Raw genomic sequence first — 144,179 nt, forward strand, 5'->3', positions numbered from 1 at the left:
TTAAATAAGTCCCCTTAACATTTCTTGGAAAATTGCTAGTGGCGAAGAGCTAATTTTGCTTTTGCTCATTTGGAAAACACTTTATTTCTTCTTCAATTCTGAATTACAACTTTTCCAGGTAGAGTGTTCCTGGTTGAAATCTTTTCCTTTTAGCACTTTAAATATATAGTACCCCTCCTTCTAGACTGCAATTTCTGCTGGAAAATTTGCTTATAGTCTCATGGAGGTTTTCTTGCATGTTACAAGTTATATTTCCCTTGCTGCTTTTCAGATTTTCTCTTTAAATTTTGATGCTTCATTTGTAATGTGACTTGGTGTGGGTCTGTTTGCATTTATCTTATTTGGAACTCTCTTTCCTCCTTGATCTTGATGTCTCTTTTCTTTCCCAAGTTAGGGAATTTTTCAGCAATTATTTCTTCCTATAATATTTCTGCCCCTTTCTCTTCTTCTGGTACTCATAAAATGCAAGTGGTGTTCTGCTTGATGTTGTCCTGTATGTTCCTAAGCTATCTTCACTTATTTTTTTATACTGTTTTCTTTTTGCTGGTCTGACTGGGTGAGTTTCACTGCCATTAGTTCCTCATCCTTTGTCTGCTTCATCTAGTCTACTGTTGACTTCAATACTGTGTTTTTAGTTCAGTTTATTGCATTCTTCAAGTCTGTAACTTCCTTTTGGTTCTTTCTTATATTTTCTTTCTTTCTGTTGAAGTTCTCGCTGTGTTCACCCTTTCTTCTCCCAAGCTCAGTGAATATCTTTATGACTGCAATTTCTGCTGGAAAATCTGCTTATGGTCTTATTTTGAATCCTTACCGGGTAAGTCAGTTTTCTCCATTTCTTTAAGGACTTTTTCTGGGGTTTTAGGTTGTTCTTTTATTTAGAACATATTTCTCGGTTTGTTGAGTTTCTTGACTCTCTATGTTGGTTTCTATGTATATAATAGAGCAGCTACATCTCTCAGTCTTAGGATAGTGGCTTTGGGTTATAGAAGACCCTTACTATTCAACTAAATCTTCTTGATTGTCCAAGCAGGCCATTTTATTTTTAGGTGTTCTCAGTGTTTGAGTGTGTACCAAGACCTGCCAGGATGTCAGTTATAACCTAGATTCATCATTTGTGAGCCAGATACACAGGAAGTAGCTTTAAAAATATGCAAATATATACTTTTCTGGCACTGCAATCCTAATCCTCACTAGTCACCAGGGCTGGATGACCCATAAATTTCGCCTAGCAGCAGCCACAAAAATCAGAGTGCCCAATGAAAGCATATGCTCCTTTCTTGGCGATACCATGAGTTGGAGTAAGGCAGAAGGAGAACACATAGATAATGTCCACTGGCCTGTGTTCCACAAAAGGAACTTATTAGGCCACTAGATGTGTACCAAACCAGAAGTGTGGCCTTTAGGCTACAGCTCCAGGACAAGCAACTAGGCCTTTTTCACAGGGAGACTTGGAGTGTGTTTCTGTGTGCTGTCTCCTCAGTGCCCTGGATCTGGTAGACAGACAAGAATTTCCAATAGTTACAATCCCATGGGAATTAGGAATACAACCCCACTGGCCACCAGATCTAAGTGATCAAACTGTGTTCATGGATGACAACTGCAATAGTTGGTGCATCAGAAGTAAAAGTAGGAGTACTAGGTGCAGGTAAAATCTTTCGTCTGGGAAATACTGGTACTGTCTTATGGCAGTGGTAGGGCACAAAGATGGTGCCCTTCTAAAAAAAGGAGTCCAGAAGTTTTTTTTTTTTAATTTTTATTTTGGTATCATTAATCTACAATTACATGAAGGACATTATGTTTACTAGGCTCCCCTCTTCACCAAGACCCCCCCACATCCCCATTCACAGTCACTGTCCATCAACATAGTAAGATGCTGTAAAATCACTACTTGTGTTCTCTGTGTTGCACAGCCCTCCCCTTGCCCCCCCTACACTACACATGCTAATCATAATGCCAACTTTCTTTTTTTCCCCACCCTTATCCCTCCCTTCCTACCCATCTTCCCCAGTCCCTTTTCCCTTTGGTAACTATTAGTCCACTCTTGGGTTCTGTGCTTCTGCTGCTGTTTTGTTCCTTCAGTTTTCTTTTGTTCTTATACTCCACATATGAGTGAAATCATTTGGTACTTCTCTTTCTCTGCCTGGCTTATTTCACTGAGCATAATACCCTCTAGCTCCATCCATGTTGTTGCGAATGGTAGGATCTGTTTTTTTCTTAAGGCTGCATAATATTCCATTCTGTATATGTACCACATCTTTATCCATTCATCTACTGATGAACATTTAGGTTGCTTCCATATTTTGGCTATTGTAAATAGTGCAGCGATAAACATAGGGGTGCATCTGTCTTTTTCAAACTGGAGAGCTGCATTCTTAGGGTAAATTCCTAGAAGTGGAATTCCTAGGTCAAATGGTATTTCTATTTTGAGCATTTTGAGGAACCTCCATACGGCTTTCCACAATGGTTGAACTAATTTACATTCCCACCAGCAGTGTAGGAGGGTTCCCCTTTCTCCACAACCTCATCAACATTTGTTGTTGTTTGTCTTTTGGACGGTAGCCATCCTTACTGGTGTGAGGTGATATCTCATTGTGGTTTAAATTTGCATTTCTCTGATGACAAGCGATGTGGAGCATCTTTTCATGTGTGTGTTGGCCGTCTGAATTTTTTCTTTAGAGAACTGTCTGTTCAGCTCCTCTGCCCATTTTTTAATTGGATTATTTGCTTTTTGTTTGCTGAGGTGTGTGAGCTCTTTATATATTTTGGATGTCAACCCTTTATCGGATCTGTCATTTACGAATATATTCTCCCATACTGTAGGATACCTTCCTGTTCTATTGACGGTGTCCTTTGCTGTACAGAAGCTTTTCAGCTTGACATAGTCCCATTTGTTCATTTTTGTGTTTGTTTCCCTTGCCCGGGGAGATATATTCAAGAAGAGGTCACTCATGTTTATGTGTAAGAGATTTTTGCCTATGTTTTTTTCTAAGAGTTTTATGGTTTCATAACTTACATTCAAGTCTTTGATCCATTTTGAATATACTTTTGTGTATGGGGTTAGACAGTGATCCAGTTTCATTCTCTTACATGTAGCTGTCCAGTTTTGCCAGCACCATCTGTTGAAGAGACTGTCATTTCCCCATTGTATGTCCATGGCCCCTTTATCGAATATTAGTTGACCATATATGTTTGGGTTAATGTTTGGAGTCTCTATTCTGTTCCATTGGTCTGTGGCTCTGTTCTTGTGCCAGTACCAAATTGTATTGATTACTGTGGCTTTGTAGTAGAGCTTGAAGTTGGGGAGTGTGATCCCCCCCCCCACTTTATTCTTCCTTCTCAGGATTGCTTTAGCTATTCAGGGTCTTTGGTGTTTCCATATAAATTTTTGAACTATTTGTTCCAGTTCATTGAAGAATGCTGTTGGTAGTTTGATAGGGATTGCATTGAATCTGTATATTGCTTTGGGCAGGATGGCCATTTTGACGATATTAATTCTCCCTAGCCAGGAGCATGGGATGAATTTCCATTTGTTAGTGACCTCTTTAATTTCTCTTAAGAGTGTCTTATAGTTTTCAGGGTATAGGTCTTTCACTTCCTTGGTTAGGTTTATTCCTAGGTATTTTATTCTTTTTGATGCTATTGTGAATAGAATTGTCCTCCTGATTTCTCTTTCTATTAGTTTATTGTTAGTGTATAGGAAAGCCACAGATTTTTGTGTGTTAATTTTGTATCCTGCAACTTTGCTGAATTCCAATATTAGCTCTAGGAGTTTCGGAGTGGAGTCTTTAGGATTTTTTATGTACAATATCATGTCATCTGCAAATAGTGACAGTTTGACCTCTTCTTTATCAATCTGGATCCCTTGTATTTCTTTTTTTTTGTCTAATTGCCATGGCTAGGACGTCCAGTATTATGCTGAATAACAGTGGGGATAGTGGGCATCCATGTCTTGTTCCCGATCGCAGAGGAAAAGCTTTCAGCTTCTTGCTGTTCAGTATGATGTTGGCTGTGGGTTTATCATATATGGCCTTAATAATGTTGAGGTACTTGCCCTCTGTACCCATTTTGTGGAGAGTTTTTATCATGAATGGATGTTGAATTTCATTGAATGCTTTTTCAGCATCTATGGAGATGATCATGTGGTTTTTGTCCTTTTTGTTGATGTGGTGGATGATGTTGATGGATTTTTGAATGTTGTACCATCCTTGCATCCCTGGGATGAATCCCACTTGGTCATGGTGTACAATCCTTTTGATGTATTTTGAAATTTGGTTTGCTAATATTTTGTTGAGTAGTTTTGCATCTACATTCATCAGGGATATTGGTCTGTAGTTTTCTCTTTTGGTGGGGTCTTTGCCTGGTTTTGGTATTAGGGTGATGTTGGCTTTGTAGAATGATTTTGGAAGTATTCCCTCCTGTTCTGTTTTTTGGAAAACATTAAGGAGAATGGGTATTATGTCTTCTCTGCATGTCTGATAAAATTCCGAGGTAAATCCATCTGGCCCGGGGGTTTTGTTCTTTGATAGTTTTTTGATTACCACTTCAATTTCGTTGCTGGTAACTGGTCTGTTTCGATTTTCTGTTTCTTTCTGGATCAGTCTTGGAAGGTTGTATTTTTCTAGGAAGTTGTCCATTTCTCCTAGGTTTCCTAGCTTGTTAGCATGTAGGTTTTCATAGTACTCTCTAATAATTCTTTGTATTTCTGTGGGGTCCGTCATGATTTTTCCTTTCTCGTTTCTGATTATGTTGATTTGTTTTGACTCTCTTTTCCTCTTAATAAGTCTGGATAGAGACTTTTCTATTTTGTTTATTTTCTTGAAGAAGCAGCTCTTGGTTTCATTGATTTTTGCTATTGTTTTATTCTTCTCAATTTTATTTATTTCTTCTCTGATCTTTATTATGTCCCTCCTTCTGCTGACCTTAGGCCTCATTTCTTCTTCTTTTTCCAATTTCGATAATTGTGACATTAAACCATTCATTTGAGATTGTTTTCCTTCTTGAAATATGCCTGGATTGCTATATACTTTCCTCTTAAGACTGCTTTTGCTGTGTCCCACAGTAGTTGGGGCTTTGTGTTTTTGTTGTCATTTTTGTTTCCATATATTGCTGGATGTCCATTTTGATTTGGTCATTGATCCATTGATTATTTAGGAGCATGTTGTTAAGCCTCCATGTGTTTGTGAGCCTTTTTGCTTTCTTTGTACAGTTTATTTCTAGTTTTATTCCTTTGTAGTCTGAAAAGTTGGTTGGTGGATTTCAATCTTTTGGAATTTACTGAGGCTCTTTTTGTGGCCTGTATGTGGTCTATTCTGGAGAATGTTCCATGTGCACTTGAGAAGAATGTGTATCCTGTTGCTTTTGGATGTAGAGTTCTGTAGATGTCTATTAGGTCCATCTTTTCTAGTGTGTTTTTCAGTGCCTCTGTGTCCTTACTTATTTTCTGTATGATGGATCTGTCCTTTGGAGAGAGTGTTGTGTTGAAGTCTTCCAGAATGAATGCATTGCATTCTGTTTCCTCCTTTAGTTCTGTTAGTGTTTGTTTCGCATATGTTGGTGCTCCTATATTGGGTGCATATATATTTATAATGGTTATATCCTCTTGTTGGACTGAGCCCTTTATCAATATGTAATGTCCTTTATCTTTTGTTACTTTCTTTATTTTGAAGTCTATTTTGTCTGATACTAGTATTGCAATACCTGCTTTTTTCTCTCTGTTGTTTACATGAAATATCTTTTTCCATCCCTTGACTTTAGGTCTGTGCATGTTTTTGGGTTGGAGGTGAGTCTCTTGTAAGCAGCATATGGATGGGTCTTTCTTTTTTTTTTTTTTGAGAGGGCATCTCTCATATTTATTGATCAAATGGTTGTTAACAACAATAAAATTCTGTATAGGGGGTCAATGCTCAATGCATAATCATTAATCCATCTCAAGCCTAATCCTCGTCAGTCTCCAATCTTCTGAAGCATAACAAACAAGTTCTTACATGGTGATCGAATTCTTACATAATGAATAAATTCTTACATGGTGAACAGTACAAGGGCATTCATCACAGAAACTTTCGGTTTTGATCACGCATTATGAACTATAAACATTCAGGTCAAATATGAATATTCATTTGATTTTTATACTTGATTTATATGTGGATCCCACATTTCTCCCTTTATTATTATTATTATTTTTATTTTTAATAAAATGCTGAAGTGGTAGGTAGATACAAGATAAAGGTAGAAAATATAGTTTAGTGCTGAAAGAGGGTAAATGTAGATGATCAGGTGTGTGCCTATGGACTAAGTATTAATCCAAGCTAGATAAGGGCAGCAAAACATCCACGGATGCAGAAGATTTCTCTCAAAACAGGGGGGGTGAGGTTCTGAGCCCCACCTCTGTTGATCCACAATTTCTCACTGTGCTTGTCTTAGGTTGTTCCTCCCTGAGGAATCTTACCCGTGTCTGGCTAACCAGTCATCTTCCGGGGCCATACAGAGAAATGTAAAGTTGGTAAGTGAGAGAGAAGCCATATTGTTTGAAAAAGTTAGCTTTTTACTTCTTTGCAGATTTATGCCCTGTGGCTTCTATGCCCAGTACTTGTCTCGAGGTATCTTTACCACCTGGAGGAATTATGATACTCGGTAAATTCGATATGAGGCACGAATTCTATTTAAGGGTTGCAATTAGGAAGGAAGAAGAAAAGCTATAGAGGTAGCATATGGAAGAAAACATGGGAGGATTGATTATTTCTTTGACATATCTTCTTGTAGAGTACCTTAAGCATGTATAGGTTTTAAACTACTAACTAACTTGCGCTCACATATTAACATAATAGGAGTACGGTGACATAAACAAAGCAAATCTATAATTACCATCCATCTCCAGTGAAGCCAAGAAAACCATTTAGGCACCCTAGGCATTTGTGAAAATTAGTCTATGATATGATGGATATTGTCCAAATGTACTTGAACAGTCTGAGAGAAATGAGACAATTTAAAGCAGCCCATTTCTGGGATCTGTTCACATCCCATATGTTCTTTTAACCGTAGATAGTCTATAGTCATAAGATTTTGGAGTGCTGCAACTTGCACCCCTCGCAACTCCTGGTTGAGTTCCAACAGCACAGATCCGGTCAAATTTGTTGTCTCACTGTATGCATATGCCAGCCTAGACATCTCCCTCCTCATTCCAATGGCAAGTCCAGGAAACGGTGGGGTGGATGCAGCCACAACCGCAGCATTGTCTGGATCCCTGTGGAGGCTTTTTGATGATCATCCCCCTGGCACAAGTCCTCCAGAGAGTGCTGATGCTGGAAGCATCTCCTCATATCATATCTTAGATCATTTTCTGGGTAGCCAAGCTAAGCCTTGATCTTCTGCATAGAAACAAACAGACCCTTTGCCCACACTTTGACATGCCCTCTAAACCACTGTGTGGAACTCATGGGAGGACAGCACATAGGAACTGCTTTTTTTTTTTTATTAAGAGGAAGGAATATTATCAGAAAAGAGTACCTCCATAGCTGATCATCTGACACCCTTTAAGTGATCAACATTAAGGATATTTAAAGCATGCGTTGATCTTTGATTTACCAATAGTTTTATCCTATCAAGGAGTAATCCCTCTTTTCTTTCTTTCTTTTTTAAAAATCTTTAATCTACACTTACATCAAGAATACTATGTTTGCTATGCTCTCCCCTATATCAGGTCCCCCCTAAAAACCACATTACGGTTACTGTCCATCAGCTTAGCAAAATGTTGTAGAATCACTACTTGTCCTCTCTGTGTTGTAAAGCCCACCCTCCCCTTTCTCCCTCCCCCCATGCATGCTACTCTTAATACCCCCCTGCTTCATCCCCCCCCTTAACCCTCCCTGCCCACCATCCTCCCCAGCTCCTTTCCCTTTGGTACCTGTTAGTCCATTTTTGGGTTCTGTAATTCCGCTGCTGTTTTATTCCTTCAGTTTTTCCTTTGTTCTTATGCTCCTCAGATGAGTGAAATCATTTGGTATTTCTCTTTCTCCACTTGCCTTATTTCACTGAGCATAATACTCTCCAGCTCCATCCATGTTGCTGCAAATGGTTGGATTTTTCCACTTCTTATGGCTGAGTAGTATTCCATTGTGTATCTGTACCACATCTTCTTTATCCATTCATCTACCGATGGACATTTAGGTTGCTTCCAATTCTTGGCTCTTCTAAATAACGCTGCGATAAACATAGGGGTGCATTTGTCTTTCTCAAACTGGATTGCTGCGTTCTTAGGGTAAATTCCTAGGAGTGGAATTCCTGGGTCAAACGGTAGGTCTGTTTTGAGCATTTTGATGAACCTCCATACTGCTTTCCACAATGGTTGAACTAATTTATATTCCAACCAGCAGTGTAGGAGGTTTCACCTTTCTCCACAGCCTCACCAACATTTGTTGTTGTTTGTCTTTTGGATAGCAGCTATCCATACTGGTGTGAGGTGATACCTCATTGTAGTTTTAGTTTGCATTTCTCTGATAATTAGTGATGTGGGGCATCTTTTCATGTGTCTGTTGGCCATCTGTATTTCTTTTTTAGAGAACTGTCTGTTCAGTTCCTCTGCCCATTTTTTAATTGGGTTATTTGTTTTTTGTTTGTTGAGGCATGTGAGCTCTTTATATATTCTGGACGTCAAGCCCTTATCGGATCTGTCATTTTCAAATACATTCTCCCATACTGTAGGGTTCCTTTTTGTTCTATTGATGGTGTCTTTTGCTGTACAGGAGCTTTTCAGCTTAATGTAGTCCCACTTGCTCATTTTTGCTGTTGTTTTTCTTGCCCAGGGAGATATGTTCAAGAAGAGGTCACTCATGTTTATGTCTAAGAGGTTTTTGCCTATGTTTTTTTCCCAAGAGTTTAATGGTTTCATGACTTACATTCAGGTCTTTGATCCATTTTGAGTTTACCTTTGTATATGGGGTGAGACAATGGTCCAGTTTCATTCTCCTACATTAGCTGTCCAGTTTTGCCAGCCCCATCTGTTGAAGAGACTGTCATTTTGCCATTGTATGTCCATGGATCCTTTATCAAATATTAATTGACCATATATGTTTGGGTTAATTTCTGGAGTCTCTAATCTGTTCCACTGGTCTGTGGCTCTGTTCTTGTGCCAGTACCAGATTGTCTTGATTAGTATGGCTTTGTAGTAGAGCTTGAAGTTGGGGAGTGAGATCCCCCTACTTTATTCTTCTTTTTCAGGATTGCTTTGGCTATTCGGGGTCTTTGGTGTTTCCATATGAATTTTTGAATTATTTGTTCCAATTCACTGAAGAATGTTGCTGGTAATTTGAGAGGGATTGCATCAAATCTGTATATTGCTTTGGGAAGGATGGCCATTTTGACGATATTAGTTCTTCCTAGCCATGAGCATGGGATGAATTTCCATTTGTTAGTGTCCCCTTTAATTTCTCTTAAGAGAGACTTACAGTTTTTAGGGTATAGGTCTTTCACTTCTTTGCTTAGGTTTACTCATAGGTATTTTATTATTTCTGATGCAATGGTGAATGGAATTGTTTTCCTGATTTCTCTTTCTACTCGTTCATTGTTAGTGTATAGGAAAGTTACAGATTTCTGTGTGTTAATTTTGTATCCTGCAACTTTGCTGTATTACGATATCAGTTCTAGTAGTTTTGGAGTGGAGTCTTTAGGGTTTTTTATGTACAGTATCATATCATCGGCAAATAGTGACAGTTTAACTTCTTCTTTAACAATCTGGATTCCTTGTCTTTCTTTGCTTTGTCTGATTGCCGTGGCTAGGACCTCCAGTACTATGTTACATACAGTGGGGAGAGTGGACATCCCTGTCTGGTTCCCGATCTCAGAGGAAATGCTTTCAGCTACTCGCTGTTCAGTATAATACTGGCTGTGGGTTTATCATATATGGCCTTTATTATGTTGAGGTACTTGCCCTCTATTCCCATTTTGCTGAGAGTTTTTATCATGAGTGGATGTTGAATTTTGTCAAATGCTTTTTCAGTATCTATGGAGATGATCATGTGGTTTTTGTCTTTCTTTTTGTTGATGTGGTGGATGATGTTGATGGATTTTCGAATGTTGTACCATCCTTGCATCCCTGGGATGAATCCCACTTGGTCATGGTGTATGATCCTTTTGATATACTGTTGAATTCCGTTTGCTAATATTTTATTGAGTATTTTTGCATCTACATTCATCAGGGATATTGGTCTGTAATTTTCTTTTTTGGTGGGGTCTTTGCCTGGTTTTGGTATTAGGGTGATCTTGGCTTCATAGAATGAGTTTGGGAGTATTCCCTCTTCTTGTATTTTTTGGAACACTTTAAGGAGAATGGGTATTATGTCTTCTCTGTGTGTCTGATAAAATTCCGAGTTAAATCCGTCCAGCCAAGGGGTTTTGTTCTTGGGTAGTTTTTTGATTACCGTTTCAATTTCTTTGTTCGTAATTGGTTTGTTTAACTTTTGTGTTTCTTCCTTTGTCAGTCTTGGGAGGTTGTATTTTTCTAGGAAGTTGTCCATTTCTTCTAGGATTTTCAGCTTGTTGGCATATATGTTTTCATTGTACCCTTTAATAATTCCTTGTATTTCTGTGGAGTCTGTCATGATTCTTCCATTCTCTGATTATGTTGATTTGTGTTGATTCTCTTTTTCTCTTAATAAGTTTGGCTAGAGGCTTATCTATTTTGTTTATTTTCTCAAAGAACCAGCTCTTGGTTTTGTTGATTTTTGCTATTGTTTTATTCTTCTCAATTTTGTTTATTTCTTCTCTGATCTTTATTATATCCCCCCTTCTGCTGACTTTAGGCCTCATTTGTTCTTTTTCAAGTTTCAATAATTGTGATGTTAGAGTATTCATTTGGGATTGTTCTTCCTTCTTCAAGTGTGCCTGGATCGCTATATACTTTCCTCTTAAGACTGCTTTCGCTGCATCCCACAGAAGTTGGGGCTTTGTGTTGTTGTTGTCATTTGTTTCTATATATTCCTTGATCTCTATTTTGATTTGTTCATTGATCCATTGATTATTTAGTAGCATGTTTTTAAGCCTCCATGTGTTTGTGAGCCTTTTTGTTTTCTTTGTAGAATTTAGTTCTAGTTTTATACCTTTGTGGTCTGAAAAATTGGTTGGTTGAATTTCAATATTTTGGAATTTACTGAGGCTCTTTTTGTGAGCTAGTATGTGGTCTATTCTGGAGAATGTTCCATGTGCATTTGAGAAGAATGTATATCCTGTTGCTTTTCGATGTAGAGTTCTATAGATATCTATTAGGTCCATCTGTTCTAGTGTGTTGTTCAGTGCCTGTGTGTCTTTACTTATTTTCTGCCTGGTGGATCTATCCTTTGGGGTGAGTGGTGTTTTGAATTCTCCTTAAATGAATGCATTGCAGTCTATTTTCCTCTTTAGTTCTGTTAGTATTTGTTTCCCATATGCGGGTGGTCCTGTATTGGGTGCATATATATTTAGAATGGTTATATCCTCTTGTTGGACTGAGCCCTTTATCATTATGTAGTGGCCTTCTTTATCTCTTGTTACTTTCTTTGTTTTGAAATCCATTTTGTCTGATATTAGTACTGCAACCCCTGCTTTCTTCTCACTGTTGTTTGCCTGAAATATGTTTTTCCATCCCTTGACTTTTAGTCTGTGCTTGTCTTTGGGTTTATGGTGAGTTTCTTGTTAGCAGCATATAGATGGATCTTGCTTTTTCATCCATTCTATTACTCTGTGTCTTTAGATTGGTGCATTAAGTCCATTTACATTTAGGGTGACTATTGAGAGATATGTACTTATTGCCATTCCAGGCTTTAGATTCGTGGTTATCAAATGTTCAAGGTTAGCGTCTTTAGTATCTTACTGCCTAACTTAGCTTGCTATTGAGCTGTTATATACACTGTCTGGAGATTCTTTTCTTCTCTCCCTTCTTATTCCTCCTCTTCCATTCTTCATATGTTGTGTGTTTTGTTCTGTGCTCTTTTTAGGAGTGCTCCCATCTAAAGAAGTCCCTGTAGGATGCCCTGTAGAGGTGGTTTGTGGGAAGCAAATTCCCTCAGCTTTTGCTTGTCTGGGAATTGTTTAGTCCCGCCATCATATTTCAATGAAAGTCGTTCTGGATATAGTATCCTTGGTTCAAGGCCCTTCTGTTTCATTACATTAAATATATCATGCCATTCTCTTCTGGCCTGTAGGGTTTCTGTCGAGAATTCTGATGTTAGCCTGATGGGTTTTCCTTTATAGGTGACCTTTTTCTCTCTAGCTGCCTTTAAAACTCTTTCCTTGTCCTTGATCCTTGCCATTTTAATTATTTTGTGTCTTGGTGTTGTCCTCCTTGGATCCTTTCTGTTGGGGGTTCTGTGTATTTCCGTGGTCTGTTCTATTATTTCCTCCCCCAGTTTGGGGAAGTTTTCAGCAATTATTTCTTCAAAGAGACTTTCTATCCCTTTTCCTCTTTCTTCTTCTTCTGGTATCCCTATAATATGAATATTATTCCTTTTGGATTGGTCACATAGTTCTCTTAGTGTTGTTTCTTTCCTGGAGATCCTTTTATCTCTCTCTATGTCAGCTTCTACACGTTCCTGTTCTCTGGCTTCTATTCCTTCAATGGCCTCTTGCATCTTATCCATTCTGCTTATAAATCCTTCCAGGGATTATTTCACTTCTGTGATCTCCTTCCTGGCATTTGTGATCTCCCTCCAGACTTCATCCCATTGCTCTTGCATTTTTCTCTGCATCTTATCCCATTGCCAAAAAAAAAAGGGAAAAATGCACGACCCTCTCCGTCCCCAGGCACCGGTCCCAGGCACCCGCTCACCGGCCCTGCCACCCTGCCTCCCTGGCACTGGAGTCCCTGTCCGCCTAAGGCCTCCAAAAAGCACTCGCCAAAAAAGAAAAAAAATGGGAGAAACCCGCGATTTTCTTTGTCCTCAGGCGCCGGCCGCAGGCACCCTCCCACCGGTCTTGCTGCCCTGCCTCCATGGTATTGGGGTCCCCATCCCTCCAAGCCTTCCAAAAAGCACTCACCAAAAAAAAAAGGGGAAAAACACGCGATTTTCTTTGTCCTCAGGCGCCGGCCCCAGGCCCCCGCCCACCAGTCCCGCCGCCCTGCCTCCCTAGTATTGGGAAAAACGCGCGATTTTCTTTGTCCCCAGTCGCCGGTCTCAGGCACCTGCTCACCAGTCTTGCTGCCCTGTTTCACTGGTATTTTGGTCCCTGTCCCTTCAAGGCTTCCAAAAAGCACTTGCCAAAAAGAAAAAAAGAAGGGGAAAAATGCGTGATTTTCTCCATCCTCAGGCGCTGGTCTCAGGCACCCGCCCACCGGTCCTGCTGCCCTGCCTCCCTGGCATCCAGGTCCCCGTCCGTTTAAGGCTTCCAAAAAGCACTCACCAAAAAAAAAAAAAAAAAAAAAGGGAAAAACACGCAATATTCTTTGCCCTCAGGTGCTGGTCCCAGGCACCCGCTCACCAGTCCTGCTGCCCTGCCTTCCTAGCACCGGGGTCCCTGTCCCTTTTAGGCTTCCAAAAAGCACTCGCCAAAAAAAAAATCCGCTCCGGTTTCTTTCCACCCACCGAGAGCCGGGGGGAGGGGCGCTCGGGTCCTGCCAGGCCGGAGCTTGTATCTTACCCCCTTTGCAAGGCGCTGGGTTCTTGCATGTGTGGATGTGGTCTGGATGTTTTCCTGTGTCCTCTGGTCTCTATTTTAGGAAGAGTTTTCTTTGTTATATTTTCATAGATCTATGTGTTTTTGGGAGGAGATTTCCACTGCTCTACTCACGCCGCCATCTTGGCTCCCCAGGTCTTTCTTTTTTATCCATTCTATTACTCTTTGTCTTTTGATTTGTGCATTCAGTCCAATTACATTTAGGGTGATTATTGAAAGGTATGTATTTATTGCCATTGCAGGCTTTATGTTTTTGGTTACCAAGTGTTCAAGGTTAGCTTCTTTTCTTTCTTACTGTCTAACTTAACTCACTTATTGAGCTATTATAAACTTGGTCTGTGATTCTTTATTTCTCTCCTTTCTTATTCCTCCTCCTCCTTTCTTCGTATGTTGGGTGTTTTGTTCTGTGCTCTTTTTAGGAGTGCTCCCGTCTAGAGCAGTCCCTGTAAGATGCCCTGTAGAGGTGGGTTGTGGGAGGCAAATTCCCTCAACTTTTGCTTGTCTGGGAATTGTTTGATCCCTCCTTCATATTTAAATGATAATTCTGCTGGATACAGTAATCTTGGTTCGAGGCCCTTCTGTTTCATTGCATTAAGTATATCATGCCATTCTCTTCTGGCCTGTAGGGTTTCTGTTGAGACGTCTGATGATAGCCTGATGGGTTTTCCCTTGTTGGTGACCTTTTTTTTTCTCTCTGGCTGCCTTTAATACTTTGTCCTTGTCTTTGATCTTTGCCATTTTAATTTTTATGTGTCTTGTTGTTGCCCTCCTTGGATCCCTTGTCATGGGAGTTCTGTGTACCTCTGTCATCTGAGAGGCCATTTCTTCCCCTAGTTTGAGAAGTTTTCAGCAATTTTTTCTTCGAAGACACTTTCTATCCCTTTTTCTCTCTTCTTCTTCTTCTTGTACCCCTATAATGCGGATATTTTTCCATTTCGATTGGTCACTCAGTTCTCTTAAAATTCTTTCATTCCTGGAGATCCTTTTATCTCTCTCTACATCAGCTTTTCTGCATTCCTGTTCTCTGTTTTCTAGTCCATTAATGGTCTCTTGCATCTCGTCCATTCTGTTTTGAAGTCCTTCCAGAGCTTGTTTTATTTCTGTATTCTCCTTCCCTAGTTCTTGCATATTTCTCTGCAAGTCCATCAGCATGGTTATGACTTTTGTTTTGAATTCGTTTTCAGGAAGACTGGTTAAATCTATCTCCTCAGGTTCCTTCTCAGGGGAAGATGTAGAAGATGTCGAAGCTGTCTGGGTTAGTCTTGTCTGGATCAAATTTTTTTGCCTTTTCATGTTGATAGGTGCAATGGTGAGCTATTGACTTTCTGTCAGCTGGGAGAGCCAAGGCTTTCTACTTGCTCCTGGCCTTTCTTTACTAGGACAATTGCGACCCCTAGTGGCTCGTGTTGGGCAATTGCGTGTAGACTGGGTCTCTGTATCTTGCCTGGCCGGTATGGAGGAAGCTCCCTTGCTGTGGTCGTGGCCAGCATATGGCTGCTGCTCTGCTAATGCGGGGTCCCAGAGGGGTAATGGACGGGGGGCTGTTTGGCTGTTTACCTCCGTGAAGGGTCTCAGAGCTGTTGTCCAGGGGTTAGTGTGCCCGAATTTCCTTGAATTTCCAGCTGCTGGACAGTGACCCAGGATGCTTCCTTCCAGCTGTGGCCCTGTCCCTTTAAGACTTTCAAAAAGCACTCGCTTTTCTTTGTCACAGGGGCACCAGCTTTGGGACCCGCTCAAAGATCCTGCTGCCCTGTTTCCCTAGTTTCCAGCACCCCACGCATGCACTGTGTCTGTGCTCTCATGCGGATGGCTAGGGCTGGGTGATTGACAGTCCTGGGCTCCCTCTCCCTCCCTGGTCCAACTCCTCTTCTCCCACTGGGAGCTGGGGTGAGGGGCGCTCAGGTCCCACTGGACCGGAGCTGGTATCTTATCCCTTTCACCAGGAGCTGGGCTCTCACACGTGTGGATGTAGTCTGGCTGTTGTCCTGTGTCTTCTGGTCTCTCTTTTAGGATTAGTTGTATTTGTTGTATTTTCAAAAATATATATGTTTTTGGGAGGAGATTCCCACTGTCCTACTCACGCCGCCATCTTGGCTCTGCCTCCATCCTACTACTCCAGAGGATTTTTTTAAAAACTTAAAATCAGTTGAAAAAATATAGCACTTGCTAGCTTGAGAGAGGCTTAGGGAGAGTACAAATTAAGCATCTGCCAGCTTCCATTCCCAGAGAGCCTCCTCATAGGCATGTAAATGTGTGTTAAAGTAGATGTCTGCCCCTCCAGGAAGCACTTTAAGGTATGCAAATTAGCCTCTTTGACTTAAAGTTTGGGTGCTTTTACAATAGCTGACTGTACACTAGGCCCTGAGGTGGGTAAGTCCATGCTCAAGCTCTTTAAGAACTGTGTCTGAGTTTGCTATCTGGTCTTATGGATGCAAGCCCCATTGGCTTTCAAAGCTACATATTTTGGAAGTTCATCTCTCAGGTATAGGTTTTAAAAGTTGAGGTGCCTGATGTTGGTTTCAAATCCTTCACTCCCCATGGAGAAGCTCTAGGTTTTGAATTCCCTTCTGATTGTGAGTTGCTGGAATTTACAGTGATTTTGCATCTCAGCCTTTCCTACCTGCTTTCTTGTTTTTTTGATGTGTAGTTATTGCTCAGCTAGTTTTTTTTTTTCCTGTGGGAAATAGCTCCATATGTTGCATAAGCATCTTGATCTGGTATTGTCTGGGATTCCTGGGTCTGTGGTTTGGTGTCTGCCATTAATTTTAGAAAATTCTCAGCTATAATCACTTCAAATATTCCTTCTGTTTAGTTCTCTTTTTCTTCTCTTTCTGTTATTATACCTGTGCAAGATCACCAATTCTCTCCTCAATAATTTCCATTCCACTGAAGATCCTATGGGAAGCATTTTTCATTTCTATTACATTCATATCAGAAAGGTCTAGAAGAGACTCAAAGTATGGGAATCTGGGCTCTATGATCTTTAAAGCTCCTTCCAATTTCCAGTTTGTAAGATTCTTAATTAGTTAAATGTTCAAAAGTTATTTTTAGACACTGTTAAGGTTATTATATTAGATTTCTACTTTCAAAGTACCATTTGTACTATTGAGGAATAGCTTCTCTTTCAAAGCTTTAGTTCTAGGAACCTCTATCCTTGGAGGATAAATGGAGAGTTAGAGTTTGTCTTCTTATTTATTTGGGGTAACAGTTCTATGATGGAGCAAAGAAAGTATTTTGGATTTATCCTCTCAGAAACATTTTGCTGTTTTAGTATCAGGCAAAGGTAGTATAACCCAGGTTATTCACATGAAGTAGAATGGAATAAGTGAGCTTCTTTTCCTACCTCCTGTGCAGTGGTGCTTACTAAAAAGGGCCCACAAATTTACATTGCTCTGAGATCTAATCTCAGAAGCTTCTGAGCTTTCCACTGTTGAAATCACTGAAGGGATAGTAGGAGGTAGATATTGATATATTTAGTTATCTCAAAAGGCCATTTAAAAGTCAATTAAAAATGCACAATCATGTCTCTAGAGTGAAAATCCAGGGGATTTTGACAACCACGAAAACCAAAGTTTACATGCTGAGATGAGTGATGAGTACACAAAACCTTTTATGCTTATTCTGAAGAATAAAATACAAAGCATTGGTTTAAGATCTGAAATTAGTTTTTGAGATACAGAAACCATATTGGCTGAACAAAATAAAAAGCTAAGTGTAAAATGAAAGAGAACTTGGATAGCTGATGAAGTTCAAAAAGAGTTAGTGACCAGGGAAATGTGTGTGAGGACCATGGCATGTTAATACCACAATGTATTATAGAGACATTAGGAATTATATGCATGAACTTCCTTCTAATGTCAATGTTCTAGGATATTATACAGCATTGTTAAGATGTTCTTCCAAATGGAATGGTAGGCTTTAGGTCATAATTTATGTGTTCATGTAATTAAAAAATTGAAGCATGTATTTTAATTAAACCTGGTTTTTAAAATGAATAAAGAAGTCATTAAAAAAACCCTGCTTCTCCTTATATTTTGAAGGAGGAAAGTGGCCCAGCAGAATAGCATAGAAAATTAATAAATTGAGTTCTGGAGTCAGACTGCTAGATTTTAACTCTGGTTCTGATGCTTCCAGTTGTCTGATGTTGGGCAAGTTACTTAACCTCTTTGTGCCTCAATTTTTAAATCAGCCAAACAGGGATAATACTGATACCTACCTCACAGGGCAGTTGTAAGCATTAAATGAATTGATACAGATAAGACACTTAGAGTAAAAGCTCATTACATGTTAAGACCATAATTTAAAGGCATGATTTTCAAAGTCAAGGAATCAATAATTCCACTTTATGGAATGTGATGGTTGCATTCTGGAAAAAATATACTAACGTATATGGAAAAATTGGGAAAAAATTAAGTACTCAACAGTATGGCATAGTTTATAAATGCATACTATGTTAAGAAGTTCTAATTCATGGTTAGCTTGTAGGTGATTGAAATATGGTATGTTTCTGTGTGGGATGAAGTAGGACTGTTGAGTGGAAGTGAGAACATAGGGAAAAACCTGGAGGTAGGAATAAGTAAACAACACGATTCTTTTATATGCAATAGAGTTTAACCATGGCCATATTTTGTTCTAATTCTTTCAAAATTGATAATGCATTTGAAAATATGAATCAGTGTACTTAAATAACACAGTCACCTCTAAGTCTTTAAAATACATCACAGTGTATATTTTTAAAGTAAAACTTTAATGTATATTTTAAAATGTATATTTTTGTATTTATGTATGTTATGATCACATTTGAGTCTCAGAAAACACCCTGTAAGAAAGGCAGGACAAGTTTTATTCCCATTTTACAAATGAGGAAGCTGAGGATGAGATTTTATGTCACTTGCTCATAGTTTCACCAAATTAACATCCTGGTCTTCTGGCTTCCAATGTATTGCTTTTTTACCACACTATATTTACCAAATAGCAGAAAGCTTAGTAAATCTGGGGACTGACTTTAATGATAAATATTGCATTTGAACTTTGTCTCAAGCAAGGTAACAATAGTATAGGGTAAAAGCATAGATATTGCCAAATCTCATGTATATTAAACAAGAATAAATTCTCATAAGTTTTTACTATGCCTTAGAAGTCCTCACTTTTTATGTTTTGAGTTTTTTTTTCTAAGGAATTGTGCAAAAGCTTGCCCAGGAATATTATATATCAACCATAATCAAGTTGTTGCTGTCTTATGAACGCTTTCACTGCAATATAAAAACATCTGTCAACATGACATAAAAAAGTAAAAAACATAAAACACTAATACAGTTTATAATTAATTTCCACTCATAAATGCATATCATACAGCAAAATCCCTTACATACATAGTTATACACATGTGTATAAATATAAGTACTTCCTAAAACCATTTATAATATCAACAGTAAAATTTTTACTCAGAAACCGATTGTAGTTCATTTTGATCCCAGTAATAAACGTATAAAAAAGTAAGCCATTTTCCCTTGCTTAGATACATTTTAAATTACTTCTGTTTATATATGGGAGTGCCTTGTCTGATTTCTTGATGAAGAATTGTATGTCATGTAGGGAGAGAATTCCCTATAAGAACCTCAGTGTGCAACAAAAACTCCATCATTCTGTTTTGGGCGCCTCAGGCAGGAGCAGAAGAAAATTGGAGACAAACTGGCCTTTGACCAGATTTATCTTCCTAATTTTACAGATTTTACATTGCATGGAGCTTTTAGGGCCTTTTGGCTGAATACTAGGCTTTCTAACACTTGCACATTCTCTTTTGGCAGAAATGGCCTGACTTTTGGCTGGCTAGTCAATACTATGAAAGAAGAGGGTGACAATACATTTTATGTAGTTCCTGGGTCATTCTATTTCTCATCTGATGTCATGCATGCCAAGGGATATGTTAGGATGATTGAGAATTAGTTGCTAACTTTATATTTTAAAAGGCTAGTTTTTATCCTTTGTAAAGCTTTTATTTCAGGGGGAAAATGTTGGTCTCAGACTCATTTTTATAGTTCCAAGATACAAATATTCCCCACCTTGTGGTGATGAAAAAACCATTTATAATTTAGTTCATAGTTCTGGACTGAATTTTTAACACTTAAAACATCTTTGGGATGTCTAATAATGTGGATGCCTAAATGAGATGGATTTATAGGTGCATATTCAGTCAAATATTTGTGAATTATAAATAGAAATTCTTATTTTTATTGTAAATGTTTTGAGAAAATTCTTGTCTGGAAAACTCCTTTCATTGAATTGCACTGGAGATGGGTTTGCACTATGTACCTATTTCCTCTCCTTTTTCTGGCAAGGAGGCCTTCTTTTTGGGTACATAAGTTACAGTGGACAAAGAATGCTTTCTAAATGTAGACAGCCTTTTCCTAAAGTTTCCCCCTGAAAAGAAATATAGGAGAGGGTCAAAGCAACAATTTGATGCAGCCAGAGACAAGGTTATGACCACTGACTTTTGCATTCTAAGGACAGAATCACAGGGTTTAGTTTCATTGTGTAAAAAATGAAGGTGGATGGTGCGTTGAATATGATATGGCATGAAGCTGATCAGAAAGGCAGCTGTCACAACTATGATCATTCCTATAGCCTTTTTACGACTTGATAAGCTTTTCGTCATTGAATTTTTTAGTAAGGTCAAAATGATCATTGTGTAACAGACAATTATAATAACAAAAGGAATAATAAATCCAACAGACAATGACACATAATGCAAGACCAAAACATAATTTTTAGCTTGATTGTCCTGTGGAGGCTCAAAGCACTTGGTATTGTTTTTCTCATCTTTGTATGATGTGGACATTAAAAATGGAGAACTGGTCAAAATCACAAAAATCCAAATGCTAACACACACAAACCTAGCTTTTTTCTGTGTAACCAAATTAATGTTCTGGACTGGGAAAACAATTGCAATACAGCGGAAAAAGCTCATGGCTGTCATAAAGAAGATGCTACAATAGAGGTTGACATACAAGGCATAAGTGCTGAGGCGGCACAAAAAGTCACCGAAGAGCCAAATACCTTTGTGAACATAATAGACCACACGGAGAGGCAGTGTACACACGCACAGTAGATCTGCTACTGCTAAATTAATCATGTATTCTTGGAAGGCTGACTTCTCATGATATGTTTTTATGAGAACATAAAGCACAAAGCCATTGCCAAAAAAGCCCGCAACAGAGATCATAGAGTACAAGGTGGAATATACTTGATTGCGGAAGTCATCAATAGTGTCATTGCATGTATTATTACTGGCAGAAGATACTGTCAGATTTCCAACTCCATCCATGTTTCTCTAGGAATGTCTGCTTAGTGCCTACAATATAAATAAGTAAGTAAGTAAGTAAATAAATAAATAAATAAATAAATAAATAAATAAAACTTGCCATTTTTACCAGAACACAAATTACAAGATGTACTACAATTTCACTTTATAGTGTCACTATGTATACTTTTTGACCATGGCATGAAGCAAGGGTGGTGGTGCAATGAGGGATTCAGCTGCATCTTGCCTCAAGGAGAAGGGTTTGCATCCTACAGGCACCCAGAAAACTCTTTTTTCCCCTTTTTACACTTGTGTTTGCCTCATGGACTTCCTCTTAGTCTTTAAGACCTATCTAATAGTTCTGCCTTATTTTAAGTCATATTAATGAAGCACTACTCGTAAATATTCCTTTTAAGTGAGTTTGATTTTCAATTAGAGAAAAGTTTTAGAGATAGTTTCACAAATATGAATATATCTCTATTATCTATACTATTTATATCTATTATCTATTTATATATCTATTATCTATCTATGTATCTATCTCTACCTCTTTCATCTATCATCTATCTACTATCTATCATATATCATATATCATCTATCTATATCTACCTATCTATCTATCATGTATCTATCATCTATTATCTTTCTATCTATCTATCTATCTATCTATCTATCTATCTATCTATCTATCTATCTATCTATCTATCTAATCTATCTATCTATCTATCTATCTATCTATCTATCTATCTATCTATCTATCTATCTATCTATCTATTATCTACCTATCATCTATCTATCTATCTATCATCTATCTATCTATCTATCTATCTATCTATCTATCTATCTATCTATCATCTATTATCTATCTATCTATCTATCTATCTATCTATCTATCTATCTATCTATCATCTATGTATACTATCTGTCTACCATCTATCTAACATCTATGGGGAGAGCATTGAATTCTCTTGGAGAATAAAATGGTGAAAATCCTTGGTTCCCCCAAGAAGAGGACCTCTTACGTAACATCTGCTGGGTAATGCCCATACTCAGGGAACATGATCAAATTTATTATTACTGTAACTCACTTCTCTGGGGGAGAATCTAGTCTAGGATATGGTTGACTCTATTTAGAATCACAGAACACTAAGGCTGGAGAAACTTTAGAAGCCATCCAGTTATTTTAATGAGAAAAAAAGTTCCAAAGAGGTGAAATACATTTATAAAATTTGCACCTAAATTTAGGCTCTGAAGAAAGATATAGCATAATTAGTTAGAATATACTTTCTGGATGAGGATATTCTAGCTGTTCATCCTTGTTCTCTTTCTAGACTGACACTTAAAGCCTTACTATTCAACAATAGATGGTCATTTGTCTTATAGTAAGAGGTTGTTAGCTGGTCTCGCCTAGTTCAGCTATATCAAGGCTATCAATCAAGACAGTCAAGCTCTCATCAGAGAGATCTAGGGATGAGATACTGTGGAAGTAGTGATTTTTTTAGGGTTTCTCCTGATTCTTTCCTTTTATTCTTTAAGAGGGTGGGAGCAACATTACCATATAATATTGTGGATAATCTTGGAAGTCTGGTTTGTTGGCCTTTTTCACAACTCTTGCTGTCTGGTGAGAGAGGATTGGGGTTTGTAAGATGGAAAGACTGCTTGATTCATGTAAGAACTCCCAGAAATGGTGGGAGCTGATCTTATCTGAGCACCAGAGATACAGAAACAGACAGCTATGGTAGTGGTTGTAGGTGGGATATAACTTCCCAGGTTTACTACTACTAACAATTATATTTGCAATGAGGAAATGCCATCCATCCAATATGTCCATCCTGGCTAATTGTTTCACTTTCTTCCTTTCATCAAAAAATGTCATTGGCTTTCACCAAGAACTGTTGATACATGATAAAATATTAAAGATGAATCATCTGAGGATGGATATCTAAGATCATAGAGAAAAGTGAGTTCACTGTTCCCAACCTCTGCATTATTTCTCAGTTTGCTTTCCAGTTACCTGCCTCTTACATCATTGGTTCTCTGAACTCAGGTGCAACTGTAGAAGAAAAGGAAACTGGCTAAACTTAATCTGGTCTCTTTTCTGTTAGCTCTGTGTTAGATATTCCCCAAATCAGGCAGAGTTAAGCTGTGAAGCACTAGATGGTGCTGTTGAGATTTTAATATAGCCTTTGAAGAACTCCACTTGAAAGGTATTTGATAATTACCATGTGTTCTCCCTACCACCACCAACCCTCACGATCTCTTGCTACAAACTCTTTCCAGTATAGTTCTCTATACTTTATAACTTCCAATTATGTGATGTCCTTGCTTTAAAACCTTCAGGGGTCCCTGAGTGCCTTCAGAATAAAATGCAGACTTCTTGGCCTGATATTTAAGGCTCTCTACATTCTGGTTGCAACTGAACTTCCTAGCTTCTCTCTCACTTTTCCCCTTTGCATACCCTATAGTTCAATGAAACAACTATTTTACTATACCAGTGACATGTGCTACATGTTTCGTACCTGCTTATCTTTTTTCATGGTATTTTTTCTTCCTGGAATGCCTTTCCTCCATCTATGTGTATGCAAAAACTACCCATCCTTCAGCTCAAATTTTACCATCTTTTTTCCAAATAAATAAATCTTAATTTGCTTAATCTTACTGTGAAACATTTACATCATTTATAATTTTAATATGATACTTTGATGAACATCTTTATATATACATGTTTATCCAAATGCTATGTATTTCTTTAGGGTAGATTCCTAGAAGATGTGTTTTTAGGTTGAAGGGAATAAGGCAATGAACATTGTAGAGGTTTTTTGTGTACATAAAATTATACCTTCTTGACTAAGCCTTCCCTCAGATTCCTTCCAAAGTAATTTATATCTTTTTCCCTTCTATGGAACTTTAAATCTATCTTGCAGATCAGTGATTTGTATGTATATGTTATCTTCCCTCACAGACTATCTGGTTGATATATAAGGAGGCATCTCACACAGGGCTAACACATATGTACCTTGCCCATAAGTGCTCAAAAAATATTAATTGAATGAATCAGTAAATGAATCATGCACCAATTTTATCATTTGAAAGCATTATTTATCATTCAAAACTACTTAGAGTTGTTTTCATTCCCATATAATTTAAAACATTTCCAGCTCCAGAGCCTAAAGGGGGCTCTGTTAAGTAAATTTGTATCCTAAAGTGTTAAAGAATACACTGAATCATAAGGCTGACTGTGAGGTTTGAAACATCCATACATTGACAAAGATTAATCATTTGTTTTGTCGGTTAAATATTATAAGTATGTTTGAAATACCCATATTTTTGAATGGAAGATTTTATATAAAACTGATAAATACATTAAAAAACAAACAGATGATCTTTAGTTCCATTAATAACTTCCCAGTCTTTAGAGACCAAAATAAACTTTCCCAGTAATTTTGATAGTGAGGTCTATTTGTTTATTAATGATTAAATCAAACCAATGACTTACATGAGGCCATGAAGAGAATTGTAAAACTTTCAAACAAGTAATGAATCCTAGGGTTGTAGATATCCTTTAGTCCAAGCCATTCATTTAACAAATGATGGCTTTGTTTGTTTTAAATAGAATTTAATTCACTTTTATAGAATTTATTGTGATCCCCTAATAATGAGATCCACACTATATGGATACAGAGATGCCTAAGACCCTATCCCTGCCTTCAAGTAGCTCATAGTTTGGTAGGGGGGAGGACTAATGGCTCAGAAGTATGGAGAGGCTATAATATAGTATGGTAAATGCTATCTTAGAACAAAACAAATGGGTTATTAATTGATTAATATAGCCAAGCAGTAAATATATTAATTTTGGTGCAGATGATGAAGGAAGTTACTTTGTTAAGATAATTTGCAAGTTGAAAAAACAAGATTCATTTAGAAAATGGAGCCATACCTCTTTCTGGCACTGTAGTAGTCTTCACGAATGTTCCTGATTAGTGGCCAGTGCTTCTTATGATGTAATATCAGATGCTGCCTAACCTGAGATTGTAAGATTGGAAAGGAAGTTAATAACTGTAGAAGCAGTCCAGAAAGATCATGGGAGTTTAGCATCCTTAAGCACAGATCCAGGGTGTGTAATGGAGGATCAAAGCTGTACTGACAGTTTTAGGGCTAGTTATTGGATTTCATGCCTCCCTCTTTTCTCTCTGTTCATTTTTACATAACCAAAGGGGAAGGTTGGAATACAGACCAGGGCTCATCACAGATGTTTACTGCTGTTTACAAATAGTTTATGCATCTACAGATTAACACAGTATTATAAAAATACTCCTCTCTCTATGAAACTGTGATATTTCCCCTATTTTCACTTCTAAATAGTTTGTTATAAAGGGGAAGAGGGAATAATTTGAAATTTCATATCCAAGGATCTAGTTTACTAGAAAAAGGGGTTAAAACATTGTCTGGGATGGCTTAGGGACACTTTTCCTTGAAGGCAGGCTTGCTTAGAGGACATTGCACTCTTTTCCCTAAAAACTCATTATAGCAGTTATTGCTTCTATCAAATAAATTCATAGATCAACTGTTTTATAGTTTATATAGTTAACTTTTCAAGAGTGTATGTCTCTTCTCCTTAATTAAACTATATCATAAAATTTGACAAAGTATAACAAATCAACAAATGGGCAAAGAAAGGCTGTCTTGAAACAGTAGCAACCTAAAAATTTTTCTTCTAAATTCATATTGTCTTATAGCAACTTTAATCTGTGTCTGCAAGGACACCCTAGGCTGGCCATGTTTCCTTGGTGGTTCTAAGTGCCAAAAAAATAAACACTTTCATCCAGTTTATTCTCAGCAAGCATAAACATGTTGGACCTATCCAAAGAACTCTACCGAAAAAAAAAAAAATGAAATCAAGAGGAAAATAAAGTAAATGCAAAAATATAAAATTTAGGGGTGGAGCCAAGATGGCGGCATGAGTAGAGCAGAACTCTCCTCCCAAAACCACATAGAATTATGAAAATATAACAAAGACAACTTCCTAAAATAGAGACCAGAGGACACAGGACAACATCCAGACCACATCCACACTTGCGAGAACCCAGCACCTCGCGAAGGGGGTAAGATACAAGCCCTGGTCCGGCGGGACACGAGCGCCCCTCCCCCAGCTCCTGGCGGGTGGAAAGAAACCGGAGAGGTTTTTTTCTTTTTTTTTGGTGAGTGCTTTTTGGAAGCCTTAAAGGGACAGGGACTCCAATACTAGGGAAACAGGGCAGCAAGACCGATGAGCGGGTGCCTGAGACCGGCGCCTAAGGACAAACAATATCGTGTGTTTCAACCTTTTTTTTTCTTTTTTCTGGCGAGTGCTTTTTGGAAGCCTTAAAGGGACAGGGACCCCAATACTAGGGAAACAAGACAGCAAGACTGGTGAGCAGGTGCCTGAGACCGGCACCTGACGACAAAGAAAATCGCGCATTTTTTCCTTTTTTTTTTTCTTTCCTCTTTCGTTGCTGCTGTTGTTTTGGTTTGGAGAGTGCTTTTTGGAAGTCTTAAAGGGGCAGGACAGGACACTTAGCACAGAGGCAGGGAATCTGGGGATCTCTGGGCACTCTAACCCCCTGGGAAACAGGGAGCACAGAGGCCCCTTACGGAGATAAATAGCCTCCCGGCTGCTCCCCCTCCAACAGGGCTCCACCATTTTGGAGGAGCAGCCCCAGCCAGGCCACGACCACAGCAACAGCGGAGATATACTCCAAAACAAGTGGGCAGGTAGCTGAAGCCCTGTTTGTGCACAGCTTCCAAGCATAAGCCACTAGACGTCGCTATTCTCCCAGGAGAGGAAGGCCACAAACCAACAAGAAGGAAAGCACTCCCAGCTGTCACTCGTACCAGCTCTGGAAACTATCTCTATCATCATGAAAAAGCAAAACTACAGGCAAAGATCACAGAGACAACACCTGAGAAGGAGACAGACCTAACCAGACCTCCTGAAAAAGAATTCAAAATAAAAATCATGAACATGCTGACAGAGATGCAGAGAAAAATGCAAGAGCAATGGGATGAAGTCCAGAGGGAGATCACAGATGTCAGGAAGGAGATCACAGAAGTGAAACAGTCCCTGGAAGGATTTATAAGCAGAATGGATAAGATGCAGGAGGCCATTGAAGGAATAGAAACCAGAGAACAGGAACGTGTAGAAGCTGACATAGAGAGAGATAAAAGGATCTCCAGGAAAGAAACAACACTAAGAGAACTATGTGACCAATCCAAAAGGAATAATATTCATAATATAGGAGTACCAGAAGAAGAAGAAAGCGGAAAAGGGATAGAAAGTCTCTTTGAAGAAATAATTGATGAAAACTTCCCCAAACTGGGGGAGGAAATAATCGAACAGACCACGGAAATACACAGAACCCCCAACAGGAAGGATCCAAGGAGGACAACACCAAGACACATAATAATTAAAATGGCAAGGATCAAGGACAAGGAAAGAGTTTTAAAGGCAGCTAGAGAGAAAAAGGTCACCTATAAAGGAAAACCCATCAGGCTAACATCAGACTTCTCAACAGAAACCCTACAGGCCAGAAGAGAATGGCATGATATATTTAATGCAATGAAACAGAAGGGCCTTGAACCAAGGATACTGTATCCAGCACGACTATCATTTAAATATGATGGCGGGACTAAACAACTCCCAGACAAGCAAAAGCTGAGGGAATTTGCTTCCCACAAACCACCTCTACAGGGCATCCTACAGGGACTGCTCTAGATGGGAGCACTCCTAAAAAGAGCACAGAACAAAACACACAACACATGAAGAATGGAGGAGGAGGAATAAGAAGGGAGAGAAGAAAAGAATCTCCAGACAGTGTATATAACAATGCAATAAGCGAGCTAAGTTAGGCAGTAAGATACTAAAGAAGCTAACCTTGAACCTTTGGTAACAACGAACCTAAAGCCTGCAATGGCAATAAGTACATATCTCTCAATAGTCACCCTAAATGTAAATGGACTTAATGCACCAATCAAAAGACACAGAGTAATAGAATGGATAAAAAAGCAAGACCCATCTATATGTTGCTTACAAGAAACTCACCTCAAACCCAAAGACAAGCACAGACTAAAAGTCAAAGGATAGAGAAACATATTTCAGGCAAACAACAGTGAGAAGAAAGCAGGGGTGGCAGTACTAATATCAGACAAAATGGACTTCAAAACAAAGAAAGTAACAAGAGATAAAGAAGGACACTACATAATGATAAAGGGCTCAGTCCAACAAGAGGATATAACCATTCTAAATATATATGCACCCAAAACAGTAGCACCAGAATTTGCGAAACAAATAGTAACAGAACTAAAGAGGGAAATTGACGGCAATGCATTCATCTTAGGAGACTTCAACACACCACTCACCCCAAAGGATAGATCCACCAGGCAGAAAACAAGTAAGGACACACAGGCATTGAACAACACACTAGAACAGATGGACCTAACCGATATCTATAGAACTCTACATCCAAAAGCAACAAGATATACATTCTTCTAAAGTGCACATGGAACATTCTCCAGAATAGAACACATACTAGCTCACAAAAAGGGCCTCTGTAAATTCCAAAATATTGAAATTGTACCAACCAATTTTTCAGACCACAAAGGTTTAAAACTAGAAATAAATTCTACAAAGAAAACAAAAAGGCTCACAAACACATGGAGGCTTAACAACATGCTTCTAAATAATCAATGGATCAATGAACAAATCAAAATAGAGATCAAGGAATATATAGAAACAAATGACAACAACAACACAAAGCCCCAACTTCTGTGGGATGCAGCGAAAGCAGTCTTAAGAGGAAAGTATATAGCGATCCAGGCACACTTGAAGAAGGAAGAACAATCCCAAATGAATACTCTAACATCACAATTATTGAAACTTGAAAAAGAACAAATGAGGCCTAAAGTCAGCAGAAGGGGGGATATAATAAAGATCAGAGAAGAAATAAACAAAATTGAGAAGAATAAAACAATAGCAAAAATCAACAAAACCAAGAGCTGGTTCTTTGAGAAAATAAACAAAATAGATAAGCCTCTAGCCAAACTTATTAAGAGAAAAAGAGAATCAACACAAATCAACATAATCAGAGAATGGAAGAATCATGACAGACTCCACAGAAATACAAGGAATTATTAAAGGGTACAATGAAAACATATATGCCAACAAGCTGGAAATCCTAGAAGAAATGGACAACTTCCTAGAAAAATACAACCTCCCAAGACTGACAAAGGAAGAAACACAAAAGTTAAACAAACCAATTACGAACAAAGAAATTGAAACGGTAATCAAAAAACTACCCAAGAACAAAACCCCGTGGCTGGACGGATTTAACTCGGAATTTTATCAGACACACAGAGAAGACATAATACCCATTCTCCTTAAAGTGTTCCAAAAAATAGAAGAAGAGGGAATACTCCCAAACTCATTCTATGAAGCCAACATCACCCTAATACCAAAACCAGGCAAAGACCCCACCAAAAAAGAAAATTACAGACCAATATCCCTGATGAATGTAGATGCAAAAATACTCAATAAAATATTAGCAAACGGAATTCAACAGTATATCAAAAGGATCATACACCATGACCAAATGGGATTCATCCTAGGGATGCAAGGATGGTACAACATTCGAAAATCCAACATCATCCACCACATCAACAAAAAGAAAGACAAAAACCACATGATCATCTCCATAGATGCTGAAAAAGCATTTGACAAAATTCAACATCCACTCATGATAAAAACTCTCAGCAAAATGGGAATAGAGGGCAAGTACCTCAACATAATAAAGGCCATATATGATAAACCCACAGCCAGTATTATACTGAACAGCGAGTAGCTGAAAGCATTTCCTCTGAGATCGGGAACCAGACAGGGATGCCCACTCTCCCCACTGTATGTAACATAGTACTGGAGGTCCTAGCCACGGCAATCAGACAAAGCAAAGAAAGACAAGGAATCCAGATTGTTAAAGAAGAAGTTAAACTGTCACTATTTGCCGATGATATGATACTGTACATAAAAAACCCTAAAGACTCCACTCCAAAACTACTAGAACTGATATCGTAATACAGCAAAGTTGCAGGATACAAAATTAACACACAGAAATCTGTAACTTTCCTATACACTAACAATGAACGAGTAGAAAGAGAAATCAGGAAAACAATTCCATTCACCATTGCATCAGAAATAATAAAATACCTATGAGTAAACCTAAGCAAAGAAGTGAAAGACCTATACCCTAAAAACTGTAAGTCTCTCTTAAGAGAAATTAAAGGGGACACTAACAAATGGAAATTCATCCCATGCTCATGGCTAGGAAGAATTAATATCGTCAAAATGGCCATCCTTCCCAAAGCAATATACAGATTTGATGCAATCCCTCTCAAATTACCAGCAACATTCTTCAGTGAATTGGAACAAATAATTCAAAAATTCATATGGAAACACCAAAGACCCCGAATAGCCAAAGCAATCCTGAAAAAGAAGAATAAAGTAGGGGGATCTCACTCCCCAACTTCAAGCTCTACTACAAAGCCATACTAATCAAGACAATCTGGTACTGGCACAAGAACAGAGCCACAGACCAGTGGAACAGATTAGAGACTCCAGAAATTAACCCAAACATATATGGTCAATTAATATTTGATAAAGGATCCATGGACATACAATGGCAAAATGACAGTCTCTTCAACAGATGGGGCTGGCAAAACTGGACAGCTAATGTAGGAGAATGAAACTGGACCATTGTCTCACCCCATATACAAAGGTAAACTCAAAATGGATCAAAGACCTGAATGTAAGTCATGAAACCATTAAACTCTTGGGAAAAAAACATAGGCAAAAACCTCTTAGACATAAACATGAGTGACCTCTTCTTGAACATATCTCCCTGGGCAAGAAAAACAACAGCAAAAATGAGCAAGTGGGACTACATTAAGCTGAAAAGCTCCTGTACAGCAAAAGACACCATCAATAGAACAAAAAGGAACCCTACAGTATGGGAGAATGTATTTGAAAATGACAGATCCGATAAGGGCTTGACGTCCAGAATATATAAAGAGCTCACATGCCTCAACAAACAAAAAACAAATAACCCAATTAAAAAATGGGCAGAGGAACTGAACAGACAGTTCTCTAAAAAAGAAATACAGATGGCCAACAGACACATGAAAAGATGCCCCACATCACTAATTATCAGAGAAATGCAAACTAAAACTACAATGAGGTATCACCTCACACCAGTATGGATAGCTGCCATCCAAAAGACAAACAACAACAAATGTTGGTGAGGCTGTGGAGAAAGGTGAAACCTCCTACACTGCTGGTTGGAATATAAATTAGTTCAACCATTGTGGAAAGCAGTATGGAGGTTCATCAAAATGCTCAAAACAGACCTACCGTTTGACCCAGGAATTCCACTCCTAGGAATTTACCCTAAGAACGCAGCAATCCAGTTTGAGAAAGACAAATGCACCCCTATGTTTATCGCAGCATTATTTAGAAGAGCCAAGAATTGGAAGCAACCTAAATGTCCATCGGTAGATGAATGGATAAAGAAGATGTGGTACAGATACACAATGGAATACTACTCAGCCATAAGAAGTGGAAAAATCCAACCATTTGCAGCAACATGGATGGAGCTGGAGAGTATTATGCTCAGTGAAATAAGGCAAGTGGAGAAAGAGAAATGCCAAATGATTTCACTCATCTGAGGAGTATAAGAACAAAGGAAAAACTGAAGGAACAAAACAGCAGCGGAATTACAGAACCCAAAAATGGACTAACAGGTACCAAAGTGAAGGGAACTGGGGTGGATTGGTGGGCAGGGGGGGATAAGGGGGTAAGAAGAAGGGGGTATTAATATTGCATAGTGGGGGGAGGGAGAAAGGGGAGGGAGGGCTGTACAACACAGAGAGAACAAGTAGTGATTCTACTTTTTGCTATGCTGATGTACAGTGACCACAATGTGGTTTTTTGGGGGGACCTGATATAGGGGAGAGCATAGTAAACATAGTATTCTTCTTGTAAGTGTAGATTAAGGATTTAAAAAAAATCAGTTCTTGTGTGCTGACCTCCAATGAGTTCAAAACAGTGGTATAGAGGGCATGTCAAAGTGTGGGCAAAACGTCTGTTTGTTTCTATGCAGAAGATCAAGGCCTAGCTTGGTTACCCAGAAAATGAACTAAGATACGATATGAGGAGGAGCTTCTGGCATCAGCACTCTCTGAAGGACTTGTGCCAGGGGATGATCATCAAAAAGCCTCTACAGGGATCCGGGCGATGCTGCGGTTGTGGCTGCGTCCACCCCACCGTTTCCTGGACTTGCCATTGGAATGAGGAGGGAGATGTCTAGGCTGGCATGTGCATACAGTGAGAACGAATTTGACCGGATCTGTGCTGTTGGAACTCAACCAGGAGTTGGGAGGGTGCAAGTTGTAGCGCTCCAAAATCTTACGACTATATACTATCTACGGTTATGAGAACATATGGGATGTGAACAGATCCCAGAAATGGGTTGCTTTAATTTGTCTGACTTCTCTCAAACTGTTCAAGTACAGTTGGACAATATGCATCATATCATAGACTAATTTTCACAAATGCCTAGGGTGCGTAAATGGTTTTCATGGCTTCACTGGAGATGGCTGGTAATTATAGATTTGCTTTGTTTATGTCACCATATTCCTATTATGTTAATATGTGTGCACAAGTTAGTTAGTAGTTTAAAACCTATACATACTTAAGGTACTCTACAGGAAGATATGTCAAAGAAATAATCAATCCTCCCATGTTTTCTTCCATATGCTACCTCTATAGCTTTTCTTCTTCCTTCTTATTTACAACCCTTAAATAAAATTCGTGCCTCATATCGAATTTACTGAGTATCATAATTCCTCCAGGTGGTAAAGATACCTCGAGACAAGTACTGGGCATAGAAGCCACAGGGCATAAATCTGCAAAGAAGTAAAAAGCTAAGCTTTTCAAACAATATGGCTTCTCTCTCACTTACCAACTTTACATTTCCTTGTATGGCCCTGGAAGGTGACTGGTTAGCCAGAGACGGGTAAGATTCCTCAAGGGAAGAACAACCTAAGACAGGCACCGTTGCAGGGGGGCTATCAGGTGAGGTGGTGAAGCTTAGAACCTCACCTCAGCAGTGGTGAAGCTTAGAACCTCACCTCCCCCTGACTGTGTTGAGAGAAAGCTTCTGCATCCATGGAGGTTTTATTGCCCTTGTCTCGCTCGGATTAGCACATAGTCTACCGGCACACACCTGATCATCTACAATTGCTCTCTTACAACACTGAAGTATGTTTTCTGCCTTTATCTTGCATCTACCTACCATTTCAGCAGTTTATTAAAAATAAAAATAATAATAAAGGGAGAAATGTGGGATCCACATATAAATCAAGTGTGAGAATCAAACGAATATTCATATTTGACCTGATTGTTTATAGTTCATAATGCGTGATCAAAACCGAAAGTTTCTGTGATGAATGCCCTTGTACTGTTCACCATGTAAGAACTTATTCACTATGTAAGAATTTGTTCACCATGTAAGAGCTTGTTCGTTATGCTTCAGAAGATTGGAGACTGAAGAGAACTAGGCTTGAGATGGATTAATGACTGTGCATTGAGCATTGACCCCCCTATACAGAATTTTATTGTTGTTAACCATTTGATCAATAAATATGAGAGATGCCCTCTCAAAAAAACACAAAAAACAAAAAACAAAAAATCACAGCACTAAAATATATATATATATATATATATATATATATATATATATATATATATATATATATAAAATGTAGACAAGTTGTAAAAGTAGGACCCTCAACCTACAGCTGTAATTTGCCGTTTGAGTTTTGCTGTATATCTGTGTAGTTCGATAATCATTTTTCAAATCTCCTATTTTTTCTCTGTCTCTGAACTTTTCCTCTTTCTGTAGTTGAGGAGTTGACTGCTAACTTACCATTAGCAGTCTGGGTGAAGTATGGGTTACAGTTGGTTCACTACTCAAAGTTGGGTTTTATGTGTTGTTTCTTAGTCAATGCAATTTTTGTTTTTTGTTTGGCTTGTCCTAGGTCTCTGCAATCAATAAAAATAGGCTGACTGAATATTGAATGAAAAAAATCCTTTCTAATCCTGAAATTATGGTTCCACTCATCTTTTCTATGGAGAAAGTTAAACTTTGGCTCTGTCAGAGTTTTATGTTTAGACAAAACTTATATTTTTCTCCCTAGTGTGGAAAAAGAAAGTTTGTAAATTGAAAGACCCATCTTATATATAATAAGTGAAATATTACCAGAATTTTGAGCTGGTTCACCTTAAGTCTCTCTCTCTATATATATTCCTATCAGTCTTTAGCCTCCATTGAACCTATAATTTGGTCAAGCTCCAGTGAACAGGAGTTGTTTTTGAGCTTGATTTAAGGTTACTAGGTATTCCTTGAGTTTATCTCAGGTGAACATAGGAAAGAAAGACTCCATTCATCTTTGAATGTATTAGCTGTGCTCAGTATACAGGCTTGGTCAGGTTCTCTAAAGGCAACACAGCAGTTCTGGCTATGACAGTGGCTTCTAAATTAAGTACTGATTTTATGATATAAAATCCCACTTTTAGGGCACATAAGTCCTTCATCCAGGCCTTACCCCTTTTGATTTTCAAGTTACAACATCTTTGGTTCTGCTGTGTGATCACCATTCTTCAGATCTTCTATGAGAGAAACTCCTAAAATCATCTTTGTTGGTTCCTTTGTATCATCCCTTATATGAGATTCCTATCCTGCTTAATCATATGGCTTTAGAGTTCAAGGACTAACAATATTTCCATCTATATCTTAGCTGATGCCTGAAATCTACTCTGTACAGTTTCTAACAGACTTTAATTCCTTTTATAATGATATTGTATTTAGGAAAGACCAACTCCAAATTTATTGGTCCCTGTCCTTTGAGTTAGATGAAAGGAATCTTGGAGGGTTTTGCTCAAACTGAAGGAGGAAAAGAGAAAAAGAGCATTAAGGCACTGGACACCTGAGAAGAAGCAGGTTTTCAATTTTAAATGAAGTTCAAATTACACATGGGGAAAACAGCATGGATCTGGGAAACTGGGGGTGAAAAGAGGAAGGATCTGATTCCTTTCCAATTTTGTTCCAGTTTCAGATAATGTTATACAATCTGATACCAAGTCTTGATGTTTTTCCTCTCCATTCCTTTTTATTCTGACTGCTTCTTCTTCAGTTCTGCCTCTCATTATCTCAGAGAAAGATGACATCATAATGTCCTACTTTTCACATGCACCTTATATTTTAGTCATGCTGAAATGTTTCTAATACCTGATATGTCTTTCATATCCTCTTAGTTTCAGGCTCTTTCTTCTCAAAAATCACCTTGTGTACTACTGCCAGATTAGTGATACTTTTTCTTCTCAAGGGCCTACAGATTACTATAATAAAGTCCCAACCCTATATTTCAGGCAACACCCTCCACAATCTAGCCCTAGCCTCCTATACAATTTTCTGTTTCACAGAGAAAGGTGATAATTGCAGAGGCCAAAGAAGTTTTGGAGAAAGAAGAAATATACTAGCAAGTACTAAGGAGAGCTTAGGGCTCTCAGAAAGAAAGCCTTGAAACAATCTGTGACAGCCTTTTGGATATGCAGTTATCTCAAACTAAGATAATGCTGTAGAATGAAAGTGACAGCTTAATTATTAGAATAATGACTTTGGAAAAACTTGGTTCAGGAACAAGGTTGCCCTGAGATGCTGGTTAAAGATTCTGATTATCATGACAGGCATATTCCTTGAGTGTGTATAATGACTTGCCAAAGTAGGCCAATATCCTTACTATTCAGATCAGTGATTTTTTTCCTGAGACCATGCATTGTAGTACCAAAGCTTAACTTCTTTTTATATTATCCTATCATTATTTACAAGTGTCATAGTTTCCACCCAACCCCTGCCCCCTGAGCTCACTTCTAGCCCCGCCCTAATTAGATAATCTTTGAGCAATGAAAAATCTATTTTGACCTTGTTATTTATCCAATCTAAACAAATCATAAACACTTTTTCCCTATAATTAATATCTTGGGAAGTAGTCAACTATCCCTGATGTTTCCAACAACCCTAACCAGGGAATATGCCAAGGCCAACTTTGATCAGCAAGGTGAGAGGTGGGAGTTTGTTTGCTTTTTGGAATTTGGATTCTAAAATTATCTTGGGAGATGACCTTAATTTGGGAATTTCCTTCCCAGAAGAGTGTGAGAAAATTTCCAAAAATACACAAAAAAGAATAGCTGTGGTACCCTAAATGTTGAGACTTGTACATTACTGATTGTACATTGTTGGAGTAAAACATATTACAAATCTTTACTTGGGAAAATGGAGTCATTATTTGGGTTATTAAGGGCCCATGGAACCAAAATAGTCTGGATTCAAGAATAGGTACATTTTCTGTAAGGAGTAAGGAGGTCAATGAAAAGTTACATCGAGCCTATTTTGTTTTCCAAAATACAGGAAGATAAAGGAAAAATTCAAAATTGGAGGAAAAGAAATACAGCTTATTTTAAGGACAGTTTGTTGGTTTAAAAACCCCTTTTTGAAAGATAGATAGGGGTTGTGGTATTGAAGGGGTGGCAGAAAATCTCTTTAGTTCACATTATGGATGAGAAAGTAGGCTATAGTTGTTTAAAACACCCAAAATTAAGGATTAAAGATGGAACAATAGGAAGGGAAGACGGACAACTCCCAAAAATACATAAAAGAGAAAAATGCAACAAATGCAGCTAGATCTGAAAATGACCTGAAGACTGCAGAACAGACCACCTACACCCAAGGAAGAAGAGAGGACCACACAGAATAGGGTGATGCAGCAAAGCCAAAATCAAGTGGAACCCAAGCCCTCTCCCCACCTCTGCCTACAGGCAGAAGAAAGAGGAACAGAGTGGGGAGTGGGTAGGAGGCCAGGAACATTCCACATCTGGTTCTGGAAATCTGCTCTGAGAGCATGAGGCCACTTTACAATGGGTTCCAGTGATTATTGGGGATGGACATAAGGGGCAGGTGGAACACTCTGGGAGGCTGAGATTCCAGCCAGTGTGGAGGGCAGCCATGCTCTGCCAGTCCTGAGACCCGAAGCTAAATTATCAGTTTGAAAGACTTACCAGAAGTGGGAGGGGTATCAGAGGAGATTAGGGTTGGACAGAGCTCTCACCTCAGGTTAAATGGCAGGTGGAGGATACCTCTACAGCCATTCCTAAGCCCAAAAGATTGGGAACTCTCAGGAGTCCCAGATGCTGCATCACTCTTGCTGGTAGTGCAGCCCCAAGGCTCCTCTGACCAACAACAAACTTGGCCCAGTGGCAGCATCAGAATTTGTTGCCTGGCAGGTGGAGGGAGACTCTCCCAGCTTGCTTGGCTCCATTTAAGCACAACTGGAGTGGTGCCTAGAGGAGCCAACCCCAAGAGCTCCTGCCTCCCTGTGGGTGTCCAAACCCAGTGCTGCACACCCATCTGGGGCACTTCAGACTGCCCACTCCATTTACCCTGAAGCCTCACCATTGTTGCAGGTCAGGAAGAGGGTAGCCCCATGCACAGCCACCTCAAAAGATATTCCTGAACTAATCACAAAGGCAGCAGCTCGAGCAAACTCCCCACCCAGATTTAAACCACTATAGAAGCCAGACAGAAAGGTGGCCCTGCCCACAGCACAGTAGCTGAGCCCCCAACAAGACAGAAACAATTAGAATCTTGAGTTTCTGGGCACCATAACACACCTTCTTCATAAAGCGGTTACTCTTTAGACCAGAAAGCATATCAGAGACATCTAATATGAAGGAAGAAACACAGAATCCCTGACAAAATGAGCAGGCAGAGGAATGTGATCCAAACAAAACTACAAGACAGATTCCCAGAAGGAAGGCTAAATGGAACACAGATCACTGATATTTTTGATAAGGATTTCAAAATAGAAGTCATAAAAATGTTCACGGAATTACAAAAAAGTATCCAAGATCTCAGGGAGGACTTCAAAAAACAGATAGAAGATCGTAAAAAGAGCCACTTAGAGCTGAAGAATACATTATTGGAAATGAAAATGTAATGAAGGGATTTCAAAATAGACTAGAACATGTAGAGGAGATGGCAAATGAAATAGAAATTAGAGAACAGGAAAACAAAGAAGCTGAGGAACAGAGAGAAAAATGGATCTCTAGGAATGAAAGAGTGATAAGAGAGCTATGTGATCAATCCAAATGAAACAATATTTGCATAATAGGGGTACCAGAAGGAGAAGAGAAAGACAAAGGGATAGAAAGTCTCTTTAAGGAAATAATAGCTGAAAAATTCCCTAATCTGGGGAAGGAAATGGGCACTCAGGTCATGGAAGCACAGAGATTCCCTAACTAAAGGAACCCCAGAAAGAAAACACCAATACATATAATAATTAAAATGGCAAAGATCAAGGATAAGGAGAATGTGTTGAAAGCAGCCAGACAGAGAAAAAATATCACTTATAAAGGAAAGTCTATCAGGCTATCAGCAGACTTTTCAACAAAAAGTTACCTTACAGGCCAGAAGGTAGTGGCATGATGTATTTAATATACTGAAAGAGAAGGATCTCCAGCCAAGAATGTGGTACCCAGCAAGATTATCATTTGAATTTGAAGCAGGTATTAAACAATTTCCAGATAAACAAAAGTTGAAGGAATTCGCTACCACTAAGCCAGTCTTCCATGATATGTTAAAGGAGTTACTGTAGATGGAAATGACCCTAAGGCTAAATAGCTTTCACCAGTGAAAATAAACCCACAGTAAAGGTAGTAGACCAACTAATTACCAAGCAAGTACAAAATTAAAACAAAACAAAAGAGGCAAAATCACTATACACAAAATCAGTCAAGGGATACATGAAAGGTGCAGATTATGATGTCTGATATCAAGAATGTGGAGGAGGAGGAAGAAGAAGAGGAAGAAGAAGAAGAAGAGGAAGAAGAAGAAGAAATACCTTTAGATTGTGTTCAAAATAATCAGCATAAGAAAGCCTGCTATATAGTAAAGAAACTATCCTTGAACCTTTGATAACCACAAACTAAAGCCTACAACACACACACACATGTACACAAATAAGTTAATTTAAAAAAGGGAGAGAGATCAAATTATAACACTAAAGAAAACCATCAATAACAAGAGAAAAGTATAAGAGAGGAAGAAAGGAAGAGAGGAAATATAAAAAACAGCCAGAAAACAGTTAATAAAATGGCAATAAGTACATATCTATCAATAATTACCTTAAATGTATAATGGAGTGATACACTAATCAAAAGACATGGAGTGGCTGAATGAATAAGGAAAGAAGACCCATCTATGTGTGGCCTATAGAGACTCATTTCAGACCCAAAGATGTGCACAGACTAGAAAAGTAGGGATGGAAAAAGATATCATATGCAAATAATATGGAGCAAAACCAGGACTAGCGGTACTTATATCAAAATTGTTTTCAAAACAAAGAAAGTAACAAGTGACAAAGATGACATTACTTAATGATAAAGAGATCAGTCCAGTAAGAGGATCTAATCATTAAAAATATCTGCACCCAACATAGGAGCACCTAAATATGTAAGACAAATACTAACAGAACTAAAGGGAGAAATAGATTGCAACACATTCATTTTAGGGGACTTTAAAACAACACTCACATCAATAGATATACCACACAGAAAATAAATAAGAAAACAGAGGCACTGAACAATACATTAGATCAAATGGACTTAATAGATATCTACAGAACATTCCAGCCAAACGCAGCAGGATACACACTTTTCTCAAGTGTACATGGAATGTTCTCCATAATAGATCACATACTAGGCCACAGAAAGAGCCTCAGCAAATTAAAAAAGATTGAAATTGTATCAAGCAACTTCTCAGACTACAAATGTATGAAACTAGAAATAAATTACACAAAGAAAACAAAAATGTATAAGCACATGGAGGCTAAACAACATACTTCTAAATAATCAACGGATCAATGAAAAAATTAAAACAGAAATCAAGATGTACATGTTTGCAAATAAAAACAAAAACACAATGGCATAAAATATGTGGGACATGGCAAAGGCAGTTCTAAGAGGAAAGTACATAGCAATACAAGCTCACCTCAAGAAATAATAACAATCCCAAATAAACAGTGTAAAATCACAGTGAAAAAAACTAGAAAATGATGAAAAAATGAAATCCTAAGTCACTGGAAAGAGGGAATGTAATAAATATTGAGCAGAAATAAATGAAATAGAGAAGAATAAAACAATAGAAAAAAATCAATGAAACCAGGACCTGGTTCTTTGTGAAAATAAACTAAATAGAAAAACCCCTAGGCAGACTTATCAAGAAAAAAAGAGAGTGCACACACATGAACAAAATCAGGAATGAAGAAGGAATAGTGGTAATGGATACCACAGAAATACAAATAATTATTACAAAATACTATGAAAAATTACATGCCAGTAAATTGACCAACTCAAAGAATGGATAACTTCTTAGAAAAATACAACCTCCCCAGACTGATCCAGGAAGAAACAGAAAATATGAATAGACCAATACCAGCATGAAATCAAACTGGTAATCAAAAAATTGCCCAAAAACAAAACTCCACATACAGACAGCTTCATAGCTGTATTGTACCAAACATTTAAAGTAGAGCTAACATACATCATTCTTAAAGTATTCCAAAAAGTAGAAGAGGAGGGAATAGTTCAAAACTCATTCAATGAGGTCAGCATCACTCTAATACCAAAACATGCAAAGACACCTCAAAAAAAGAAAATTATAGACCAATATCCCTGATGAACATAGATGCAAAAATCCTTAACAAAGTATTAGCAAATTGAATTCAGAAATACATGGAAAGAAAACAAGATGGCAGCATGAGAAGTAAGGCTGAAACCTCTCCCAAAACCACATATACCATGACAATACAGAAAATACAACTAATCCTGAAAGAGAGACCAGGAAGAAGACTGCAACAGATGGCCTACATCTGGTCAAAAGAGAAGACCTCATGGAAAAGGGTAAAGTAGTAAAGCCACCATCAGGTGGGATCCAAGCCATTCCTCCACCCCAGCTCACCAGCGGAAAGAAGAGAAACAGAGTGGATACAGAATAGAAGCCCAGGACTCCTAAATACCCACTCCTGCTCCAAGAGCACAAACCCACATTGCATAGTGCTTTGGAGATTAGCACCAGACAGGGGAAAGCAAAGACAGACAAAATACTTGGAGAGACTCAGATTCCAGCTGTTTGTGGATAACAGGTACACACAACCAGTCACTCTGGGACAAAGGAAAGGCAGGTACTTTTAAAGAATTCCCAACAGCAAGAGGGGGTGCTAAAGGAGTAAGGACTGCACAGAGTTTGCTGCTCAGTAGAAAGCACAGGTGGGCAAATTCATCCTGGTACACTCATCCCAGTAGGTTGGGAATTTTCAGAAGCTTCATGTACTCCATCCCCCTGGCTGGCAGCACAGTGCTGAGGCCCCACATTGTGATATGCAGCCTGCTGCTCCTTCTTCTTTGCTGCCACTGGTTCACAAACTCCTGCCCTTGCCATTGCACCAGACCAGCTGGAGTGTGGGCCCACATATTACAGCCCCAAGGACATAACATAGAGGTTCTTTGCTGCATGCTCAGCACATTGCCTCTTGCATTGGACACAGGGACCCTACCAGGAAACAGAAAAGAGCTCTTCCCTCCTGGAAGGCACTGGCATTGCATGCCTGTGATCCCACAATCTCTCCAGGGATTGGGCAGTCAGTTTCAGACAGTAAAGCATCTGGGCACTAGCAGGTGTGGCTGACACAAAGATATTATTCCATAGTAATAATTAGGAACATGAAACGGTAAAAGAAACTGGTACAACCCAAAATCCCACAAACACCAGAAAGAGGGCTAAGTGAGATGGAAATCACCAATATTCCTGATAAAGATTTCAAAATAAAAATCATAAACATACTCATGTAACAAAAGAAAAATATTCAAGACCTCAGTGAGGATTTCAAGAAAAATATAGAAACTTTGAAAACTACAGTGTCTGAACTGAAACATACGATGGAGGGATTCCAAAGGAGAGTAGATGAGGTAAATTAAATAGAAATTAGAGAACAGGAATACAAAGAAGCTGTGGAAAAACAGAGAGAAAAAAGGATCTCTAGGAATGAAAGAATGTTAAGAGAACTGTGTGACCAATCCAAATGTAACAATACTCGCATTATAGGGTTACCAGAAGAAGAGGAGAGAGAAAAAGGGTTAGAAAGTTTCTCTGAAGAAATAATTGCTGAAAACATCCCCAGTCTCTGGAAGGAAAAAGTCACTCAGGGCATGGAAGCACAGAGATCTCCAAACACAAGGGACCCAATGAAGAGAACACCAAGACATATAATTAAAATGGGAAAGAGCAAGGACAGGAACAGAGTATTAAAAGCAGCCAGAGAGAGAAAAACAATCACCTACAAAGGAAAAACCACCAGGCTATCATCATCAGACTTCTAAGCAGAAACCTTAACAGGCCAGAAGGGAGTGGTATGATATATTTAATGCAATGAAGCAGAAGGGCCTTGAAACAAGAATATTCTACCTGGCAAGATTATCATTTAAATTTGGAGCAGGGGTTAAAGAATTTTCAGGTAAGCAAAGGTTGAGGGAATTTACCTCCACTAAACCACCATCACGCTATCATCAGACTTCTCAGCAGAAACCTTATAGGCCAGAAGGGAGTGGCATGATATACTTAATGCAATTAAGCATAAGGGCCTGGAACCAAGAATACTCTATCTGGAAAGATTATCATTTAAATTTGGAGCAGGGATTAAACAATTTTCAGATAAGCAAAAGTTGAGGGAATTTACCTCCCCTAAACCACCTCTACAGTGTATATTGGGTGGACCGCTAGAGACAGAAGTGTTCCTAAGGCTAAATAGCTGTCATCAGAGAAAATAAAACCATAGCAAAGGAAGAAGACCCATTAATTACTAAGCAAATGCAAAATTAAATCAGCTACCCACAAAGTCAGTTCAGGGATACACAAAGAGTATAGAATATGACACCTAATATATAAAGAGTGGAGGAGGAAGAAAAAGGAGGAAAAAAAAGAACCTTTAGATTATGTTTGAAATAGCATACTAATGAGTTAAGTTAGACTTTTACATAGTAAAGAAGCTGCCATTGAAACTTTGGTAATCATGAATCTAAAGCCTGCAATGGCAATAAGTACATATCTATCAATAATTACCCTAAATGTAAATGGAATCAATGCAGCAATCAAAAGACACAGAGTAATAGAATGGATAAAAAAACAAGACCCATCTATATGCTGCCTCCAAGAGACTCACTTCAAACCCAAAGACATACACAGACTAAAAGTGAAGGGATGGAAAATATATTTCATGCAAAAAACAGGGAGAAAAAAGCAGGAGTTGCAGTACTTGTATCACATAAAATAGACTTCAAAACAAAGAAGTAACAAGAGACAAAGAAGTACATAACATAATGATAAAGGGGATAGTCCAACAAGAGGATATAACCATTATAAATATCTATTCACCCAACATAGGAGCACCCATATATGTGCAACAAATACCAACAGAATTAAGGGGGGAAATAGAATGCAATGCATTTATTTTAGGAGACTACAACACACCACTCACTCCAAAGGACAGATCAAACAGACAAAAAATAAGGAGACAGAGGCACTGAACACCACATTAGAAGAGATGGGCCTAACAGACTTGTACAGAACACTCCATCTAAAAGCAAAGGGATGCCCATTCTGTCAAGTGCACGTGGAATATTTTGCAGAATAGATCACATACTAGGCCACAAAAAGAGCCTCAGGAAATTCAGAAGGATTGGAATTGGACCAACCAGTTTCTCAGACCACAAAAGTATAAAACTAGAAATAAATTGTGCAAAGAAAACTAAGAAACTCACAAACACATGGAGGCTTAACAACATGCTCTGAAATAATCAATGGGTCAATGACCAAATAAAAACTAATCAAGCAATGTATGGAGACAAATGAAAACAACAACTCAATACCCCCCAAAATCTGTGGGATGCAGTAAAGGCAGTTCTAAGAAGTGCCTAATAGAGTAATACAGGCTTGCCTCCAGAAAGAACAATCCCAAATGAACGTTCTCAACTCACAATTAATTAAACTAGAAAAAGAATAACAAATGAGGCCAAAAGTTGGTAGAAGGAGGGACATAATAAAGATCAGAGTAGAAATAAGTAAAATTGAGAGGAATAAAACAATAGAAACAATCAATGAAACCAGACCTGGTTCTTTGAGAAAATCAACAAAATAGATAAACCCTTAGCCAGGCTTATCAAGAAAAAAGTTTAAACACATACACAATTTCAGAAATGAGAAAGGAAAAGTCACTATGTACACCACAGAAATGCAAAGAATTATTAGAGAGTACTTTGAAAAATTATGTGCCAACAAATTGGATAGCCTAAAAGAAAAAGACATCTTTCTAGAAAAATACAACCTTCCAAGACTGGCCAAAGAAGAAACAGAAAATCTGAACAGACCAATTACTAGCAATAAAATTGAATTGGTCATCAAGAAACTACCTAAGATCAAAACCCTGGACCAGATGGCTTCTCCACTGAATTTTATCAAACATTTAGAGAAGGCCTAATAACCATCATCCTTAAAGTTTTCCAAAAAGTAGAAGAGAAGTGGATAATTCCAAACTCATTCTATTAGGCCAGCATCATTCTAATATCAAAACCAGGCAAAGACACCACCAAAAAAGAAAATTACAGACCATTTTTCCTGATGAACATAGATGCGAAAATCCTCAACAAAATATTAGCAAAGCAAATTCAAAAATACATTAAAAATATCATCATCAAGTGGGATTTATTGCAGGCATGCATGGATGGTACAATATTAAAAAATCCATCCAAAGCATACACCACATCAATAAAAAGAAGGACAGAAAGTATATGATCATCTACATAGATGCTGAAAAAGCATTTGACAAAATTTGACATCCATTCATGATAAAAACCCTCAAGAAAATGGGCAGAGAGGGCAAGTTACCTCAAAATTGTAAAGGCCAAATATGACAAATCCGCAGCCAACATCATACTTAAAAGTGAAAAGCTGAAAGCTTTTCCTCTATGATTAGGAACAAGACAGGGATGCTCACTCTCATCACTTTTATTCAACATAGCACTGGAGGTCCTAGCCATGGCAATCAGACAACACAAAGGAATAAAAGGCATCCAGATTGGTAAGGAAGAAGTTAACTGTCACTGTTTGCAGATGACATGATACTGCACCTAAAAGTCCCAAAAGAATCCACCCCAAAACTTCTAGAATTAATAACTAAATTCAGCAAAGTTGCAGGATACAAAATTAACATACAGAAGTCTATTGCATTCCTATATGCTAATGATGAACTAGCAGAAAGAGAAATCAGGAAAGTAATTGCATTTACAATTGCATCGAAAAGAATGAAATACTTAGGAATAAACCTAACCAAGGAACTGAAAGACCTACACCCTGAAGACACCAAGATACTCATGAGAGAAATTAAAGAAAACACTAATAAATGGAAATACATCCCATGCTCATGGATATGAAGAATTAATATTGTCAAAATGGCTATCCTGCCTAAAGCAATCTACAGATTCAGTGCAATCCCTATCAAAATCCCAACAGCATTCTTCAAAGAACTAGAGCAAATAGTTCTAAAATGCATATGGAACCACAAAAGACCCCAAATAGCCAAAGCAATCCTGAGAAGAAAGAAAAAAGTGGGGGGGGGGGTATTATGCTCCCCAACTTTGAGCTCTACTACAAAGCTACAGTAATCAAGGCAATTTGATACTGACACAAGAACAGATCCATAGACCAATGGAACAGACCAGAGAGCCCATAAATAAACCCAAGTATACATGGTCAATTAGTTTATGATAAAGGAGCCATGGGTATGCAATTGGTAAATGACAGCCGCTTCAACAACTGGTGTTGGCAAAACTGGATAGCTACATGTAAGAGAATGAAACTAAATTGGATTAATGTCTAACTTCATACACAAAAGTAAACTTGAAATGGATCAAATACCTAAATGTGTCATGAAACCATAAAAGTCAGAAGAAAACATAGACAAAAATTTCTTGAATATAAACATGAGTAATTTTTTCTGAATGCATCTCCTCAGGCAAGGGATACAAAAGCAGCAAAAGTGAACAAATGGTACTACATCAAACTAAAAACTCCGAACAGCAAAGGACAACATCAGTAGAACAAGGAGGTATCCTACAGTATGGGAGAATGTATTCATAAATGACATATCCAATAAAGGGTTAACATCCAAAAGAGATATAAAGAACTCACATGCCTCACCACCTGAAAAGCAAATAACCTGAATAAATTTGATGGAGGACGTGAACTTTCTCCAAAGATGATATTCAGATGACCAAGAAGCACATGAAAAGATGTTCTACATCACTATTCACCAGGGAAATGCAAATTAAAACCACAATGAGATATCACCTCACACCAGTTAGGATGGCCATCATCCAAAAGAAAAGGAACAACAAATACTGGTGAGGATGAAGAGAAGTGGGAACCCTCCTACACTGTTGGTGGGAATGTAAATTAGTTCAACCATTGTGGAAAGCAATAAGAAGGTTCCTCAAAATATTAAAAGTAGGAATCCACTCCTAGGAATTTACCCAAAGAAAACAAGATCCCAGATTCAAAAAGATATATGCACCCCTATGTTTATTGCAGCACTATATACAATAGTCAACAAATGGAAGCAGCCTAAGTGTCCGTCAGTAGATGAATGGATAAGGATTATGTGGTACATATACACAATGGAATATTATTCAGCCATAAGAAGAAAACAAATCCTACCATTTGCAACAACATGGATGGAGCTAGAGGGTATTATGCTCAGTGTAATAAGCCAGGCAGAGAAAGACAAGTATCAAATGACTTCATTATTTGTGGAGTATAACAATGAAGTAAAAGTGAAGGAACAAAACAGCAACGGACTCACAGATTCCAAGAAGGGACTAGTGGTTTCCAAAGGGAAGAGGTGGGGATGGATGGAGAGGGTGATTAAGGGGCATTATGATTAGCACACATAATATAGGGGGTCACAGGGAAGTCAGTATAGCACAGAGAAGACAAGTAGTGACTCTATAGCATCTAACTATTCTGATGGACAGTTACTGCAATGGGGTATGTGGTGGGACTTGATACAATATGGGTGAATGAAGTACTACAATGTTGCTCATATGACACCTTTATAAGATTATATATCAATGATACCTTAATAAACAAAAGCTGTTAAAGAACAGCCAAAAAATTATGAGAAAGGTCATCCATTATGACGATGTGGGATTTATTCCAGGCATGCAAGGATGGTACAATATTAAAAAATCAGTCAATATCATACCCCACATTAACATAAAGCAGGATTAGAACCACATGATCACCTCAATACATGCTGAAGAAGCATTTCACAAAATTTCACATACATTCATGATAAAAAATTTTGACAAAATGAATATAGAGTGTATGTACCTCAACATAATAAAGGCCATGGATCACAAACCCACAGGCAACATCATACCTAATAGTGAAAAACTGGAAGCTTTTTCTCTATGATTCGGTACAAGACAAGGATGCACACTCTCCCCACTTTTATTCAACATGGTACTGGAGGTCCTAGACATAGCAATGAGGCAAAACAAAAAAATGAAAGGTGATGTTGAGAGGCGGAGCCAACATGGTGGCGTGAGTAGGACAGTGGGAATCTCCTCCCAAAAACATATATATTTTTGAAAATACAACAAATACAACTAATCCTAAAAGAGAGACCAGAAGACACAGGACAACAGTCAGACTACATCCACACGTGTGAGAGCCCAGCGCCTGGTGAAAGGGGTAGGATACAACTCCCGGCCTGGCGGGACCCGAGCACACCTCCTCACAGCTCCCAGCGGGAGGGAGAGGGAGCCCAGGACTGCTAAACACCAAGCTCCAGCCACCCGCACCAGAGCACAGACACACTGCATGTGTGGAGGGCTGGAAACTAGGGAAACAGGGCAGTAAGACCTCTGAGTGGGTTCCGAAGCTGATACCCCTGTGACAAAGAAAAGCGAGTGCTTTTTGAAAGTCTTAAAGGGACAGGGATGTAACAGCTGGATGGAAACAACACAGGTCACAGCCCAGTGGCTGGAAATTACAGGGAAAACTGGGCGCACTAACCCCCTGGGCAACAGCTCTGAGAACCCTCATGGAGGGAAACAGCCAAAGAGCCCCCCTGCCCATTACCCCTTTGGGCGCTGCGAAAGCAGAGAAGCAGCCTGAGGCAGAACACACCCTCAGAAAGAAAGATTCCTCCACACTCTCTGGGCAAGACACAAAGACCCAGTCTACACGCAACTACCCAACACAAGCCATTAGGGGTCGCATTTGTCCCAGTAAAGAAAGGCCAGTAGCAAGTGAAAAGTTTGGCCCTCCCAGCTGTCAATAGCACCTGTCAACATGAAAAGGCAAAAAAATATGATCCAGACAAGACTAACCCAGACAGCTTCGGCATCTGCTACATTTTCCCCTGAGAAGGAAACTGGGGAGATAGATTTAACCAGTCTTTCTGAAAAAGAATTCAAAACAAAAGTCATAAAAATGCTGATGGACTTGCAGAGAAATATGCAAGGACTAAAGAAGGAGAATACAAAAATAAAACAAGCTCTGGAAGGACTTCAAAACAGAATGGACGAGATGCAAGAGACCATTAATGGACTAGAAAACAGAAAACAGGAACACAGAGAAGCTAATGCAGAGAGAGATAAAAGGATCTCCAGGAATGAAAGAATTCTAAGAGAGCTGAGTGACCAATCGAAATGGAACAATATCCACATTATAGGGGAACCAGAAGAAGAAGAGAGAGAAAAAGGGATAGAAAGTGTCTTTGAAGAAATAATTGCCGAAAACTTCCCCAAACTAGGGGAAGAAATGGCCTCTCAGATGACAGAGGTACGCAGAACTCCCATGACAAGGGATCCAAGGAGGGCAACACCAAGACACATAATTATTAAAATGGCAAAGATCAAAGACAAGGACAAAGTATTAAAGGCAGCCAGAGAGAAACAAAAGGTTACCTATAAAGGAAAACCCATCAGGCTATCATCAGACTTCTCAACAGAAACCCTACAGGCCAGAAGAGAATGGCATGATATACTTAATGCAAGGAAACAGAAGGGCCTTGAACCAAGACTACTGTATCCATCACGAATATCATTTGAATATGAAGGAGGGATTAAACAATTCTCAGACAAGCAAAAGTTGAGGGAATTTGTCTCCCAAAAACCACCTCTACAGGGCATCCTACAGGGACTGCTCTAGATGGGAGCACTCCTAAAACGAGCACAGAACCAAACACCCAACATATGAAGAAGGGAGGAGGAGGAATAAGAAGGGAGAAAAATAAAGAATAATCAGTCCATGCTTATAATAGCTCAACAAGCAAGTTAAGTTAGACAGTAAGATAGTAAAGAAGCTAACCATGAACCTTTGGTAACCACAAACTTAAAGCATGCAATGGCAATAAGTACATACCTATCAATAATCACCCTAAATGTAAATGGACCGAAGGCACCAATCAAAAGACAAAGCGTAATAGAATGGATAAAAAAGCAAGATCCATCCATATGCTGCTTACAAGAGACTCACCTCAAACCCAAAGATATGCACAGACTTAAAGTCAAGGGATGGAAAAAGATATTTCATGCAAACAACAGAGAGAAGAAAGCAGGTGTTGCAATTCTGGAATCAGACAAAACAGACTTCAAAATAAAGAAAGTAACAAAAGATAAAGAAGGACATTACATAATGATAAAGGGCTCTGTCCAACAAGAGGATATAACCATCATAAATATATATGCACCCAATACAGGAGCACCAATGTATGTAAAACAAATACTAACAGAACTAAAGGAGGAAATAGAATGCAGTGCATTCATTCTGGGAGACTTCAACACACCACTCACTCCAAAGGACAGATCTACCAGACAGAAAATAAGTGAGGACACAGAGGCACTGAACAACACACTAGAACAGATGGAACTAATAGACATCTACAGAACTCTATATCCAAAAGCAACAGGATATACATTCTTCTCAAGTGCACATGGAACATTCTCCAGAATAGACCACATACTAGGCCACAAAAAGAGCCTCGGTAAATTCCGAAAGATTGAAATCCTACCAACCAACTTTTCAGACCACAAAGGCATAAAACTAGAAATAAACTGTACAAAGAAAGCAAAACGGCTCAAAAACACATGGAGGCTTAACAACACACTCCTAAATAATCAATGGATAAATGACCAAATCAAAATGGAGATCCAGCAATATATGGAAACAAACGACAACAACAACACAAAGCCCCAACTACTGTGGGACACAGCAAAAGCAGTCTTAAGAGGAAAGTATATAGCAATCCAGGCATATTTAAAAAAGGAAGAACAATCCCAGATGAATGATCTAATGTCACAATTATCGAAATTGGAATAAGAAGAACAAATGAGGCCTAAGGTCAGCAGAAGGAGGGACATGATAAAGATCAGAGAAGAAATAAATAAAATTGAGAAGAACAAAACAAGAGCAAAAATCAATGAAACCAAGAGCTACTTCTTTGAGAGAATAAACAAAATAGAAAAGCCTCTATCCAGACTTATTAAGAGGAAAAGAGAGTCAACACAAATCAACATAATCAGAAACGAGGAAGGAAAAATCACGACGGACCCCACAGAAATACAAAGAGTAATTAGAGAGTACTATGAAAACCTATATGCTAACAAGCTGGGAAACCTAGGAGAAATGGACAACTTCCTAGAAAAATACAATCTTCCAAGACTGACCCAGAAAGAAACAGAAAATCTAAACAGACCAATTACCAGGAATGAAATTGAAGTGGTAATCAAAAAACTACCAAACAAAAAAAACCCCAGGCCAGATGGATTCACCTCTGAATTTTATCAGACATACAGGGAAGACATGATACCCATTCTCCTTAAAGTTTTCCAAAAAATAGAAGAGGAGGGGATACTCCCATACTCATTCTATGAAGCTAACATCACCCTAATACCAAAACCAGGCAAAGACCCCACCAAAAAAGAAAACTACAGACTAATGTCACTGATGAATGAAGATGCAAAATTATTCAACAAAATATTAGCAAACCGAAGTCAAAAATATATCAAAAGGATCGTACACCATGACCACGTGGGATTCATCCCAGGGATGCAAGGACGGTACGACATTCGAATATCCATCAACATCATCCACCACATCAACAAAAAGAAAGACAAAAACCACATGATCACCTTCATAGATGCTGAAAAAGGATTTGACAAAATTCAACATGCATTCGTGAAAAAAACTCTCAGCAAAATGGGAATAGAGGGCAAGTACCTCAACATAATAAAGGCCGTTTATGATAAATCTACAGCCAACATTATATTGAACAGCTTCTCCTCTGATATCGGGAACTAGACAGGGATGTCCACTCTCCCCACTGTTATTTAACATAGTACTGGAGGTCCTAGCCACGGCAATCAGACAAAACGAAAAAATACAAGGAATCCAGATTGGTAAAGAAGAAGTTAAACTGTCACTATTTGCAGATGACATGATACTGTACATAAAAATCCCTAAAGACTCCACTCCAAAATTACTAGAACTGATATCGGAATACAGAAAAGTTGAAGGATACAAAATTAACACACAGAAATCTGTGGCTTTCCTATACACTAACAATGAACCAACAGAAAGAGAAATCAGGAAAACAACTCCATTCACAATTGCATAAAAAAAAATACCTAGGGATAAACCTAACCAAAGAAGTGAAAGACTTATACTCTGAAAACTACAAGTCACTCTTAAGAGAAATTAAAGGGGACACTAACAGATGGAAACTCATCCCATGCTCCTGACTAGGAAGAATTAATATCGTCAAAATGGCCATCCTGCCCAAAGCAATATACAGATTTGATGCAATCCCTATCAAACTACCAGCAACATTCTTCAATGAATTGGAACAAATAATTCAAAAATTCATATGGAAACACCAAAGACACCGAATAGCGAAAGCAATCTTGAGAAAGACGAATAAAGTAGGTGGGATCTCACTCCCCAACTTCAAGCTCTACTATAAAGCCATAGTAATCAAGACAATTTGGTACTGGCACAAGAACAGAGCCACAGACCAAAGGAACAGACTAAACAATCCAGACATTAACCCAGACATATATGGTCAATTAATATTTGGTAAAGGAGCCATGAACATACAATGGCGAAATGACAGTCTCTTCAACAGATGGTGCTGGCAAAACTGGACAGCTTCATGTAGAAGAATGAAACTGGACCATTGTCTAACCCCATATACAAAAGTAAACTCAAAATGGATCAAAGACCTGAATGTAAGTTATGAAACCATTAAACTCTTGGAAAAAAACATAGGCAAAAACCTCTTAGACATAAACATGAGTGACCTCTTCTGGATCATATCTCCCCAGGCAAGGAAAACAACAGCAAAAATGAATAAGTGGGACTATATTAAGCTGAAAAGCTTCTGTACAGCAAAAGACACCATCAATAGAACAAAAAGGAACCCTATAGTATGGGAGAATATATTTGAAAATAACAGATCCGATAAAGGCTTGACGTCCAGAATATATAAAGAGCTCACGTGCCTCAAGAAACAAAAAACAAATAACCCAATTAAAAAATGGGCAGAGGAACTGAACAGACAGCTCTCCAAAAAAGAAACACAGATGGCCAACAGACACATGAAAAGATGCTCCACATCGCTAATTATCCGAGAAATGCAAATTAAAACTACAATGAGGTATCACCTCACACCAGTAAGGATGGCTGCCATCCAAAAGACAAGCAACAGCAAATGTTGGTGAGGCTGTGGAGAAAGGGGAACCCTCCTACACTGCTGGTGGGAATGTAAATTAGTTCAACCATTGTGGAAAGCAGTATGGAGCTTCATCAAAATGCTCAAAACAGACTTACCATTTGACTCAGGAATTCCACTTCTAGGAATTTACCCTAAGAATGCAGCAATCAAGTTTGAGAAACACAGATGCACCCCTATGTTTATCGCAGCACTATTTACAATAGCCAAGAATTGTAAGCAACCTAAATGTCCATCAATAGATGAATGGATAAAGAAGATGTGGTACATATACGCAATGGAATACTACTCAGCCATAAGAAGAGGCAAACCCTACCATTTGCAGCAACATGGATGGAGCTAGAAGGTCTTATGCTCAGTGAAATAAGCCACGCGGATAAAGAGAAATGCCAAATGATTTCACTCATCTGTGGAGTATAAGAACAAAGGAAAAACTGAAGGAACAAAACATCAGCAGAATCACAGAACCCAAGAATGGACTAACAAGTACCAAAGTGAAAGGGACTGTGGAGGATGGGTTGGTAGGGAGGGATAAGGAGGGGGGAAGAAGAAGAGGGGTATTAAGATTAGCATGCATGTGGGGGTGGGAGAAAGGGGAGGGCTGTACAACACAGAGAAGACAAGAGGTAATTCTACAACACTTTGCTATGCTGATGGACTGTGACTGTAAAGGGGTTTATAGGGGGGACCTGGTATAGGGGAGAGCCTAGTAAACATAATATTCATCATGTAAGTGTAGATTAATGATAACAAAAAAAAGAAAGAAAGAGAACTGTGATTACTCCCTTATAGGATAAAACTAACTGTAAATCAACGATTAATGCATGCTTTAAATGTCCTTAATTTTGACCACTTAAAGGGTGTCAGATGATCAGCTATGGAGGTACATGTTTCTGATTATATTCCTTTCTCTTAAAGAAAAAAAGCAGTTCCTTTGTGGTGACCTCCAATGAGTTCTACACAATGGTATAAAGGGCATATCAAAGTGTAGACAAAGGGTCTGTTTGTGTTTATACAGAGGATGAAAGCCTAATTTGGCTACCCAGAAAATGAACTAAGATACGATATGAAAAAGAACTTCCAATATCAGCACTCTCTGGAAGATTCATACCAGAAGATGATCATCAAGAAACCCCAACAAGATCCACGTGCTGCTACAGCTGTAGATGCACTCATCCCACTGGCTCCTGGACTTGCTATGGGAATGAAGAAGGAGATATCTAAGCTGGCCTGTGCATACAGTAAAACAACAAATTTGACTGGATCTATACTGTTGGAACTCAACCAAGAATTAGGAGAAGTGCAAATTGTAGCACTCCAAAATCTTACAACTACAGACTATCTACTGTTAAAAGAACATATGGGATGTGAACAGTCCCCAAGAATGGGTTGTTTTAATTTGTCTGATATCTCTCAGACTGTTCAAGTTCAGTTGGACAATATCCACCATATCATAGATAAGTTTTCACAAATGCCTAGGGTGCCTAACTGGTTTTCTTGGTTTCACTGGAGATGGCTGGTAACTATAGATCTGCTTTGGTTATGTAACTGTACTGCTATTATGTTAATGTGTGTGCACAATTTAATTAGTAGTTTAAAACCTATACATGCTTATGTTACTCTACAAGAAGATATGTCAAAGAAATAATCAATCTTCCCAGGTTTTCTTCTGCCTGCTACTTCTATAGCTTTTCTTCTTCCTTCCTAATTACAACCCTTTAATAGAATTCGTGCCTCATATCGAATTTACTGAGTATCATTATTCTTCCAAGTGGTAAAGATACCTCAAGACAAATGCTGGGCATAGAAGCCACAGGGCATAAATCTGCAAAGAAGTAAAAAGCTAACATTTTCAAACAATATGGCTTCTCTCTCACTTACCAACTTTACATTTCCCTGTATGGCCCCGGAAGATGACTGGTTAGCCAGAGACGGGTATGATTCCTCAAGGGAGGAACAACCTAAGACAGGCACAGTCGCAGGGGGGCCATCAGGTGAGAAATTGGGGATCAACAGAGGTGAGGCTTAGAACCTCACCCCCCCCCCCCTGTTTTGAGAGAAATCTGCTGCATCTGTGGATGTTTTATTGCCCTTGTCTAGCTTGGATTAACACTTAGTCTACAGGCACAAACCTGATCATCTACATTTGCTCTCTTACAACACTAAACTATGTTTTCTACCTTTATCTTTCATCTACCTACCACTTCAGCATTTTATTAAAAATAATAATAATAAAGAGAGAAATGTGGTATCCACATATAAATCAAGTATAAAAATCAAACAAATATCCATATTTGAACTGATTGTTTATAGTTCATAATGCATGATCAAAACCAAAAGTTTCTGTGATGACTGCCCTTGTACTGTTCATCGTGTAACTTATTCAGTATGTAATAATTTGTTCTCCATGTAAGAAGTTGTTCGTTATGCTTCAGAAGATTGGAGACTGACGAAAATTAGGCTTGGGGTGGATTAATGATTGTGCATTGAGCATTGACTCCCCTATACAGAATTTTATTGTTGTTAACAACCATTTGATCAATAAATATGAGAGATGCCCTCTCAAAAAAAAAGTACACACTTCCAATTGTAAAATAAATAAGTAACTGGGATGTAATGTATAGCATAAGGAATATAGTCAAAATATTGTAACAACTTTGTATGGTAATAGCTGGTACCTAGAATTATCATGTATGTAAATGTTGAATCACTGTGTTGTACACTTGAAACTAATGTAATACTGTGTGTCAACTACCCTTCAATAAAAAAAAATTAAAGGTGTCAAAATTGGTAAGGAAGAAGTTAAACTCTGTTTGTAGATGACATGATATTATATGTAGAAAAGTGTAAAGAATTCACCAAGAAACTATTAGAAGTAATAACTGAATTCACCAAAGTTGCAGGATACAAAATTAATACACAGAAATCTGTTGCATTCCTTTATACTAACAATGAACTAGTAGAAAGAGAAATTAGGGAAACAATTTCACTGAAGATAACAAAATACCGAGGAACAAACCTAACCAAGGAGGTGAAAGATCTATTCTCTGAAAACTAGAAGACACTCATGAGAGAAATTAGAGAAGACAACAATAAATGGAAATGATCCACTGCTCATGTACAGAAAGAATTAATATTGTCAAAATGGCTGTCCTACCCAAAGCAATTTACAGATTCAATGCAATCTCTGTCAAAATACTGACAGCATTCTTCAATGAACTAGAACAAATAGTTCTAAAACTCCTATGGCACTACAAAGACGCTGAACAGCCATTGTGATCATGAGAAAGAAGAACACAGCTGGGAGGATTACACCCCCTGACTTCAAGTTCTACTACAAAGCTATAGTAATCAAAACGATTACAGACCTGTTTATAAATGGAACAGAATAGAGAGCCCAGATACAAACTCATGCATATATGATCAATTAATATATAACAAGGGAGCCATGAATATACAATGGGGAAAGTACAGGCTCTTCAACAGGTGTTGGTAAAATCAGACAGCTACATGTTAGAGAATGAAACTGGATTATTGTCTAACTCCATACACAAAAGTAAAATAGATATGGATCAAAGACCTGAATATAAATCATGAAACCATAAAACTCTTAGAAGGAAACATAGGCAAAAATCTCTTGAATATAAACATGAGCAACTTTTTTCTGAACACATCTGGGGTAAGGGAAAGAAAAGCAAAAATGAACAAGTGGGACTACATCAACTGAAAAGCTCCTGTACAGCAAAGGACACCATCAGCAGAACAAAAAGGCATTGTACAATATGGGGGAAACTATTTGGAAATGATTTATCCAATATGAGGTTAACATCCAAAAGGTATAAAGAATTCACATGCCTCAACACCCAAAAATTAATAACTCAATTAAAAAATGGGTGGAGGACCTGAACAGACACCTCTTCAGAGAAGAAATACAGATGGCCAACATGCACATGAAAAGATGCTCCACATCGCTAATCATCAGGGAAATGCAAATTAAAACCACAATGAGATATCACCTCACACCAGTTAGAATAGCGACCATCCAAGAGAGAAGAAATAACAAATGTTGTCAAGGATGTGGAGAAAAAAAGAACCCTCCTGCACTGTTGGTTGGAGTGCAAATTCGTAGAACCACTGTGGAAAGAAGTGTGGAGGTTCCTCAAAATACTAAAAATAGAAATACCATTTGACCTGTAAATTTACTACTAGTAATTGACCTGAAGAAAACAAAATCCCTGATTCAAAAAGATATATGTACCCTTATGTTTATCACCACAGTGTTTGCAATAGCCAAGATATGGAAGCAATCTAAGTGTCCATCTATAGATGGCTGGATAAAAAATATGTGGTACATATACACAATGAAATATTATTCATTTATAAAAAGAAAAGAAATCCTGCCATTTGCAACAACATGGATGGATCTAGAGGGTATTATGCTCAGTGAAATAAGCCAGGGAGAGAAAGACAAATATCATATGATTCCACTTATTTGTGGAATATAAACAAAGTAAAACAGAAGGAACAAAACAGCAGTAGACTCACAGACACTGAGAAGTGATTAGTTGTTACCAAGGGGTAGGGGATGGGTCAGGGGCAGGTGGGGGAGGTGGATGGGGACTGTTGAATTACTGTGATGTACATTTGATTTAAAAAAAAGGAAAGAAACTATGAAAAATAAAGCAGCCAAAATTCCAGAGTAAGGTTACAAACTTTTATTACTTTTATGCTTGGAATTTGAAAAAGAAGTTCAAATAGAAAATCCTCAGTTTAAAAATAGGAATGACAACTATGTAAGTTGCAGAGGGCATATTTTATGTTGTCAGTTTGTTTCTATAATGGATTGCAAAGAGAAAGACAACTTGTTTCTTGTCCTGTATATTGACCACCCACCTCATTATTTATAATTGCCTGTGCTTTTTTCTTACTCATAATTTTTACAAGGTATTAGCATTTTCAGTTTGATACATCAATGTAGACTGAGGTATGGCCAAGCAGAAATCACTCACTGTGTGGCCCTAAAGAACTTAAGAATGACCTTGTTTGAGAATGGGAGGACTTGATGATGGATGAAGCCAAATAACTCTGTCTTTCATGATTGACCTATCATATCTGTATTTCACTTTAAGGTTGATTTTATTTTAATTCTATACCATTTCTTATTTATAACAAGTCCTCTGTTTTATAAATGAAGAGTTTTTAGTTATACTAAACCACGACTCCTTCAAGAAAGGAGAAAAACTCATTGTAATTTTCTACCGAAAGAAGTCAGTGTCAATATAGTGGCAAGAACACAATAGTCTGTGAGCCAGTATAGGTCTGAGTGTAAGTCCTGGTTTATATACATACTAGTTGTGTGATCTTGGGCAAGTCACTTAAGCTAGATGATACTTAATTTTGTCATCTGTAAAATGAAGATAACAAGGATAGGAGGCAGCAAAACAGTATCAAAGAAAGACCAGAAGAAAAAAATTTGTAGTATTGTACAAGTCAAAAGAGCATTTTAAGAAAGAATGTGGTCATTGATTTCAAATGTTTTCAAAAGTTCAAAGAGAATGACGTTCATGAAATGGTAATTGGATTACATAAATAGAAAGCCAGTGGTGACCTTGGAGAAAACATTTTCAATAGAGTATTGCATTTAGAACCAAAATACAATGGTTAAAACTTTTAAAAGGGCTTCTGGTTTTCATTTATATTGTCATCAATAATAAAAAGAGAAAAAAGGATGAATGAGGCATATTAGTTTCCTATTGTGTAACAAATTATCACAAACTTAAAACAACACCCACTTATTTTTTCGGAGTTTTCATGGTTTGGGAGTTCAGGTACAATACAAGTTAGCTGAGTCCTCAACTTAGGGTCTCATAGGGATGTAATCAGGTTGTCATCCAGAACTTTGACCTCATCTGAGGCTAGGGATCTTCCTCCAAGGCCACTGGTTGTTGGCAGAATTCATTCCTTGTTATTGTATGATTGGGATTCCATTTTCTTGCTATTGGCCAGGAACCAGTCTCAGTTCCTAGAGGCCACTATCATGCTCATGACACATGGCCTTCTTCTCTCACAACATGGCTGTTTGCTTTCTTTCAGGCCATCAGGAGAGAGATCTCTCTGTTCAAATCTTTTTGACTTTTCTTCTATGACCTCTAAAAAGAGGTCACCTTATTAAGCAGTCACACCCAAGAGAATATCCTGTTTGGTTAACTGAAAAACAAACAAATTTGTACCCTAACACAGGAACAAAATTCCCTTATAGTCAGGTCCAACCCACATTCAACTGGAGGAGATTATACAAGGCTTGTACACCAGGGAGTAAGGATCCTGACAGCCATCTTCTGATTCTGCCCACCAAAGAGGAAATATGTAGGAGGGATTTTTTAGGGAGGAAAATGTGGTCTAAAGCCAACCAGAATAATCTTCCAAAGAGTGGCAACCATGGAACTATGGATTTAAAAATAGGAATGTATGGATGATTGGTTAAGGTGCTTCAGGTAGATGTGCATTTCATCCCAGAAATCTTTTCTGGAAAGATGAGTATGAAAATTTAGTTTGAATATAAATACTCCAACAGAAAGGGATTATCAGAAACCTTTGCCTTTTGAGTACAGGTGAGGTCTCCTGGCTAAATTATAGCAAAATCTGGGAATGTAGCCAAAGGTTTCCAGACCAAGGCAGGATTTTTCAGTGTTGAAAGAAGTTCTTAAAACAGGCACATGAAGCATTAAAGGAGGAAGCAATAAGGAAGCAGAATACCATCCAGTTGCCTGATATTAGGTACCCTTTAGTGTGGAGGAGCAGACTGTTCCTTATTTCCCTGAGTAAGATCAATTTGTATTAAGTACTAAGAAGCATTAAGAAGAAATTTAAGCTAGCTTTGTAAAAAGAAGAGTCTATTGGCCTGATTTAAAACTTTAAATTCTATACTTCATAAAACACTATAATAAAGCAGAAAAATATAGTATCACTATAGAATTTACTACTTTATATCTAATATACTGATTCATTCAAAAATATCTCCTAAGCTTTTACTATTTCTATTTATGTACTTGGCTAAGATGTTCTCTGAACGTCCTTAGGGCAGGTAGCATGTCACACTCATCTTGGTGTTCTCAGCAAATTTAGCCCAGGGATTGAGAAATGGTAAGCCCTACAAGGTGTTACTGACTGGTATTGAATTGGTGCCAGTATTATGCTTGAGAATCATAACAGATCTATTTTTGTCTGGGACTGATATAAGTAAGTTTCACAGGGTTGGCCTGACCTCCTACTGTTTTCTTTGTTTTTCTTTTTTGATTGAAATATAGTTGGTATACAATATTATATTGGTTTCAAGTGTACAACAGTGTTTCACCAATTATATACATTACAAATAATATGATTAAGTGTACTTACTGTCAACATACAAAGATAATACAATATTATTTACTATATTCCCTATGCTGTACTTTCATCCCTGTGACTGATTTATTTTATAATTAGAAATTTGTACCTCTTCATCCCCTTTACTTATTTTGCCCATCCTCCCCACCCCTCTCCAAGAAGGCAACCACTGGTATATTCTTAATGTACATGAGTCTATCTCTATTTTATTTGTCCATTTATTTTTTTTAGATTCCACATGTAAGTGAAATCATATGGCATTTGTCTTTCTTTGACTTATTTCCCTTAGCATAATATACCCTACAGTTCCATCCATGTTGTCACAAATGGCAATATTTCATTATTGTTTATGGCTGAGCAATATTCCATTGTATAAATGTAAAACATATTCCTTATCCATTCATCTATTAATGGACATTTAGGTTGCCTCCATATCTTGGCTATTGTAAATAATGCTGCAATAAAGAGGAGTGCATGTAGCTTTTTGAATTAGTGTTTTTTTCTCTAGGTCAATTCCCAGAAGTGGAATTACTGGTCATATGGTATTTCTGTTTTATTTTTTTGAGGAACCTCCATACTCTTTTCCATAGTGGCTGCACTAAGCTACATTCCCACCAACATTTGGGTGTTCCCTTTTATCCACATCCTCACCAACACTTGTTATTTCTTGCCCTTTGAATAGTGACTATTCTGACTGGTGTCAGGTGATATCTCATTGTAGTTTTGATTAGAGACGTTGAGCATCTGTTCATGTGTATGTTGGTCATCTGTATATCAGGTGGAGAAAAGCATTCAAGGCAGGGTAGAAAGTAGAATAAACAAAGGCTTGGAAGTGTGAAATAGACTGACATGTTTAGGGAACAGTATCAGTGTAGGGATGAAATATAAGTTGTAGGTTGTATGCGTGTGTGTTGTGCATGTTTGGGTGTATATGATTGGAGTATAGGCTTTAAAAGTAAGAAAGTATATTAGAAAGAAATGCATAAACTAGATCATAAAGGGACTTGTATACCATTCTAGAGAATTCGAGTTTATCCTCCAGCTATTGGGAAGCAACTAGAGGGTGAAGAGTGAGAAAAAATACTGACATGCAAGGGAAAGAGGAACTGGAGAAGCAAAGACAGAGGTTGATCATCCCTGAGAGGCTTAGTTTTCTTGATTAAGTAAGAGACAGTGTTGTCTGTTGAGAAAAAGAGGACTGTACTTGGGTTCAGATCATCTGAAAATTGGTGAAGGTTTGAATGGTGACTCTGTGGAATGGGAAGAGAAATATGACCAAGAAGGGATGCAAGGCCCAACTAAAATTGGAGAGTGAATTTTTAAATGCCCCAGTCTGCACAATTGTGTGCTTTATTCTGGTAGTGTTTAGCAGCCTGGGTATAGGAGAGAAAAAAAATGCAAATGCCTAAATTGATATAAAGTTGGGGTCAGAGTAAAAATATTATAAAAGGACAAGGGGTAAGAAAGTTGAGAATACTACCAAAATTATCATTAAAAGTGAAACCAGGGAGAAGTTTAACAGATTGAGAAGAAAGTGAGTGACCAAGGAACTGGAAGATTTACTGAGATTTAAAAACTGGTGTAATGGCAATAAGGGAGAGATAGACCTGGATGTCTGGAGCCTGTGGTCAGAGTGTGGTACATAGGAGTTTAAGATGTCAGTTGTGTTGTGACAAATAAGACTTCAAGTGTGGCCATGTATTTTAAAGGGACTGCTCTAGACAGAAATGCCTAATGCTAAATAGCTGACACCAGAGAAAAAAAACCGCAGCAAAGGCAGTAAACCAACTAAATACTAACCAAAAGCAAATTTAAATCAGCCACCCACAAAGTCAGTCAAGGATACACAAAGAGTACAGAATATGACACATATCATATACAGAGTGGAGGAGGAAGAAAAAGAAGGGAGAGAAAAAAGAATCATCAGACTGTGTTTATAGTAGCATAATAAGTGAGTTAAATTAGACTGTTAGATACTAAAGAAGCTGCCCTTGAACCTTTGGTAACCATGAATCTAAAGCCTTCAATGGAAATAAGTACGTATCTATGGATTATCACCTTAAATGTAAATCAAATGAATGTACCAATCAAAAGACACAGAGTTACAGAATGGATAAAACAGCAAGACCCATCTATATGCTGCCTACAAAAGACTCACTTCAAACCCAAAGACACACGCGGACTAAAGGTGAAGGGATGTTGCAGTACTTGTAGCAGACAAAATAGACTTCAAAACAAAGAAACAAGAGATGAAGAAGGACATTACCTAATGATAAAGGGGTGAGTCCAAACAAGAGTATATAACCATTATAAATATGTATGCATCCAACACAGGAGCACCTACATATGTGAAACAAATACTAACAGAATTAAAGTGGGAAATAGAATGCAATGAATACATATTAGAAGATTTCAAAACACCACTCATGACAAAGGACTGATCAGCCAGACAAAGGAGACAGAGGAACTGAACAACAAATTAGAACAGATGGACCTAACAGACATCTGTAGAACATTCCACCCAAAAGCAGCAGAATACACATACTTCTCAAGTGCACATGGAACATTTTCCAGAATAGACCACATAGTAGGCCACAAAAACAGCCTCAGCAAATGCAAAAAGATTGAAATTGTACCAACCAACTTCTCAGATCACAAAGGTATGAAACTAGAAATAAATTGTACAAACACATGGAGGCTTAACAACATGCTCCTAAATAATCAATGGGTCAATGACCAAATTAAAACAGAGATTGAGCAATATATAGAAACAAATGAAAACAATAGCAAAACACCCTAACTTCTGTGGGATGCAGTGCAGGCAGTTCTAAGAGGAAAGTATATAGAAATCCAGGCCTATTTAAAGAAAGAAGATCAATCCCAAATGAATAGTCTAAATTCACAAGTTTTAAAACTGGAAAAGGAAGAATAAATGTGGACCAAAGTCAGTAAGAGGGACATAATAAAGATCAGAGAAGAAATATATAAAATTGAGATGAATAAAACACTAGAAAAAATTAATGAGTCCCAGAGCTGGTTCTTTGAGAAAATAAACAAAATAGATAAACCCCTAGCCAGACTTATCCAGAAAAAAAAGACAATCTACTTACATAAACAGAATCAGAAATAAGAAAGGAAAAAATCACTATGGACATCACAAAAATACAAAGAATTATTAGAGAATACTATGAAAAATTATATGCTAACAAACTGGATAACCTAGAAGAAATGGACAACTTTCTAGAAAAATACAACCTTCCAAGACTGACCCAGGAAGAAAGAAAAACCTGAACAGATGAATTACCAGCAATGAAATTGAATTGGTAATCAGAAAACTACTTAAGAACAAAACCCTGGACCAGATGGCTTCACCACTGAATTTTATCATTTAGAGAAGACATAATACTCATTCTCCTTAAAGTTTTCCAAAAAATAGAAGATGAGGGAATGCTTCCAAACTCATTCTATGAGGCCAGCATCACTCTAATACCAAAACCAGGCAAAGACACCACCAGAAAAGAAAATTGCAGACCAATATTCCTGATGAAAATAGATGCAAAAATGGTCAACAAAATATAAGCAAGCCAAATTAAAAAATACATCAAGAGGATCATACATTATGATCAAGTGGGATTCATCCCAGGAATGCAAGTATGGTACAACATTCGAAATCCATCAACATCATCCACTATATCAATATAAACGACAAAAACAACATGATCATCTCCATAGATGCTGAAAAAACACTTGACAAAATTAAGCATGCATTCATAATAAAAACCCTCAACAAAATGGGTATAGAGGGCAAGTACCTCAACATAATAAAAGCTATATATGACAAACCTACAGCCAACATCATCCTTAACAGTGAAAAGCTGAAAGCTTTTCCTCTAAGATTGGGAACAAGATGAGGATGCTCTCTCTACCCGCTTTTATTCAACGTAATACCGGAGGTCCTCACCATGGCAATCAGACAACACAAAGAAATAAAAGGCATCCAGATTGGTAAGGAAGAAGGTAAACTCTCACTCCACTCCAAAACTACTAGAACTAATATCGGAATTCAGCAAAGTTACAGGATACAATTAACACACAGAAATCTGTGGCTTTCCTATACACTATCAATGAACTAATAGAAAGAGAAATCAGGAAAACAGTTCCATTCACAATTGCATCAAAAAGAATAAAACACCTGGGAATAAACCTAATCGAGGAACTGAAAGACCTATACTCTAAAAACTACAAGACACCTTTGAGAGAAATTGAAGAGGACACTAACAACTGGAAATTCATCCCATGCTCTTGGGTAGGAAGAATTAATATTGTCAAAATGGCCATCCTGCCTAAAGCAACCTGCAGATTCAATGCAATTCCAATCAAAATACAGGCAGCATTCTTCAACTAACTGGAGAAAATAGTTCTAAAATTCATATGGAGCCACAAAAGATCCTGAATAGCCAAAGCAATCCTGAGAAGGAAGAATAAAGCAGGGGGGATCTCACTTCCCAACTTCAAGCTCTACTACAAAGCCACAGTAATCAAGACAATTTGGTACCGGCACAAGAACAGACCCATAGAACAGTGGAACAGAATAGAGAGCCTAGATATTAACTGAAACATATATGGTAAATTAATATACGATTAAGGAGCCATGAATATGTAATGGGGAAATGACAGCCTCTTCAACAGCTGGTGTTGGCAAAACTGGACAGCTACATGTAAGCAATGAAACTGGATCATTGTCTAACCCCATACACAAAAGTAAACTCGAACTGGATCAAAGATCTGAATGTAAATCATGAAACCATAAAACTCTTAGAAAAAAAACAAAGGCAAAAATCTCTTGGACATAAACATGAGCAACTTCTTCATGAACATATCTCCCCAGGCAAGGGAAACAAAAGCAAAAATGAACAATTGGGACTATATCAAGTTGAAAAGCTTCTGTACAGCAAAGGACACCATCAGTAGAACAAAGGCATCCTACAGTATGGGAGAATATATTCATAAATGATATATCTGATAAAGGGTTGACATCCAAAATATATAAAGAGCTCACACACCTCAACAAACAAAAAGCAAATAACCCAATTAAAAAATGGGAAGAGTATTTGAACAGACACTTCTCAAAAGAAGAAATTCAGATGCCAACAGACACATGAAGAGATGCTCCACATTGCTAGTCATCAGAGAAATACAAATTAAAACCACAATGAGATATCACCTCACACCAGTTAGGAAGGCCAACATGCAAAAGAGAAACAACTGCAAATGTTGACAAGGATGTGGAGAAAGGGGAACCCTCCTACACTGGTGGTGGGAATGTAAATTAGTTCAACCATTGTGGAAAGCAGTATGGAGGTTCCTCAAAAAACTATGAATAGAAATACCATTTGAACCAGGAATTCCAGTCCTAGGACTTTACCTTAAGAATGCAGGATCCCAGATTCAAAAAGACATAAGCACTGGTATGTTTATCGCAGCACTATTACAATAGCCAGGAAATGGAAGCAACCTGTGTCCATCAGTAGATGAATGGATAAAGAAGATGTGGTACATATACACAATGGAATATTTTTCAGCCATAAGAAGGAAACAAATCTACCATTTGTAACATCATGGATGGAGCTAGAGGGCATTATGCTTAGTGAAATAAGCCAGGCGGAGAAAGAATGTACCAAATGATTTCACTCATCTGTGGAGTATAAGAACAAAGAAAAAAACTGAAGGAACGAAACAGCAGCAGACTCACTGAACCAAGAATGGACAAAGAGTTACCAAAGGGAAAGGGACTGAGGAGGGTGGGTGGGAAGGGAGGGAGAAGGGGATTAATGGGTATTATGATTAGCACAGATAATGTGGCAGGGGGCACAGGGAAGGCAGTATAGTGCAGAGATGAGAAGTAGTGACTCTATAACATCTTACTATGCTGATGGACAGAGACTGTAATGGGGTATGTGGTGGGGACTTGATAATGGGAGGAATGTAGTAACCACAGTGTTGCTCATGTGATTGTATATTAATGATACCATAATAAAAAACATAAATATATAAAAAATAAGGAAGATTAGAGGTCGCATAGATAAATGTTTTTCTGTATTATGGTAGAAGAGTAATGGTTTAAAGGCACCAGGGAGCCAGGAGATACCTAACAGGGTCTCTCATTCTCACAGCACATGAGATGTAGAAAAACAAGCAGCTTACTTTTGATAGGGAGAACCACCTAAGGAAAGGAAGTGGTGGGAAAATTATCTGAAGAGGTTTAAGATGTAGGAAAACATACTTGTAATGGAAAAGGGGTTCCAGAGAGTCAGTGAGGAGAGTGTTAATAGAGAGGTTAGATTTGGCAGGAAGAATCTGGTGGGTGGAAGTACAGTATTCTCAAGATGTTAGAATCCTGGAGAGCAGTTGACCTGGAGAGGTCTATGATTCAAACACAGAATTCAATTTTGTGTGTCTACTTTGTGTTTCTACCTATTTTCTTTACTTTTCGCATAGTAATTTATATATTTGCCTGATCTCCACTACTAAATTATAGACTTTCTTGAGGACAAAGAATAGATCTAATTAGTATGAATAGCTTCTGTAGAACCCAGCAGGGAACATTACACTTGGTGTCCAATAAATGTGTTGAATCAGACTCATTTCACAATTGCTTTATTCAGGCACATTAGATCTATAGTTCCTTTATTATATTACTTTCTTATTTTGCCTTTGGAATAACTCATAAAACAAGAACAGGGATTTTTTTTCAGAACATCTTACCAAAGCAAAAAATTAATAAAAACTACATTGTATGAGAACTAAATTTAAGTTGTTTGTTTTTCCTCCAACTAAAGTGATATACAAGTCTTACAGCTGAATTACGATTTATTGTGTATCAGCTGAAAGTGGGGCCAATAGGCTCAACTTGATTGCAAGTTCCTTGAAAGCCAGGATTATGTGTTCATATTTTCTTTTTCCTATAATATTTCCCCATTTTTCTTCGGAGTGGTTATCATAGTACTTTGCATACACAGCAGGAACATGATGAATGACTGGTGATATTCTGTGCCATTCTTTTAAAAAAATCATATTATTGACCTATGTTAGTAGAAAATAACATTTGTTATTCAAAGAATAGGCACCATTTGGAGCCAGAAGTGATTTTTGAGATCCTGTTCCAATGGATCATGTGAAAAAACTAAAACCTGGGGATGGGAGTGGAGTGGTGATGATTTACTCAAGAGAATATAATGAGTGTTAGGGCTGGAACTAGAACCCAGGCATTACAACCATTAATCTACTTCTGCTACCACACTGTTCTACTGGTATCCATTCTTCTTTGGTCTCCCTTCATCAATGACAGGTTTTTCAGATAGCCAATTGAAGTTGTCTGTGCAGCCAAGATCTGTAAAATGCAAATGTTTGGTGTTTAGTATTTTGCTTCTTTCTTTCCCTTGCAGAATTTATCAACTGCCATGGATTAAAAAGATCACTTTCATGTGAATGACTGAAGTCTGTCATAGCTACAAACTACTCACTGGAACTTTAGTCTCTCATTTTCAACTGCCAATTAGATTGTTCTTATTGGATCACATGTCTCTTTCTAAATTTCAGCATGATTAAAAATAAATATATCATCTTCCCTCCCATATCAACTTCTCCAACTGACTCTTATGTTTTCTCATTGACATTAACAGTTTTACAGTCATTCAGGCACAGAACCTAGATATTTGACCTCACCTCACCCTGACCTCATCCTTCATGTGTAAACTCCAAGCTCTATTGATTCTTATTTTGCAGAATCTCCTGACACTCTCTTTCACAACTTATTTCAGGATCCTTATCTCATCATGCCTTGGCTACTTGAAGATACTTGAACTATGCATCTTCTACCCTTAGATGCTCAAAGAGGTGAATTTGGCAAATTTCTGCTTATACTTCAAGATTCTAATTGAAGATTTCTCTAAAAACGCTTTCTTGTTTATAGTTCTATTATTTTGTTGCAGTACTGTAATTACTCTTTGTCTTATATGTCTGTCATACCATCTTAGATGCTGAATCCATTAATGGCAGCGAGTCTGCTTTATTAATTTTTGCTTTTGTCCTCTCCTAATTGAGCAATTTTGGAAAAGGAACTCTGAGGTATTATGTGCTTTGAGTAACAGAGTATTTAACTCCCCAGGGTAGATGGCTAGAGGGTGGAGGGAGGAGCATGTTTTTGGTGTGGAAATGCAGGTACTGTTATGCAGGATTTAGGTAATGGTGTAAAGTGGGAGTGAAATATGGACACCTCTAGGAGTATAAAGTCTATTAAGAACAAAGATGGAAAATTAAAAAGAGTGTGGGGACCATGACTTATGAATGGAACTTTACAAATCACTGAAGAAGAAAGGAAAGTAGGTGGGACAGATGAGCTAACACATATAGGAAGGAACAGAAGACAAAGAGCTTAAAACAAAAAAGGCAAAACTGGTCTGGTAGGACTGAGGGAGAATTCAAAAGTGGCCTAGGTCAGAGATTCATTAGAATCCAAACACCCAGGGAAGTGTTTGACTGTAAGGTCTGAGTAAAATTGATGATGGGTATCTTTTTAATTCAGCCAATAGGAGAGACTGAAAATTAAATCAGTATTTGGATGTAGTTTTATTACTCTACCAAGTTGAATACCTCTGCAAGACTTCCTTTATCTTTCTAGTAAATGCCAGCATGCACCGGAAGGTCTACATGTGTTGGAGGACTGCCAACAGGGTGGAGTGTTGAGGGCAGGGCTAAAACAGAGAGGAAGTGGGGGAGGTTGGACTCAGGTTTCAGCCTTCTAAGAGATACTTCCTCCTCTTCTGCTGACTGGTGGCAAGATGCAAGAAACAGTTTTCATGAGGGTGCAGCTCAGTGGGGCCCTGCTTTCATTTGGCCAACACCCCAGTGCTCTCTTTCCTATTCTCCATATATCCTATTATTGTCAAATGAAAAATGTTAGTTGTGCTGTCCATGCTGTAATACTGAACTCAGGGAGGTGAGGGACAATGTTTTTTCCCTCAGCTTTATTGAAGTATAATTGACAAATAAAGTTGTTAAGGAATTTAAAGTGTGCAATGTGATGATTTGATACACATAGACATTGTGAAGGGATTCCTCCCTACCACTGAGTTAGTTAAGTGGGACAATGCTTTATTGATCTTTTGATACAGCAGGTGTTTGTTAAATGGATACATGAATGAATAGGATAATCCGAAAATAAGCATCTTTTATAAACTGTAAAACAGTATACAAATGTAAATTCTTATGTTTCCTTTTCCTACTCATACTAGGCTTAGCTCAGGTTTCACTTCCTGACACTTATTTTGACCACCCCATCTTACACTCATATCTCTCTTCTTTAACTTATATTATGTTTATTGTATGAACCAACAAAATTGCAGTCAGTATTCTACTACCTTGTATTGTATCTTTTCATGTATAGAAATATTGTCTCCCTAGGTAGATTGTGGAGTCTTCTAGGGCAGGAGAAATAAAGTCTAGCCTTTTTTTCCTTAAGCTCTGTGAACTCAAAGCCTAGTCTATCACAATATTTAGCACATAGAAAAATGCGCAATAAATTTTTATTGAGTGATTGGTTGTCGACTGTCTAGAGGAAATCTAAACATCCTCATAGGATTTTAATCTATAAACAACTAGGCTTGTACTAGTGATCCCAATGGTAATAAAAGACCTTGGGGAGGGGAGTAGAAGACCCCCTACAGTCATCACTGTAGCCTTATTATTACAATAAGTAGCTTTTCTATTTGACACTTTAAGGGATGTGCTTAGCTGCACTCTCATTGGTGTTAAGAACTACAGGGACATTGATATTGTATTGCTGACAGCTCTAAAATGTTTATTCTCCAGTAGCTTATTCATTCTTAATGGGCTAATATCATACCCATCAAATTGGGCCACTCTGCTATCAGGCAGTTGTATTCCAAACATAGGACACCATCAAGCCCAAAGGGAACTTGGACTGTGGCATTCAGAGCTGATGACACAGTGTGCCTCCTTGTGCAATACTATGATAAAAATGTTTTATCCTGTGCAATCAAAATAAATTCAGGCATAAAAACAGACCTGAAGAGAAATGCAAGTCATAAAATGGCAATAGAGATCTGAAGGACTGCATGAGTATTGGTAGGAGTGTATAGTGGGAGGACAGTTTCACACTTAGGGTAGTAGAAATATGGTACAGATAGCTTACATACTTTTGATCTTTTCCTAAAGCACTAACTAGAGGGTCTTCTTCTGGGGATATCTGTATAACTCTACCTAATCACCAGCAACTTGGAATCTCCCTAAGTTCTGAGATCCTTTCTCACAACTGATTCTGAGGCCTGTCTCTTACTTCATGGTATTTAGATGTCTGGATCTTTGAAGTAAGATAATTGTTCTCTAGGGGATTGCTTTTATTGAAGACCATTGTCTTAAATAAGAATTAAAATTCAGATTGAACATAACAGGTAACCAATTTGGAATGGAAAGAAGTTTTTAATATCTTCTGTGGCCTGAACATCCTAGGAACTTTGAAATAAGTATATAAGATATATCAGATATGTTCAAATGTTATTACTGTTGGCTTAATTATATTTATCATGTTGAATCCATGGCAACACAAAGACAATCCTACATAAAAACAAAGATTGTTAATCTGAAATAGATGAAAAATCTTAGCAATGTTAGATATTTCAAAATGTGATTCAAAACTGGATTTTTCTTTCCTTTTTAGGGAAAAATGTTCATGAAAAATTAAAGAAAGCCTGAATGGTCTGACACTAAGTCTAGATATCAGCTCCTTTTCCTTTTCCATCAGCTATATTTAAGTAGAAGGCTGAAGGTCTGGCATATATTGATTCCATGAACACTCTAAATAAGATAATGACATTCTGTTCATCAAAAGGAAACCCAGCTCTATGTTTAAACGCTCAAGACTCTATGTTTACTCTTCTGTCTTATCTCTTTCCCCCATTTATACCAGGGCTCCTCCCTAACTAACATCTCCCAAATACTTGAAGATTTTTCCTTCTCTTTTATATGAGCTACCCCCACCAAATCCAGAAGAAAAATTGATGGGCACAACGAACGGAGGGATCATGATGGGATGGAATGAGGAAGCAGGATAAAAGAGTTATGTGGTACAAAAGTTATGTTTAAGCAGTGGTCTTCTCTACCAACCTATGAAGAATTCTCAGTTGGCAAAAATAATTGTCAGTTGACAGTGTTTTAGCACCAGTATTGTAACATGAATTAGTGACCCTATGATGTCTGGATTTATCTAATCAGGTTAACTGGCTTCCTTGATTGCATTTTCTGTAAAGATGAGGATACACCACCACCACTTGCTATGAGGCTATTAGACTTTTTATCAGTCATATATTCTCAGTGCAAATCAACAAATTGACATTCTTATTCATGAGTCTCTTTTGTAGGGTTGATTAGTATAAACCTATCTTCTGGGAGTTGGCTCACACCTGATTGAATTGGGAAAACAGTTTCTCATTGGCTCTTAAATCATACCATATAGATATCCATGTAGCCTAAGTCCAAAAAACATTGGTGTGAGGGATAAAAGTGATTTTAGGTCTTTGTATTTTAGGACGAGACACTATACCTATACCTACCTATATGTTCTGAGAACATCATTTGTATTATAACCAAATCAAGGGGTGGACAAGTGGCTTTATGACAGAGTAGTGGAATATTGTGTTACATTCAGAACTTGGTGTAAAAATACTTATTTTGATCTTAGCATTTAATCCTAAGAATCAGTGGACTTAAAGGAAGTCGTAGTTAATGAGAAAAGGTAGATTTTTTTTAAAAACAGAAATACTTCTTAAATACTACTCTTAAATATTTTATTCCTTTCAGAATTCACGCCGGGGCTTGCGCAGGTATTGTAGACTTAGTGGTAACCAGAGGTCTGGATCCTACCAACAGATTCTAGGAGCAAGATGAAATTGCTGATGCCTATAGTGAGGCCTCTGGTTAGAGGTGTAGTGTTGGGAGCAGAAAGCAATGGGCCTTACCTCTTCCATATATAGTCAGTTTTGTTACATATTTTATTCTCCTGGAATGGACTTTCAACAAAACACTTTTGAATGGTGGTTTGTATTTTCAAGTTGCTTTCAAATTCATCATTTTAGCAGATATGAAAAATATCCCTAGGAACTCATTGCTATATTTGATACTTGAGGAAACCAAGAAATACTGATGTTTGTTAACTTGTTAGAGAACATACAGCTGATTAAAAGGCAAAGCTAGGATGAACTCCAGTTATCCAGGCCCAGCTTACTTCCCATTGAAATCCATGCAGTGAGGTAGTCAGAGCAGCCACTGTTAGGTTGCAGAGATTATCACAGAGTATTGGGAAGATAAATTGAAGCAAAAAAACTCCATGCTTGCTTATGTTAGAGTAACAATATTTATTGAGTGCTCATAGTATATATGAGGAACTATGCTGGGCTAGTTGTTGTTGGTCAGCGGAGGTTTAAAAAATAAATAACCCGATACCTTCCCTCAAGATTCTTGTTATCTTTTGAGGAGAATAATAATTATATTTCTGTGGCTGTTATATCTCAGGACCATCTTCTTCCTCTTGTTTGAAAGTATAGGCATTGCCCAAGTTTTAGTACTTGGTCATTTCTTAAATTTGCTTTCTCTCAGTGGAGCCGTTCTTTTGGCCTTGGTTTTCATACTCCCCATATTTAACTTCAGCTTCTACCTCTTACCCATCACTCACATTCAGGGCCATTATTTCCAACCATCCATCAGGCATTGCTTCTTGGAATTTTTGCCATCTCCTTAAACTTAAGAGGTCAAAAACAGAACTCATGATGTCCTACACACTCCCCACTTCCATCCCCAAATAACCTATTTGAATAGTAGTAGCAGGACTGCCCAGATCTCACAGGTTCAAAATTTCAGAGACAGCTCTGACTTATTCGGTTCCTATGCTGCCTGTATCTAATAACTCTCCAACTTCCATATATTATTCCTTTTAAATGTCTCTTTAGTCCCTCTCTGTTCCATTTCCACTGCCACTAGCCTAGCCTATATCCTCACTAACTTCTACTCTTTAAGTGGTCTGTCCATCTACAGTTTCCTCCAAATGTGTTCAGGCTTATGAAACTGCCAGATTCATCTAATCAAAATGTTTTTCCTTTCTGTACTCATTCAAAGTTTGGTGATATGATTTACCATCAGAAAGCACCTGGAATTCAATGTTTAATAATTTGGCCTTAAATTTCCATCAAATTTATTTTCTGTTATTACTCAACTCAATCCCTTTACCATAATCAGATCAGGCTTCTCAGTGAACCCCAGGAGGGCCAAACTCACTCTTGACACTATATATATATGTATTACTGTGTCATTTCTGTGACTAGAATTGAACCCAAACAACATATATTGACCAATGACTATGTGCACAGAAAATTTTTTCAGCATGGTCCCATGTCCTAAATATTCTTTAAGGCCTATCTCATTTTATCTCCTCTGTGAAACCTCCTCCATTCAACCCAGCCCACTGCTATCTTTCTTCTCTAAATCTCTTTGCCACTAAAAACACAAAATTTGTTTTCTGTCTCACATTTTTATGTTCTGTAGGTCTTCTATCCCCATCAACACTGGGAGTTTCCCAAGGTCAGTAACTATGTCTTACCTTACTTTGTGCCACATACTGTATTGAGCTTTATCAACACTTTAAGAGGATTACAACAGATTTCAGATATTTTAATAAGAACATAAGAAAAAAACAAAATGAATCAAAGTAGACATCCAAGCAGAGCTATGTTACTTGGGAGACTGTGATAATTACCCTTTGTGGCATCAAATCCACAATGTTGGATATATACCGTAAAGACCCATGATATCCCTTTAATCCCTTACTATCAGCCAGTTATAAGGCAAAGACAAATTTATAATTTTTTGTACCATGGAAGAATCTTGCTTTTTTCCAAGATAAATAGTTCCTAAATACATCAAAATTTTGATTAAGAGTAAGAGGGAAAAGGTAGTAGAAAACTGATGATTCTGGACTAGGAAGACACTGACATGCTGGATTCAGACTGGACTCAACCTGAAAACTTTAATTTACCATTTTATTTGAGTTCACTGACTCCCAGGCTGATTTATTGGATTTTCAGGAACTGATTGTCTAATGCAGAAATTTAAATGTTATGGGGACTTGAGGAGCAGTTTTTGTTAAGGGGATGGATGTAAATATAGTACTTGAGGTTGTTAATTTGCTATGTAAACACAGACTTTTTAGTTTTAATTGTCAATTAATAGTAAAACAACAGAAAACATTTTCAAATGATTGCAATAGAAACCATACACTTAATCTTGTTGCAATAGATACTGTAAACTTAAAATTATCTAGAAGCAAATTTCATTAATATATTTGAAATGCAAAACAGTCCCAAGTCCAGGTTTAGTTACATTTTGTTTTTGAATAATCACTTGATAAATGTATGGTGTTATGGCCTCTCTCTAGGTTTCAAAATAATCAGAGCACTGAAAGACCACTAAATTAAAAGTCTTTTGCTTTTTGTTTTTTATTTAGAGATGGAACCCACCCAGCCACCCACCCATTTCTTTATCCTTGAAAACATCTACTTTGCTTCTAAGTAGAAGAAAACTCCTGGACAAGATTTTTATTAAAATGTATGAAGTAATGGCTCTATATAAACCTGGTTTGTGTATATACCAAAGTTACTAAATAGACCATGCAATTTCCTCATACTCATTTATAGTTGTGAGAGCTTTCTATTTGCAGTCTCTAGTCAGAATTCACCAATTTTTAGCTGTGTGGTATATTTCCAGAAAACATTTTAATCTCTCTACTTCCTTATTTACAAAACAGTGAGAGTAAGACTTATTGATTGTAGGGTGTTGAGGGGTTCAAGTGGGATAATGAATGTGAGAATACTTTGTGAAAATGTGAGATTATTCTTCACTGTTTGGTTTACCTTCAGCAGTCACCATGTATTTTCTTTCCATTTTGAAGGAAACTGCTACTACAGATTAGAGATACTCCATTAAGCCCTTAAAATAGAATTCTAAAGTATGCCATACACTTATAACTTGATTGAAAAGGTGCTGGAAACTTGGGGGCTGTCTCCTCTGTATTTTACAACACAAGTCCCTAGAAGAAGCACTGAGTAGCACTTATTAACAGCTATTTAGATTATCAAAGCCCTAGCCAATACACAAAGCAGAAAGAATTCAAACTAGCGTCTAATTTAAAGCAGGCAAGGCAGATTAGTTATCTCAAAACTCCTCGGAATTCACTAGAATTTGCTAAGAGCAAAATTCTACTAAATAATGGTCTGGCCGCAGGATTGAAATGTTGAATCTGCTTACCTGCCAACGTCAAGATAGACAGTTTAGGATCCTTTTGTATTGACTCTCAGAAGCAAGCTCCAGGTCTTCAATAAATCCACTTTACTTGTCCTCTGGATGTTGTTGAGCTGTGCAGTGAATCTGACTACCCTTGAGGGTCCTTAAACACACTTCACTCACAGGGTGCCTGCTCTTAAAGCAAGCTTCTTTGAAAAGACAAGTTGCTGCTGTTTTCAAGAGGAAAGGGCAGGGCACATATGCTAGCCAATGTATACAGATTCTTCTTCCTCTTTCAGATTAGTCCTCAAACTGTTTAAAGCATGCCTAAATTTGGCTTCTCTGGTACAACATTGGGGAGGGGAAGGTAGAAAAAGGGAGAAAGAATGGAGACTGGAGACTTGCCAGTTGCTGTCTGTATAAATGAGCTTTTATCCCTAGCTCTAGCAACAGAATCCTTAGGAAATCACACAGCTGCTCTGATATGGGAAGCAGGAAGAAGTATACTCTGTCTAGGTTAATTTCCTCTGATTTTTATGACTTGGGGGTGGTTAGACTATTTGTAGGTGGAGAAAGATAATCCTACCAGTCAGTATATGCTAATATAACTGCCATTAATATAACTGTCAGTATATGCCAATATAACTACTTGATCTTAGACAAGATAAATAACATCTCTCTCTGTCTTTCTCTTTTTCTGTCTCCTTTAGGTCATTTATGGCTCTATTTACACACTAAAAAGCCTTTTCCTTTCTAGTTCTGTTAGGCAGAAAGACAAAAATGAGCGGGATGGAAAGGAGAAAGGGCCCCCAAAGATGACTCAGGGAGTTGATCAAATAGAGCCAGAAAGCCAGAAATGACTCAAAGAGTTAATCAGATGAAGCCACAGGGTCCAAGAGTGACTCAGGAAATGTCCAGGGTCCCCCCAGATAAGAAATATCAGAGGCACAGGCACAGCACAGCCCCTGTCCCCATTTCACCAATCAGAAGAAGCCTAGAGAGCTGACTGCTGTCAATCAAGGACCTCTCTGCCCTGCCAAAACCACATAAAAGAAGCCTCAGAATGAGCATCCATGCCTGCCTGTCTTATCTTAGGCAGGCCCACTCTGTTACTCTATGCAGAGTGCATTAAAACTTAGTTTGCTTTCTTGACTTTGGTCTCTCGTCTCACTATATCTGACTTCCCTGCAGCTCCAAGCCAAGTCCTTTCCTTCCTAACAGTTCCTTATATCCTGAAAAATAATTGTCTTTGTTCGATGTTGATGTCCCCAAATCCCTATGATAATACATTGCCCCTACTGGATTAAAAGTGAATTTTGTTTGGTCACACAGAATGGTTGGAATGAGTCCACATTGTATTGGGTTTTGGTGATACTTAAGTTTCCTTAATAAGATAACAAAGATAAATTATTTCAAAGGTCACCTTGACGATTGTTTTGGGTCCACTATAGTTTTAAAATTCAAAACTAAAATTTAGACTGAAATTGTCAATATTAGAGTACCACAATTCAGTAGTAGAGGTGCCATTCTTTCTCCATAATTAGACACAGAATATTGTTAAACATTTGCATAATGATGTTTGTGAGTTTTGAGTGGACTAACAGACTCATAGGATATTGGTGGTAGAAAGGAATTTGCATATATTTAATTCAACTTTCTCTTCTTACAAATGAGAAAACTCAGTAACAGAGATATAGTAATGACAGAGAGCATATGGCTAGCAATTGGAAGCATAAGATAGTCACTTACAAGTTTATTCATTCTTCAGATAATTTTTTTTTTCTGTTCAAGAAAGGGAAACCATAGAAGTGTTAAGAATTATATCTAGCTCACAGCCCTATAGTCTCCTGGTACTAGGAAAGCAGAATTTTGAGGGAGGCAAAATATGTCAATTTCATCTCTCCTGATTCTAAGTACCTTTCCCTTGCTCCCCTCTGTCTCCCAAAGTTGAAACTAATTAGTTTTAGTATTCTTTTTGTTTAATTATCATTTTGGAAATTATTATATCTCACTATCACAGTGATTTGTGTACATGACTGTCTTAAATTCTTGATGAGAGGGGTATATCCCTATGTTTACCCCTGTCATGACATTTAATATCCTGTCCTATAATTTTTCATTTGTTGGTGACTCCCATAAATGAACCTTTGAGTGAGAGAATAGGGTACATTTGTCTTTGTATTTCTAGCTCAGCACGTAGAACACAGTAAATAATCCAATAACTTGCGTTAATGTAAGTAGATGAAGCTCAAATTTTAATCATCAGGTAGCCTGTGGAATAGGACTTGGGAAGATTTGAGATTCCATTTAGTTGTTTCATCTCCTTTAGACCTCTGTTACTCTATGTTTAGAATTTGTTAGCATTTGAACGGTGAACTCTATGGATTTAGCTAAAAGAGGGCTTGATATCTATACCAGAATATGATATAACTTAATATTTATTTAACTCCAGATATCTACGATTTGGAGTAGTATTGCATTAAGAAAGCTTGGGCATATTATGCAAAAAATGCTTTGAAAATTGTACAAGACTGATGATCACTTCAGTCCACAATGACAACTCTATTCCACTGAAACTGAACTATTTTTCTTGATATGTACTATTAATTGCCTTATAGTATCTCTTAGACTATAGAAATTTTCACTCTTGAGCCAGACTATGGGCTTCATGAAGGATGGAACCATTCTTTCGTTTTCATTGTGCAATTCTCATGCCTATCAAAAGGCTTAGTGTAGAGTAGACATTCAATAGAGACCTGTTTAATGAATGAATATAATGAATACCCAGATAACTGTTGCATGACCCAGTGATAGATAGGTCCAGTGGAGCCAGAGTTGGATTTATGGGCTTTGCAAAGTTGAAATACACACACACACACACACACACACACACACACACACACACACACACGCACACACACATAGGGATTGCAGTTTTGATGCCTCCCATATTTCAGGTTTTCAGGATGTAAAATTTCCCATAAATCTTCTCAACTCTTTCTCTTCTACTCCTCACATTCAATACTTATAAAGTATCAGACTTCTGCAGTAGACACTGTTGTTTGTCCATCATAAAATGTCCTATTTTTTTCTTCTAGAGATGGAGTTGGACAGAAGCTAACATTATGGGAGGAGTTCAAGATGGCAGAGTGAGAAGGGTGGTGGAAATCTCCAACCAAAACCACATATATTTCTGAAAATACAACAAATACAACTATTCCTAAAAGAGAGACCAGAGGGTACAGTTACAACAGCCAGGCTACATCTACATCTGTGAGAACTCAGCATGTCACAAAGCAGGTAAGATACAAAGCCATGACCCAGCCGGATCAAGCACTTCCCCCACCCCAGCTCACCAGTGGGAGGAAAGGAGGTGGAGTGGGGAGGGAGTGGAAGCACAGGACTGCTAAATAACCAGCCCCAGTAATCTGCACTGGGAGCACAGACACACATTGCATGGTGTGCTGGATATTGGAGAAATGGAAGGGTAGGGTTGGAGATGGAGACTGCAAGCAGGTCCCCAAAGTTGGCTCCCGTGGGACAAAAGAAAACTGGGCACTTTAAAAAAGTCTTAAAGGCTTTCTGTCATGAGTAGAGCAGTGGAAATCTCCTCCCATAACCATATGTATTTTTGAAAATATAACAAATACAACTATTCCTAAAATAGAGACCAGAAGATACAGTGCAACAGCCAGGCTACACCTACACCTGCGAGAACCCAGTGCCTCAATAAGTGGGTAAGATACAAGCCCGGTGGGACATGAGCACACCCCTCAACCCAGCTCCTCAGTGGGAAGAGAGGAGTCAGAGCGGGAAGGGAGAGGGAGTCCAGGACTGCTAAATACCCAGCCCTAGCCATCCACACTGGGAGCACAGACACACAGTGTGTGGTGTGCTGGCTACTAGGGAAATGGGAAAGTAAAATCTGCAAGCAGGTCCCTGCAGCTGGCGCCCCTGTGACAAAAGAAAAGCGAGTGCTCTTTGAAAGCCTTAAAGGGACTGGAGCCTCACAGCTGGACAGAAGTATCCCAGTGCACTCAGCTGAGCAGCTGGGAATCCTGGGAACTCCGGGAGCCATAACCCTCTAGATGGCAGGGCAGCTTGGAGGCCCCTCATGGCGATAAAGAGCCTCCTGCCCATTCCCCTTCTGGCGTGCTCCACCATAGAAGAGCAGCAGCTGGAGACTGGCCATGCCCACATCAGCCACACAGAGCTTCCTCCACAGCAGCCTGGGCAAGAATCAGAGACCCCTTCTGGCCATAGCTGCCCAGCACTAGCTGCTAGGGGTCGCTGCTCTCACAGGAGAGGAAGGCCTCCAACTAGCAAGAAGGGATGTTCTCCCAGCTGACACATGTGCCAACTCCCCACAACTACCTCTATCACCATGAAAACACAGAAGAATTTGATCCAGACCAGACTAACAGAGACAACCCCTGAGAAGGAGCTTGGGGGAGATAGACCTAACCAATCTTCCTGAAAAAGAATTCAAAATAAAGGTCATAACAATGCTGATGTAGCTGCAGAGAAAAATGCAAGAGCTAACGGACAAAGTAGGGAGGGAATCTACAGAAATAAAACAGTCTCTGAAAGGATGAGATGCAAGAGGCCATTAACGGAATAGAAACCAGAGAACAGGAATGCAGAGAAGCTGATGCAGAGAGATAGAAGGATCTGCAGAAATGAAACAATATTAAGAGAAATGTGTGACCAATCCAAATGGAACAATATCCACATTATAGGGGTACCAAAAGAAGAAGAGAAAGAAAAAGGGATACAAAGTGTATTTGAAGAAATAATTGCTGAAACCATCCCCAAACTGGGGGAAGAAATAGTCACTCAGACCAAGGAAGCACACAGAACTCCCAAAACAAGGGACCCAGGAGGACAACACCAAAACACATAATATTTAAAACGGTAAAGATCAAGGATAATGACAGAGATTTAAAGGCAGACAGAGAGATGAAAAAAGTCACCTACAAAGGAAAACCCACCAGGCTATCATCAGACTTCTCAACAGAAACCTTACAGGCCAGAAGAGAATGGCATGGTATATTTAATGCAATGAAACAGAAGGGGCGTGAACCAAGGATACTGTGTCCAGGATGATTATCATTTAAATATGAAGGAAGGATTAAACAATTCCCAGACAAGCAAAAGTTGAGGGAATTTGCCTCCCACAAACCACTCTACAAGGTATTTTAGAGGGACTGCTCTAGATGGGAGCATTCCTAAGGCTAAATAAATGTCACCAGAGAAAATAAAATCACAGCAAAGAAAGCAGACCAACCAAATACCAACTAAAGGCAAAATAAAATCAATTACCCACAAAAGCTGGCAAAGGAAACACAAAAGAACACAGAATAAAACACCCAACAAATAAAGAATGGAGGAGGAGGAATAAGAAGGGAGAGAAATAAAGTATCATCAGACTGTGTTCATAATAGCTCAATAAGCGAGTTAAGTTAGACAGTAAGATAGTAAAGAAGTTAACCTTGAACCTTTGGTAACCACAAATCTAAAGCCTGCAATGGCGATAAGTACATATTTTTCAATAATCACCCTAAATGTAAAAGGACCGAATGCACCAGTCAAAAGACACAGAGTAATAGAATGGATAAAAAAGCAAGACCCATTTATATGCTGCTTACAAGAGACTCACCTCAAACCCAAAGACATGCACAGACTAAAAGTCAAGGGATGGAAAAATATATTTCATGCAAAAAACAGGGAGAAAAAAGCAAGTGTGGCAGTACGAGTATCAGACAAAATAGACTTCAAAACAAGGAAAGTAATAAGAGATAAAGAAGGACATTACATAATGATAAAGGGCTCAGTCCAACAAGAGGATATAACCATTCTAAATATATATGCACCAAAAACAGGAGCACCAGGATATGGGAAACAAATACTAACAGAATTAAAGTAGGAAATGCATTCATTTTAAGAGACTTCAACACACCACTCACTCCAAAGGACAGATCCACCAGACAGAAAATAAGTAAGGACACAGAGGCACTGAACAACACACTAGAACAGATGGACCTAATAGACATCTATAGAACTCTACATTCAAAAGCAACAGGATACACATTCTTCTCAAGTGCACATGGAACATTCTCCAGAATAGAACACATACTAGACCAGAAAAAGAGCCTCAGTAAATACCAAAAGATTACTACCAACCAACTTTTCAGAACACAAAGGTATAAAACTAGAAATAAATTGTACAAAGAAAGGAAAAAGGCTCACAAACACATGGCGGGTACCAACATGCTATTAAAGAATCAATTGATCAATGACCAAATTAAAATAGAGATCAAGCAATATATGGAAACAAATGACAACAATACAAAGCCCCAACTTCTGTGGGATGCAGTGAAAGCAGTCTTATGAGGAAAGTGTACAGCAATCCAGGCATATTTAAAGAAGGAAAAACAATCCCAAATGAAAAATTTAAAGTCATAATTATTGAAATTGGAAAAAGAAGAACAAATGAGGTCTAAAGTCAGCAGGAGGGACATAATAAAGGTCAGTGAAGAAATAAATAAAATTGAGAAGAATAAAACAATAGAAAAAAAATCAATGAAACCAAGAGCTGGTTCTTGAAGAAAATAAACAAAATATATAAGCCTCTAGCCATACTTATTAAGGGAAAAAGAGAATAAAAACACATCAACAGGTGGAGCCAGGATGGCGGCGTGAGTAGAGCAGCAGAAATCTCCTCCCAAAACCACATATATCTAAGAAAATATAACAAAGACAACTCTTCCTAAAGTAGAGACCAGAGGACACAGGACAACATCCAGACCACATCCACACCAGCGAGAACCCAGTGCCTCATGAAGGGGTTAAGATACAAGCCCCGGCCTGGCGGGACCAGAGCACCCTTCCCCCGGGCTCCTGGTGGGTGGAGAAGAGTCAGCAGGGAGGGAGAGAGAGCCCACAACTGCTGAACACCCAGCCCCAGGATTCTGGACCAGAGCGCAGACACAGTGCATGCGTGGGGTCCTGGATACTAGGGAAACAGGGCGGCAGGACCGGTGAGCGGGAGCCTGAGGCTGACGCCGGAGAACAAAGAAACAGGAGCGGTTTTCTTTTTTGGTGAGTGCTTTTTGGAAGCCTTAAAGGGACAGGGACCCCAACACTAGGGAAACAGGGCAGCAAGACTGGTGAGTGGGTGCCTGAGACCGGTGCCTGAGGACAAAGAAAATCGCACATTTTTCCCCTTTTTTTTTGGGTGACTGCTTTTTGGAAGCCTTAAAGGGACAGGGACCCCAATATTAGGGAAACAGGGTAGCAAGACCAGTGAGTGGGTGTCTGAGACCGGTGCCTCAGGACAAAGAAAATCGCGTGTTTTTCCCTTTTTTAAAAAAATTATTTAATTAATTTTTTTCTTTTTTTTTTTTTTTTCTCTTTCATTGTTGCTGCTGTTGTTTTGGTTAGAAGAGTGCTTTTTGGAAGTCTTAAAGGGGCAGGACAGGACACTTAGACCAGAGGCAGGGAATCTGGGGATCTCTGGGCACTCTAACCCCCTGGGCAACAGGGAGCACAGAGGACCCTTACGGAGATAAATAGCCTCCCGGCTGCTCCCCCTCCAACGGGGCTCCACCATTTTGGAGGAGCAGCCCCAGCCAGGCCATGACCACAGCAACAGCGGAGATAAACTCCAAAACAAGCGGGCAGGTAGCTGAAGCTCTGTTTGTGCACAGCTTCCAAGCATAAGCCACTAGAGGTCGCTATTCTCACAGGAGAAGAAGGCCACAAACCAACAAGAAGGAAAGCACTCCCAGCTGTCACTCATACCAGCTCTGCAAACTATCTCTATCACCATGAAAAGGCAAAACTACAGGCAGACAAAGATCACAGAGACAACACCTGAGAAGGAGACAGACCTAACCAGTCTTCCTGAAAAAGAATTCAAAATAAAAATCATGAACATGCTGACAGAGATGCAGAGAAAAATGCAAGAGCAATGGGATGAGATGCAGAGAAAAATGCAAGAGCAAAGGGATTAATTTCGGAAGGAGATCACAGATGTCAGGAAGGAGATCACAGAAGTGAAACAAACCCTGGAAGGGTATATAAGCAGAAAGGATAAGATGCAAGAGGCCATTGAAGGAATAGAAACCAGAGAACAGGAACATATAGAAGCTGACATAGAGAGAGATAAAAGGATCTTCAGGAAAGAAACAACACTAAGAGTACTATTTGACCAATCCAAAAGGAACAATATCCATGTTACAGGGGTACCAGAAGAAGAAGAAAGAGGAAAAGGGATAGAAAGTCTCTTTGAAGAAATAATTGCTGAAAACTTCCCAAAACTGGGGGAATAAATAATCGAACAGACGGCGGAAATACACAGAACCCCCAACAGAAAGGATACAAGGAGGACAACACCAAGACACATATTAATTAAAAAGGCAAGGATCAAGGACAAGGAAAGAGTTTTAAAGGCAGCTAGAGAGAAAAAGGTCACCTATAAAGGAAAACCCATCAGGCTAACATCAGAATTCTCGACAGAAACCCTACAGGCCCGAAGAGAGTGGCATGATATATTAAATGCAATGAAACAGAAGGGCCTTGAATCAAGGATACTGTATCCAGCACGACTATCATTTAAATATGATGGCAAGATTAAACAATTCCCAGACAAGCAAACACTGAGGGAATTTGCTTCCCACAAACCACCTCTACAGGGCATCTTACAGGGACTGCTCTAGATGGGAGCACTCCTAAAAAGAGCACAGAACAAAACACACAACATATGAAGAATGGAGGAGGAGTAATAAGAAGGGAGAGTAGAAAAGAATCTCCAGACAGTGTATATAACAGCTCAATAAGCGAGCTAAGTTAGGCAGTAAGATACTAAAGAAGCTAACCTTGAACCTTTGGTAACCATGAATCTAAAGCCTGGAATGGCAATAAGTACATCTCTCTCAATAGTCACCCTAAATGTAAATGGACTTAATTCACCAATCAAAAGACACAGACTAATAGAATGGATAAAAAAGCAAGACCCATCTATATGCTGCTTACAAGAAACTCACCTCAAGCCCAAAGACAGGCACAGACTGAAAGTCAAGGGATGGAAAAACATATATAAGGAAAAAAACAGTGAAAGGAAAACAGGAGTTGCAGTACTAATATCAGAGAAAATAGACTTCAAAACAAAGAAAGTAACAAGAGATAAAGAAGGACACTACATAATGATAAAGGGCTCAGTCCAACAAGAGGATATAACCATTCTAAATATATATGCACCCAACACAGGAGCACCAGCATTTGTGAAACAAATACTAACAGAACTAAAGAGGGAAATAGACTGCAATGCATTCATTTTAGGAAACTTCAACACACCACACACCCCATAGGATAGATTCACAGGGCAGAAAATAAGTAAGGACACAGAGGCACTGAACAACACACTAGAACAGATGGACCTAATAGACATCTATAGAACTCTACATCCAAAAGCAACAGGATATACATTCTTCTCAAGTGCACATGGAACATTCTCCAGAATAGACCACATAATAGCTCACAAAAAGAGCCTCAGCAAAATCCAAAATATTGAAATTCTACCAACCAAATTTTCAGACCACAAAGGTATAAAACTAGAAATAAATTCTACAAAGAAAACAAAAAGGCTCACAAACACATGGAGGCTTAACAACATGCTTCTAAATAACCAATAGATCAATGAACAAATCAAAATAGAGATCAAGGAATATATAGAAACAAATGACAACAACAACACAAAGCCCCAACTTCTGGGGGATTGCAGCGAAAGCAGTCTTAAGAGGAAAGTATATGGCGATCCAGGCACAACTGAAGAGGGAAGAACAATCCCAAATGAATAGTCTAACATCACAATTATCGAAACTGAAAAAAGAAGAATCAATGAGGCCTAAAGTCAGCAGAAGGAGGGACATAATAAAGATCAGAGAAGAAATAAACAAAATTGAGAAGAATAAAACAATAGCAAAAATCAAAGAAACCAAGAGGTTGTTCTTTGAGAAAATAAACAAAATAGATAAGCCACTAGCCAAACTTATTAAGAGAAAAAGAGAGTCAACACAAATCAACAGCATGAGAAATGAGAACGGAATAATCATGACAGACTCCACAGAAATACAAAGAATTATTAAAGACTACTATGAAAATCTATATGCCAACAAGCTGGAAAACCTAGAAGAAATGGACAACTTCCTAGAAAAATACAACCTCCCAAGACTGACCAAGGAAGAAACACAAAAGTTAAACAAACCAATTACAAGCAAAGAAATTGAAACAGTAATCAAAAACTACCCAAGAACAAAACCCCGGGGCCGGACGGATTTACCTCGGAATTTTATCAGACACACAGAGAAGACATAATACCCATTCTCCTTAAAGTTTTCCAAAAAATAGAAGAGGAGGGAATACTCCCAAACTCATTCTATGAATCCAACATCACCCCAATACCAAAACCAGGCAAAGACCTCACCAAAAAAGAAAATTACAGACCAATATCCCTGATGAATGTAGATGCAAAAATACTCAATAAAATATTAGCAAACAGAATTCAACAGTATATCAAAAGGATCATACACCATGACCAAGTGGGATTCATCCCAGGGATGCAAGGATGGTACAACATTCGAAAATCCATCAACATCATCCACCACATCAACAAAAAGAAAGACAAAAACCACATGATCATCTCCATAGATGCTGAAAAAGCATTTGACAAAATTCAACATCCATTCATGATAAAAACTCTCAGCAAAATGGCAATAGAGGGCAAGTACCTCAACATAATAAAGGCCATATATGATAAACCCACAGCCAGCATTATACTGAACAGCGAGAAGCTGAAAGCATTTCCTCTGAGATCCAGAACCAGACAGGGATGCCCACTCTCCCCACTGTTATTTAACATAGTACTGGAGGTCCTAGCCATGGCAATCAGACAAAACAAAGAAATACAAGGAATTCAGATTGGTAAAGAAGAATTTAAACTGTCACTATTTGCAGATGATATGATACTGTACATAAAAAACCCTAAGGACTCCACTCCAAAACTACTAGAACTGATATCGGAATACAGCAAAGTTGCAGGAAACAAAATTAACACCCAGAAATCTGTAGCTTTCCTATATACTAACAATGAATCAATAGAAAGAGAAATCAGGAAAACAATTCCATTCACCATTGCATCAAAAAGAATAAAATACCTAGGAGTAAACCTAAGCAAAGAAGTGAAAGACCTATACCCTAGAAACTATAAGTCTCTCTTAAGAGAAATTAAAGGGGACACTAACAAATGGAAACTCATCCCATGCTCATGGCTAGGAAGAATTAATATCGTCAAAATGGCCTTTCTGCACATAGCAATATACAGATTTGACGCAATCCCTATCAAATTACCAGCAACATTCTTCAATGAACTGGAACAAATAACTCAAAAATTCATATGGAAACACCAAAGACCCCAAATAGCCAAAGCAATCCTGAGAAAGAAGAATTAAGTAGGGGGTATCTCACTCCCCAACTTCAAGCTCAACTACAAAGCCATAGTAATCAAGACAATTTGGTACTGGCACAAGAACAGAGCCACAGACCAGTGGAACAGATTAGAGACTCCAGAAATTAACCCAAACATATATGGTCAGTTAATATTTGATAAAGGAGCCATGGACATACAATGGCAAAATGACATTCTCTTCAACAGATGGTGCTGGCAAAACTGGACAGCTACATGTAGGAGAAGGAAACTGGACCATTGTCTAACCCCATATACAAAGGTAAACTCAAAATGGATCAAAGACCTGAATGTAAGGCATGAAACCATTAAACTCTTGGAAAAAAGCATAGGCAAAAACCTCTTAGACATAAATATGAGTGACCTCCTCTTGAACATATCTCCCCGGGCAAGGAAAACAACAGCAAAAATGAGCAAGTGGGACTACATTAAGCTGAAAAGTTTCTGAACAGCGAAAGACACCATCGATAGAACAAAAAGGAACCCTACAGTATGGGAGAATATATTTGAAAATGACAGATCCGATAAAGGCTTGACGTCCAGAATATATATAAAGCTCACACACTTCAACAAACAAAAAACAAATAACCCAATTAAAAAATGGACAGAGGAACTGAACAGACAGTTCTCTAAAAAAGAAATACAGATGGCCAACAGACACATGAAAAGATGCTCCACATCACTAATTATCAGAGAAATGCAAATTAAAACTACAATGAGTTATCACCTCACACCAGTAAGGATGGCTGCCATCCAAAAGACAAACAACAACAAATGTTGGCGAGGCTGTGGAGAAAGGGGAACCCTCCTACACTGCTGGTGGGAATGTAAATTAGTTCAGCCATTGTGGAAAGCAGTAAGGAGGTTCATCAAAATGCTCAAAACAGACCTACCATTTGACCCAGGAATTCCACTCCCGGCAATTTACCCTAAGAACGCAGCAATCAAGTTTGAGAAAGACAGATGCACCCCTGTGTTTATCGCAGTGCTATTTACAATAGCCAAGAATTGGAAGCAACCTAAATGTTCATCGGTAGATGAATGGATAAAGAAGATGTGGTACAGATACACAATGGAATAGTACTCAGCCATAAGAAGAGGAAAAATCCTACCATTTGCAGCAACATGGATGGAGCTGGAGAGTATTAAACTCGGTGAAATATGCCAAGTGGAGAAAGAGAAATACCAAATGATTTCACTCATCTGAGGAGTATAAGAACAAAGGAAAAACTGAAGGAACAAAACAGCAGTGGAATTAAAGAATCCAAAAATGGACTAACAGGTACCAAAGGGAAAGGAACTGGGGAGGATGGGTGGACAGGGAGAGATAAGGGGGGGGGTAAGAAGAAAGGAGGTATTAAGATTAGCATGCATGGGGGGGGAGGGAGAAAGGGGAGGGAGGGCTGTACAACACAGAGGGGACAAGTAGTGATTCTACAACATTTTGCTATGCTGATGGACAGTGACTGTAATGTGGTTTTTAGTGGGGACTTGGTATAGGGGAGAGCATAGTAAACATAGTATTCTTGATGTAAGTGCAGATTAAAGATTAAAAAAAAAAGAAAGAAAGAAAAGGGGGATTACTCCTTGATAGGATAAAACTATTGGTAAATCAAAGATTAACGCATGCTTTAAATATCCTTAATTTTGATCACTTAAAGGGTGTCAGATGATCGGATATGGAGGTACTCTTTTCTGATAATATTCCTTTCTCTTAATAAAAATAAAAAAAAAGCAGTTCCTGTTTGCTGACCTCCAATGAGTTCTACACAGTGGTATAGAGGGCATGTCAAAGTGTGGGCAAAGAGTCTGTTTGTTTTTATGCAGAAGATCAAGGCCTTGCTTGGCTACCCAGAAAATGAACTAAGATACAATATGAGGAGAAGCTTCCGGCATCAGCACTCTCTGGAGGACTCGTGCCTGGGGATGATCATCAAAAAGCCTCCACAGGGATCCAGGCGATGCTGCGGTTGTGGCTGCGTCCATCCCACTGTTTCCTGGACTTGCCACTGGAATGAGGAGGGAGATGTCTAGGCTGGCATGTGCATACAGTGAGACAACGAATTTGAGTGGATCTGTACTGTTGGAACTCAACCAGGAGTTGGGAGGGGTGCAATTTGTAGCGCTCAAAAATCTTACGACTATAGACTATCTACAGTTAAAAGAACATATGGAATGTGAACAGATCCCAGAAATGGGTTGCTTTAATTTGTCTGATTTCTCTCAGACTGTTCAAGTACAGTTGGACAATATCCATTATATCATAGACAAATTTTCACAAATGCCTAGGGTGCATAACTGGTTTTCTTGGCTTCACTGGAGATGGCTGGTAATTATAGATTTGCTTAGTTTATGTCACCGTATTCCTATTATGTTAATATGTGTGCGCAAGTTAGTTAGTAGTTTAAAACCTGTACATGCTTAAGGTACTCTACAAGAAGATATGTCAAAGAATTAATCAATCCTCTCATGTTTTCTTCCATATGCTACCTGTACAGCTTTTCTTCTTCCTTCCTAATTACAACCCTTAAATAGAATTCGTGCCTCATATCGAATTTACCAAGCATTATAATTCCTCCAGGTGGTAAAGATACCTCGAGACAAGTGCTGGGCATAGAAGCCACAGGGCATAAATCTGCAAAGAAGTAAAAAGCTAACCTTTTCAAACAATATTGCTTCTCTCTCACTTACCAACTTTACATTTCCCTGTATGGCCCCGGAAGATGACTGGTTAGCCAGAGACGGGTAAGATTCCTCAAGGGAGGAACAACCTAAGACAGGCACAGTCGCAGGGGGACCATCAGGTGAGAAATCGGGGAACAACAGTGGTGAAGCTTAGAACCTCACCCCCACCGCCCCCCCCTGTTTTGAGAGAAAGCTTCTGCTTCGGTGGATGTTTTATTGCCCTTGTCTAGCTCAGATTAGCACACAGTCTACAGGCACACATATGACCATCTGCAATTGCTCTCTTACAACACTAAACTATGTTTTCTACCTTTATCTTGCATCTACCTACCACTTCAGGATTTTATTAAAAATAAAAAAAATAATAATAATAAAGGGAGAAATGTGGTATCCACATATAAATCAAGTATAAAAATCAAACGAATATTCATATTTGACCTGATTGTTTATAGTTCATAATGCGTGATCAAAACCAAAAGTTTCTGTGATGAATGCCCTTGCACTGTTCACCATGTAAGAACTTTTTCACTATGTAAGAATTCGTTCACCATGTTAGAACTTGTTCGTTATGCTTCAGAAGGTTGGAGACTGATGAGAATTAGGCTTGAGATGGATTAATGATTGTGCATTGAGCATTGATCCCCCTATACAGAACTTTATTGTTGTTAACAACCATTTGATCAATAAATATGTGAGATGCCCTCTCTAAAAAAAAAAAAACACATCAACAGAATCAGAAATGAGAAAGGAAAAATCACAATGGACCCCACAGAAATACAAAGAATTATTAAAGAATACTATGAAAACCTATACGCTAACAAGCTGGAAAACATAGAAGAAATGGACAACTTCCTAGAAATTACAACCTTCCAAGACTGACCTAGGAAGAAATACAAAATCTAATAAAAAAACTACCCAAGAACAAAACCCTCAGGCTAGATGGATTTATCTCGGAATTTTATCAGACATACAGAGAAGACATAATACCCTTTGTCCTTAAAGTTTCCCAAAAATAGAAGAGGAGGGAATACTCCCAAACTCATTATATGAAGCCAACATCACCCTAATTCCAAAACCAGGCAAAGACCCCACCAAAAAAGAAAATTACAGACCAATATCTCTGATGAACATCGATACAAAAATACTCAACAAAATATTAGCAAACCGAATTCAAAAATACATCAAAAGTATCATACACCATGACCAAGTGGGATTCATCCCAGGGATGCAAGGATGGTACAACATTAGAAAATCCAACATCATCCACCACATCAACAAAAAGAAAGACAAAAACCACATGATCATCTCCATAGATGCTGAAAAAGCATTCGACAAAATTCAACATGCATTCATGATAAAAACTCTGAACAAAATGTGTACAAAGGGAGAGTACCACAACATAATAAAGGCCATATATAATAAACCCACTGACAACATTCTACTGAACAGTGAGAAGCTGAAAGCATTTCCTCTGAGATCGGTAACAAACAGGGATGCCCACTCTCCCCACTGTTATTCAACATAGTACTGGAGGTCCTAGCCACAGCAATTAGACAAAACAAAGAAATACAAGGAATCCAAATTGGTAAAGAAGAAGTCAAACTGTCACTATTTTCAGATGACATGATACTGTACATAAAAAACCCTAAAGACTCCACTCCAAAACTACTAGAACTGATATCAGACTACACCAAAGTTGCAGAACACAAAATTAACACACAGAAATCTGTGGCTTTCCTATATACTAACAATGAACTAATAGAAAGAGAAATCAGGCAAACAATTCCATTCACAATTGCATCAAAAAGAATAAAATCCCTAGGAACAAACTTAACCAAGGAAGTGAAACACCTATACCCTGAAAACTATAAGACACTCTAAAGAGAAATTAAAGAGTACACTACCAAATGGAAACTCATCCCATGCTCTTGGCTAGGAAGAATTAATATAATCAAAATGGCCATCCTGCACAAAGCAATATACAGATTCAATGCAATCCCTAACAAATTACCAACAGCGTACTTCACCGTACTGGAACAAATAGTTCAAAAATTAATGTGGAAACACCAAAGGCCCCGAATAGCCAACGCAATCCTGAGAATGAAGCATAAAGTGGTGGGAGGATCTCACTCCCCAACTTCAAGCTCTACTACAAAGCCACAGTAATCAAGACAATTTGGTATTGGCCCAAGAACAGAGCCACAGACCAGCGGAACAGTATAAAGTCTCCAGACATTAACACAAACATATATGGTGAATTAATATATGATAAAGGAGCCATGGACATACAATTGGGAAATCACAGCCTCTTCAAAAGCTGGTGTTGGCAAAACTGGATAGCTACATGTAAGAGAATGAAACTGGATCATTGTCTAACCCCATACACAAAAGTAAATTTGAAATGGATCAAAGATCCGAATGTAAGCAACGAAACCGTAAAACTCTTAGAAAAAAACATAGGCATAAATCTCTTGGACATAAACGAGTGACCTCTTCATGAGCATATCTCCCCGGGCAAGGGAAACAAAAGCAAAAATGAACAAGTGTGTCTATATCAAGCTGAAAAGCTTCTGTACAGCAAAGAACACCATCAATAGAATAAAAAGGCATCCTACAGTATGGGAGAATATATTCATAAATGACAGATCCGATAAAGGGTTGACATCCAAAATATATAAAGAGCTCATGCTCCTCAACAAACTAAAAGCAACTAATCCAATTAAAAAATGAGCAGAGGATCTGAACAGACAGTTCTCCAAAGAAGAAATTCAGATGGCCAACAGATATATGAAAAGATGCTCCACATGACTAGTCATCAGAGAAATGCAAATTAAAACCACAATGAAATATCACCTAACACCAGTAAGGACTGCCACCATCCAAAAGACAAGCAACAACAAATGTTCACGAGGTTGTGGTGAAAGGGGAACCCTCCTACACTGTTAGTGTGAATATAAATTAGTTCAACCACTGTGGAAAGCAGTATGGAGGTTCCTCAAAAAGCTCAAAATAGATATACCATTTGACCCAGGAATTCCACTTCTCGGAATTTACCCTAAGAATTCAGAAGCCCAGTTTGAAAAAGCCATATGTACCCCTATGTTTATCACAGCACTGTTTACAATAGCCAAGAAATGGAAACAACCTAAGTGTCCATCAGTAGATGAATGTATGAAGAAGATGTGGTATATATCCACAGTGGAACTTTACTCATCCATAAGAAGAAAACACATCCTACCATTTGCAACAAGTGGATGGAAGTAGAGGGTATTATGGTCAGTGAAAAAAGCCAGGCAGAGAAAGACAAGTACCAAATGATGTCATTCATCTGTGGAGCATAAGAACAAAGCAAGAACTGAAGGAGTAAAAGAGCAGCAGACTCACAGAACCCAAGAATGGACTAACAGTTACCAAAGTTAAAGGGACTAGGGAGAATGGGAGGGAAGGGAGGGGTAGGGGCGGGGATGAAGAAAGGGGGTATTACAATTAGCATGTATAATGTGCGGGGGAGGAATGGGGAGGGCTGTGCAACACAGAGAAGACAAGTAGTGATTCTACAGCATCTTACTACGCTGATGGACAGTGACTCTAATGGGGTATGTGGTGGGGACTTGATAACGGGGGAGTCTAGTAACCATAATGTCATCTATGTAATTGTAGATTAATGATACCAAAAAAATGCTAACCTTACATTTTTCTTTAAAAGAGGGCGTGATTGGTCTGAGGGTGTCTACATTTCTTTTGCTAGGAACTGGTTTAGGAATGGGAAAATAATTTATTCTGGTAAATGAGACATAATGTGGAACTTGCTGGGGAGGAAAAGTTTCCTTGTTTTTTAGTGAGAACTACTAGGAAAAAATAGTCTTTCTTTTTTCTCTGAATCTAGTCACATATTGATGTTACCCAGACCTACTGTGGCCATCTCTACCTTGAGGATGACCAAACTGATGGAATGATCCTTATTTCTTAATGACATTACTGAGTCTCTGAGTTAACTAATCCTAAACACCTCCTCACCTCTGAACTTGTTTTATAAATTTTCTAATTATTTAAATGAATTTGAGTCAGGGTTTCTGTGACTTGAAGCTGAGGACAATCTAACTGATACAAATTTCCTTACTTATGGAAGCAACCAGATGTTTTAATTTGATTCAAAATGCATTATTTATGAGATTATCTATAAAACTCTTCATAATGCCCCAATATTTACAACAAAAATTAGGACCTAGAGTTGTGTGAACAGTTTCTGAGAAAACTTAACTTTCATTTGATGTTAATGTCATATACATTGAAATGATAACAGTCTAGATGGATTTTAAGCAAATCGAGTTATGCACTAGAAAGCAAAACCAGGAGAATTCTGAGTAAAAGAACATGATTCTAACAGATGAGTCATGAGTTGAGAAGTAATATTAGGAAAAGTAATAGGAAGTTTGCCTGATCTCGCTGGAAGCTTCTTTTGTGAGTAATATTCTCCAATGCCTGGTTCCAAACTAAAGATTGAATAATCTCATAATATTACATTGGTTTGGTGAAACACCTTTTTTCTAATGGATTCATGATTTCTTTCATGGATGATTACATACTACTTCATTCATCTTTCCTCCATCCTTGTGTTTCTTCTTATTGTGCAAACTGAGCTTTGTGTGGTTGATGATAGTACCTGGTCTAAAACTATACTTTGTCAGGGAAAAAAATGAGCAAGCAAGGTTGAGTCCATTGCAAAGTGGAAGCAATGATTGTAGCTGTGTGGAGTGAACTAGAGCCACTAGGATTAAAGTAACAGGAGCCAGTTTCAGTTCACAGTAGAAAAGTTTTCCTAACAAATAAATATTCAATAATGGATTTGGCTGCCCTAATACTTGAGTTGAAAGTGTCAGTACAGGTTTGAGAGCTACATCTGTCAATAATGCAATAGAAAGGATTCTTCCATTGTTGCAATATCTAAAAATATACCAATGTTAAGATTGTATGTCTCTATTGTTAAATATTCTATGTGAGAGAAACCACTGTCTAGGGCATAGTAGGTGCACAATAAAAATAATGAAATTATGAGACCAGCTAGGTGTTCAAGAAAATCAATTCTTATTTCTTTAATAGCCGTGGTATAGGCTCAAGATGGTAATCTGGGCACCATTTCTTCCATAATTATTTACCTACTAAGCTAGCAGTCCCATAAAAGGGACACAACCCTCCTACTTCCTGGAAAAATGAAGAGCTAGAAAATTTTGGCAAATCATTTATAAGTTCTGCTGACTTATGAGGTAAGTACAAGACTGTGTTTATTTTTGGTTCTCTGAAATCAATTTTGGTTTATTTTATCAATAGAGGTCCATTATATTAATCTCCTTGGACTGATCTTTGTTGCTTCTCTGACAATGTTCTCAATGTTTAGTTACCATTTACTGTTTTTGGTAATTGCCTCACTGTTTGGCTGGATTGTAGGTGATTTCAATCCTGTGTGGCCAGATTTACAGGTAGTATCTTCTCCTTACACCAATGATTCCTTGCCTATTTCAGTCAGTGGACTTGTTCTGAGGGGGATTGTTTTTTTCTCCTGGCTCATATTCAATCATTGGTTAATGAATTAACCAATTTGGGAAGAACTCTTCTCCTCAATATTCTTAATCACCCTCTTTCATTTTGGTGGCTATTTCTGTGTTCATCTATATTTTATCTCAACACATCTTATCCTCTATCCAAAAGGTATTAAGGGGCAATGGGGATGTGTACATATACACAATAGAGTATTATTCAGCCATGAAACATCTTGCCACTTGGAACAACATAGATGGATTTAGAGGGTATTATGCTCAGTGAAATAAGCCAGATGGAGAACGACAAATACCATAAAATTTCACTTATTTGTGGAATGTAAAAGCAAAGCAAGTCAGAATGACCAAAATGAAAGTAGACTCATAGACACTGAGAAGTGACTGGTGGTTACCATGGGTGAGGGGCTGGGGTGGTTGGGTGGGGAGGGAGATAAAGGGGCACAAAAATTCTCAATCATAATATAAGTTTGCTATGGGGATAGTAGTACAGCATGGAAAATATAGTTAGTGATCTGTAACATTTTCTATGATGACAGATAGTAACTGCACTAGTGGGGGTGAGGATTTAATAATATGGGTATCTGTTGAACTACTGTGTTGTGTATTTGAGACAATATAAGATTGTATATCAATGGTACTTCAATAAAAAATTTTAAAAAAGAAGCAACGAGGGAAGTATTAACATCATGACATGTTAAGGAATTTTTGCATTATCCATTATAACATTAAACACACCATGTTTTAGTTACTAGTACTATTGTTTTTCTTCCCCATTAGACTGTGAACTTCAGGGGAAGGACTGTGGCTGCATCTTTGTGTTCCTACTGTCTCATTTAGTGTCTGGCACAGAGTAAGTTCTCAATGTGTAACTTAAATGAACAAATCTACCAAAATGTTCGGTACCCTAGTTGGTATACAAAACTTTAGACAATACAGTCTTACATGTGACCAAAAGTCATTTGTTTAACATAATATGACTAGAAAAAAATCAATGCCTTTTTTAAGAAGGATAAAGCATGGCCCAGTTTTGCTTTGCAAACATGCTTAGGTGTAGAAAGAAGTTTTTGTTGTTATTGTTCACATTGGAGGAGAGGATTTTCCCAAAAATGTGGTAAGTCAAGCTGAGATGTTCATGAGAAATGGGGTTAAAAATTATATAAACATTTAAGGTTATAAAATACATGCACTTAGGTAAGTGTGTAAAATTTAAACTTCTAAATCTTCAATCTTTAAAACTGAGAAAGTTTATTGAGTACAGTCTGGAGATAGATTAGGAATCTAAGCAAACTTGAATGAAAGTTGGAGACAAAAAGGGCCTCAAGGAATAAAATGGATACAATAAGACACATAAAGTTATTCTATGCCTTTTTATTTTAAATTTAAAAATTATTTTAAACAAAAACATTGTGTATTATTGTTATGTAAGAAATATGTATTCATTTAAAAATTTTAAATGTACAACTGACTAAAAAATATAACATAAAAATCATAAAAATAGAATGATAACACAATGCCATACTTAAGTGGTACAGTTGTAGGTATTATGTTGCTATGCCTTTGGTGCAACAGATTTCAGATGTGCATTCTTGGGAAGTTATTCATCATTGACTGTCTCTTATCTACAGTTCCACTGATGCAGACAATACCTTTTCTGGCTAGACACTTACAATATTTCTCTTAGTCCTTTGGTTAGTAGCTGTTCTTCCCAATATTCAGTTCACCTTTTTACTCTAACTTGACCTTTGCGTAGAGTCTTTCTAAAGAAAACTCAGGTCCAAATCCATTTCTCAGAGTCACTTCCACTCTACAGGAAACATCATCCACAGAGCAATGTCAGTGTCATCATTTATTCAGAGAATTTGGGGTGCAGGTAGGCTTGAGTCAAGACCACAAACAAAGAGCACTGCCAGGTGGAAAGCCAGTTCCATCTAGGCAGGGGAGATAATGGGAGATACATGAAATATTTTCCATTGAGTTTTAGAAGTAGAGATCATTCCTTAAAGCAATTCTATCTTCTTTTCTAGTACCTTCAAAATGAAACTCAAGCCTCTACAGCCCTTCATCTTTATATTCCCCCAATTGGGAGACAGGTTCCCATCCTTATGCCCCCTCAAGTTCAATGGGATATTTATAAGCTTTCCAAATTCTTCCCTTGAAGCCTCCATCACTTAACTTGAGATAAAGGTGAAGCAACCCCCCTACTTCTCTTTAGGATTGGAGGAATATGCAAAACATTTTTATTGTAATAAATTTTTATCGGAGATAAATATTTATTGGATAATATGTAAATAAATTTTTATTAGAGAATGATGTCACCAAGCTGGCAGTATAAGTCATTCCTGACTCTGCCTCTCTTCACAGAAGAAATAACAACTAATAATTATTTATGGATAAGACACCACTAGGAAAATGCTAGAACATGGGGATGAGAGTGAATCATACCTTTGTGCTACAGAGACAGAGGCAGAATGCATTAGAGGAGTAACAAGAGCAGCTGTATGTTTACTGCGTTGCCATCCCCTAGGCTGGTAGAGCACCACACCATTCTCCCATGAGCCTACCATTCCTTCAGTGGAAAAAGAGAGCCCATGGTAGACATCTATCTCCCCTAGCATTATGGGTCATTTTGTGGGAATCCCCACTCCAGTCTTGTCTCATAGAGATTGCGGGGGATCCATAGAGCTTGCACACTGGAAATATAATTGTGAAAAAGTATGGGGAGGATCTTGCAACAACCAGCATTCAGATCTTGGCAGACCAAGATCCTATGTGCATGAGCCAAATAGTAGTCTCAACTAACAGTTTTGCTTATCTGCAGAGCCAGTATGGTAGTGCAGAACTGATCAGGAAACTTGGTGGGGCATAGGTCTACTTGATTCAGGTCCTCAAATGAAGATGCTTGCCAGTCCTGAAGGCTGGTATGCCTTGCTTCCCCAACCAGGGAGGGGAGCTGAGTCAGCCTCACCCACTTTTCAGTGTAGGTCCCCATCTCACCAAGACAGAAAGCCTGGCTGGAACACATGGAAGCTGCATAGCTCAGAGATGATCAAAAGGAGAGTACAGAAGACAGCTGATCATCCACAGGGAAAATCCAGTAGCACTATTCGTTCAGGACCTTGGGGTACAGGTAGGCTTGAGTCAACACCACAAAATGGCTTGCTATGGGGGAAGCCAGTTCCACCCAGGCAGGGTAGATAATTCATAACCCTACACATGGCTGAGCATTTCTTCTAGCCCGACCTGACCAGAAATCCTGACCAGGAACTACTGGGAGGCTACTAGGAGATGGCTCCCCTGGGCAGGGGTGCTACTTCATAGTTCTTCCTGCTTATGAGTACTACCTGGTCCTGACCTTCTAGGAAGCCTGACCAGAACACCCAGGAGGTAGCTGTGGATCCCAACCTTCAGTACTGCTTGGGAAGAGAAGTAATCCAGCAGTTCTATCCAACTGTGCTCAGCCAAAATCATCCTCCCCATCCCTTGATTTCAGAGCTCAGGTGGTGGCCTCACCCAAAAATAGAACATAATAACAAGCTCCTCCTGCCCATGGATGACAACAGCAGGTGTCCAGAAACCCAAACTGAGCTGAAAAGTGAAGATCTCTCTCTCTCCCAAAGCAAACCTGTAATGTCTGGATGAGAAGACCACTTACTCAAATGCAAAGATACCAACATAAGGAATCAAGGATCATGACAAATCAGGTAAACATGACACCACCAAAGGAAACTAATAAAGCTCCAATAAGTGGCTCTGAATAAATGGAAATTCATGCACTATCATACAATGAAGTCAGAATAATCCTCTTAAAGTAGTTAAGTAAAGTACAAGAACACACAGACAATTATGTGAAATTAAGAACTCAATGCAGGAACAAAATGAGAAGTTCAACAAAGAAATACAAGTCTTAAAAATCTCCAGCAGTCCTGGACCTGAAAATACAATGACTGAACTAAAGAATTAAAAAGAGAGCTTTAACAGCAGACTTGACTATGCAGAAGAATCAATGACTTAGAACACAGGACAACTGAAATTATCCAGTCAGATGAGCAAAGAGAAAAAATGCAAAAGAGTGAAGAAAACCTATAGGCATTATGGAACACAATCAAAAGAAACAATATCAACATTATGAATGTTCCAGAAGGAGAATAAAAAAGAGAAAGGGGCAGAGCACATTTAAAGGAGTAATTACTGAAAACTTCTCAAACATGGAGAAAAAAATGGATATCAGATCCATGAGGCCCAAAGGATTCTAAATAGTTGAATTAAATAGTTCTACATTGAGACACATTATAGTTATATTATGAAATGTCAAAGACAAAGAAAGAATTTGAAATCAAGAGAAAAGAAACAAGTTATGTACACGAGCATCTCCATAAGAATGTTTGCAGATTTAATACAGAAACTTTTTAGAACAGGAAATAATGGAATGATATATTTAAAATATTTAAAGAAAGAAATCCCACCAACCAAGAATTTTATATCTGGCAAAGCTTTCCTTCAGAAATGGAGAGATAAAGACTTTCCCAAACAAACAAAAACTGAGGAAGTTCATGACCACTAGACCTGCCTTAAAAGATATGCTAAAGGGAGTTCTTTGAGTGGAAACAAAAGGATGCTAATCAACATAAAAAAACCAAGACGGTAATGTAAAACTCATGGGTATGGATATATACTCATGGGTAATAGGGTATATATAATCAAAGTTAGATCCAGGAAGACTCACAAGAGTCTCAAAAGTGTAAGACACAGGATGAATCTAGCAGGCACTAACATAACTGGTTTCTAACTAAGATATATTGTCAAAATCCAGAAGACAAAATTTGAAATAATTATGAGTTCAAGAAGTTTTATAGTTCTTTACATCAGATATGAAAAGATGGTCAAAATATAAGTGAAAAAAAAAACAAGGTACAGACTGTCTGAAATGTAGTCCCATTTCTTACACACACACATGTTTACATATGCTTGCATATGCCTAGAATATTTCTGGAATGATTCACAATCTTTTAAAATCAGGGCTGGAATGAGAAGAGACTTTGCTTTTCATCAAAAACCCTTTCAGTTTTACTTATTTTCTTAATATATTGATGCACTACTTTTCATGACCACAGCAGCCCAGGAATCAGGTTGCATTTTAATGCCAGTAATTTGTAACCAACATAAATCCACTTTATTTGGCTTATCAGAAAAAATATAATTCTATACAGGTATGTGTGGCATATTTGTTGCAAGCTCTAGAAGCAGGGTGTCTGGTTTCAAATCCTACTACATCATTAACTCACTGTGTAAACTTAAGCAAGTTACTCAGCCTCTCCATGCTTCAGTTTCTTCAACTGTAAATAAGGATAATGAACATACTTTCCATTTAGTTTGTTTTGGAGATTGAATTAATACATGCAAGCCACTTAGCACTACTGCTTGGAAAAATAATTACTAAGTATTAGTGTAACAAGATGCTAAATATGACTTTTTCTGTTGTGTCAGTTTAAGAAGAAGCCCCAATGTCAAAAACAATGCAATATGTAATGAAGTGCTAGGTCATCTAGAAAGGCTTGCACATGAAATGGCCCAAACTCACCTCTTTCAGCATTAGTCCCTCAGCCATTTCAAGGCAACAGAAGAGAAGCCTTTAGAATTCACTGAGAGTATAATAGAAAAACAGCAAAACTTTTTTATTGCCTATCTATTTTTCCAGTTTTATTGAGATATGATTGACACACAGCAGTATATAACTTTAAGGGGTACAAAATAATGACTTGAGTTTCATATATTGTGAAATGATAAACACATAAAGTTTATTTAATATCCATCATCTTATACATATACCAGAAAAAAGGTAAAGGAAAATATTTCCTTGTATAGAGAATGCTTAGGATTTATTCCCTTAGAACTTTTTGAGTATGCCACACAGCAGTGTGAACTATTGTCCTCATATTGCACATTACATCTCAGTACTCATTTATCTTATAATTAGAAATCTGTGTCTTTTGACCACCTTCAGCCAATTCTTTTTCCCACCACCTCCCATATCTGGTAACCACAAAACCGGTCTCTTTTTCTTTGAGCTTGTTTTATTTCAGATTCCACATATAAGTGAAATCATACAGTATTTGTATTTCTCTGACATATTTCACTTAGCATAATGCCCCCAAAGTCCACCCATGTTGTCACAAATAGCAGTATTTCCTTCCTTTTATGGCTGAATAATACTCCAGTGTGTGTGTGTGTTTGCACATGTATGTGTGCAGGCACGTGCACACAGTTGTGTGTGTGTGTGTCTCACAACTTCTTTAACCATTCATCCATCAATGGATGGATGTTTAAACAAACATTTGGGTTGTTTCTATGTCTTGGCTATTGTAAATAATGCTGCTATGAACATGAGGGTGCAAGTATCTCTCTCACATGATGTTTTTGTTCCCCCAGATACGTATTACCAGACGTGGAATTGCTGGATTATATAGTAGTTCTATTTTTAATCATTTGAGAAACCTCAATTTAATTTTCCATAGTGGCTGTACCAATTTATGATCCCAACAGTGCACAGGGATTTTTCTCCACATCCTCAGCAGCATTTATTGTCTCTTGTCTTCTTCATGCTAGCCATTCTAATGGACATGGGATAATATCTCATTTTGGTTTATATTTGCATTTCCCTAATGACTAATGATGTTGAGCACCTTTCTATGCACCTGTTGGCCATTCATATATCTTTGGAAAAATATCTATTCAGGTCCTTCGTCCATTTTTTAATTAGGTTATTTGTTTTTTTGTTAAGCTGTGTGAATTCCCAGTATATCTTGGATATTAAACCCTTATCAGGTGATTTGTGAATATTTTTCCCATTCCATAGATTGTCTTCATTTTGTTGATCATTGCCTTTGCTTGCAAAAGCCTTTTACTTTCATGTAGTTCCATGTGTTTATTTTTTATTTTGTTGCTTGTGCTTTAAGTGTCATATCCAAAAATTCATTGCTGACTCATGTCAAGATTTTTTCCTATGTTGTCCTCCAGGACTTTAATGTTTCTAATTTACATTTAAGTCATTAATCCATTTTGAGTTAATTTTGGTGAGTGGTGTAAGTTTTATGGGTCTGGTTTCATTGTTTTATAGATAGTTTATTTTTTAAATAATTTTTAAATTAAGGTATCATTGACATACACTCTTATGAAGGTTTCAGATGAAAAACACTGTGGTTAATGCATTCACCCATATTATCAAGTCACCTTCATGCCCCATTGAAGTCACCGTCCATCAGTGTAGTAAGATGCCACAGAGTCACTACTTGTCTTCATTGTGCTAAACTGTCTTCCCCATAATCCCTCCCACACCATGTGTACTAATCATAATACCCCTCAATCCCCTTCTCCCTCCTTCCACATCCACTCTCCCCCACCGCTCCCCTCCCCTTTGGTAACTGCTAGTCACTTCTTGGAGTCTGTGAGTCTGCTGCTGTTTTGTTCCTTCAGTTTTGCTTCATCGTTATTCTCCACAAATGAGGGAAATCATATGGTATTTGTCTTTCTCTTGCTGGCTTATTTCACTGAGGCTAATACCATCTAGCTCCATTTATTTTGTTGCAAACTATTTCATTATGTATATGTACCACATCTTCTTTATCTATTCATCTACTGATGGACACTTAGGTTGTTTCCATATCTTGGCTATTGTGAATATTGCTGCAATAAACATAGGGGTGCATATGTCTTTTTGAATCTGAGAAGTTGTTTCCTTTGGGTAAATTCCTAGGAGTGGAATTCCTGTGTCAAATGGTATTTCTCTTTTAAGTTGTTTGAGGAACCTCCACATTGCTTTCCACAATGATTGAATTAGTTTACATTCCGACTAGCATTGTAGGAGGGTTCCACTTTCTCTGCATCCTCGCCAACATTTGTTGTTCCTAGTCTTTTCTTTGTTGGGCATCCTAACTGGTGTGAGGTAATATCTCATTGTGGTTTTCATTTGCATTTCCCTGGTAATTAGAGATGTGGAGCTTCTTTTCATGTGCCTGTTGGCCACCTGAATTTCTTCTTTAAGAGAATTGTCTGTTTATATCCTCCACCCGTTCTTTAATTGGGTTATTTGCTTTTTGAGTGTTGAGGTGTGTGAGCTCTTTATATATTTTAGATGTTAACCCCTTGTTGGATACGTCATTTTCATATATATTCTCCCATATTGTAGGATGCCTGTTTGTTCTGCTGATGGTGTCCTTTGCTGTACAGAAGCTTTTTAACTTGATGTAGTCCCATTTGTTTATTTTTACTTTTGTTTCCCTTGCCCGAGGAGATGCATTCAGGAAAAAGTTTCTCATGTTTATATTCAAGAGAATTTTCCCTCTGTTTTCTTGTAAGAGTTTTGTGGTTTCATGACTTACATTCTGGTCTTTGATCCACTTTCAGTTTACTTTCATGTATGGGGTTAGACAATAATCCAGTTTCATTCTCTTAAATGTAGTGGTCCAATTTTGTGAACAACAGTTCTTGAAGAGGCTGTCATCTCCCCACTGTATGTCTATGGCTCCTTTATCATGTATTAATTGAGCATATAAGATTGAGTTTATATCTGGGCTCTCTGTTCTGTTCCATTGATCTATGGGTCTGTTCTTGTGCTAGTACCAAATTGTCTTGATTACTGTGGCTTTGCAGTAGAGTTGGAAGTCAGGGAGTGTAATCTCCCCAGCTTTATTCTTCCTTCTCAGGATTGTGTTGGCTATTCGGGGTATTTTATGGTTCCTTATGAATTTTAGAACTATTTGCTCTAGTTCATTGAAGAATGCTATTGGTATTTTGACAGGGATTGCATTAAATCTGTAGATTGCTTTAGGCAGCATGACCATTTTGAGAATATTAATTATTCCTATCCATGAGCACTTGATGGATTTCCATTTATTGTTATCCTCTTTAATTTGTCTCTAGTGTCTTTTAGTTTTCAGGGTATAGGTCTTTCATTTCCTTGGTTCAGTTTATTCCTAGTTATTTTATTCTTTTTGATGCAATTGTGAATGGAATTGTTTTTCTGAAATCTCTTTCTGCTAGTTCATCATTAGTGTAGAGGAATGCAACAGATTGGGTATTAACTTTGTATCCTACAACTTTGCTGAAATCCGATATTAGTTCTAGTAGTTTGGGAGCAGATTCTTTAGGGTCTTTTATGTACAATATCATGTCATCTACAAACAGTAACAGTTTAACTTCCTCCTTACCAATATGGATGCATCTTACTTATTTGTGTTGTCTGATAGCTGTGGCTAGGACCTCCAGAACTGTGTTGAATAAAAGTGGGGAGAATGGGCATCCTTGTCTTGCTCCCGATCTTAAAGGAAAAGATTTCAGCTACTCACTGTTAAGTATGATGTTGGCTGTGGGTTTGTCATATATGGCCTTTATTATGTTGAGGTACTTACCCTCTACACCCATTTTCTTGGGAGTATTTATCATGAATGGATGTTGAATTTTGTCAAATGCTTTTTCAGCATCTATTGAGATGATCATGTGGTTTTTGCCCTTCTTTTTGCTGACATGGTGTATGATGTCCATGGATTTTAGAATATTGTACCATCCTTGCATCCCTAGAATAAATCCCACTTGATCATAATGTACAATCTTTCTGATGTATTTTTTAATTTGATTAGCTAATATTTTGTTGAGTATTTTTGCATCTTTCTTCATCAGGGATATTGGTCTGTAACTTCCTTTTTTGTGGTGTGTTTGCCTGGTTTTGGTATTAGATTGATGCTGTCTTCACAGAGTGAGTTGGAAATATTCCCTCCACTTCTACTTTTTGGAAAACTTTAAGGAGGATGAGTATTAAGTATTCCCTTAATGTTTGACATAATTCAGTGGTGAAGCCATCTGGTCCAGGGATTTTGTTCTTAGGTAGCTTTCTGATTACCAATTCAATATCATTGATGGTGATTGGTCTGCTCAGGTTTCCTGTTTCTTCCTGGGTCAGTCTTGGAAGGTTGTATTTTTCTGGAAAATTGTCCATTTCTTCTAGGCTTTCCATTCATTAGCAGAGAATTTCTTATAGTATGCTCTAATTATTCTTTGCATTTTTGTGGTCTCTGGAGTGATTTTTCCTTTCTCATTTCTGATTCTGTTTATGTATGTACACTCTTTTCTTCTTGCTCAGTCTGTATAGGTGTTTATTTATTTTGTTTATTTTCTCAAAGAACCAGCTCCTGGTTTCATTGATTCTTTCTATTATTCTATTCTTCTTGATTTTATGTATTTCTGCTCTTATCTTTTTTCAAAAATTTTTATTAAGTTATTATTGATGTACACTCTTATGAAGGTTTCACATGAAAAAAGAATATGGTTACTACATTTACCCATATTATCAAGTCCCCACCCATATCCCAATGCAGTCACTGTCCATCAGTGTAGTGAGATGCCACAGATTCACTGTTTGCCTTCTCTGTGCTACAGTGTTTTCCATGTGACCCCCTACACCATGTGTACTAAACATAATACCCCTCCATCAGCTTCTCCCTCCCTCCCTCCCCACCCACCCTCCCTCACCCCTCCCCTTTGGTAACCACTAGTCCCTTCTTGGAGTCTGTGAGTCTGCTGCTGTTTTGTTCCTTCAGTTTTGCTTCCTCGTTATACTCCACAAATGAGGGAAATCATTTGTCACTTGTCTTTCTCTACTTGGTTTATTTCACAGAGCATAATATCCTCCAACTCCATTCACATTGTTGCAAATGGTAGAATTTGTTTCTTTCTTATGGCTGAATAGTATTCCATTGTGTATATATACCACATTTTCTTTATCCATTCATCTACTGATGGACACTTAGGTTGCTTCCATATCTTGGCTATTGTAAATAGTTCTGTGATAAACATAGGGGTGCATATGTCTTTTTGAGTCTGAGAAGCTGTATTCTTTGGGAAAATTCCAAGGAGTGGGATTCCCAGGTCAAATGGTGTTTCTCTTTTTAGTTTTTTGAGGAACCTCCATATTGCTTTCCACAATTGTTGAACTAGCTTACATTCCCACCAGCAGTGTAGGAGGGTTCCTTTTTCTCCACATCCTCACCAGCATTTGCTGTTCTTAGTCTTTTTGATGCTGGCCATCCTTACTGGTGTGAGATGATATCTCATTGTGGTTTTAATTTGCATTTCCCTGATAATTATTGACATGGAGCATATTTTTATGTGTCTGTTGGTCATCTGAATTTCTGTGGACTTCCATGGCCTGAGAGAGTATTTCCTTCCCAAGATTGGGGAAATTTTCAGCAATTATTTCTTCAAAGACACTTTTTATCCATTTTTCTCTGTTTTCTTCTTCTGCTACCCTTGTAATGCGAATATTGTTCCATTTGAATTGGTCACACAGTTCTCTTCATATTCTTTTATTCCTAGAGACCTTTTTTCTCTCTCTGCCTCAGCTTCTCTGTATTCGTGTTCTCTGATTTCTGTTTCATTCACTGTCTCCCCTACCTCAGCTAATCTGCTTTTATATCCCTCCATTTTTTATTTCATTTCAGTTATTTCCCTCCTAAATTCATCCCTTAGCTCCTGAATATTTTTCTGTAGCCCAAATAGCATCCTTATGGCTTTTGTTTTGAATTCTTCTTCAGGAAGATTGGTGATTTCAGTCTCACTGAGCCCTCTTTCTGGTGTTTGAGGGGTTTTGGGTTGAACAAAGTTCTTCTGCCTTTTAATAGTCTTGGAGTGATAGGGAGTGGTTGCCAGTGAGTGGCATGTGTGTCATCTGGGAGGACAAAATCCCTTCCTCCTTGCCTGTCACTGTGCCTGTCTCTGCAGTCTGTGCCAGTTAACTGCATGCAAGGGGCAACCTCTGAGTTAATTCTCTAAAATGCCATGGGTGGAGTGGTCCTTGGTATGGCCTAGGATGATGGTGGGGGAGTCACAGGTGAGTGGCGTGGGTTCCGCTGCCATAACAAAGCCCCTTCATGGCTTCCATCCTCAGCGCCTTTCTCTGCTGTCTGTGCGGGTCAACTGCCCATGGTGAGTAGCCTCTGGGTCTGGGCCAGTTAGCTCTGTGCAGGGAGAAGCCTCTGTATTTAGCTGTGTAGTTGCTGTAGGTGGGGCCCCCCTCTGGCTGGTCCACAGCAATGGCAGGGACAGCCTGTTTGTGTGTAGGTGCCTGTGGGGAGGAAGGAGCTGCAGGCTGCTTTTCACAATGAGGGGCCTCAGGGCTGCATTTCCAACTAGCAGGATAGGGTGCCCATAGCTCCTGAAAGTTCCCAGCCTGTTGGACTGAGTGTACCAGGATGATTTTGTCCACCTGTTCCTTTTCATAAGTGCTTGCCCCTTTAGCAGCCCTTTGACTGTTGAGAGGTCCCTTAAAGTACCTGCTTTTCTTTTGTCCCAGACGTGCTGGTTGTGACAACCTGTTCATAGTCTTAGTCTCAGACTTTGCCTTTCAGGTCCTCCAATCTCCAAAGCACCATGCAATGTGGGTCTGTGCTCCTGGGGCAGATTACTAGGGCTGGGTATTTAGCAGTCCTGTGCTTCCATTCTCTCCCCTCTCTGATTCTTTTCCTCCCACAGGTGAGGTGGGGTGGGGGTTGTGCTCCAGTCCCTCTGGTTCATGGCTTGTTACCTTACCCTTTGCCATGAGATGTTGACTTTTCCTAGATGTAATACTCTTACTGTTACTGTAGTGCTAGTGTACTGTTACTTCTAGCCACTAATTTAGGCATAGTTGTATTTGCTGTATTTTCAAAGTATATGTGGTTTTGGGTGGAAATTTCCACCACACTACTCATGCCACCATCTTTCTGTATTTATGTATGTATATATTCTTGTGCCACTGCTATGCTGTTTAGTCACTGTAGCTTTGTAGCATAGTTTGAAATCAGGGAGCATGATACCACCAGATTTGTTCTTCCTTCTCAAGATTGCTTTGTCTATTTGGGAACTTCTGTGGTTCTATATAAACTTTAGGATAATTTGTTATGTCATTGAAAAATTCTACTGGTATTTTGGTGGGGATTGCATTGAATCCATAAATTGCTTTGAGCAGGATGGGCATTTGGACAATATTAATTTTTCCAATCCATGATCATGGGATAGGTTTCCATTTATGTGTATCATCTGCAATTTCTTTCATCACTGTTAAAGTTTTCAGAATACAGTTCCTTCACCTCCTTGGTTAGGTTTATTCCAAGATATTTTACTTATTTTGATGCAGTTTTAAGTGGAACTGTTTACCTGATTTTTTCCTGCTAGTTCACTATGTAGGAAAGCCACAGATTTCTGTATATTGATTTTGTATCCTGTAATATTACTGAATTCATTTATTCTATTAATTTTTTGGTGAAGTCTTAAAGGGTTTCTGTATATAGTATTGTGTCATCTGCAAATGGTGACAGTTTACATTTTCCTTGCCAATTTGGATGCCTTTTATCTCTTTATCTTGTCTGATTGCTGTGACTAGGACTTCCAGTATTATTTTGAATAAAAGTGGTGAGAAAGGACATCCTTGTCTTGTTCCTCATCATACGGGAAAAGCTTTCATCTTTTTGCCATTTAGTATGTGTTAGCTGTGGGTTTGCTGTTGAGTTATATGGCCTTTAATGTTGAGTTGTGTTCTGTCTGTACCACATTTGTTGAGAGTATTTTACATGAATCAATGTTGAATTTTGTCAAATGCCTTTTCAGTATCTATTGATGATCATATGGTTCATAAGCTTTCTTTTCTTAATGTGGTATATCATGTTGATTTGAAAATATTGTACAAAATTTACATCCATGGAATAAATTCCCCTTGGTTGTGATTGATGACCCTTTTGATGTATTTTTGAAGTTGTTTTGATAATATTTTATTGAGAATTTTTCCATGATTATTCATCATGGAAATTGGCTTAAAATTTTCTTTTTTGTGTGTTTTTGTCTGGTTTTAGTGTTAGAGTGATGCTGGCCTCATGAAATTAATTTGGAGGTGTTCCCTTTTCTTCTGTTTGTTGGAACACTTTAAAGATGTGTTTTAGCTCTTCATATGTTTTGTATAATTCAGCTGTGAATCCATCTGGACATGGAATTTTGTTTGTTGGGAGTTTTTTGATTACCAATTCAATTTAATTACAAGCAATTGGTCTGTTCAGATTTTCTGTTTCTGTCCGGGTGTGTGTTCAAGACTGTATGTTCTAAGAATTTGTCCCAGTCTTCTAGGGTGTCCAATTTATTGCCATGTAATTTTCATGGAATTCTCTAATAATTCTTTGTATTTCTGTGATGTCTGTTGTAACTTCTCCTTTTCTGGTTCTGAATTTGTGTCCTGCTTTTTTCTTGATTAGTCTGGTTAAGGGTTTGCCTATTTTGTTTATCTTTACAAAGAACCAGCTCTTGGTTTCATTGATGTTTTCTATTGGCTTTCTTATCCTCTATTTTATTGTTACTGCTCTGACCTTTAATGTTATTTTAAGTGTAATTGATATAGAATTTATATTGGTTTCAAGTATACAATACCATCATTCAAAATTTACCCATATTATTAAATCCTCACCCCAACTAGTGCAGATACTATTGGTCAACCCTGGAAGATGTTGCAGATTCATTGACTATATTCTCCATGCTGTACTACCATCCCCATTACCAACTTACATTATGGTTGAGAATTTTTATGTTCCTTTATACCTCTCATTCTCTCCACCCACCCCAACCCCACACCCATGGTACCCACCAATCACTTCTCAGTGTCTATGAGTCTACCACTATTTTGTTCATTCATTTAGTATTGTTTTTATATTCTATAAATAAGTGAAATAATATGGTATTTGTCTTTCTTTTCCTTGCTCAAGTCACTTAGCATAATTCCTTTTAGTTCCATCCATGCTGTTGTAAATGGCAGGATTTCTATTTTTTTAGATTGAAAAATATTCCACTGGGTATATGTACATTATTATCCATTCATCTATGACAGACAATTTGGTTCCTCACACATCTTGGCTATTTTAAATAATGTGGTAATAACCATAGGAGTGTATGTATCTTTTTTAATCAGTGATTTTGTTTTCTTTGGGTAAATTTCTGCAAGTGGAATTACTGGGCCATATGATATTTTTAGTTGTAGTTTTTAGAGGAAACTCTATATGGTTTTTACAGTAGCTGCACAAATTTGCATTCCCAGCAACAGTTTAGGAGGGTTCCCTTTCTCCACATTCTTGCCAACACTGGGCATTATTGTCTTTTGTATAGTAGCCATTTTAAGGGGTGTGAGGTGATATCTCATTGTTGTTTTGATTTACATTTCCATAATGATTAGTGATATGAAGTATCCTTTCATGTGACTGCTGGCCATCTGTATTTCTTCTTTGGGCAGATTTTTATTCATGCCCTCCCCCCATATTTTAATTAGGATATTTGTTTCTTTGGTTGAGGCATATGAATTCTTTATATATTTTAGATGTTAACCCCTTATTAGATGTGTCAATATAAATAATTTCTCACACACTGTAGGTTGCATTGTTGTTCTGATGATGGTGTCCTTTGCTGTACAGAAACTTTTCAGTTTGATGCATTCCCACATTTTCAATTTTCATTTTGTTTCCCCTACCTGAGGAGATGTGTCCAGAAAAAAAATTTGCTCAAAGTTATATTCAAGCAATTTTTGCCTGTGTATTTTCTAAGAGTTTTAGGGTTTCATGTCCTTCATTTAGGTCTTTAATCCACTGAGAGTTTGCTTTTGTGTATGTAGTCATAAGTAACCCAGTTTTATTCTCTTCATGTAGCTGTCCAGTTTTCACAACACTATTTATTGAAGAGACTGTCTCTTTCCCATTGCATATTCAAGGTTCCTTTATTATATATTAATTTACCATAAATGCATGGGTTTTTATTTGGATTCTCTATTCTGTTCCATTGATGTATAAGTATGTTCTTGTGCTAGTAATGTATTGTTGTGATTACTGTAGCTATGAAGTATGTATTGGATTAAATGTAATCCCCTGAGCTTCATTCTTTTTTTAAGAATTGCTTCAGCAACTTGGGGTCTCTTATAGTTCCATATGAATTTTAGGATTATTTGCTCTAGTTCATTGAAAAATGCCATTGGTATTTTGGAAGGGATTGCACTGAATCTGTAGATTTCCTTGGGCAGGATGGCCATTTTGACAAGATTTAATTCTTCCTATCCACAAGCATGGGGCATATTTTGATTGATTTGTGTCATCTTTAATTTCTCTCATGAATGTATTAAATTCCTCAGAGTACAGGTCTTTCATCTCCTTGATGAGGTTTACTCCTAGGTGTTTTATTAATTTTGAAGTAATTATAAGTTGAATTGCTTTCCTGATTTCTCTTTCTGCTAGTTTGTTGTTGGTATATAGAAGTGCAACAGATTACTGTATATTGATTTTGTAATCTGAAACTTTGCTAAATCCTGTTATTAGTTCTAATAGTATATGGTGGTGTCTTAAGAGTTTTCTATCTATAATATTATGTCAAATGCAAATAGTGAGATTTTTATTTATTCCTTACTATTTTTGTTTTATCTCTTTGTCTTTTCTGATTGCCATGGCTAGGACCTACAATACTATGCTGAATAAAAGTGGTGAGAGTGGGCATCCTTGTCTTGTTTCTGATTATAGAGTAAATATTTCAACTTTTTGTCATTCAGTGGATGCTATCTGAGGGCTTGTCATATATGCCCTTTATTATGTTGAGGTATGTACCCTCTATACCAAATCTGTTGAGAGTTTTTATCACGAATGAGTGTTGAATTTTGTCACATGTTTTTCAGCATCTACTGAGATGATCATATGGTTTCAATACCTTTTGTTAATGGGGTACACCACAGTGATTGATTTACAAATATTGTATGATCCTTGCATCCATGGAATAAATTCCACTTGGCTGTGATGGATGATCCTTTTGATGTATTTTCAAATTCAGTTTGCTAATATTTTGTTGAGGATTTTTCCATCTGTTCATCAGGGATATTTGTCTATAGTAGTAGTGTCTTTTGTTTCATTATTAGACTAATTCTGGCCTCATAGAATGAATCTGGAACTATTTTTTCCTTTTCTACTTTTTGTAATACGTTAAGAGGGATGGGCATTAGTTTTTTAAATGCTTGGCAGAATTCAGCTGTGAAGCCATCTGGTCCTGGATGTTTGTTGGGAGTTTTTAAAATTGCTAATTGAATTTCATTAATGCTAATTTTTATGTTCATATTTTATGTTTCTTCATGGCTCAATCTTGGAAGATTTTATTTTTCTAGGAATTTGTCCATTTGTAGGTTGTCCAGTTTATTGGCATATGATTTTTCATAACATTCTCTAATAATTCTCTGTATTTCTCTGGTAACATTTGTGATTGATTTTCATTTCTGATTTTGTTTGAGTACCCTCTCTTTATTTCTTCATAAGTCTGGCTTGGGGTTTGTCTATTTTTAAAAATCTTTTCAAAGAATCATCTATTGGATTTATTAATTTTTTCTATTGTTTTATTCTTCTCTATTTTATTTATTTCTGCTCTGATCTTTATAATGTCCCTCCTACTTACTTTGGGTTTGATAATTTCTTCTTTTTCTAGTTTCCTTAATTGGGGTTAAAGAATGTTTATTTTGGATTATTCTTGTTTATTGAGGTAGGTTGTACTGTTATGAAGTTCCCTCCTAGAACCACTTTTTCTGTGTCCCACATATTCTGGACTGGTGTATTTTTTCTTTCATTTATATCCATGTACTGTTAGATATCTATTTTTTTGAACTAAGGTATCATTGATATACAATATTCTGAAGGTTTCACATGAGCAACATTGTGGTTACAACGTTCATCCATATTACCAAGTCCCTCCCACACCCCATTGCAGTCACTATCCATCAGCATAGTAAAATGCTATAGAATCACTACTTCTCTTCTCTGTGCCATACTGCTTTCCCCATGACCCACATACCTTATATGTGCTAATCATAATGCCCCTTAATTCTCTTGTCCCTCTCTTCCCACCCACTTTCCACAAGCCTTCCCTTTGGTAACCACTAGTCCCTTCATGGAGTCTGTGAGTCTGCTGCTATTTTGTTCCTTCAGTTTTGCTTTGTTATATGCCACAAATGAGTGAAATCATGTGGTACTTGTCTTTCTCCACCTGGCTTATTTCATTGAGCATAATACCCTCTAGCTCTGTCCATGTTGCAAATGTTAGGGTTTGTTTTCTTCTTATGGCAGAATAATATTCCATTGTATGTATGCACCACATCTTCTGTATTCATTCATATACTGATGGACACTTAGGTTGTGAACGTATCTTAGCTATTGTAAAAAGTGCTGTGATAAACATAGGTTTATATGTCTTTTTAAATCTGGGATCTCCTTTTCCTCAGGTAAGTTCCTAGGAGTGGAATTCCAGGGTCAAACGGTATTTCTATTTTAGTTTCTGAGTAAACTCCATATTACTTTCCAGAATGGTTGAACTATTTTATATTCCCACCAACAGTGTAGGAGGGTTCTCCTTTCTCTGCATCCACACCAGCATTTATTGTTCCTTCTCTTTTGGATGTTGGCCATCCTAACTGGTGTTAGGTGATATATCACTGTGGTTTTAATTTGCATTTTGCTAAGAATTAGCAAAGTGGAGAATTTTTTCATGTGCCTGTTGGCCATCTGAATTTCTTCTTTGAAGAAGTGTCTGTTCAGATCTTCTGCCCATTTTTCAATTGGATTATTTGTTTTTTGGGTGTTGAGGCATGTGAGCTCATTATATTTTGGATGGATGTCAACCCATTATAGGCTATGTCATTTCTGAATATATTCTCCCATACAGTAGGATGCCTTTTTGTTCTACTGATGGTGTCCTTTGCTGTACAGAAGATTTTAAGTTCAATATAGTCCCACTTGTTCATTTTTGCTTTTGTTTCCCTTGCCCAAGGAGATATGTTCATGAAAAAGTCACTCATGTTTATATTCAAGAGAGTTTTGCCTATGCTTTCTTCGAAGAGTTTCATGGTTTCATGAGTTACATTCAGGTCTTTGACCCATTTCGAGTTTACTTTTGTGTATGGAGTTAGATAATCCAGTTTCATTCTCTTACATGTAGCTGTCCAGTTTTGCCAACAGGAGCTGTTGAAGACTCTGTCATTTCCCCAATGTATATCCATGGCTCCTTTATCATATATTAATTGACCATATATGCTTGGGTTAATTAATATTTGGGATCTCTGTTATGTTCCACTGGTCTGTGGGTCTGTTCTTGTGCCAGGACCAAATTGTTTTGGTTACGGTCAGTTTGTAGTAGAGCTTGAAGTTGGGGAGTGTGCTCCCCCAGCTTTGTTCTTCATTTTCAGGATTACTTTGCCTATTCAGGGTCTTTTGGGGTTCCATATGAATTTTAGAACTATTTATTCTAGTTCCTTGAAGAATGTTATTGGTATTTTGATAGGGATTGTATTGAATCTGTAGATTGCTTTAGGCAGGATGGCCATTTTGCAATATTAATTCTTCTTATCCATGAGCACAGGATGTATTTCCACTTATTGGTGTCTTCTTTATTTTTTCTCATGAGTGTCTTGTAGTTTCCAGGTAATTGATCTTTCACCTCCTTTGTTAGGTTTATTCCTAAGTATTTTATTATTTTTAATGCAATTGTAAATGGAATTGTTTTCCTGATTTCTTTTTCTGCTAGTTCTTCATTAGTATGTAGGAATGAAACAGATTTCTGTGTATTAAATTTGTATCCTACAGCTTTGCTGAATTCAGATATTCATTCTAGTAGTTTTGGGGTAGATTCTTTAGGATATTTTATTTACAATATAATGTCATCTGCAAACAGTGACAATTTAACTTCTTCCTTACCAATCTGGATGCCTTTTATTTCTTTGTGCTGTCTGATTGCCATGGCTAGGACCTCCAGTAATATGTTGAATAAAAGTGGGGAGAGTGGACATTTTTGTCTTGTTCCCAATCTTAAGGAGAAGCATTCAGCTTTTTGCTGTTATGTATGATGTTGCCTGTGGTTTGTCATATACAGACTTTATTGTATTGAGGTACTTGCCCTCTATGCCCATTTTGTTGAGGGTTCTTATCATGATGGATGTTTAACATGGTAAAATATTTTTTCAGCATCTATTTAGATGATCATGTGATTTTAGTCCTTTTTGTTGATGTTGTATATGATGTTGATGGATTTTCAAATATTGTACTATACTTGCATCACTAGAATATGTCTCACTTGAGCATGATGGATTACCTTTTTGATGTATTTTTGAATATGGTTTACTAATATTTGTTTGGGTATTGTTGCATCTATGTTTATCAGGGGTATTTGTTTGTAATTTTCTGGGGTTGTTTTTTTTGTGTGTTGTTTTTGCCTGATTTTGGTATTACAGTGATGCTGGCCTCATAGAATGAGTTTGGATGTATTCCATCCTCTTGTACTTTTTGGAAGCTTTCTGGAGGATAGGTATTATGTATTCTCTAAATGTTTGATAAAATTAAGCCATGAAGCCATGTGGTCCAATGATTTTGTCCTTAGGTAGTTTTTTGATTACCAATTCTATCTCATTGCTGGTAATTGTTCTGTTTATATTTTTTGTTTCTTCCTGAGTCAGTCTTGGAAGGTTGTATTTTTCTAGATGTTCATTTTTCTAGGTTGTCCAACTTCTTAGCATATATTTTTTCATAGTATTCTCTAATAATTCTTTGTATTTCTATGGTGTCTGTAGTGATTTTTCCTTTCTCATTTCTGATTTTGATTATGTGTGTACACTCTATTTTGTTGGTAAGTCTGGCTAGGGGTTTATCTATTTTGTTTATTTTCTTGAAGAACCAACTCCTGGTTTCATCAATAATTTCAATAAATAATATTTTCACCATTTTTTCTGCTCTGATTTTTATTAGATCCTTCCTTCTACTGAATTTAGACATCATTTGTTCTTTTTCTTCTGGTTTCATTAATTGAGAGTTCAGACTCTTCATTTGGGTATTGTTCTTCTTTCTTGAGGTAAGCCTGTATTGCAATATACTTTCCTCTTAGAAATGCCTTCACTTCATCCTACAGATTTTGGGGTGTTGAGTTGCTGTTTTCATTTGTCTCCATATATTGTTTTGTATTTGTTATATGGTCATTGATCCATTAATTATTTAGGACCATGTTGTTAAGCCTCCATTTGTTTCTGGGATTTTTTGCTTTCTTTGCATAATTTATTTTTAGTTTCATACCTTTGTGGTCTGAGAAGCTGGTTGGTACAATTTCAATCCTTCTGAATTGACTGAGGCTCTTTTTGTGGTCTAGTATATGGTCTATTCTTGAAAATGTTCCATGTGCACTTGAGAAGAATGTGTATCCTGCTTCTTTTGGGTGGACTGTTTTATAGATGTCTGCTAAGTCAATCTCTTCTAATGTAGTGCTCAGTGCTTCTGTCTCCTTACTTATTTTCTGTCTGGTTGATTGGTCCTTTGGAATGAGTGGTATGATGAAATTTCCTAATATGAAAGCATTACATTGTATTTCCCCTTTTAACTCTGTTATTACTTGTTTCACATATTTAGGTGTTCTATATTGGGTGTATAGATATTCATAATGGTTGTATCCTCTTGTTGGACTGACCCCTTTATCATTTTGTTGTGTCCTTCTTTGTCTCTTGTTATTTTCTTATTTAGGAAATCTATTTTGTTTGGTACATGTACTGCAAATCCTGTTTTTTTATCCCTATTATTTGCATGAAATATCTTTTCCCATCCCCCCACTTTTAGTCTGTGTATGTCTTTGGGTTTCAAGTGTATGTCTTGTAGGTATTGTATAGATGGGTCTTGTTCTTTTTAGTACATTGTATATCTCCATATCTTTTGATTGTTACATTCAGTCCATTTACATTAAGGGGAATATCAGTATATATGTACTCATTGCCATTGCAGGCTTTGGATTTGTGAGTACTAAAGTTTCAAAGGCAGCTTTGTTACTATCCAACAGTCTAACTTAGCTAGCTTATTATAGTATGTCCTTTTTTCCTCACTTCTTTTCATCGTCCACCACTTTTTATATATTATGTGTTATATTCTGTATTCTTTGGGTACCCCTTGACTGAGTTTGTGGGAAGTTGATTTAATTTTGCATTTCCTTAGAAATTAATTGGTCTACTTCCTTTACTGTGATATTATATTTTTTGATGACGGCTATTTAGCCTTAGAAGAACTTCCATCTACAGCAGTCCCTTTAAAATACTCTGTAGAGATGATTTGTGGATAGTGAATTCCCTCAAATTTTGCTTATCTGGAAATTGTTTAATCCCTCCTTCAAATTTAAATGGTAACCTTGCTGGATACAGTTTTCTTGGTTCAAGACCCTTCTGTTTAATTCCATTAAATGTATCAACCCTTCTGGCCTGTAAGGTTTCTGATGAGAAGTTTGATGATAGCCTGATGGGCTTTCCTTTGTATGTGATCATTTTTCTCTCTCTCTGGTTGCTTTTAATATTCTGCCCTTGTCCTTGATCTTTGCTATTTTAATTATTATATGTCTTGGTGTTGTCTTCCTTAGGTCCCCTGTGTTTGGAGATCTGTGCGTTTACATGGCCTGAGAGAGTATTTCCTTTCCCATATTGGGGAAGTTTTCAGCAATTATTTCCTCAGAGACTTTCTATCTCTTTTTCTCTCCCCTCTGCTTCTGGTACCCCTATAATGTGAATATTGTTCCATTTGGATTGGTCACATTGTTCTCTTACTATTTCATTTCTAGAGATCCTTTTTTTCTTTGTGTGCCTCAGATTCTTTAACTCTTCCCTAATTTCTATTTCATTTACTATCTCCTCTACCTCATCTGATCTGCTTTTGAATCCCTCCACTGTATGTTTTATTTCAGATACTGTATTTTTCAAAGTTTCTGTCTCTTTGTTGAATTTCTCCCTGAGATCTTAAATATTTTTCTGTAGTTCTGTGTGTATGTTAATGATTTTTATTTTGAAATATTTGTCAATAAGATTGGTGATTTCAGTTTCACTTATCCCTCTTTCTGGTGTTTGTGGGATTCTTGTTTGTATAAAAATTTTTTTCTGTTTCATATTTCTGATGATTACTATAGAATAATAACTGTGTGTAGGTGGTGCCCTCCAGTGCCCAGAAGCTCTTCTCTTTGAAGCTGCTCAGCACCTGGAGTGATAGCAGCTGTCTCAGGCATGCAGCACCAGTGCTTGCTGGGAGGAAATAACACTAGTCCAGTGTGCCAAGCACACAGGGAGGAACCTCTGCATTGTGCCCCTGTAGCTTCTGAGGTGGGGCTGCCCTCTGGTTGGCCTGGTGTGGTGGCAGGGCCAGCAGTTGTGTGGACCAGTTCCTGCCAGGAGGAAGGAGCAGCATTCTGTGTACTGCAGTGTGGGGCCCTATCACTGTGTGGCCAGCAGAGGGATGGAGTGTCTGAAGCTCCTGAATGTTCCCAACCTTTTGGACTGAGTGTGCCAAGATGATTTTGTCCATCTGTCCTTTCTCCTGTGCAGCTAGCTCTGTTTAATCCTTGCCATTTAGCACATTTCTGGCTTTTGGGAAGTCTTTCAAAGTGTCACCTTTCTTTTGTCCTGGAGTGGCCAGTTGTTGGTACCTCTTTTCCACAAGCAGCTGGAATATTATTCTCTTTTTATATTCTACCTGTATTTTCTTTTCAATCCCTCTAATATCCAGAACACCATGTAATGTGGATTTGTCCTCGAGCAGATTTACAGGGGTGGGTGTTTTCAGTCTTGGGCTTCTACAACTTCCCTGCTCCATTTCTCTTCCTCCCACCTGTGAGGTGAGGTAGCAAGAAGGCCTGGGTCCCACTGGATTGTGGCTTTGTTACTTTACCCTTTTCTGTGAGGTTTTCTCTTTTCCCAGGGTGTAGGCAGTCTGTTGCAATCTTTGGGTTGCTCTTTCAAGATTAGTTGTATTTGCTGTATTTGGTTTTGGGAGAAGGTTTCTGCCTCACTTCTCATGCCACCATCTTTTTCCTCCTCCTCTTGTTTGATTTCTATTTTTATTTGTTTATTGATTGATTGATTACTTTGAAACATGTTGTTTAGCCTCCATGTGTTTGTGGGTTTTGTTTTCTTCATTTAATTTAATTCTAGTTTCATTCCACTGTGGTCTGAGAACTTGCTTGATACAGTTCCAATCTTTCTGAATTTATGGAGGTTCTTTATGTGGCCTATTGTGTGATCTATTCTGGAGAACCTTCCATATACTCTTGTGAAAAATGTGTATTCTGCTGCTTTGGGTAGACTGTTTTTTGTGTATATTTGTTAGGTCCATATGATCTTATGTTTTGTTCAGTGCTGGTGTTTCCTTATTTGTTTTCTGTCTGGTTGATCTATCCATTGATGTGACTGGGGTGTCAAAGTTCCTTAATAGGAATGACTTGCAGTCTGTTTTCCCCTTTAGTTTTGTTTGTGTTTTTGTTACATATTTACATGCTCCTATGTTGGGTTCATAGATCTTCATCATTGTTATATCCTCCTGTTGGACTGATTCCTTTATTTTTATGTAATATCCTTCTTTGACTCTTGTTACTTTTCTTTGAAAAAGTCTATTTTTTCCCATGTAAGTACTGCTACTCTTGACTTTTTTTCCTATTATTTGCATGAAATATCTTTTTCCATCCCTTCACTTTCATTCTATGTATGTCTTTAGGTCATAAATGAGTCTCTTGTAGGCAGCATATAGATGGGTCTTGATTCTTTCTCCATGCAGTACCCTATGTCTTTTGATTTTTGCATTCAGTCTATTTACATTTAAGGCAATTATTGAGAGATATGTACCTATTGTCATTTTATTAATTGTTTTCTCATTGATTTTTTAGTTTCTCTCTGTTCCTTTCTTCCTCTTTTATACTCTTGTTATTTGATGGTTTTCTGTAGTGTTATGCTTGAATTCCTTTCTTTTAATTTTTTCCATATCTGTTATAGGCTTTAGATGTGTGATTATGATAAGGTTCATCTGTAACTTTCTAGATAGGTTAGAGTCTATATTAAGTTGTTGGTGGTTTGACTTGAAACACATTCTGAAAGTACTACTTCTAAGTTATCTTTCCTCCTCCACATTTTATTTATATGATATCATAATCTATATCTTTCTGGGTATCCCTCCACGAATTTTGCATATGTTTGATTTTACTATTTTGTTTTTTGAGATTTATCCTCACTTGTGAATCATTTGTCTATGAGCTTTGCTGTTGGTTTATTTTCACTGATGAATGATTTTTAGAATTAAGAATATTTCTATCTAAATTAGTCCCTTAGTATAGCCAGTATTGTCATTTTAGTGGTAGTGAATTCTTTTAACCTTTGTTTATTTGGAAAATCTTTATCTTTTCATCAACTCTGAATGATAAGTTTGTTGGGTAGAGTGTTTTTGGTTTTAGATTTTTTCCATTCAGTACTTTGAATATTTCATGGCACTTCCTTTTTGCCTGTAAGTTTTCTTCTTGGAACTATGATGACATTCTGATGGAAGGGTCCTTACAGATATCTGTCTGCCTCTCTCTGTGCTGCTTTGAAGATCCTGTTTATTTTAAATCTTTGACATTTTAATTACTATGTGTCTTGGTGTTTTCCTCCTTGGGCTCATCTTATTGGAATGGTTTTTGTGCTTCCAGAAACTAGATGTCTATACCCTTCCCAAGATTGGGGGTGTTTTCAGCTATTATTTCTTCAACATCTTTCTACCCCTTTGTCTCTCTCTCCTCCTTCTGTGTCTCTTATGTGGATATTGTTTCATTTGGAATTGTTGCAGAGCTCTCTTTGTATATTCTAATTTTTAGAAATTCTTTTTTCTCTCTGTTTTTCAGTCTCGTTACTCTTGACTTCTCTGTCTTCCATCTTGCTGACCTGTTCTGCCTCCTGCAGCTTACTATTCATTCAATCTATTGCATTTTTCATTTCAGTTGTTGTTCAGAGCTCTGAATGGTTCTTTTTTATATTTCTATCTCTTTGTTGATATTCTCTCTGAGTTCCTGAATTGTTTTCCCCATTTCTGGGGAAACTTAATACCACTTATTAACTGATTCAGTTAATATCTGTATGACTTTTACTTTGAATTCTTTATCAGGAAGACTGCTTATCTCTCCTTCATTGAGAACATTTTCTTGTGTTTTATCTTGGTCTCTTGTTTGGTACGTGTTCCTCTGCCTCTTAATTTTGTGTGGGTGTCTGTGTTTCTTGTTTTGTATGAGGTACATTTGTTATGCCTTCAGGTCTTGAAAGTAGTGGCTTTGTGTAATATGTATCTATGGTTCCTAGAGGCTCAAATCCCTTTACCCACCAGAGCTTGGTTTTCTACTGGATGTGCCACAGCTGTAGTTGTTGGGCTGTGAGTGTGGCCTGCCTTTCTGCTTGTTTGCCAGAAATGGCAGATTCCAAAGCTAGCCTCTTTGCGTCCTTTCTGTGACTTAAGGCACTTCTACTGGGACATTGTGGGTGGGGCCTCCCACTGCCTGTCCATTGGCAATGTGTACTGCTGCTGAGTAAAGCATGATAGGTGGGATGGGTATGTAGGGGAAAGTTGTACATGAGCCAACAGGGTAGGTAGAGGATTTCAGAGCTGGCTCCCACATGTGACTGGCCAGTTGGGCTGTAGGCAGGCTGGGAAAGTGCTGTCATCTTGCCGTTTCTCCTCTGGAAAGAGCTTCCTCTCACAACCTCCAGACACTCTTTTTGGCTAACAAATCCTTCAAACTGCTGCTTTTGTTGCATTTTAGTGGGACAGACAGAGCATGCTCGCCCTCCACAAGTGACAGCAATCATACCATCCACAGTGCTTTAACTCTCTGTAGTGTCCAGCTCTGAACAGTCATCAAAGCCCAATGCAATGTGGGCTTGTCTTTCCAGAGCTGTTCTCTGGGTCCAGGTGTGCCAGAGTCCTGAGCTTTTATTTCCTCCAAACTCCATTCCTTTCCCTCCCACTTGTGGTCTAAGATGGGGGAAGAGGTTGGGTCCTGACTGATTATGGCTCTTCTCCTTTACCCTGATCAATGTGGTCTTCTCTTCTTCACCAGGTGAAGATGGTCTGTTGTGCAATTTTCAACTTATCTTCATGGTGGTTGTATTTGATATAGTTGCTTCCTTGATATGTAAATGGGAGGAGGCTTTTGCTGTGGCCTCCTATTTTGTCAACTTCCCCAATAGTACCTTGGTTATTCAAGTAATGACTGGCAGTAAATATTGCAGTCTCACTCAACAGTGAAAATTTATATTTTAAATCCTCTTTTAAGAACTTTTTTATCTACTTAATACTCTATATTGTTTCAAAATTTTAATAACCTTATTTCTCTTCCATTTTTTTTCTCTAGATGAAGAGTTTGTAGTCATTTCTTATTTTATTTTCTTAAAAATGTTTTTGTTGTACTAAACTATGTTTTCTACCTTTATCTTGCATCTACCTACCACTTCAGGATTTTATTAAAAATAAAAATAATAATAATAATAAAGGGAGAAATGTGGGATCAACATATAAATCAAGTATAAAAATCAAATGAATATTCATATTTGACCTGATTGTTTATGGGTCATAATGCGTGATCAAAACCGAAAGTTTCTGTGATGAATGCCCTTGTACTGTTCACCATGTAAGAATTTATTCACTATGTAAGAATTCGTTCACCATGTAAGAACTTGTTCGTTACGCTTCAGAAGATTGGAGACTGATGAGAGTTAGGCTTGAGATGGATTAATGATTGTACATTGAGCATTGACCCCCCTATACTGAATTTTATTGTTGTTAACAACCATTTGATCAATAAATATGAGAGATGCCCTCTCAAAAAAAATGTTTTTGTTGTAGTAAAGTATATATGACATAAAATTTACAATTTTATCCATTTTTAAAAGTACACCTCAGTGGTATTAAGTACAGTTCTGTTGTACAACATCACCACTCTCAATCTCCATAACTTTTTATAGCTTCCTAAATTGAAAATCCATACTAATTGAGAAATAACTCCCTGATCTCCCTTTACCAAGGCCCTTGGAAAATATCATTTCACTATTTTTCTTTATGAATTTATTACTCTAGATAATTCATATAAATGGAATCATACAGTTGTCATTTTTTGGTGGCTTATTTCACTTAGCATGATGACTTCAAGGTTCATCTATATGGTAACATGTATCAAAATTTCCTTCCTTTTTAAGGCTGAATGACAGTCCATTTTGTGTACGTACCACATTTTGTTTATGTATTCATCCACAATGGACACCTAGGTTGCTTTCACCTTTTGACCATTTTTAATAATGCTCCTATACTTTCCATTCTTACCAAGTACAGTCTGGGCTCTTTGACATTCAAGGTCTCCCAACATTCTTTCAAGAATTCTTTCTACTACCTTGTTTCCATACACCACTATGCCCAGCCACATTGGATATCCTACATTTCAATTCACATTAGTCTCTTTACAAATTTCATAATTTATAATTTGAATGAACACTCAAGACCTTTAAAATCACATATTTTGGGATTTCAACATTTAGGACTCTTGACACAACTACCAACTTGCTCCACAACAGACCCTAATAAAAAAAAGTAATGCTGCTATGAACATGAGTGTGCAAATATCTTTTTTAGATCCTGCTTTCAATATATTTGAGTATGTATTGAGAATTGGAATTGCCAATACATTTATTTTAAATTTTTTAAAATAATTACCATAATGTTTTTAATAGTGTTTATACCATTTTGTACTCCCACAAATAGTGCACAGTGGTTCTAATTTCTCTACATCCTTATCTATACTTGTTGCTTTCTTTGTAAAAAATAATAATCACCTTAATGGGTATGAAGTGGCATTACATTAAGGTTTTATTTGCATTTCCTTAATGGTTAGTGATGGTGAGTATCTTTTCATGTGTTTATTGTTCATTCATATATTCTCTCTTGAGAAATATCTATTCAAATCCCGTGTCTATTTTTAATCAGTTTGATTATTTTTTTTGTCCTGAATTATCAGAGTTCCTTATATATTCTGGATATTGACCCTGTATCAAATACATATGATTTGCGAGATTTCCTCTCACTCTGGGGTTGCCTTTTCACTCTGTGGGTGGTGTCCTTTGATGCTAAAAACTTACTAATTTAGATGTAGTTTAATTAATACACTTTTACGTCTGTTGCCTGTCCCTTTGGTATCATATCCAAAAAACTCATTGCTAAATCCAGTGTTATCAAGGTTTTAGCTTATATATTCTTCTAAGAATTTTAGATCTTAACGTTGGGTCTTTGATCCATTTTAAGTTAATTTTTGTACATGGTGTAAGGTAAGGGTTCAACTTCATTCTTTTGCATGTGAGTATCCAGTTTTCCCAGAACCATTTATTGAAGAGACTGCCCTTTCCACATTGAGTGGTCTTAATACCCTTATCAAAAGTCATTTGACCTTATATGTGAGGGTATATCTGGACTCCCTGTGCTATTCCATTGGCCCATGTTCTTGATTCTATTTGCCCAATTTCTCTGGGTAGGACTCCCAGTAGTATGTTGAACTGTGGTGATCTTAGAGGAAAATCTTTCTGGTTTCACCTTTCAGTATCATGTTAACTATAGGTTTTTGGTATACGGTCTTTATTATTTTGAAGTAGTTCCCTCATATTCCTAGTTTGTTGAGTATTTTTATCATGAAAAAGTATTCTATTTTGTTAGGTGCTTTTTGTGCAAAAAGTGAGATGTCATATGATGATTTTTTCTTTCATTTTGTTAGATGGTGTATTGCATTGACTGATTTTCATATGTGAAACCATCTTTACAGGAAATTATCCACTTGGTCACAGTATTTAATCCTTTTAATATGCTGTTGAATTACATTTACTACTATTTTGCTGAGAATTTCTGTATCAATATTCATAAAGAGCATTGGTCCTTTTTTGTAGGGTCTTTGGTTTTGTTATGAAGGTAATGCTGGCCTTATAAAATGAGTTGGGAGGCTTACACCTTTAATATTTGGAAGAGGTTAAAGGGGATTATTATTAGTTCTTCTTAAATGTTTGGTAGAATTCACTATTTAAGCCATCTGGATATGGACTTTTCTTTGTTGGGAAGTTTTTGATTTGTGATCCAATTTCCTTACTAGGTATAGATCTATTTAGATTTTCTAATTCTTCATGATTCAGTCTTGGTAATTGAGTGTTTCTAGGATTTTGTCCATTACATCTAAACCATATAATCTGTTGGCATACAACTGCTCATGTACTGTCATATAATTTTTTCTATTTGTGTAAGTCAGTAATAGCATCTTTTATTTCATTTCTGATTTTAGTTGAGTTTCTCTTTTTTCTTTGTCAATCTAACTATAGTTTTATCAATTTTTATTGACCCTTCATTGATTTTCTCTACTGTTTTCTATTCTCTATGCTGTTCATTTCCATTCTAATCATTATTATTTCCTTCATTCTGCTAGCTTTGGGTTTTGTTTGTTCTTTTCCTAGTTCCATAAGGTTTGAAGTCATGTTATTGATTTGAGATACTTCTTTTTTAATGAAACATTTAAAGTTGTGAATTTCCCTGTTAGCACTTCTTTATCCCCCAAGTTTTGGTATGGTGTGTTTTCATTAACATTTATCTCAGTACATTTTCTAATTTCTGAATTATTTGACACAGAGGCTAATCCCTCAGGCAGCCCACAGACAGGTTAGAAAGCTATAAATTTATTCTTTCTGCTCTCTTCAATACATGTAAGGGGGGGTTAATGATCCACTGTTGGTTCCTCCAAACTACTGTACCATGTTCAGGAATTGGAAACAACCATAATAATCAGTCTGTTTAGACCTGCAATAGACTGATATTATGGTTCTTTCCTCTCTTGCTACCTGGGTTAATCTAAGTAATATGTGAATACTGGACCCAGGTATTTGTTACTTTAGGAACAAATAAATTATTGTACACTCCATCCTGTTACTTGCCTTTGTGTTTGTTGTAATGATAGCAATTTGATCAGGAAAAGCCCCAGATTGCTAATATTTCTGCTTAAAAATTTGTTCTTAAAATCTAAGCCATGAAGTTGAAGCTGCTGAGGTCTCATACTTAAGAATGCAATGAGATTGATGTTTCTGTATCCTGGTCTATATATCTCATTCCTTTGTAAGGATTCCTGCTAAACTCAGTTTTTCTTACTACCTTCCTTTTTCACTACAGCTAAGTTGTTCCTCTGCTCATGATCAACTTTGTTCCTAGTTAATATAAAGTGTGATTGGTTCCCAATTGTTCACAGCAAAAAACCTCAGGAGGCCTAAATATCTTTCATGCCATTGTAGTTTTCAGTTGCCTTCATGAAGAATTGAGTGTCTACACTTACCATAATATTCTTTGGAAGGACTGTTCAAGAAGTGGCATTTAACTTTTTCCATGTTTTATGGTTTGTACCATGTAAACTAAGAAAAAGTTGAATGAATTCTATTTAAACTATATAGGGGCACCCTTGGAGTTTACATTTAAAGTAGGAAGTTTTAGGAAGTATCTTTTAAATATGTGGCAGAAGTCATGTCTAGGATACTTAACAGGGGGTCAAGGAAGTTCTGTTTTAAGCAATCTAAGACTCACATAAACATCCTGACAACTGTGAGGGTAACTGGCATCTTCATTAAAAGAGAGTTCCAGTAATCGCCATGAAAAGATTATTTTCAGTTCATTTTAAGAAAGAAAAGAATAAATAAAGAAAAATATAGAAAGAGAAAGAAAGAAAAAAATAATGAAAGAACAAAACAAAAGAAAAAAATTAAACCACATCTTACATTTGACTGAAATTTCCTTTAGAATAAAGATGTTATGGCTTGTTTTGCATTTGTCAAAGCAAAAGTCTCAGTCAAGGAGGAAGAGACTGCTTTTAATGACCAAAGGGTGATTGTTGTTTTCACCACCCTTCTTCCTCTTCCTTACCAGAATTTAAGAGGCTTTGGAAGACCCAGAGCTGACCTCAGCCCAAGTTAGCTTATCTTAAACCTCTGAATCAGGTCTCTGACATTCATGTAGACAGCAAGGGTAAGGAACTTGCCTAAGACCTGCATGAAGAGATGCGTGTGAAGGACCTAGGTCACTAGAAGCCTGAAGGGGATGGAGAATAGGGCCATAGGTGGGAGAGACATAAAGGATGAGACTTCTTCCTATTCCTAGGACCTTCATTTCTCTGTTTAAAGTCAGGTTATACTGGGGCCACTGAACATACGCACAAGTCAGAAAAGAGCTTCTGAGGCCCAGGAGTTGGAAGGGCATCCCCAAAAGGAGTCTACATTACAGCAATTTCCATTTCAATGTCATACACAGACACAGGCAGCAGCTGCAGCACCAGCATTTAACATAATTACAAGGGGAAGGGAAATCTGTTTTTGCAGACTTTTCCCAAGCCCCCTGCAATTTAGCTCATTTGGCTGCTCCTGTATGTTACCAGCTTCTTCCCTTGACAGCACACACACACACACACACACACACACACACACACACACACATATGCATAAGTGCACACACGTATACCTCTCTTGTGCCACACATCTCACATTCATCGACGCTTGTTCTCATTGTGTTGTCAGTTAATTCATACTAAAATTTAGTTGATCACAACTCAGGTGTGCTCTCTTCCAGAATTAATTTTATAGGGGGCTTGGGAAGACCAAAACAACTTCACATCCTCACCAGAAATGATTCCCTATTGATATATTGAAAGGTATTGGAAGGCATAATCAGGCATAGGTAGAACACATTTTCGGATGCAAGCAGGCCACTTAAGGCAAATCAAATTACTGTAATAAGCTTCATTTCCTCATCTGGAAAATGAAAATAAGAATAACTACATTTTAAAAAATAAAGCATTGTTTATTATTTTTCTGCCAAGGGTCACGGGTGTTGCTAAAAGATCCTTTGATCACCTCACCTATCTGCCCAGCTACCAGTAGGCACTGTTTCTCTAGTGAATAGGTTGTGGGATCCTCTACCCATACATAGAAATCAATACGGGAGACACCTTGAGATTGATTTTAGAAAGTGAGAGCCTGAAACCTTTTGTTTCATACTTGAGAGTAAACATTGTTAAGGGATGGGACATGGGATGAAGATGCTTCAGTGGTGGGAGAAGGTCAAGAAAGCATGGAGAAAAAAAAAGAATTTTATATGACCCAAGTGTGCAAGAATAGGGGATTGCTTAAATAAATCATGGTAATTCAAACAATGAACATGCTACAGCTATAAATAAGGATGTAAAAGCATTCTATATACTGATTTAGTATGTTGTCATGAACTATTGTTAAAGTTAAAAAAAGCAGAGTAAAGAGCAAAGTATATAGTATGCTACCTTTTGAAAACTACAAAGAAAAATAAAAGTATACCTTAATATTTGCTTGTATTTGCATTAAACTCTGAAAGACACACAATAGAACTAGTAAAAGTGATATATGTGAGGGATAGTGGGAAAAGTGAGAAGAGAGAATTTTAACTCTACACACGTGTGTGTAATATTTTTAATCATATGAATATATAACCTATGCAAAATATGAAATAAAATTATTCTTTGAAGTGAATAGTGGTTTCTCTTTGTGGTCAGCTTTTATTTTCTTCTTTACATCTTTATGCCATCTGTATTTATCAAATCCTTTATAATGAGGGTATATGAGCGATTTCAATCTGAGGAGGAGAGACCTAGGTGATGGGACACAACTAAACAGCCCTTATCAGTATTACTGAGGGCTAAACCATAGCTTACCCCCTTGGAATTATTTACCTTCATTATTGAGGAAGAGATCCCAGAATGGTGGTTTTCACAGCCCCACATATCCCCTATTATTTTACATCACAAGACCTCTGTTCTTTAGTTAACAATCCTTTACCAAAACTAGCATAAGACTAAGCAGTGGCTATAGGATTAGCAGATAAAATAGACTGCTTAGTTATATTTGAATTTCAGATAAAAAATAGTTTTAGTATAAAATTATACTAAATATTATTTTAATTTATTTGGAATTCAAATTGAACTGTCTGGTATTGGTTCTTGGTTTTTGTTAAATCTGAGAACCCTGGAAGTGGTGCCAGCTGAGTCAGGTGTGCCAGTCCATAAAGAACCACAGGGCATCTGGGAATAATACAGATGAAGGTAGTGTGATTAGAAAGCATTCTCCAATAAGCTGCTTGGGAAGGAAATTGAAATGTAGCTAGGGATGAGAGTGTCAAGTGGTAAGGAAAAGAAGCTAAACTGCCTTCTAAGGAGAGTGGGTCTTGTTACTTCTAGGGTTTTTGTTTGCTGAGTTAAGAGATACAAGTTTGCACCTGGAGATGAATTTGGGTGACTCTCCCTTGAAGGCACTTGCAATCTAGTTGAGGTGAAAAGGTTTACAATTATAGATGAGACAAATGCTACAATAACAAAACAGAGAACACGTATTGAATACTTCCTCTGTGCAGGACACTATTCTAAGTAGTTTACATATGTTGATTCATTTTGTCCTTAATAAATATAAGTAGACACTATTATTACTTCATTTTAGAGATCAGGAAGTTAATACTAAGAGAGGTTAAATAAACTGCTCAAAGTCACAGAGCTAGTTAGTAGCAGAGCTGGAATTCAAACTTAGATTGTATGGATCCAGAGTCTGAGTATGTAGCAGCTGTGCACTTACATTGCAACCTCTGAAATTATTAGAGTTTAGAGAAGGAGAGATCCATTTGGCCTGGAGTGTTCAGGAATAATTTACTGAGGAAGCAGGGCTTATGCTGTGCTGGAACACAGAACAAATTTTAACAGATGCTGGGGAGAAACAGTACTTTAAGTGGATAGAACAGAATAAAGGAAAATCTGGAGGTGGAATTGTAAATGGAATATGAAGATTGACATCAAGTGAATAAATTTACTTATAGCAACGAAATATATAGTTAGGAATTGGATACAATTCAAATTCATTAACTTAACTCTTTTTATTTTATTATTTTTTTGTAGATAATTATTTTTTATTGAAGGGTATTTGACACACAGTATTACATTAGTTTCAGGTGTACAACACAGTGATTCAACATTTATATACATGATAATTCTAGCTACCAGCTATAACCATACCAAGTTGTTACAATATTTTGACTATATTCCTTATGCTATACATTACATCCTGGTTACTTATTTATTTTACAATTGGAAGTGTGTACTTTTTTTTTTGAGAGGGCATCTCTCATATTTATTGATCAAATGGTTGTTAACAACAATAAAATCCTGTATAGGGGAGTCAATGCTCAATGCACAATCATTAATCCACCCCAAGCCTAATTTTCATCAGTCTCCAATCTTCTGAAGCATAACGAAAAAGTTCTTACATGGAGAACAAATTCTTACATAGTGAATAAGTTACATGGTGAACAGTACAAGGGCAGTCATCACAGAAACTTTTGGTTTTGATCATGCATTATGAACCATAAACAATCAGTTCAAATATGAATATTCGTTTGATTTTTATACTTGATTTATATGTGGATACCACATTTCTCTCTTTGTTATTATTATTTTTAATAAAATGCTGAAGTGGTAGGTAGATGCAAGATAAAGGTAGAAAACATACTTTAGTGTTGTAAGAGAGCAAATGTAGATGATCAGGTGTGTGCCTGTAGACTATGTGTTAATAATCCAAGCTAGACAGGGGCAATAAAACCTCCATGGATGCAGAAGATTTCTCTCAGAACAGGGGGGTGGGTGAGGTTCTAAGCCTCACCTCTGTTGATCCCCAATTTCTCACCTGATGGCCCCGCTGCGACTGTGCCTGTCTTAGGTTGTTCTTCCCTTGAGGAATCTTACCCGTCTCTGGCTAACCAGTCATCTTCTGGGGCCATACAGGGAAATGTAAAGTTGGTGAGTGAGAGAGAAGCCTTAACTTAACTCTTTTTTAAATTGAAGTACCACTGATATACAATCTTATACTGGTTTCAAATATACAACACAGTAGTTCAACAGTTATCTATATTATTAAATCCTCACTCCCTCTAGTGCAGTTACTATCTACCAATGTTTTAGAAAGATGTCACAGAATCGTTGAACTATATTCTCCATGCTGTACTACCATCTCCGTGACCAACTTATATTGTGATTGCAAATTATTGTGCCCCTTCATCACCCTCCCCATGCTCCCATGGTAACCATTAGTCACTTCTCAGTGTCTATGAGTCTAATGCTGGTTTGTCCCTTCAGTTTGCTTTGTTTTTTATATCCCACAAATACATGAAATCATATGGTATTTTTTTTGTGTGCCTGGTTTATTTCACTGAACATAATATCCTTTATGTCCATCCATGTTGTTGCAAATGGAAGGGTTTCTTCTCTTTTTATGGCTTAATAATATTCCATTGTGCGTATGTACCACATCTTCTTTATCCATTCATCTATTGATGGACACTTAGGTTGCTTCCATATCTTGGCTATTGCAAATAGTGTGACAATAAACATAGGGTAGAAATTAAAGAAAACACCAATAAATGGAAATACATCCCGTGCTCATGAATAGGAAGAATTAATATTGTCAAAATGGCCGTCCTGCCTAAAGCAATTTACAGGTTCAATGAAATCCCTATCAAAATACCAATAGCATTGTTCAATGAACTAGTACAGATAGCTCTAAAATTCATATGGAATCACCAAAGACCTCAAATAGCCAAATTAATCCTGAGAATGAAGAACAAAGCTGGGGGGGTGGGGGATTATGCCCCCTGACTTCAAGCTCTACTACAAAGTTACAGTAATTAAAACAATTTGATACTGGTACAAGAACAGATCTGCAGACCAATGGAACAGAATAGAGAGCCCAGATATAAACACACACATAGATGACCAATTAATATATGATAAAGGAGCCATGGATGTACAATGGGGAAATGTGAGCCTCTTCAAAAACTGGTGTTGGCAAAACTGGACAGCTACATGCAAGAGAATGAAACTGAATTATTGTCTAACTCCATACACAAAAGTAAACTTGAAATGGATCAAAGATCCGAATGTAAACCATTTAAATCTTTAATGCTTACAATTAATTGAGTCAAAACTATTCAGAAGGACAACAGATCCTAGAAGAAAGTAATTTGTTTCTTCAGAAATAGAATCATATCACACCTTATTTATTAAGAGGCAAAGGAAGCTACAAAAAAGCAAGGTCAGTTTTTCTATCTTCCAGCTTCTACTGATGAGATATCAGGGTAGTTCAAACAAGTGATTAATCTCTTATTCACTGTTCAACTTCAGCTTGAAATAACTTACCAGGTTTTTTTGCACTAAATTATCACTCAAATTTTTTGACACATTTTGTATCTTTAAATTCACTGATCACATTACTAAACTCTGATTATTTTTACTTGAGAAGTAACACTTCTCAAGGTTTTTCCTGTTCCTGACATTATCTCTGCACCTGCCTACTCAGGTGGGGCCTAAAATATATTTGAATTTTGAGAATCAATTTGTTGGTGATTTTCATGTGCTTGAAAAAAGATTAAACACAAAAATTCTCAATAATAATAATTTAAATTGGTCACAAGGATGGTAATACAGAATGGAGAACATAACCAATGAATCTGTAACATCTTTCTATGTTGACAGATAGAAACTGCACTAGTTGGGGTGAGGATTTAATAATGTGGGTAACTGTAGAAACACTGTGTTGTATACCTGAAACCAATATGTTTGTATATCAAATATATTTCAATAAAAAAAGATTAAGAGGACCAAGTCCTAACTTATTCCACAGAAGATAGATTTCTTCAGGAAAAGAGCATTTTTAAACTTTCTTAAATTAAACTACATTATTTTATTAACAAATTATATTGTATATATTAAAAGAGTGTACTTTTGTTGATAGTTGAATAAAATGAAGAGAATTTGACTGTTATCAAACTATCCTAATGAGAGTTCTTAGATATCTATTAAATATTAGCCATGACATTTACTTAATACACATTATTATCATTATTTGAATGTAAACAAACCATTGTTGTCCTCTTTTCCACCTCACTCATTACAGTATTATTGTAGACAGAGCTCCAAATTACAGTGATACAGAAACAGAACAGTCCACCTAGACACCAAATCTCTGGAGCCCAGGAAAGGATAATCAAGGGAAGGTGAGCATTTTGCTTCCTAATATTTACTAAGTAACTAGCTCAGAATACTCCTTTTAGTAAATCGTGCTCACATCAAGCAAAACATATTTTTTCTCAGTTTTCCAATAAGTAGTATTATCATTCTCTTTCACTCATGAATGTCCATCAATCTGGCTTCTTACACAGGATTCATCCTTCATGTCCAACTCCACTGAAGCTGCTGTGCCAACAGTCCCCACTATTATGCTGCCAATGATAACTTTCACCAGCCTCTTTTCAGTCTTCTGCTTGAACTTGGCATATGATGCTAACCAGCCCCTTATTAAAAGTTTTATTCTTTTCATTTATATGATATTGCATCAACCAGGTTTTCTTTTCTATATATCTGACAATATTTTGCATTCTTAGCTAATCTCCCTGTTACTTGAATGTACTACATGTAGCCATTCCTCACAATTAAGTTTTTGACCCTCTGTTCTTTCCTATTTAATCTGTGTCCTATGTATCCTATTAAAATAACTTCAATTATTTTCTTAATAAGTATGATTTAAATCTCTAATCTAATCAGATGTTCTTATCTGAGTTGCATTTCTTTATTTTGAAATGCCTGCTGAACATTTCCATTGAGATAATAACAATGATAATATTCTGTAATTTACTTTAAGATTTATAAAACACTTTCACATATATTATTGCATTTGATCCTATCAAACACCCTTTGAATTAGGAAGTGCATGGATTATTGCTACTTATAAAAGAGAAAAATGAAGTTTCAGATATTGACATTTTCTCAATACTGTATACACAGTAAATGTTGAAATCATGAACAGAAATGTGCAGTAATGTTGATCATATAAATAAAAAATCTTAAGAGTTCAAGTGTTATTAAATTGAGTTCAAATTGAGTTAGATATGTCTAAAAGCAGCCTCTCATGTTGCCTTCCCCTTCCCAAAATGTTTCTTTTCCGAACTCTTATTTGGGTCAGTAACATGATTTCCTCAGTAATTTAGGTTCATGGCTTTGAAATCACCTATGAATTATTCTATTTTTATTACCTAAAAATCCAGCCAATCATCAAGTGTAGCCAGCAACTTGGCCCTTCTGTAGACTCATGACCAAACCTACCAGGAAGCAGATCTAACACCAACATTTAAAAAAATTTATTACTTGTAATATTTATACCCCTTTCACCCATTTTTCCTATTCCCCTCTCCACCTCTCTGGCAACTACCAATCTGTTTCCTATATATATGAATTTGTTTTCTGTTTTTTTAAAATTTTTTTTAGATTCCACATGTAAGAGCAATCATACAGTTTTTGTTTTCTCTGTCTGACTTATTTTACTTAGCAAAATGTCCTAAAGGTCCATCCATGTTGTAATAAATGGCAGTGTTTCATTTTTTTCTGGCTGAATAATAGTCCATTCCATGGAGTAAGGATAGTGTCTTCATTAATGGTGGAAAACTGGACCACCACATAAAAATGATATATATATATCTCCTAGTTCCTCTGACCTTTCATCCCTAAGTGGGCACTTAAGTTGTGCCTATATCTTGGGTATTGTAAATTATGCTGCAATGAATGTGGAGGTGCATATATCTTTTTGAATTAGTGTTTTTTATTCAGATAAATACCCAAAAGTAGAAACGCTGGATCATATATTTATTTGATTTTTAATTTTTTTAAATTTTATTTCATTTTGGTATTATTAATCTACCATTACATGAAGAACATTATGTTTACTAGGTTCTCCCCTTCACCAAGTCCCCCCCACATATCCCTTCACAGTCACTGTCCATCAGTGTAGTAAGATGCTATAAAATCACTACTTGTCTTCTCTGTATTGCACAGCCTTCTCTGTGCCCCCCCAACACTATACTTGCTAATCGTAATGCCCCCTTTCTTTTACCCTGCCCTTATCCCTCCCTTCTCACCCATCCTCCCCAGTCCCTTTCCCTTTGGTAACTGTTAGTCCATTCTTGGGTTCTGTAATTCTACTGCTGTTTTGTTCCTTCACTTTTTCTTTGTTCTTATACCCCACATATGAGTGAAATCATTTGGTACTTGTCTTTCTCTGCGTGGCTTATTTCACTGAGCATAATACCCTCTAACTCCATGCATGTTGTTGCGAATGGTAAGATCTGTTTTTTCTTATGGCTGAGTAATATTCCATTGTGTATATGTACCAAATCTTCTTTATCCATTCATCTACTGATGGACATTTAGGTTGCTTCCATATCTTGGCTAGTGTAAATAGTGCAGTGATAAACATAGGGGTGCATCTGTCTTTTTCAAACTGGAGTGTGGCATTCTTAGGGTAAATTCCTAGAAGTGGAATTCCTGGGTCAAATGGTATTTCTATTTTAAGCATTTTGGGGAACCTCCATACTGCTTTCCACAATGGTTGAACTAATTTACATTCCCACCAGCAGTGTAGGAGGGTTCCCTTTTCTCCACAACCTCGCCAACATTTGTTGTTGTTTGTCTTTTCAATGATGGTTATCCTTACTGGTGTGAGGTGATATCTCATTGTGGTTTTAATTTGCATTTCTCTGATGACAAGCGATGTGGAGGATCTTTTCATGTGTCTGTTGGCCATCTGAATTTCTTCTTTAGAGAACTGTCTATTCAGCTCCTCTGCCCATTTTTTATTTGGATTATTTGCTTTTTGATTGTTGAGGTGTGTGAGCTCTTTATATATTTTGGATGTCAATCCTTTATCGGATCTGTCATTTATGAATATATACTCCCATACTGTAGGATACATTTTTGTTCTATTGATGGTGTCCTTTGCTGTACAGAAGCCTTTTAACTTGATATAGTCTCACTTGTTCATTTTTGCTTTTGTTTCCTTTGCCCAGGGAGATATGTTCATGGAAAAGTCACTCATGTCTATGTCCATGAGATTTTTGCCTCTGTTTTTTTCTAAGAGTTTTATGGTTTCATGACTTACATTCAGGTCTTTGATCCATTTCAAATTTCCTTTGGGTATGGGGTTAGACAGTGATCCAGTTTCATTCTCTCACATGTAGCTGTCCAGATTTGCCAGCACCATCTGTTGAGGAGACTGTCATTTCCCCATTGCATGTCCATGGCTCCTTGACCATATATTAATTGGCTATATATATATTTGGGTTAATGTTTGGAGTCTCTATTCTGTTCCACTGGTCTGTGGCTCTGTTCTAGTGCCAGTACCAAATTGTATTGATTACTGTGGCTTTGTAGTGGAGCTTGAAGTTGGGGAGAGAGATCCCCCCCACCCCCATTTTATTCTTCCTTCTCAGGATTGCTTTAGCTATTCGGGGTCTTTGGTGTTTCCATATGAATTTTTGAACTATTTGTTCCAGTTCACTGAAGAATGCTGTTGGTAATTTGATAGGGATTGCATTGAATCTGTATATTGCTTTGGGCAGGATGGCCATTTTGACGATATTAATTCTTCCTAGCCAAGAGCATGGGATGAGTTTCCATTTGTTAGTGTCCTCTTTAATTTCTCTTAAGTGTGACTTGTAGTTTTCAGGGTATAGGTCTTTCACTTACTTGGTTAGGTTTATTCCTAGGTATTTTATTGTTTTTGATGCAATTGTGAATGGAATTGTTTTCCTGATTTCTCTTTCTATTAGTTCATTGTTAGTGTATAGGAAAGACACAGATTTCTGTGAGTTAATTTTGTATCCTGTAACTTTGCGGAATTCTGATATTAGTTCTAGTAGCTTCGGAGTGGAGTCTTTAGGGTTTTTTGTGTACAATATCATGTCATCTGCAAATAGTGACAGCTTGACTTCTTCTTTACCAATCTGGATTCCTTGTATTTCTTTGTTTTGTCTAATTGCTGTGGCTAGGACCTCCAGTACTATGTTGAATAACAGTGGGGAGAGTGGGCATCCCTGTCTTGTTCCCGATCTCAGAGGAAAAGTTTTCAGCCTTTCGCTGTTCAGTATGATATTACCTGTGGGTTTATCATATATGGCCTTTATTATGTTGAGGTACTTTCCCTCTATGCCCATTTTGTTGGGAGTTTTTATCATGAATGGATGTTGAATTTTGTCGAATGCTTTTTCAGCATCTATGGAAGTGATCTTGTGGTTTTTGTCTCTCTTTTTGTTGATGTGGTGGATGATGTTGATGGATTTTACAATGTTGTACCATCCTTGCATCCCTGGGATGAAACTCACTTGGTCATGGTGTATGATCCTTTTGATGTATTTTTGAATTTGGTTTGCTTATATTTTGTTGAGTATTTTTGCATCTACGTTCATTAGGGATATTGGTCTGTAGTTTTCCTTTTTGGAGGGTTCTTTGCCTGGTTTTGGTATTAGGTTGATGTTGGCTTCATTGAATGAGTTTGGGAGTATTCCCTCCTCTTCTATTTTTTGGAAAACTTTAAGGAGAATGGGTATTATGTCTTCTTTGTATGCCTGAAAAATTTTGAGGTAAATCCATCTGGCCTGGGGGTTTTGTTCTTGGGTAGTTTTTTGATTACCACTTCAATTTTGTTGCTGGTAACTGATCTGTTTAGATTTTCTGTTTCTTTCTGGGTCAGTCTTGAAAGGTTGTATTTTTCTAGGAAGTTGTCCATTTCTCTTAGGTTTTCCAGCCTGTTAGCATATAGATTTTCATAGTATTCTCTAATAATTCTTTGTATTTCTGTGGGTTCCATCGTGATTTTTCCTTTCTCTTTTCTGATTCTGTTGATATGTGTTGACTCTCTTTTTCTTTTAATAAGTCTGGCTGGAGGGTTTTCTATTTTGTTTATTTTCTTGAAGAACCAGGTCTTGGTTTCATTGATTTTTTTCTATTTCATTCTTCTCAATTTTATTTATTTCTTCTCTGATCTTTATTATGTCCTTCCATCTGCTGACCTTCGGCCTCATTTATTCTTCTTTTTCCAATTTCTATAATTCTGACATTAGACTATTCATTTGGGATTGTTCTTCCTTCTTTACATGTGCTTGGATTGCTATATACTTTCCTCTTAAGACTGCTTTTGCTGCATCCCACAGAAGTTAGGGCTTTGTGTTGGTGTCATTTGTTTCTCTATATTGCTGGATCTTTGTTTTAATTTGGTCAATGATCCATTGATTATTTAGGAGCATGTTGTTAACCCTCCATGTGTTTGTGATTCTTTTTGCTTTCTTTGTACAATTTATTTCTAGTTTTATACCTTTGTGGTCTGAAAAGTTTGTTGGTAGGGTTTCAATCTTTTGGAATACACTGAAGCTCTTTTTGTGGCCTAGTATGTGGTCTATTCTGGAGAATGTTCCATGTGCACTTGAGAAGAATGTGTATCCTGCTGCTTTTGGATGTAGAGTTCTGTAGATGTCTGTTAGGTCCATCTGTTCTAGTGTGTTGTTCAGTGCCTCTGTGTCCTTACTTATTTTCTGTCTGGTGGATCTGTCCTTTGGAGTGAGTGGTTAGTTAAAGTCTCCCAAAATGAATGCATTGCATTGTATTTCCTCCTTTAATTCTGTTAGTATTTGTTTCACATATATTGGTGCTCCTGTATTGGGTGCATATGTTTATAATGGTCATATCCTCTGTTGGACTGAGTCCTTAATCATTATGTAATGTCATTCTTTATCTATTTTTACTTTCTTTGTTTTGAAGTCTCTTTTGTCTGATACTAGTATTGCAACACCTTCTTTTTTCTCTCTGTTTTTTGCATGAAATATCTTTCTGCATCCCTTGATTTTTAATCTGTGCATGTCTTTGGGTTTGAGGTGAGTCTCTTGTAAGCAGCATATAGACGGGTCTTGCTTTTTTATCCATTCTATTTCTCTGTGTCTTTTGATTGGTGCATTCAGTCCATTTACATGTAGGGTGATTATTGAAAGATATGAACTTATTGCCATTGCAGGTTTTAGTTGTGCTTACCAAAGGTTCAAGGTTAGGTTCTTTACTACTTTCCTATCTAACTTAACTCACTTATTGAGCTAATGTAAACACAGTCTGATGATTATTTCTTTCCCTTCATATTCCTTCTCCTCCATTCCTCATATTTTGGGTGTTTTGTTCTGTGCTCTTTTTAGGAGTGCTCCCATCTAGAGCAGTCTCTCTAAGATACCCTGTAGAAGTGGTTTGTGGGAGGCAAATTCCCTCAACTTTTCCTTGTCTGGGAATTGTTTAATCCCTCCTTCATATTTAAATGATAATCGTGCTGGATACAGTATCCTTGATTAAAGGCCCTTCTGTTTCATTGCATTAAGTATATCATGCCATTCTCTTCTGGCCTGTAAGGTGTCTGTTGAGAAGTCTGATGATATCCTGATTGGTTTTCCTTTGTAGGCTACCTTTTTTCTCTCTCTGGCTGCCTTTAGTACTCTGTCCTTGTCCTTGATCTTTGCCATTTTAATTATTATGTTTCTTGTTGCTGTTCTCTTTGGGTCCCTTCTCTCGGGAGTTCTGTGTGCTTCCATAGTCTGAGCAGCTATTTTCTCCCCCAGTTTGGGGAAGTTCTCAGCAATTATTTCTTCAAAGACACTTTCTGTCCCTTTTTCTCTCTCTTCTTCTTCTCATTCCCCTATAATGCTGATATTGTTCCTTTTAGATTGGTCACATAGTTCTCTTTATATTGTTTCATTCCTGGAGATGCTTTTATCTCTCTCTGCATCAGCTTCTGTGCGTTCCTGTTCTCTGGTTCCTATTCCATCAATGGCCTCTTGCATCTTATCCATTCTGCTTATAAATCTTTCCAGAGATTGTTTCACTTGTGTAATCTCCCTCCAGACATCATCCCTTAGCTCGTGTATATTTCTCTGCAGCTGTATCAGCATGTTTATGATTTTTATTTTAAGTTCTTTTTCAGGGAGATTGGTTAGATGTGTCTCTGCAGATCCTCTCTCAGGTGTTGTCTGAACTATCTTGGACTGGACTAAATTCTTTTGCCTTTTCATGGTGATAGCTGTCACTGTAGGCAGGTTGTGGGTGTGTCAGCTGGGAGAAGAAAGTCCTTTCCTGCTTGCCTTGCCCTTATACACTGCCTGTGTTGGTTACCTGCACTCCTGGAGCAGCCACCAGGTTAATCCCCTGAGCTGCTGTGGGCGGGGTCTCTATCAGAGCAGCACTGAGCCCTGCGGGGAGTGACAGGCATGCCAGGTGAGCTCCTCCACAATAGAGGCAGCTGTGTTCCAGCAGTGGCCTTTGGGTCTGGCCTGGGTGACTGTGCATTGGGCTAGGATTCTGGTCGGCTGCTGAGAGCACGGCTGCTCCCTCTGTCACCACTGCTGCTGGCTCGTGGGCTGCACCTGGGCTCTTTGTTCTCTGTTGCAGGGTGCTCACATGAGTCTCTCCCACTTCCCTCTGGCACCACTTGTGCATGCAAGCTGCTCCTGGTCCAGTCCGGCGCTGCCATGCCTGGCATGCGCTGCCAATCTACCACTGCTGGTCTGGTGTGTAGGGGTCCCTGCTTGTTGGAGGAATGACTGGCAGGCTGCTTTGTGCCATCATGAGGGGCTTCAGAGCTGCGCTGCCACTGCAGTGTTTATGGTGCCTAAATTTCCCCCGGATTCTCTGCTGCTGGTTAAGTGTGCCGGTACGACTTCATCCAGCTGTGGTGTCCCTGTGTCTTTAAGACTTGCAGAAAGCACTTGCTTTTCTTTTGTCTCAGGGGCACTGGTTGCGGGGACCTGCCCACAGGTTTTGCTTTTCCATTTCTCTAATATCCAGCACCCTGTGCACCTTGTGTCTGCGATCTGGGTGCAGATTTCTAGAGTTGTTTGTTTAACAGTCATGGGATTTCAGTCCTTCCCCATTCCAATTCCTTTCTTCCCACTGGGTTCTGGGGTGGGGGAGCATTTGGGTCCTGCCTGGCCGCAGCTTGTATCTTACCCCCTTCATGTGATGTTGAGTTCTCATAGATGTAGATGTATCTTGACTGTTGTACTGCATCCTCTGGTGTCTCTTTTAGGAATAATTCTATTTCTTGTATTTTCATAAATATATATGTTTTGGGGAGGAGATTTCCACTGAACTACTCATGCTACCATCTTCCCTTGATGTTCTAGAGCTGGTTTTTGAGAAGATAAACAAAATAGACAAAACACAAGCCAGACAAGTAGTAAAGGATAACAATTCTACTTAAAAACAAATGGTAGGAGATTCTCAAGATTGCAGCATGAGTAGGGGGTCTGAAATCTCCCAAAACCATATATATTTTGAAAACACAGCAAAAACAACTATTGCTAAAAGAGTGACCAGAAGATAAAGTACAACAGCCAGGCTACATCTACATCTGCGAGATCTCAACATATCATGGAAAAGGGTAAGATCCAAAGCTGTGACCCAGCTGGACCCGAGTATTCTCCCCACCCCAGCTCACCAGTGGGAGGAAAAGAATCAGAGTGAGGAGGGTGTGGAAACACAGGATTGCTAAATAAACAGCCCTAGTAATCTGCACTGGGAGCACAGACAGACATTGCATGGTGTACTGGATATTAGAGGAATGGTAAAACAAAATCTGAGGCTAAGACTGTGAACAGGTTTCCACTGCTGGCTGCTCTGGAAAAAAAGAAAAGCAGATGCTTTAAAAGTCTTAAAGGTCCAAGGGTTTAACAGATGGACAAAATTGTCCTGGCACACTCAGCCAAGCAGGCTGGGAACTTTAGGGAACTTCGGGTGCCCTAACCCACTGGGTGGCAATGCAGCTCCAAATTCCCTCATGGCTATAAGCAGTCTGCCATTTTTTCTCCCCACCAGCACTGCAAGCAAACTGGCAGAAATGCCATTGCTGTGGAACAGCCAGGGAGCAGCCCTGCCTACAGCAACTATGCAACTTTGCACAGAGGCTTCTCCCTGTGTGTGGCTAACCAGCTCCGACCCAGAGGCTGCCCCGTGTATGCAGTTGACTGGCACACATAGTGGAGACTGATACAGAGTCCAGAAGGCACAAGGGGTCTTCATTCTCATTGTGAACATGTGAGACTCACCTGTAAACCCTGCCAGTGCCCTAGGCCATTCCGAGGGCTGTTCTGCACATGGCAGATCAGAGGACTAATATACAGGGTGCCCACTGCAAGTGTTTGACAGGGGCAGAGGAGACCGGCGCAGAGTCCAGGAAGCCCAAATTGGCTCTGTTCTCAGGGTGAACACATGCTGCTTGCCTGCAAGTCCTGCAAGTGCCCCAGGCCATTCTGAGGGGCACCCCACCCACAGCAGCTCAGGGAATTAATTCAGATGCTGCCCCTTGTGTGAGGTTGACTGGCAGAGACAGAGGGGACTGACTCACAGTCTGGGAGTCACAAAGGGACTGTGTTCTCGTGGTGAACATGTGCCAGTGGCCAGCGACCCCTGCCAGTGTCCTAGGCCATCCCAAGGGCCGCCCCAACCATGGCAGCTCAGGGAATTAACCCAGTGGCTGCTCAATGTGTCTGGTTGACTGTCACAGGCAGCAGAGATAGGCAAGGTGACCAGCAAGCAGGAAAGGACTTTGTTCTCCCAGCTGACACACATGCAACTCACCGGCGACTGCTCCCATTGCCATGAAAAGGCAGAAGAACCTTGTTTAGTCCCAAATCCCTCAAACAACAGAGAAGTGGCCTGATGAGACTGAAATCACCAATATTCCTGAAAAATATTTCAAAATAAAAGTCATAAGCATGCTGATGGAGCTATAGAGAAATATGCAAGAGCATTAGGATGAATTCTGGAGGGAGATAACAGAAATGAAACATACAATGGAAGGATTTAAGAGCAGACTGGATGAGGTGCAAGAGACTGTTAATGGAATAGAAACTGGAGTACAGGAATAAAGAGAAGCTGAGGCAGAGAGAGTTAAGAAAACTGTGTGACGAATCCAAATTGCACCATATTTGCATTATACGAGTATCAGAAAAAGAGAGAGAAAAAGGGATAGAAAGTGTCTTTGAAGAAATAATTGCTGAAAACCTCCACAACCTGGGGAAGGAAATAGTCTCTCAGACAATGGAAGTCCACAGATTTCCCAACACAAGGAACCCAAGGAGGACAAAAACAAGACATATAATTAAAATGGCAAAGATCAAAGACAAGGACAGAATATTAAAAGCAGCCAGAGAGAGGAAAAAGACCACCTACAAAGGAAAACCCATCAGGCTATCATCAGACTTCTTAGAAGAAACCTTATAGGCCAAAAGGAATGGCATGATATATTCAATGCAATGCAACAGAAGTGCCTTGAACCAAGAATACTGTATCCAGCAAGATTAACATTTAAATTTGCAAGAGGGATTAAACAATTCCCAGATAGGCAAAAGTCGTGGGAATTTACCTCCCACAAACCATCTCTACAATGTATTTTAAAGGGACTTCTCTAGATGGAAGTATGCCTAAATCTAAACAGCTGTCACCAGAGTAAACAAAACCACAGCAAAGAAAATAGACCAAGCAAACACTAAGTAAAGCCAAAATAAAATCAGCTATCCACAAAAACAGCCAGGAGAAACACAAACAGTTCAGAATAAAACACATAAGATATAAAGAGTGGAGGAGGAAGAAAAAGAAGGGACTGAAATAAAGAATCATCAGACTGTGTTTATAATAGTAAAATAAGTGAGTTAAGTTAGGTGGTTAGATAGCAAAGAAGCTATCCTTGAACCTTTGGTAACAAAGAATCCAAATCCTGCAGTGGCAATAAATACATATCTATTGATAATCACCCAAAGTGTAAATGGAATCAATGAACCAATAAAAAGACATGGAGTAATAGAATGGATAAAAAGTCAAGAACCATCTATATGTTTCTTACAAGAGACTCACTTCAAACCTAAAG

At 37.8% G+C, this 144,179-nt stretch overlaps 1 protein-coding gene across 2 annotated transcripts; it reads right to left on the reverse strand.

Annotated features, from left to right (window-relative positions):
* Nucleotides 1-18,373: 18,373 nt before the first annotated feature.
* On the reverse strand, nt 18,374-75,949 carry CYSLTR1 (cysteinyl leukotriene receptor 1). 2 transcript variants are annotated; one of them, XM_073227755.1, is made up of 4 exons: nt 75,737-75,949; nt 67,640-67,754; nt 24,876-24,961; nt 18,374-20,989 (listed from the first exon to the last, which is right to left on the reverse strand). In XM_073227755.1, the coding sequence occupies exon 4, from the start codon at nt 20,960-20,962 to the stop codon at nt 19,943-19,945; it is 1,020 nt and encodes a 339-aa protein (XP_073083856.1). In that variant the 5' UTR covers nt 20,963-20,989; nt 24,876-24,961; nt 67,640-67,754; nt 75,737-75,949; the 3' UTR covers nt 18,374-19,942. The 2 variants fall into 2 exon arrangements, with proteins under 2 accessions (XP_073083856.1, XP_017508335.1); XM_017652846.3 differs by lacking the exon at nt 67,640-67,754.
* Nucleotides 75,950-144,179: the final 68,230 nt, after the last annotated feature.

Source organism: Manis javanica, chromosome X, assembly GCF_040802235.1.
Source record: "Manis javanica isolate MJ-LG chromosome X, MJ_LKY, whole genome shotgun sequence".
In the NCBI taxonomy this organism is placed as follows: Eukaryota; Metazoa; Chordata; class Mammalia; order Pholidota; family Manidae; genus Manis; species Manis javanica.

Coding starts and splice junctions, on each gene's coding strand:
- CYSLTR1 (XM_017652846.3), bottom strand. CDS start 20,962: ATGGATGGAGTTGGAAATCTGACAGTATCTTCTGCCAGTAATAATACA.